The sequence below is a fragment of the Sceloporus undulatus genome, unplaced genomic scaffold (assembly GCF_019175285.1).
Source record: "Sceloporus undulatus isolate JIND9_A2432 ecotype Alabama unplaced genomic scaffold, SceUnd_v1.1 scaffold_17, whole genome shotgun sequence".
Taxonomy (NCBI): Eukaryota; Metazoa; Chordata; class Lepidosauria; order Squamata; family Phrynosomatidae; genus Sceloporus; species Sceloporus undulatus.
In genome coordinates this window covers 926,818-1,051,116 of record NW_024802939.1, presented here as the reverse complement: position 1 = coordinate 1,051,116, position 124,299 = coordinate 926,818, and the positions used below count along the sequence as shown (strand labels likewise).

General features: G+C 41.5%; 1 protein-coding gene and 1 long non-coding RNA gene across 7 annotated transcripts; one reads left to right on the top strand and one right to left on the bottom strand.

The window, feature by feature from the left end:
- Window positions 1-5,429: 5,429 nt before the first annotated feature.
- LOC121917409 (BTB/POZ domain-containing protein KCTD1) lies at window positions 5,430-72,676 on the bottom strand. Of its 6 annotated transcripts, none has more exons than XM_042443349.1 (5): window positions 72,571-72,676; window positions 35,352-35,530; window positions 19,055-19,199; window positions 9,889-10,194; window positions 5,430-6,352 (listed from the first exon to the last, which is right to left on the bottom strand). In XM_042443349.1, the coding sequence occupies exons 2-5, from the start codon at window positions 35,513-35,515 to the stop codon at window positions 6,194-6,196; spliced, it is 774 nt and encodes a 257-aa protein (XP_042299283.1). In that variant the 5' UTR covers window positions 35,516-35,530; window positions 72,571-72,676; the 3' UTR covers window positions 5,430-6,193. The 6 variants fall into 6 exon arrangements, with proteins under 6 accessions (XP_042299283.1, XP_042299281.1, XP_042299280.1 ...); XM_042443347.1 differs by lacking the exon at window positions 72,571-72,676 and adding an exon at window positions 71,958-72,121; XM_042443346.1 differs by lacking the exon at window positions 72,571-72,676 and adding an exon at window positions 71,672-71,845.
- On the top strand, window positions 10,996-15,224 carry LOC121917410. Its single transcript, XR_006101024.1, has 2 exons — window positions 10,996-11,049; window positions 14,788-15,224. It is a non-coding gene; the product is annotated as an uncharacterized LOC121917410 (long non-coding RNA).
- Window positions 72,677-124,299: the final 51,623 nt, after the last annotated feature.

Sequence of the window (124,299 nt, the reverse complement as noted above, 5' to 3'; positions counted from 1 at the left end):
TGGAACCCATCCAAGGGGGACTCAAAATATTTATTTGGCAGTTGTGAGGCTCACAGTAGTAGCTGCTGTGGAAAATTAAGAGTCCCACCATCTTCCCATTCTTACATCATGCCTATTGTTTTTAGCCAACTAAGCCATGCAAACAGGAACATGGGAAACTTGCTAACCCAGATAGTACAAATCTAAAAGAACCTAAAAATCAGAGCAGATGCACCAACTAAACAATCCAATGCCAAATTGTCTTTAAAACAAAAAGCAGAGCATGTGCAATGTCCTAGGGAGGACAATTGGCATGTTGCATGTTTGTAAATGCCAGGCCACTAATACCAGTGACTAGAGGAATGCATGCATTCCAAAACACCTATTTTCTTGGGGAAACTATTGTTTATAAACAATGTAACATGGTACCTTTTTTGTATTACAGTGGAGCTCATTTGTCATCAGCTGCAGCCCAGACTGCAGAAACATATTATATGGAGTTCTCTTTCTCCATTTCACATCTCTGCCCAGCATAGCCATTTTAATATAGTTACCCAGTGGACTGGTGCTTGCAGACAAAGAGGACTCACTATTTATTATGATAATATCTGTAGGACATATTTTTCATCTTAACAGGACCCCCCAAATAAAAGTGATCTCAAGAATGCAATATATATGACACACAGGTTCCACGTTCACTGAGGTTTCTCTGACTAGTATGCTGAGTAGATGCTCCATCTTTTAAGGACATAATAAAATTTCAAAAACACTAATTTTTGCACTTTCCCATGGGATGATGGTGATAAGAAATAATACATCACATAATTCAGTTAAATTTCAGGAAACATGTGGCAGACCTACATACTATAAAGATGGGCTGCTACCTAAACCAGCAGCAACAAATTGAATTGAAATGCCCTTACTATACAGTGTCTGATTCAATTCAATCCCTTGCCTTGACATCACCATTTTCTTCTGGGTATCAACAAGGGCCAACAATATCATCGTCATAATGATGTCAAGACATGGATGGAGCTTTGAAGTTACATTTTTGACCAGCTGGGAAATTCTGGACAGTCATCTAAATAAGTAACTTTCTGGCACTCCGGGGAAAAAATGAGATTAGGAAATAAAAATTTGATGGGGCAATTTTCAGAAGAAGCCCCAAGTTCTTTTTAATGTACTATAATTCTATGCTAAATGATAGAACGTACTAAAGTTGATGCCTCAAAATCTTAGATTCCTGACTATAGACTATAGATAAAGAGGATTTAAATGAAACAGGATAATTAAACCCAGAAGGGAAAAATATTCTGACACAGGTAGTCAAGTTCATGATTACTTACACATACGTCCATTTTCAATGCTTATGTCCAAGAACACAAATCATGTACTTCAGTAAACTATTTCACACAAAACTATTATGCAACCTGACTACTGTTTGTGACTATAACGTTAAACCGACAAATGCTACCTTTTTAAATTAAAGTGATCCACATGCAATTGTAGCACCTTCTTTTAAAAAACTGCAGCAAACAACTAGCTTTCCTACCTCTGTCATATTTGTGTTTCAAATGCAAGCCTGAGAGTGTTTTGGAAGCAGCAGCTTCACCTTCAAACACAGAACATCTGATCCAACATCTCCAGTTTATTTTTTGAGGCCCCAGTAACCAGATCAGTGAGGAAACAGCCAAAGATAACTGAAACCCTTAATGCAAAGTATTGATCTTGGTTCTGGTGATCCCTCCAGTCCCTCAAGAAATAATAAACAACTCACATTGAAGTCTGAGAAATTCAACCACCCTGAGGGGCTTGAAGGTTTCTTGGTTTCATTTCCACTGTAAATAAACCTCAGGCAGCAAGAATGCCGGCATTCAAATACCAGTTGTCCAACAGAAATAATTCATAATATAAAATTCTCCAGGACAGGAATGACAAAATAAAGCAATTTGGTTTTGGTTTCTAAACAAATTAAAAAAATGAACTATGGTCAATATTATTTCAGTTGTAGGGTTCTCCCTCCCTTCCTTGTTTTATGCATTTTTCTCTTTGACAAGTTAGTCATCAAAATAATATAAACATATTGATATGAAAAGTACATACACAGGTGTACTTTTAGGAATATGTATTTCTTATTATTCAATGTCAGCTTGCAAGTGGGGAGTCAGACTGTGTACGACATTGAAAAAGCAGCAATAACTGGACACTTGTGAAGGGGCAACTTGTGGCAGCATCATTCCCATAGACTCTTTTGTTGGTATCATGCACAGCACATGATTCTATATTATCTTTGAGGTGACATATGGTTTAATGGTTAACATGGTATCTTTGAGCATTTCCAAGTGACTGATGAAAACTGGGCACACTTGCACCATGGAACCTACTTACTTGAAAAGTACTCTCCAAACTATTCCTAATAAGTGCTGTCATCCCAGCCTGTTGGCAAAATTGGGCAATATGGGATGGCTCTTTGGTTTGTTCCCTTGCATTGTGATTTTACACACACATTACAAGCTTTTGTTGAAAATGACCTACATGCAGAATGTGTGCACCATGGTTGTCAATAGTTATCTAATAAGAAATGATCATGCTTAGAGTTTGAGTGGATGAAGAGTGGTCTGATTTTTTTTTAAAGGAAATAATAAGAGCATACACTGAGGAACTAGAAAGAGGTATTTGTATTGGTAAAAATGCATTGATAACTGATATAAGCAATAATGCCTCAATTTGCATTTGGAAGCTAGTTTCATTTCCACCTCAAGCCACATTTTTTATGTGGAGGAAGGTCATGTTGCATGGCATTTCCAGTATATGTTCCCAGCTGTCCCTTTGCTACCACTTAATCATGTTGACAGAACACACTATATTTGGTAGCTGCAGTTCCTTTCCAATATTCCATGCATTACAGCAAAATACAGCACCCACTGATGGCATAAAATGCAGATATATTTTTTAAAAAGTAGCTAAATTACAACTACAGTGCATTACAATATTATTAACCTGTAAAAAGAGAGCTGTTTGCTATCTCTGTTTTGTTTCTTAGTCAGTATATTTATTGCTCATATCTATCAATCTGATTTAATAAATGACATTTAACAGATTGTTAAAGACTGTTTTCTTTGTATAGGGCTAATCAGTCACACCTACAACTCTATGTTTTCTCTACCCTTGCATCTGTTTTATCCAATCCATGACCACAGATTTCCTTGACTATGACTTAGAGTACAGTGTCATTAAAATTTTAGACTCCCATAATTTGTGGTTCAGTTCATAAAATAACATTCAATGAAGTGTTTTTCTGACTATCCAAAGACTTACAAAGGAGCAAGATGATGAAATGACCCAGATCTTGTTAAATGCAACACACACAAAACCCCCACAGTCACATTAACCTGCAGCATTTAGAAAAGTGAAGACCTTTGCAACAATATCTGCAATTGAATTTTTTCTATCACATATCCTAGGCAGAGTTCAGAAACATGTATTAATCTGCAAGCTCCTATTTAGAGCATGGGGTAGTTTTCACATTTCCCCTCTTCAAATTCAGAGTCAGTACCATTTAAAAAAAATAATTAAGTAGGGTGAATATAATACTCAATGTCAAGTACAGATATGGTATTTTAACAGCCCCCCGCCAACATGTTTGCAGTAATACCCTATTGTTTAAGAATTTAAAAAATGCAGTTTCCAGTATTCTCACTCCTTCCATTCTACCTTAGTGCAAAATTTAAAAAATGAACTTACATTTATTTCATCAAAACTAATTGTCATTATTAAAACCTCAGTTAGTTAACAATGAGCCAAAATACAGCAATACACTAGAATGCTATTGCCTGAATTTACAAATTTAAAACCACAAACTTACTCTGTCTACCTTCTCAGTGCATCTTTATGTTATGCTGTTTCATCAAGCATTTTACCTGAATGCCAGCAGTTATTGAAATCTATCTCTAGCACTGATCAAACATATATGTCTCTTATAAGGCAGTGAGCAGAACTTTCTTTTAAAAAATGACAGTCCTTTTGTTATCAAAGATAGCAATTTAGAGCATGATCGTACCTGGCAAACATAGCCAAGGGTCTGCTGAATCTATATTGAAGGCGATCTTAATGCTTTCCCTATCTAGGGGTCTTGGCAATTACTTAGGTCTTACCTCTGTCTTAAGAAATCTTCTGGTATTGTGAGTGTATCATGGCCTGGAGGAGGTTTGGATCTAATATAACTTGCCCCTCTTTTATCACAGCCATTTTTGGCATTTCTTTCATAACATCTTAGCCAGCAAAGTTCTTCTGCCAGAAAATCTTTGAGATCAGTTGGCAGGAGAAGGCTCTACCCAAGCAAGAGCGTTTCTGATGCCAGTGGAGGGGTGTGCCTAATCCTAAACCCTTTACAGCTAGTGTATCTCTTAATTAGAATTCTGCTGTGCATTTAAGATTTCCCTTTGGAAATCAATCAGATGTCAATTGTACAGTATGCTGTTATTCTATGTTTGAGGGGGATATTAGGCCAGGGCTTGGGAATGCTTGTCCCTCTGAATATTCCTCCTAGTATCTGGTGGGGCTACTGGGAGGTGAAGTCCAAAACATCTGGAGGGTCAAAGGTTCTTCATGTCTGTGACACGTTACAGACCGCCCAAAATGGGCAGTCTGCTGTCGCCGCCGGTTGCTGCGTCTGGGAACCGCAGCGGTCAAACTGCGCAGTTCCCGGGCGCAGCCAGAAAGAAGCGCTGAAATGGCGCTTCTTTCTGAGCCCTGGAAGAGGCGCTAGTCACGCACTCACGGCGTCACTTCCGCTGCGTGACGTCCGAACGTTATGCATCCACGACGTCAAAATGGCAGTCCCCGTGTGGACGGGCGCCGCCATTTTGTACAGACTCGGTCCGTACTAGGGTTGAGGGGCATCAGGAAGTGACGCCCCTTCTCAACCCTAGCACGCCCCTTCCTAACCCTAGCACGCCCCTTTGGCGCGTCTGTAACGCGCCTGTGTTACTTAAAATAGCACAGAGTTATAATATTTCATTAAGGGGAGAAAAAGAAAACCTGAGTATGAATGTCAAGGGACTGATTTTATGGGCACTGATGAAATTCTATTATGTAGCAATGTTAGCAGTAGAAGTAGTTAAAGATAATTGTACAGAACTGCATTCAACTGCTTTACCAAACAAAAAACAACCTCCCTCCTTGCTTTACCAACTGCTTTATGATAGGCAGCAGGATCTTTTCAAAATGACCATGTTTGAAAACAGGATCAGTGAGGGAGAAAAAGGAGCACCAAAAAGTGCACCAGAACAATTTCCCACTATGTACAGTACTAAAAATAAAGTACTGTAATCACTTTCCCTTAACTCTCTCATGCCTTCATTTTGTCCTTTGCACACAGAATTCAACACCACTTATATCCAGTAAGCATATCAAATGCTTAATAAAACAAGGTAAAAGCTAACATTAACCTTTACTTTTTAAAGTTTTATTTAACATTTTTGGGTATGTCTTAGTTTAAGACTTGATGTTTTAACAAAATTTATTGTACTTCATATATGATCATGGGGTTTTTTTTTGGGGGGGGGGTTGGTAGAGGTGGAACATATGAAAACACCAGACTCAAACCAAATCACATCGAACTAAGTGGTAACAAAATTCTGGCTCCTTTGTAAAATAAAAAAATAATTAAAGAAGAAGACAAATCTTCACATCTGTCAGGTGGACAGAAGTATATTCCTTCTGTACAAGCTATATTAGAAATTGCTGTCTGTGACCTTTCTTATGTAATGGATGGATGTTTTCTGGAGTTGTGTCCAATCACTTCTAAGACAGGTGTCTGTAAATTTTATTGACGGTGTATGCGCTGAAAAGCATGTTACCATTGGGCAATAGGAAACAAAAAGGAGTTGTGAGCCTCCCTCTAATGGCAATGGCTTCTGTATTGTTATATCAGGCCTAGCTATGGCCTAGGACACTTGATGGCCATTACAGCACCAACCTCATCTACTATTGTTAGGTTTTTTTATTTTTTCATTTCTAACATTTCACATATACATATTTTACACCTTGAGGTTATTACTATTCCAAATGCTCCCATATGAATACAGGTATGGTCTTTATATTTGATATAAATGTGTCTTTATTCAGCTTTTCGTTCCAGGGTTCTTTTGGTGTCCCAACTGCACATGAAAGAGGTCCCTCTTTTTTTGTTGTTGCATAAGAAAAAAAGTCCTTAGTCCAGAGGCTCTTGCTTTATTCGAATGACAGAAGATGAGCGAGATGTCCGTCTGAGTTCTCGCCTAAGTACATATTCACTGAACTGGGAAGAGTCCACCCCTCCACCACATGAGCCAACAATTTCAAATCCTCTTTGTTGCAACCTCTCAAGTACCTACAAAACAGGACAAGGGAGAGATTGTGTAAGAAGTACAAAAGAAATTGTAATCTACCAATCATCTACTCATCTCAATTTCAACCTTATTTACAATGCATCTCTGAAATGCAGCTGTGCAACACATTAGGCTTAGCATTGTTCAGCTATAATTCCTATGTTCAGATAATCCCCAGATGCCAACATGAGGTTGATATTTTTTAAATCTAATTTTTAACAAACTATTTTCACACTTCAGTAACAAGTTGTGTGTGTGTGTTCAAGTTGTCTGTTGACAAACAGGGACCCTTTGGGTTTTCTTAAGCAAGGAATACTCAGACATGTTTTTTTAATCTAGTGAGTCAATTCTTCACCTCATGCTAAGCAATCATTTTTTTCTTGAAAGAGTGTTTGTTTTCACATGCTTTCTACCATTATTTCTATTTCCAAAAACACATGAAAATACAACTCCCACTCCCCAAATACTCACTAGTAGACATCAATGACTAAGATTTTAGTTCAATAAATAAGGAAATAATCAGCTTTGATTTACTGCACAGTAAGAATAACAGCCACGATCCTGTATCACATTTGTCATTACATAAATGTAGCTACTGATGCCCTAAGGAGTTGATTCCTGGAACCCACCTTCCCAGGAGGTGATGTTAAGAAGCTGGTGTTCAACTGCATGGCCTATACCAAGGATGGACAACTTAAGGGTGGGGGATTTTCATACGACTCCCTGACTTGCTGGCACAGCCTTGGAAAAGCCAGCTCTGGGACCATATTGAATAAAACTGTGGGAAGGATCTCATTTTGCTGAATCCAAGAGAGAGGAGAGCTAGTAAAAGGTCAGAACATATAGTAATGTGATGCTGGGCATGAAGATGCAGAGCCACAGGGGTTACTAGCTTCTGTCCAACCCCTCTGCTACCTCTTTGGTCCAGCGATTGTTATGGGACAACTAGAGAATGTGTGTTGGGATTGTGCTGGCACAAGCCTCAGGCTTTTAAGTATGTAACGGAGTGGCTTGTGGTCTGTGGTTTAGGGCAATTGTGGGTGTGATCCCTTAGGGTCCCCACAGGCCTCATGGAAGGCAACTAAGCTTTAGCAGATCTCATAGGCCCTGATACGGTAGTTGTGGGGACTGGGTTCACAGGCCTTTTCAACCCTCAAGTACATCTTCATAGGCCCATTTACCTCCCATAGGGCTCATAGGCTCTGCTAGGCACACTCATGAGTGGGGTTCGATTTGAGACTCATTATTTTAGAATCAGAAATTCTGCAATAGCATCTGCAATACGATGGAGGTATTTGGCTTGTAAGAGGTATAGTCACAATCACAGGTGTTAAAAGTTGTTTGTTCACTAATGTTGTTGTGTTTCAGATTCTAGGTTCAGCTTAGAGAAATTCCATGCTTTGATCTGCAGGCTTAGGATGATCTATTAGGCAGTGTTATTTCAGATTGCAGCTGGACCTGACTGACCAAGCCACATGTGAGTGGCTGGGAAAGAGGGGGCTGAGAGGGCATGGTTTGCTTCCTTTGTTGTTTGGGGAGTGCAAGGAGCCTCCACTGCACATTCTGGTCACTCACCTTCAGGGTAAGGACCTTGGTTTGCTGAAGGGGGAAGCCCTGATTACCCGAACAATCCATGACTTTCAAATTATTCAAGTTCAATGACCTGGGATGCATTTACAATGGTCAGCCACTCTTCTCTGCTAAGTTTGGCAGGGTGAGGGTGATCCATGTTTTCTGGATAAGGCCTGCATATAGGTCACTAGGGAAATTAGGAATGCATTGATTAAAGTGTTGGGGTGTTGTTGTTTTTTAAACACATTCTCAAACAATATTTCAGAGGCCTGAGCTTTACTGAGTTGATGGCATTCACCTCTCTGAAGATTTGGAGCATGGGGTGAAAGCCATGTTGGTCCGTCTGGTGGGAGAAAGGGACTAAGCTGATGCAGCTCTGTGGCAGGTAGTGGTGGAGAGAGAAATAAGATTACAGTGAACACCTATGGCATCCATTTTAATAAAGGAATGGCCTCTGGAACTGCCTCTTTAGGTCATGGAACCAGGGAGTGGGAAAAGAGATTGTTCTCAGAGCTGGCCCAGAGACTGTGCCCCAGTGTAAGCTGGGGAAAGGGTCAAGTGGAGACCTACTGCTTCAGTTTTTCCCTCACCAGGTTGCCCCCCTCTATTGCCTTTCTGGGTATTTTCTTGGCAAGATTTGTTCCGAGGAGGTTTGCCGTTGCCTTCCCCTGAGGCTGAGAGCTTGTAACTTGCTCATGGTCACCCAGTGGGTTTCATGGCAGAGATAGGAATTGAACCCTGGTCTTCAAAGTCATAGTCCAGCATAGTAGTCCAAACTACTAATGTGCACATATGATTGGATATTATATGTTTACATGTTTTAAAATCTGGACAGGAAAACTTAACACAAGGCCTGAACTCATAAACATTGTTCAAATGCAGTTTATACATGAAACCTTGGAGTAGAGAGAATTTACAACTGGTCCACTTCAGATTTTTGGACAACTGCTCCTATAATCCACAACCATCGGCCATGGCTGTTTGTGTGCAGAGGAGTTGCAGTCCAAAACATCTGAAAGGTACCAGGCTGCCTACCTCTGATTTACATTAATGGCTACAAATAGTTCCATAAATACTTAACTTCACCACCACCACTACCACAGCTAGTTAACAAAACCTCCCATGCTCCCTATTATAATAGCTTTACATCAAGCCAATTCATTTAAATCACAGTATATGGCCTGTCATTGTGTCATAAAATGGAAACACTATTGGTAGTGGCAGGGAAATGTTCTAAGTACCTTTTCCAAGAGCTCTCAAAATGCCTATGTTCTCAGAAGTATTTGACTGCTCAGTTATGCACTGAATAGGAGCAACACATGCAATTAGCTCTAATGTAATACAAGAAGTTTAATTTGTGTTCCAAGAAGGTATTTCAGTTTTCTCAATTTTTTAATACCCATCAATGAAAAACTGATAATTAGTAAAGTGAACATGTAATAAATTTGTAAGAAAGTAACCAGGAACCCTAAAGGTTCCTGATCACATGGGGAAGCAATATGGACATTCATATAATGCCTTCCAAGTACCTGCTGATTGTGTAGTCAAGACATTTGCTTCTGATACCATCCCATGCATGTGGAGGGTGTGTGTGTATACCATTGTCTATTGCTCAATTTCCTCTAATTTCAAACACATATTAACACTGCCCCCAAAATCAGCCAGTTTGCTCAGCAACACTATTTTCTAGTGCATATGGAAAATTCAGCTACTTTATTTTGAGTTCTAATTCTGTCATTTAAAATAAATGCAACACTGTTTTGTGCCACGAATATATTTGGATGATGGGATCTCTTTCAGAGGATGTTATGTTTTCAGATGTCTTGTTGGTAGCAAGATTAATCAATCAGCAACTTACTGATAAAACATATGATGTCTTTCATATTTCAGTGATTCTTAATCTATAATTTCAAAGGCGTGACACATTATCAGCCTGCTCAGAATGGAAATACTGATGATTACTTACCTGAACTGAATTAAGATGACAATATCCATTTAAAGGAAATCTGATTACATGTGTTGAATCGTGATTCCAACCTGCATTCACCGAATTGCACATCACATCACCAATTTCTGGGAACACCTCTTCTATCAAGGATTTGTCACCACTCAAGGTAATCCTTTCTCCAAGATCTGGAGCAACTCGGACAACCAGACATTCACAGGATTTGGAAAAACGGCCTGTCTCCCGGTCTTGTTTCCACCTCTCCATTTCCCCTAGCATGGGCTGAAGTTGAAAATACTTTGCTTCTTCATATAGCAAACTGTAATCCTGAAAAACACATAATTGTCAATACAACAGAGACTGAAATGTATTTGCCAGTGTGTTTACAGTGAAAAGGAAATAAAATCTTTCTTTTGGTACCAAGCTCCCATATACATTAAATGGATAATGATGAGGGAATTACGGTCCAGTGCATCTAAGATGAGCTAGACTCCTTCGTTTTTATAAACACTATGTTATAGACTGTTCACTTTCTCCAGCTACATAAAAGCTTAGGACAGGGGTGGAAATCATGCAGCCCTCCAGATACTGAACTGCAACTTTTTGCTGCTTAAGGCTTCTAAGACTAGGTGTTTGAGTGCTGCATATTTCCTACCCTGGCTTAGGGAAAAACTCAAGTGTAGGAGAAAAGAGAAAGACTGTCTCTGTATTGTATTTTAGTTCTGTTCTTCAGGTTTGTTTTATAAGTCATAAACTTACGCAACTGCACATGATAAAAACCTGTGTACCTGCCTGCCCCTTCAAACATTTCCAACCATCATAAGCTCATCCCAGATGTTGGAACAAGTGCAGAAAACCAAGAGTAAGTCAATATTCAATACTGATTGAATTCTTGTTGTTGTCAACTGCCCTTGACTCATAGTGACCCTGTGGATGAAGCATCTCCAAGACTCCCTGTCCTCAACTGCTTTGTTCAGTTCCTGTAAATTCAGGCCCATGACATCCCTGATTTGAGTCTATCCATCTTGCATGTAATAATAATAATATTTAATAATAATGTATTCTTCTTCTCTTTCTCCTACCTTCCACCTTTCCTAGCATCATTGTCTCTTCTAGTGATTCATGCCTTCTCATAATGGGGCCAAAGTATGACAACCTCAGTTTAGTGATCCTGGCTTCCAGGTAATGTTTGGACTTGATCTGTTCTAGAATTAATTTGTTTGTTTTCTTGCCCGGCCACAGTATCCTCAGCACTAACTCAACCACCGCATTTCAAATGAGTTGATTTTCTTACTGTTGGCTTTCTTCACTGTCCAGCTTCAAACAAGGTGATGGGGAATACCATGGCTTGGATGAGCCTCACTTTAATGTTCAGGTTTCTATCTTTATACTTTAGGATCTTGTCCAGTTCTCTCAATCCCAGTCTTTTTCTAATTTCTTGACTATAGTCTCCATTCTCATCAATTTTAAATCCAAGGTGTGGGAATGCTTTGACTATTTCAGTTTTCTTGTTATTTAGGATGAATTCATCATTATTTCCAAGGTCATTATTTTTGTTATCTTAATGTTCAGCATTAAGCCTACCTTGGCACTTTCCTCTTTGACCTTTTTCAGTAACTAATCCAATCTGAACTGAATTCTACACCCTGTAATTTAGGCCGGTGGAATAACCCTAGTACGTATTCTGTACGTACAATATGGCAGCGGCCATTCCACACGGCGGCCGCCATATTTACGTATCAGACGCTGTGCGTCCGCACGTGTCGCAGCGTCTATGACGTCGCAAGTCCGCCCCTGGCGCCTCGCGACGTCATAGAGGCATCGCTTAAAGAAGCTCCATTTTGGAGCTTCTTTTTTGCTCCGTAACGGAGCCGCGCGGTTTGGCTGCAGCCGCTCCCTTACGGAGCATACAGCGGAGGCGGCAGATCGCCGCAAAGCAGCGGTTTATAACCCGCCATAGTTACTTGTGAAAGTTTAGAGACAGGGTAGGGTGGTAGCTTGTAAATATTGGTGTTTGAAAGCATCTAAATTAAAATGCATTTATTACTGATAACCATAATTATTTTTTTACAAATAAAAACATGTCATGGGAGCCTATATTCTCTTTGAGATGACAAATGATTTAATGGATAGAAGGAGCATAAATATTTATATCAAAAAATGTGTAGGCATAACTCAATGTGACATATACAATTCTACTCAGAAGTAAATCTCCCTGAGGTGGGACTATTGCCATAACACAGGTAGAACATTAGGAAATATGTACCCAAATACTATTAAGTGAAGAGCTGGTGTTCAGTTAAGCATACTTTGGTAGACAGTACTGGAGTAGACCAATAATAATTTATGTTGTTTCTTATTAATTTTACTGTTGGTTGTAAAGTTTGCATGTCGCTGAACAAAGAAGAGGGTGTGTATGTATGCAAGAGATGGGTTACAACTCACAGCAGTTTTGAAGAATGTATTTGCTTAGAATCTCTCAGACTTGATCAGGATCACTTTAAACTAAATTAAATGAGGGAGGGAGGCAGGATTCAATAGAGTATGGGGATACTAAGTACTACGAAAAATTAGTCTTAATGATATGGGGGGGTCAATATTACAAGAATACAGAAGTGGATAGAAACAAAACAAAAAGAAATCAACAGAAAGAAAGATGCATAGTCTTAGATAACCCTATACTAATGTACAAAGCATGGAAAATAAACAAGATGAACTTGAAGTCTTAATGTAGGGTGGCAAATATGATTAAATAAGGTGGCAAATATGAAACCAGATGGGATTAATCTCATTATTGTAATGTAGTAATGGAAGTGTGTAACCTATCCCAAAAATAGATCAAAGAGGTAAGGAAGCAGGGGCGAGTTACAGACCGCCTCTTTGAGGCGGGCTGTACCCGCCCCTTTCCCCACCGGATCGGGGCCTGAGCTGCCAGAACAGCAGCCGCTGAGGCCCCGATCTGCCGCTTTTCAGGCTGTGGGGAAGCAGCAAAACGCCGCTTCCCCGCAGCCTGAAAAGGGGTGTCCCTGGGGCTTCAAGCCCCAAGGACACCCCGCAGCGGCAGGGAGGGGGAGGCCCCTTTCTCCCTTGCTTCGCTGGGCGCAGCCATCTGAAGGCTGCGCCCAGTGAAGCAAAGCGGCGCCTCGGACCAGGAAGGAGCTCCGAAATGGAGCTCCTTTTTGGTCTGCGGAAAGGGCGCCCTAGGCGCCCTGCCGTGGATTGAGGACGTCACATCCACGCCTCCCCGTTTAGAGGCGGCGCGGCCGTGACGTCCTCATGGCGGCGGCTGTATGGAAGGGCCGCCACCGTTTAGTGCGTGACGAGCACACACTAGGGTTAGGGCGGTGCGGAAGCACCGCCCTTTTGTAACCCTAGTGCGTGCTCGTCACGCACTAAAGTGCCGGTTTGTAACCGGCCAGAGTAACATTATATGTGAAGGATGTGTATACCTATGAGGAGATCCTTGATTTAGAGCATGGAAAACAAGTTGACACATTGAGGCAAAAATTAAAAAGGAGAGAAGCAATGGTGACCTCATTGTGGGCATCTACTATAGCCCCCCCCCCAACCAGACTGAAGATATGAATGCCTTTCTAGAATAAATGCTCAAATATTTTAAAAAACGAGTGATACAGTAGTAATAGGAGACGCCTACCACCTTGATATTTGTTAGAATTGACCTCTGACTAGAATGTAAGATGCACTGTCTCACTTACCTTGCAGACAATTTCATTGTCCAGAATGTGGAAGACACAACCAGGGAATCAGCTATTTTGGATTTGATATAAACCAGTGGCTCCCAAACTTTCATCCTCTGGATGTTTTGGACTTTAGCTCCCAGAATTCCTGACTGTTGGCCAAGTTGACTGGGGCTCCTGGGAGCTAAAGTCCAAAATACCTGAAGGACCGAAGTTTGGGAATCACTGATCTAAATCGATGAGATGAATTGATTAACAGGGTGGAAGTACTGTAGTGAGATTCCTCTTGGGATTTCAAAATACATAGTTGTGTTACTCTGGAAAATCAGTATGCAAAGGGATCTTGCAGCACCTTTGAGACTAACTGAAATATTGAATATGGTAGGATGAGCTTTCATATAGTCAACATACAAGTCTATGAAAGCTCATGCTATCAACTGAAATAATAATTTTTTAGTTATTCTCAAAAGAGCTGCAAGATCCCCTTGCATACTCTTGGGATTTGTTATACAGTGGAAAGGGGATGCCAAATACAGTCAGACATGTGCTTTGGATCACAATAAAACTATTTCAGTAACTTTAGGAATATAATGTATGAGATCCCATGGTCAGAAATGCTCAAAAGGAAGGGAGTTCATTAAGGCACAGCTGCAAGCTATTCTAGCGAAGATGATAAGTGGAAGGTGTCTAAAGAAACCAAGGTAGATTATATAAGACATTTTCAGATAGATTTAAGAGATGTATAAGAAATGGAAGAAGGGAGACATAACCAGTGTAAGACAAATAAACAGCTCGTACTTGTAGGAGGTCAGAAAATCTAATGATTAGAATGAGCTCATGTGTGTTAAAGAGATTAAAATAATAATCCAGACTAAAACATCCTTGCTTACCTGCCTCCCCTCTTTTTTTCTCCCATTTCCCCCCATCTTTATCTTTATTCTACCTAGACCCCACTTGAAACTCTTATTTCATTTTAATCGTAATTGCATATTAATGTTTTTAACTTCTTTTCTTGGTTTAATCTCCTTTTAGCATTTAATTATGTTTTTATGACGGGGGGAAGGATGGGGATCTTGGAATTTTTAATGTATTCTCTTTTAACTGTATTTTGATTTACTGTTGTAATCCGCTTGGATTCCTAGAGATTAAGCAGAATAATAATAATAATAATAATAATAATAATAATAATAATAATAAATAAATTGGGGCTTTTCATTATTAGGTTGGGGCAAAAGAAAGAACAAGGAAATGGCAGAGCCACTGTATAGAAAAGATGATGAAATGCTGATGGAGACAGAGAGAAGGCTGAACTATTCAACACCTTTTATGTCTCAGTCTTCTCCCAAAAACTGGAGAAAATGGAACAAATACTGCAATAGGGGGATTGGAGTCCACAAGTATTTGTTGGTTTTTAATACTGTATATATGCTTTGAAATAAGTTTTAACTCTTTTGATATTTTAATCATGTTTTAATTTTGTTTTCAGTGAGGTCAACTTTCATCTGTTTTAATCTTTGTAATTTGCCTTGAGTCCTAGAATTGGGATGTTATTAGTGTTCCAATTCTTACTGAGTCATTGGTGAGTCTTTTAAGGCATGTAATGGTACATTGTTTGGAAATGTTACCTTTCTGGAATTGATTAAATTATGGCATACCCAAGTCTTCAATTGCCAAATATCTTTTCCACTGGATAGTTTATGGTTTTCATTAAGCAAATCATTTGGGTTCAGAATTGGCCCATAGCATACTTAGATCCACTTGGAAGATAACAGCATAAAGTGGGGGGAAAATTCAAAAGTGCCCAAAATACAGTTTCCAAAGTGACAGAATATTGGTCTAAGATGAAAATGTGTCAGGAACAATGCCTTCCGTAAAAGTAGAGGACTGAGCCTCTATAACACTGGGTTCAGTTACATATCAAAATAGAAGACACCACCATAAATCACAAGGCTAGATTTCATTTCTATTTTACCTGCTCTGAAAATAAACTGTAGTTGTAAATAACAAGGCTAACATTTTGTAAACTTTTAAAATGACTGACCTACCTCCAGGAAAGAAAACCATTAGGGGCAGTGGAGAAACAGATGCTGAGTCTCAAGTGGACATATGTGCTAATAAGGCTATTTTTAGACACTAAGTGCCATTCAAGAATGCTTGGGAAGGGCAAACTGGTACTACAAGGTTTTGTACACTGCAGTTTAGCTCTGTGGCTTGAGCCGAAGTGCATTTCATCAGTTAAACACGTTTTGATTTTCCTACTGAGTAGATAAGTAGGGCCAGATGTTTCAAATAACCTGGGGCTGCGTTTTTAAGAGTGCTCACATTAAAAAAAAACCTCTTTTTTTTAAAAAAAATACGGCCCTTAAGCAACAGGGATAAAACAATTACACAATATCTTGACATTCTTCACCTTTTTTCACGGTTCCTTCCCCATCCCATCTGAATGCAAACAAATCCCATATGAATGCTAACAAATACCATGTTAGGGCACATCATACTAAGGTGTGGATTAATAGATAATATGAAAAGATTAATTCTGATGGTGCTCAGTGTTGATGCCAGAGAAAGGAGTCATAAGCAGAGCTGAGGCTGTATTTTTAACAGCCAATGGTTTAAATGGGAAATAACAGGAACAAAATAATGGCTGGCATCCTGTTCAGTATTTACAATATCATAAGACAGACATATGACATCATAAACATTGGAACTGCCATTTACAGTTGTTGTACCAACGCAACCAAATATGTGTGTGTCCCCCCCAAGCCTATCTTTGACACCAGGGAGCCTCATCAACAGAAGGATTTCCAAGGAGCAGGGAAGAGGGTACAGCAGTCAATGAATAAACATCCAACCTCCTGGCAAAGTATCTTGTTACCAGCAGCAGGCTAGATGCTTCTTCACTGACCACCCACTCCCCAGTGCCTCAGAAATCCTTTAGTTGCCAAGGTTGCCTAGCATCAAAGCTAGTTTCTTATGGATTGCATTGGTGGACATAGCTATGATGATGAAGATCTACTGGCACAATACATCTCTCAGTGCAAGATTTCAGTCAATGTTTTTCCCCATTTAGGTCCTTCATATTGTTCTTGATAACTCAAGCTGCTGTTTGGGTTTAACAGATACTGTTAAGGTCCTAACTGGAAGTAAAGTTAGAGTGTGGTGGAGTCTTATTCTTTGAATGATTTTAAATAGAGGCTGGATATCCATCTGTCGGGAGTGCTTCGATTGTGTATTGCTGCATGGTAGGGTGTTGGACAGGATGCCCCTTGAAGTCTCTGCCAACTCTATTATTTTATGAAATAAGTTAAGATTGGCTACAGTTTAAAGAACAGATTGTTTTAGTACCCTATTCTATGGAAGCTATGGACATTAACCCGTCTTTGTCATTTGTTAAAATTTACCTCCTAGGTGTTTTGTGGTTATTATTTTGTGTGTGTGTGTGTGTGTGTGTGAGAGAGAGAGAGAGGGATCAGCATTAAGACAGCCATGTACTGCAAGAGCAAAGAGCAAAAAGCAACCCCCTCAAAAAACAAAAACAAACAGTTCCCCCCAAAACATAGACCAGAAATGGGTGGAGAGATCTGCTCTGATGCTTATGATATAGGCAAAATGACAAGTTATTTCCCGGTTGGAGGGACAGAATGGATCCCAACTGCCTTAGACATCCAGTAGTTTCATACTCCCATTAATTTCAATAGGCATAAAACAGACTCAATTCATTAATTTCAATTGGCATAAAATAGCCTGCTCAGCCAGGACAGCTGGTATTTACAGAATTAAAATACCAGTAAATGTTGAGCAAGGTGGAAACAAGGATTTAGCCATGTTTGACTCCAGTATGTACAGTATTGGTATTGATCTAGTTAAATGACCTTTATTTCACTCATAGGTAGGTTTAGTCACAAACCCTGGTATCCTGTTAACAACATATGCATGTATAACTTTTGTTTATGCAAGCATATGTCCCCTTGAGAGTGCTGTGGGGTTAGTATTTCTTTCCTCCCTCCTTCTGCAGCACCCCCCCCCCATCAACTTACTGAGCAGCCTCTAAAGCCCCCTGCATTGCATGCTTTGTGGAGAGCAGGCAGGATCACAGAAGTGTATCCATATGTGAAATTATGTCAGTGCTGAGAAGCACTTGAGTCCTTCTCCAATACAGTTGCTTCCCACAAAGCACAGAATAACCATCTGGGGGCTTCAATGATTGTTCATTAAGTTGGGGGGCGGTTAACACTCAGCCTAACATGGACCTACTATGCTACATTGTGCCATACAAGATTGCAGTCACTGACTGATGTATCTTCAGATTTTTGCTATAATCTGTATCTTTGAAACATGTCAAATGCAGAGCTGAAGTCTGACCCAAAGCCCTAATCTCTTAGAACTAAAATGAATTTTGTGCATTTATTTCCCTCAAAATTCTCTTACAGAAATCTAATATTCAATGCTGTCCAAATATTTTTCCATATGTTCAAGTAACTTTTCTTTGTCCAACACCCACTGAAATTTGGTTTTAGTATTTGATAGTTGGAGCTTGAACCTCTTACAATTTCTAAAGGATTCAGAGTTAATATTTTTCTGGACTTTGGCTCTGACCCAAGAGATCATTTTAAAATCAATTAATCAGTTAGCTTGAAAATCAAATAATTACATATCAAATCTGACAACTCTGAATGTTGGCATGCAAATGTATATTAAAATTTGAGAGACTGGAAGGGGATTTAGTAACTTACAGTATGCAGTAATTAACATGTAAATGTAATATTTGTGAGTTTTCATACTGGTAACTTGCCAAAACAAAAACCACTGAAAATCACCAAAAGGTCAAGATATTTGAACTTCAAAACATTAAGAGTGCAATCTAATGAAGGTCTACTCAAAAGTGAAAGTGACCAAGTTCAATGGAACTTGTTCCCAGCTAGATTTGCACTCTTATGGCCGAGACAGACGGGCGGAGAAACACCGCCCCTGTTTGCTGCACAGCTTTACCACACCAACCAAACGGTGCGGTACCGCTATGCAGCAGAAAAGGAGCCGCCTAGAGCGGCTCCATTTTTGCAGCATCATAAGGGATGTGATGCAGCCCTATGATAGCGCTTCCTGTAGAAGATGTGTGGGCGCTCAGACGCCCACACATCATAGACACACACCCCGTGTGGGCCATGCCATGCAATTACGGCACTGCCCGCATGGTGTAGTGCTCAGGACTGTGTGGATGGTGTGCGGTCCTGAGCCCTACTATCGCCGCCAGGGCATTGCTTCCTGGCAGTGTATACTGGTTCTTAGTTAATCTTACATTCAGATGGTAAATATGAATTCTGTCTATAAAATTCTCATTTAAAAATGTTATGGAAAATTCTGCCAGTTGTAAATACTCATTTCAAAAATCTAACATTTGCTAGCTTCCTTTGCTTGGTAATTCAGATCATTCCAGCTACCTCCTCACTAAACGTTTTCAGACATTATGAAAATGAGGAAAAACATTTCACCTTGAAATCGTCTGGTATGAGGAGTTTTGACGTTCGTAGAAAATTCAAGATATATCTGAACATTTGGCCATCCCTGTCGATGAAGTAGTGCTGCTTCAGGCTGTCCAAAACAATTGGCTCTGTGCCATCAAAAAGCCTCCCAATTCTGAAAATGAAAGAGAAGTCATGACCAACATCATTTTGGAATCAGCATCATGAGTCACTAGAAGTCATACTGATCAGAGGCAATCTAAGTGATTCCAGCATTCAGTTAAGTTCACTGCTGACAGAAACTAATGGGTGACACATATTAAAATGATGAATTCTTGGTGTGAATTCAGAAAACGTTAAAAACTGAATGGAAAAATGATGATACTTGTCTACTGTGACAATTACACTGAAAAGAAAAGAATGTGAAATTTATCTCCATTTCAGTAACTCCTTGAACCATTCTCTAGGGCTGGATGAAGAAAGCTTATCCTCTAGAAGCACTCTTACCCCATGTAAGGTTTTTTTCTTCCTTAAAACATCTTGAAACATAAACCTTCAGGGCTAAGATTTTTGCGGTCTTTGGCTCTGACCCAAAATAATCCAAGTGTATAGAATATGGTAATCATTTGTCTTTTATTCTTACATTCTGAATATTTTAACTTTCCTTTCTCGAGGTTGTACTCCCCTCCCCTACTCCTTGCCTATGTGAAAGAAAAATCATGAAATAAGAAAGTGGCTTACACATTGTAAACTGCTTAGTGAGTGCTAGTTCACTGATAAGCAGTATAGAAATATACTGCTAAGAAAGTGCAGAAGAGAACTACCTGAAAATATTGTTTTATTTATGATGCTTAGTTTTGTAGTTGTATGCCTTCAAGTTGTTTCTCACTTATGGCAACCCCAAGGCAAACCTATCATGGTTTTTTTTTTTTTTTTTTTTTTTTTTTTGGGCAAGATTTGTTCAGAGGAAGTTTGTCATTGCCTTCTCCTGAGGCTGAGAGCATGACTTGCCCAAAGTCACCCAGTTGGTTACATGGCTGAGCTGGAAACTGAACCTGGTCTCCAGAGTTGTAGTCCAACACTCAAACCACTATGCCATGCATCCATCACTCCCTGAAGAAACCCAGGAAATATTTTAAATGAATGCATATGTATTCTCAAAAGTAAAAACAGGACAGCTGATCAGAATCTGGACTTTACTTCAAAAGTAGGGATACTGACCTTTTACCCCATACTGGGATCCCAATCTGGACTGGGTCCCAGCACTTATATATTACCAGAAAGAAAGAAAAAAGTGAAAAAGGGTAACTTGAAATGAATGGGGTTTTTTAACCAATGGAAACTGCAGACACAGCTCCCCAATTCAGACAATGCAAGGCAAAAGGTTCAAGCCTCATCTTGCTAGCCAGGATTCCAATTGAGTCCACCTTTTGAGTAATTGGGGGTGGGGGGTAGGTTACCTACTGTACCATGTTTTCCAGCAGAAATGAGAATGTTAGGAGCCAGGGAATACCAAAAAAAGGCATCCCTATGTGTCTTCCTTCCCAACATAATCACTGTGAAGATGGTAAAGTTAAAGCCTCTCCCTTCTCCTTTTCCAAGCGATCTGGGTCTGGAGATGGCGGGATGTACATATATGTTTTTATGTATGGCAGGCATGGATGGACAGGCGCACACAGTCCATCAAACACAATGTGCTCAATGTATTGTTTGCTAGATTGAACATGCTGTTTGATCTCCACACCATGGATCCATTTACACTTATAGTGCTATGATTCCACTTTAATTATCAAGGCAATATCCTATAGGATTCTGGATTCATAGTTTGACAAGGCACTAGAGCTCTTCGGTTGAGAATTCCTAGTACCCCTTCCCAGGATTTCATGGGAAGGACCCATGGCAGTTAAAATGGAATCATAGTGCTATAACTGTGAAGTGTGAAAGAGCCCCATAGAGTTGGACTTTTAGAATTGGACTTCGTGGCAGATCAATCGTATAACTCAACCTAAATGAGCACACATGACAAGAATACCCTAATGATCCAGCTTTCTAAGAATGCCAGTGACAGGGACAGTCCTATTAGTATTTTTATTTCATGACAAAAAGCCCTTTACATTTGTGCCAGTTTTACTGACATTGTGTCATTTATTTCTTCCTCTCAGGGCCACATTGTACTTAACCCTCTTGCAGCAAGCCTTCTCAATAACAGGACAAAGTATTTTAAAATAAAGGTTGATTTTTCTTCCTGCCATGCCATCCTTCCTTTTCCCACCTCCTCCTCCTCCCATCCCAGAAGGTCAGTCTCTCACACATGTCTGAATTGGTTTAATATTTGCTTCTGAACTTCCAAGTAGCGGCATGATGAAACTGATAATTTTTGTCAGACTCACTGTGGCCCAAGGCAGAAAGCAGCTGTACAAACTCAAAATGCAACCCAAGAGGCAAATGGATTGTTCACGGATTTAACAAGAATCAAAGATTTTTATTGGGATAGTAGCCTTTGAAGAAAGTGAATGAAGAAACAAATGAATAAATAAACAAATAAGAGAAATATTCTAAAGCCACGACTATTGGTCTCCTAAATATTTGTTAACATTCAAGATATTTCTAAAACAAAAGGCATATTTTCCCCAAGTGTTATTCATGTCATATTAAAGTGACTTAAAATATGAATCTTAGAGAAAACGGCAAACATCACTTCAGATTTTGCTTTATATTTCCTGTAATGTTACTTCTGTCTGAAATTTCATTGTCATCATCTATAAAGCAAAGCACAGAGAAAAGTAGCAAAATTTTCTGCCAAGTATAACAGGGCCCAGGAGCAAGATGTAGAGAGCTTCACAGTGGACCCTTGTTATACGCTGGGCTTTGGTTCCAAGATCTCCCGTGGATAACAAAATCCGTGTATGCTCAAGTCCCATTAAATATAATGATACAGCAAAATGGTGTCCCTTATAAAAAAAATGGAAAATCAAGGTTTGATATTTGAAATTTATACTTTTTTTGAACATCAAGCTGCTGTTTGGGTCTAACAGATACTGTTAAGGTCCTAACTGGAAGTAAAGTTAGGCCCATTACAGACAGGCACCCTAGGACAGACTCAGTCCATGCTAGGGTTAGAAAGGGGCGTCTCTTCCAGGCGCCCATAACCCTAGCACGGACTGAGTCCGTACAAAATGGCGGCGGCTGTTCCACACGGCCGCCGCCATCTTGATGTAGTGGACACGCTGCGTCCACACATCACACCCCAGAAATGACGATGCGAGTGCGCGCTTCGGCACTTGCGGCGCCTTTTCCGGGGTGCAGGAAGGAGCGCGATTTTCGTGCTCCTTCTTTGCAGCGTCCGGGAACCACACCGTTGATGCTGCAACCAGCAGCGGTGTGAGACTGCCCCTTCTGGGCGGTCTGTAACGTGCCGGAGAGTGTGGTGGAGTCTTATTCTTTGGATGATTTTAAATCATCCGTGTATAAAAAATCCGTGTATAAGAAGGGCCGACTGTATATATTTCAAAACCCTTCATATCTGGCACTGAGTTTACATCTGTGTGTGATGTGTGGTAGTCCTCCTCACTAGAACTGCCCTTGGGCCACTGCTGTAGCCTTTTTAACGGGCATCTGGGCTTAAGGATGAGCAGCTAGAAGAAAAATTGGAAGAAATAAGTTGAGAGAAATTAATTAGATAGTCATTAGGCAATTATCAATACAAATCTGACCAGTTCCTTCCCCTCTTTCCTAACAAGGTTTGCACTAGCCAGAATTCTTAGGACCGGCCACCTCAACATGACAAACCAAGCCTCCACAGGGCCTGTTTCAAGAGGAGAACAGAGGTACTGTAAAGCCACTAGAGCCAGCCTTATGGAACTGACATCCTGACTCAAGGCTTACCATTCATGATTTGAGAAGCTCAACTAGGATTGGTACTCATATTAAAAATACTGCAGGCTTAGTTTGTTGGAACCAAATGAGATAGAAATATGAATATTCTATGTTCCAATCACATTCTGGTTTCTTGATATCTACCCCCATCTGTTCTTTTTCTACATTGTCTGAGTGTCATGGCCAGCCAAGAGCAGGTCTCGGAGGATGAGGATGGGGCTCCTCCAGAGCAAGAGGTAATTGAGGCTACACCAGGTGCTCATCCTGCTCTGTCAGAATCCAGCCCTGATCTCCCAGCCCCAGAGGAGGAGAAGGCTCAGCCAGGTCCTAGTGCTGATGGGATTCCTCTGGTGGCACAGCAGCCTAGTGGTGACTCTGGGGAGGAACCAGGCCTGGAGGTTCCCTCCTTTAAACAACGCAGGGCTGAGAGTGCTGGCAGACGCAGATCCAGGAGGATTGCTGAGAGACAATTGGCCAACAAGCCTCAGCTGGCACCAAGGAAAGAATCTCCTACTTAAGAAACAGGGAGACACCAATTCAATGCCAGAGTTTATTGCGTGATCCTTTGGTGTGACTGCTACTTGCACTGGCTCCCTGTATCTTGGACTCCTTGTTGCCTTGACTCTTGACCTTGGAACAGACTAGACTCTTGCTACTTTTGGCTGCCCTGACTCTGGACTGGACTGACTACTCTGACCTCTGTTTTCCTGACTTTGGCTCTGGCTTTCAGCTTGCTCCTTAACTATCACTCCTTGCAGGTTTGTGGACTGTTCCCAGTTGCTTGCTAATTACCTAGCTGAGCCATCCTTATTGGTGTTGTTTGTGTGTGCTGGCTGCAGTCCAGGACACTGAGTTTCCCAGACTTGATGTCAAGCTATCCATGTGATTCTGTTTTGTCCAACCATCAACTATCCTACCTGGTTTTATGAAGCTATTTCTTATAATTTTTCATAAATTAATCTCTTGGCAATATAGGAATAATCCCAATGCCTTTTTGAATAACTGCTCAGAACTTTAAATGTACCATGTTGACCAGTACTTAGGAACTGCTGAGGTCTATCTTGAAGTTGATAAAACTGATGTGGATGCTCAGGATAACAATAAAAAATGACTGAAAACCAAAACTATGAAATATGGAAAAGTAACAATAGATGATGGAAGAAAACACTATTTTCATGTGACTATTCAGGAAGAAAATAGACAATAAATTTTTGAAAAATAATTTTCCCTTGGAATACTGAAATATTCTCAATCAAAGACAAAGAATTTAGAGGTATCAACCTCAACTAAACCCACCATCTCTCCTATCCACTGCTCATTTTTTTGGTAGAAAGTTGATGTGTGTGGTTTAGTTTCTTTTCACTTAGGCATGTTCTCAGAAAGAGATGCAGTTGAAAGATTATAATCCTCTTACAAATATTGTAAAATATTTAAAGTCTTTGCTAACCTTGCAACTAATGCTTACAACCAAAAAACAAAAACAAAACATATTTCCCTCATTTTGAAATTTCTTAAATGTAGTGTGAAATTAGCTGCAAGAGCTAAGAACAATCACATCTCTTCCACTGTCCGAATATTCTAGTTGATAACAGCTTACAATGATTGTAGTCCTCTGCTTATATATTTGGGGCAAGGGAGGGGAGGGGGTCATATCTGATTTTCACCCTGCTTCTTTCTTTTACAATGTATCATCAAGCTGATGATGTTTTTGATGAAGTGTTTCACACAGGGGCCTGAAGATAATGGATTCAATGGCAATATTTAAAGGATCATTTGTCAATTCAGTATTGATTATTTGTGCTGCTCCAAGACAGGAAGAGTTCTCATTTTTTAAAATATAAGCTGTGGAGCCCTGAGGCATCTTCTTAAACCATTTAACAAGAAATCAATTTTCAGATAGGTAAAAGGAGCCTAGAAGAGTCATAATGAACCTGAGTGTTCTGGATTTCATTCAGCTAAATCTAACGCAAGGCCAGACAAGTTTAGAACCTATTTCTTAGTAGAGAAACTCTACAAAAAGTTTTGCTTCTACTGTTTAGAATTTGCGGTTATGGCTCTTGACTAAAGCCATAAATTAGTGTCTTAGTACTTGAAACATAATGTCTAGTTGCACAAGAATGTAAATTAATTGTTACCACTAATGAGGACACAGAAAAAGCAGTTACTATGCAAAATAGATTTTGGTGTTTATATATAAGGGAGGAAACCATTATATCTTGCAATCATATTAATTAATCTCCAGATACTGTAACAAATTATGTGCAGGTTATTCCATTCACATACAGCAGACAAAAGCATTACACAGGATAAAACCTCTTTTCAATTAAAAGTTCTCCTTCAACTTCAACTTTTGAAATTATAGTTTACACCTATCTTCTGTTCACATGATGGAACACTGAAGGGACTTTTTTGCCCAATATAAATGACTGTAGGCATATTCTAACAGAGAAAACACAGAAAACTCAAATGAAGTATATAATATACTAGTATCTCGTTATTTTTATACTGTGCCCTATTTTCTTATTTAACTGCTTGACATAACAGAAGAACACTAGCATCTTTCTGTCTCTCTCAACTGCCTTTTGCAGTAAAAAGGCAAAAGACAAAAAAGTGAGACTTTGCTAAATTCAAAATATGTTGTGTTAATACAAGTTTATTTATGTCAAATTTAAATTTGGCATAGGTTTTATTTTTAACGCCCACTGCAGCCTAACTTTGCTGAATGAAGAAATATGATTGTTTTTATTTAATTTGCATCCCAATTCTTTGCTTCTAACTGGCCAAGAAGCGAATAGAATTCTGAATTTCAGTATACTAAATGAAACACTGTTAACAGTGACACTATCCATTTTTCCCCCCAGTTCAACTGTTGTTAACATGGTTTGAACTGATAAGAATAATATTTGACTAGGTCATTAAAAGAGTGATGATAAGTTAAATTATATAGGTTTTAAATGACAGATGTAAATTTTAGCACACAAATATATAATGCATTTCTTCATTGAACCAGAAAAGAAATGTCTTGAAATTTTAATATAGGCTATATAACATTTAATATCGTAACATTATTATTAAAAGAGAACAGTATGTAAATTATATTTTCATATCACCTCTATGTGAAATGTTTCTACAGCAGCTGATAAGTGGTGACTGTTGAAATAATGCACTGATGGATGCAAGGAAGGATAACATGAAAGTGATCAAGAAAGAATAACTGGCTGAAGTCATAGGTGCAGAAGTAGGAGTACAACCTATCATGAATGGAACTGAGATTGGTAAAGAAATGAAAAGAGGTTAGGAGGGATTAAACAAGAAAACCAGAAGAGATGAGGTCTCTTTGTTGGGTAACTAATGCTGTAAAACAGGAATGAACAAAGTGTGATTCCATCCAGCCTTCTAGGCCATTTTGCACACCCCCTAGACCTTATGTCTTCTTCCAAAAATTCTGGGATGGTGATAGAGATTCTTGCCCCCTAATGGCCAAGAGAACCTCCCCAAGCCTCTGAGGGGATGATACTATAAGTAGGCATGTGATGATTATTCATTGCTGTTCGTATACGGGGTTTCTCTCTCTCAATCCCTTTATGTTTTTCTTCATGAGCCAAGAGGTATGTCAGCTTCCCCTTGAAGTGTAAAAATTTTCAGATAAGTCATTTACAAATGAAATAATGAGCAAGAATTCAATTTAAAATTTGATTTTTATTGCTTACATACTTTACTTAAACAATGCCTCTCAGTAGGCAGCTCCTCCCATTAGACAAAGCACTTAACACCTAGTATGCTTCTGCTGACCAAAACTTTAAAAGCCTTTTCATCCAAATACTTCATTGGTTTAAGGGGCTAAAACAGCTGTCCCCACCTCCCACACACCCGCCCCAATGCAGGGAGAGAAAAGCTTAATCTCATCCTCTTTCTCCATATATAATTATGTATATTTTTTCCATCTCTTCTTGTAATTCAGCTTTTTAAAAAAGCTAGACAGCTCCTTTAATCCAATCAAACAGAGATGGGAGCTGTGGCCCTCTTTACATTGTTGGATCACAACTCCAGATATGGGAATTCTGTGGCCCTCCATACACTGTTGGACTACAATTTCCAGCATGCCTCACCATTAGCCATGCTGGCTAAAGCTGCCAGTAGTTGCAGTTCCTCAACATTCTGATGGTCATACAATTCCATCCATCATCAGCAAGACTGGGCAATGGAACTGTAGGACACTGGCATGCTCTGAACACTGTGCATTACAGATCATTACATTATTTTGTGTCCAAGGCCATGTGACTGTTTTAATGCTCTTGTACTCAGTAGGAGGCTAGTAGTTGTGGCAGAGCTCACAATAGTATTGTTGAAATCTTATGAACAATTTGTGGTGTTTTTTCTACATTCACCAAATTTGTGCAGCACTTTTTCATATGGTGTTGATTAATAATAATAATAGGTTTTATTTATATACAGCCCAATCACTGGGAATCCGAGCGGTTTACAATAGAGGGGATAACAGACAGTTCCCTGCCCACAGGTTTACAATCTAAAAAACACGACACAAAAGGAGAAGGGAATGGTGAGGGGGGGAGGGAATCAGGTCCAGCATTCTTCTCTCCCTCTGAGGCCTGGACCAAGGCAGATGGACCGGAGGGAGGGCTCTTCTTCTTCAGGCTAGCCCCTGATGGTACTGGGCCAGCCGTCTCTCTCCCTCAGAGGCCGAAAGATGACAGTTAGGGAGGGAGGAGCCTCCTTCTTCAGGCTAGCCCCTGATGTTGATCAAACATGGCACAGAGGGGATACCAATGTTTGCGTCTTGCGATGTGTGGATGTTTACTGTGTAATCTGACCTACACAGAACTCTGAAAATGTACTTTTTTGGACTAAAACTCCCAGAATCCCCCAGCCAGCATAATTTTTTATTTCCATTGCCTTCCTCTGAGAAAATGGGACACTCAGGGCTAAATGAGAATTTGAACCCTGGACTCCCAGAGTTAATATTAAGTATACAGCTTTTACTTTTCAAAGCCAAATGTGACTTCATGGCGCCAGAGCACCTTAAAGTCAACTTCTGGCTGCAGTTGCCGCAGCCCCAATCTGGCTTTGTCAGGGGTGGCTTCAAGCTGCCCCTTTGGGGTGGTCTGTTCAGCCCTGAGTTAGTCCAGTATAACTTTGCATTACAAAGTTGTATTACATGAGACAGACTTCACAACAATATACTGGTGCTGGGGGAAAAAAATCATTTTTCCATAGCTACCTTGAAACTTGCAGTAAATTTGGTAGAAATCTGTCGATCTGGTTTTATATGGTACAGTAACAACACAGAAAACAAAAGGTTGAACAGACTAGTAAAAAAGAACACTACTTGTGTTATAAAAATCTAACATCTTTCCCAGTACATACTGGTAGATTCCCAATTGTGTAGAACTATAACTCCCTTCATCCTCAGATGGCTTGGTAGTTCAGGAGATGAGAATTGCAGTCCAACCCAGCTAGAGTGAACTACATTGCAGCTCTTAACCAGTACCCTTGGCACCAGCATATTATATACAGCAAATCATATGCCTCTGTAAGAAGCCCACACTGGGCATGCTGGGTCTATGTTTCAGAAAGCTGTAATTAAAAAATGTAACTTTTGTAGTCTTTGATGGAAAGCAATAAAAGAACAGTTGTTCCTTCCTTATTTGTACAATATTTGTGGTTTTACATGTGTTTATTCCATCAAGGAATATGCCTTATAATTTATGCTCTGCACATGCTTATGCTCAACAGTGTTACTGTAGGAGGGAGTTATATCTCTTTTGAGGCACATGTGAAATGCACCTGGCTATACTTTTGTAATCTGAATAAACATCCTCCTACTTTATTGTCAGCTACTCAAGTATATTTTGCTTTAAATGAGAACTGGGGGAGATCAAAGCTGCAGGCCCAGGACATAATTTGAGCAAATGTTTGCTTTTAGTCCTTTGCAAATTTGTCAGGAGCAAGATGAGCAACTTGAAGTATTTTGTTTTGTGAAGAGTGAGAAGAGTCATAAAATTTCCCACCTGCCCCTTCAGAAATGAGGCTAGCCAAGGGACAATTTTACAGTACTAACTATGGGCCATTTTGTTATGCTTTTCAGCCTCCTCACTGTATTCATGGCCTCTGGAAGCTTTCCTTTAAACTAGGAAATCTGATCACTTTCTGGTTTGAAACAAGCTAAGAGATAAAAAAAGAGAGTGAGGTTAAAATGAATCAAAGTTTGGTGAAATAATCAGTAGTAACGGCCAGCAGCCTTGGGAACACTACTAGATATTTGGGGGATAATGAGATACATTTTTGGCTCCTCCCATATTTTAGGAGGATGGAGCAGAAAGCAATATGACTCTCCAGGGTCGCCATAAATATGCAGTGAAAAGGTTGAAAGAAATTCCTATAAGATTTCAAATTTTGCCAGAGAGAAAACATATTGGCAAAGGTAAGGTAGAAGGCCTACAGCTGAAGAAAGGGCCACAAGTTTTGAATACTCTGCATACAGCAAAAGTTTGCAGTTATCACTGATTTTAACCTTCTTTGAAGGTTCAGGAGAAGCAGATCTTATCTTTAAAAGCTTATAAAATACCCCAAAACACCATGTGATTACAGGGATCAGCCTTCATCATATTTCATACTTGGCAGTTGGGAAGAGATGGTTGCAAATGAGGTTTGGTGACTTCTGTACATGGCATAGAATTAAATTCAGAATAAGGAAAGTTAATCACCTTGGAACCAGTGGAGCTATAAATTACAATGGACTGTGTCTCCAGAAACACACCCATGAGGTTCAAATAAGTGTGGTGTTTTTGACCACTGCCAAGTCCACTAGGAAGTCAACTAGTAAGAAAGAAGGCAGAGAGTTAGATATGAATAGAATCTGATTTTTTTTAAAAAATACAATAAGACTAAGGAAGCTAGCTTGAACTGGGTCAGCCCATTGCTTAATCTAGCCCAGGATTGTTGACACAGACTGACAGTATCTTTTCAGAGTTTCAGGAAAGTGTCTTTCCAGCCTTACCTAAAGATATGGGGGATTTAATTTGGGACCTTCTGCATGCAAAACGTGTGCAGCCCCTGAGCTAGAGGTAAGATTTTATTGGCCAAAATACAAGTTTGAAGACAATACCATCAGATTCAAAGGACCTTCCCCATTTTGTGCTTCTTCTTTAAGAAACAAATCGCACAAATGGCAAACCTTTCCAAATGCAAAGCCAGCAAAAAAGTGGAATAGAGCCAGCCTGAAACAGTCTAGAACTTGGCAGCTATATCCTGAAGCTTCAAACATGCCCTGTGGGTGGCCATGGGTGTTGGCTGCAAAACTACAAGCAGAGTCAGTTTGGTTCTGCAATTATATACATGCTGTGTATGAAGCTGCTTAGCACCTATGCAGCAATTTAGGAAAGACCAACATAGCAGAAGCTATTTCATTTGGAAATGAATTAATGTATTGCAATTATCACCTCAGAACACTGAAGAGGCATGACCAAAAACTGAATGCATGGAACATGTCATGAAAATTATATCAATCTACACAAATAATATGATGGAAATATGAGGCTATTAAAAGAAGTACTGTTTCTCACTCTGAATAGATGCCATTGTGCATCTCAGTAAATGACCTAAGATATATCAGTAGGACTAAGTCATGTAAAGAGCCCTTCTATCCCCCTCTCCCTAAGATTCTTCAATAGAAGACACTGGACCTGTAAATCTTTGGAATAGACATTCTTGTTCAGAGATAGTAATGGCACAATTTGAGACATGCTGAAGGTGGAAAGTCCACTTCCCTCATATCCAATGTTTCTTGTAAATTAGCTATTAGGTAAGTGGAATCAGATTTGAAAAGAAAATGTTGTTATGGTGACTCTAAGATGACCCTATGAAATCTTATCCTATATTAAAGAGATCTCAACAGCATCCAACACTGGGGCTTACATATTTTACCTACTTTATACCGAGATGTTTTTTGTGTGGGTTTTGTGGAGGAGGAGGAGTTTGATTTGTTAATTTTTTAAAAAGGGTCTTCAGCACAGTATCTCTTTCAGCACCATAAGGTTGTTGTTGTTGTGTGCCTTCAAGTCAGTTCTGACTTATGGTGACCCTAAACCAAACCTATTGTGGGGTTTTCTTGGCAAGATTTGTTCGGAGGAGGTTTGCCACTGCCTTCCCCTGAGGCTGAAAGCATATGACTTGCCCATTATTATCAGTGAGTTTCATGACAGAGCAGGGCCTCCAAAGTCGTAGTCCAACACTCAACCACTACACCATGCATAACTGCTTAACTAGTATTCTGAATCATCTCCTTCTTTGCATTGTCAAAAAATTCCGTCCGTCTCCAGCTGCTCCACACAGACACACAGATTTCCTTCTAACAGCTCTAAATGACCCACAAATAACTGGCTGTGTACTCCTCAACGGGGCAACCACTTCTTACTACAAATACCAACTGTAAAATGAAGGAGACAATTCTGGAACCTCCCCCTCATCTCTCTTCCAAATACCATCTTCCAGCATTTCGCTTGCTATCTGACACAGCTGGTGATGCCCCTCACTACAGAAGTGGGAAGGAACAGTAAAACTATGGAACAATAGCTGCAAAGGAGCTAAAGAATCCCTTTCCACCACTTCAAATGGAGAGTGAAAAGACAACATCCTGTGTCTGAGGAAAGAGGTGCTAACTCAACATTTGAGAAGCTAAATTGGAAGAATGAGCTTAGTTGATTTGATGTTGCCAAAAAAAAGCAATATACTTGCAGTCACACATGGCCAAAGAAACTACACAGTTTAAAAATACTGCCTGAGACACACATGCAAACACAATTTTAAAGCTGTCTCTGTATCTAGAAAAGTATTCATCCTTATTAATATGGTGTTTTGTATCCAATAATACTAGGATATGGACTTTGTCTACCAATACAGTTTGTAACCAACATTGTTTATTTGTCTGGTGAAGAAAATGACAGAATGATCTGTGACAACTGAGAAAGGGAACACTGATTTACAGTCCAGGCTTAAATGCACAATTTTGATGCTGTTCGGGGTTTTTTTTAGAGGACATGGTAAGGTTTTTTTTTCCACAAGAATATTCTACTTAGTATCACACACTGAAATTTTTTTTAAAGAATTTTCTAAGATTTATTGCTTTTTTTCCAGTTGTTACTGACACTTATCATGTTAATAGAAAAAATCTAGACAATTTGAAAGAGAGCAAAATTATTTTGACTAAATTCAACCCCTTTTTTATTTTAAAGAAACTGGAGGCAAGCACTCAAATAAAATTGGCTGGTACAACCATGTCAGCAACAAGGCAGGTAGTCTGTGAACAATTTGCTGAACACTTTGCAGATAAAATCACTCAGATCTATTCTGACTTGCATATTATAATTAATACAGATCCACTGGATGTAACTTTGGCACCTACTTGTCCAATATTAATGGGTAGTTTTCACCTTGTACAGCCTGAGGATGTGAACAGGATCCTTGGAAATGCAAGGGCCACCACATGTATGCTAGAACTTTGACCTTCTTATTAAATAGGCCAGAAAGAGAATGACCCAGGTGGACAGTGGTAGTGTCCAATACCTGTTTTGAGCAAGGCCTGGTTCCCACTTGCCTAGAGGAGGCAGTTGGAAGATCCTTGATAAACAATGCCTCCATGGATCACACTCTATGGAACTGACCAATCTCTTAATATTCCATTTTTTTGATAAAATATTGGAGTGTGCAGCTACTTCCCAGTTCCATGGGTTTCTGGATGAGACTGATTATCTAGATACATTTCAGTTTGACTTCAGACTCAGTTATGGGAAAGAAACAGCTTTGATGGGAACTGGATAGTAGAAGCATGTCCCTGTTGGCTCTGCTGGGTCACTCAACAGCATTCAGTACTTTCAACTATGGTTCAGCCATGATTCAACTGTCAACAAGCATTCAATATCATCAGTTTCTGGGACACCTCTCTGGGATGGGACTCAGAGGCATTGTTCTATAGTGGCTCCATTCCTTCCTTGAAGGACAAACCCAGAAGGTGATGCTGGGGATCTTCTGTTCAGCTCCTTAGCTACTGGCTTGTGGAGTTCCACACGACTCTTTCTTGTTCTCCGTGCTATTTAATATAAACATGAAGCTGCTGGGAGAGCTTGCCTGGAGTTTGAGGATCAGGTGTCACCAGCCTGCTGATGATACTCAGCACTATCTTGAAACTTATGGCTCATTCCCACTGGGAACACAGGTTGTGATTCGGATCTGCTCCGTGTCTGTAACCGATTTCAAAAGATCCCTCATTCTCACTATAAAAGGGGATTTTTTTATGCCACTTGAATTGGTTTTCTTTTTTTTTTATCCCCATTTGCACTGCTTCAAGCCAGAGATAGGGGAAGCCGGCGATGGAGCACAAGCCGGCAGGGGGTGAGAGCAAAGGCTGGCGACAGTGAGCAGGCACTGCGGAAGCCAAGCTGGGAAGAAAGGAAAGCACCAAAGGGGGGGGGGGGACAGAGAAGGAGGATGAAGGGGAGGACAATGTGCTTTGCAAGTAGTTACAAAATCAAACAATCGCATAGTCTATCAATCACATATTCTATCAATTTAATTTTTTTTTAAAAAGTACACTGGCAGCACTTCAAGGGCAGGGATGGTGGATCTGTCAAAACGTCACCCCTCTGCCATTTGTCCCTCTTTGCCTTACAAGTAGTTACAAAATCAAACAATCACATATTCTATCAATCGCATATTCTATCAATTTAATTTAAAAAAACAAGTACACAGGCAGCACTGCAAGGGGGGGGGGATGGTGGATCTGTCAAAACATCACCCCTCTGCTATTTGTTCCTCCCCTCAGAAAGAATCAGTTCTGATCTGGTGTTCCCACTTTTAAGAATCGTGTCAGAACCTATTGTTCTCAAAAGAACCTCATAATAACTGTCACCAAAAACCCCCATGCTTTTTGCATTTGCTCTGCTTTATTTCCCAAGGAATCAATCCAATGAGGATCAGAATCAATTTCCAGTAGGAACTAGGGGCATATACCCCGAATCAGTATTCGGAGCTCATCGTAGTGGGAATGGCCCCTCAATCTAGACAAGACAGAATTGCTCCCAGTCAGTTGAGAGGCATATCAAGGAATAAAGATTCAATCTGTACTGGATGGGGTTAAACTTCCCCTAAAGATGCAGGTTTGCAACTTGGGTGTGGTCCTGGATTCAGCCCTGAACCTGATCGCTCAGGTTTCTGCAGTAGCCAGGAGTGCATTTGCACAGTTAAAGCAAGTGCGCCAGCTGCACCCATCCCTTGGGACTTGGCTATGGTGACACATGCCTCAGTTACATCCCTGCTGCATTACTATAATACATTGTATGCAGGACTGCCTTTGAAATGTGTTAGAAACTTCAATTGGTCCAAACAGCTGCAGCAGGATTACTAACAAGTGCTGGTTACAGGGAACACACAACTCCCATGTTGCCACAGCTCTACTGGCTGTTTGTCTTGTTTTTCAGGCATGATTCAAAGTGCTGGTTATGATCTATAAAGCCCCATATGGCTCAGGTGCAGCCTATCCGAAAGATTGTATATTCTCATGTGACATAGAGGGAAAAGGAATGAAGCTGTGGTACCTATGTTTTCTCCTTCCCATTACTTGTTTGATTCAGAAGATCCATCTGCCAGTGATCCCCTTGGAGTCTGCAGGCAGAAGGATACACTGACTGGTGCCATTACCATAAAGCTTTTGTATGTCAAGAACATGCACAGAACCCAGTGGACCTACAAGAAAAAGTCCAAAACTTACCACTACTCTTGTCAACCTCCTTCTCCTCAGAAGACAATGATACACAGTAACTTTTATGACATTAGAAACTGTATCTCCCTCAAAAGCAATATATCTGGTACTGGATTAAGTTATTATAGAGTGCAAGGAAGTATTTTAGAGTGGAGAATGCAAATGGCAGAATCACCTCTTTCTTACTCCAGGTCTTTGATTACTGCAAGTGTGCTAACTCTGGCTGTTGGAGAAGCTCTGGCTGCTTCACAATGCAAACCCATAGTCATTTATTTTGCCAATTCTTCTATTGGACTAGCCAACTACTCATGTACTATAAACATCAGATGCTGAGAGATTTTGAGAAATATTTTATTCTAAAGCAGATTTTCTGATTGTAAAGTTGGGGGTTATCACCATATAATGATACTGTATGAAACACCAGCAAGAGGGGTTGAAGGACAGGGCTGAAAGAGCTGGTGTATGAGTGATGTGGGCCAGCTAGGTTGGGTTGTAAGCAAAGAAATAACACCCAATGGTGAGCATTTAATAAAATGTTTCTGAAGTACAATTTCAATGCACCAAGAGAAAGGTAAAACACTCAATGAAATGAAAAGTGTTATATTACAGAGGTCAGACATAAAAAGTGAATAAACTAACAATGGTGCCAGAGACATGCAACATAATCCTTAGAATTACCTTGAATCAGGATATTTAGTAAGTGTGGCCAAGCTGCTGGTGTACATATGCCCACCCACGTCAATATGTACTGGTGCATTGGATTTTGTGAGCTGTGCTGGCGTGGGAATGCCTTGATTGTTCAAAGGAGATGCAGGGGACCTAGTGATCAGAGGTCTTGACATATTGGGCCGGCTGTCCTGTAAAAAGACACAAACACCATTAGGAACATGGCTTTTGAATTTATGGGAAAAGCTAACAAAAGTAAAACAGTCAAATTAACATTTAGGAGTAATTAAATTTAGTATTACCACCACTAAATCTCAGTCTCTTCCCCCCATATATATATATATATATATATATATATATATATATATATATATATATATATAAACTTTTAAAGATTAAGGTTTCATTGCACTGCAAGGTGAAGTTGAATAAACATAGTGTTGCTTGGATGCAAAGTATAAGACAGTATTTTTCAGGCTTTCATTTAAAAACAGAAACAGATTGATCACCATAACTGGTTAAGACACTAATGTTCTTATAGTTTACATATGAGATCAAAAATATAAATGTTACTGGGGATGGGGGAGTTGGATTTTGCTATGTCCCAAACCCTCCTATTGGCTAAGCAGTTAGAATAGGTAAATACAAACCCTCAGCTCTTCCATTCTGCCAACTCTTCTCTTGAATTTCCAATTCACATATCACGCAAACAGAAGAGGAAACACCTGGACTAGCCAACTGTTCATGTACTGTAAAACATGGGGCACCGACAGCCTTTGAGAAAGACATTTTCCATGTAAATATACAAGTTGTGACAGATGCCCCTCTGCACCCAAGTCAGCTGCTGTTCCCAGCAGCTTCCCAAAAGAAAACTCCGAAAGGGAGCACCGCAGGCAGATGCAGTTGAAACAAAACACCTCAAACTGGAAATGCAGTGTCAGTAAACAGCAAGGATTAAACCTGTGCAAAGAGTTAAGGGTGGGACAGAGTAGAGCAGAGCGAAGCACTTTGCTGAAGCCAGCAAGGCAGACCAGTTTCAAAATTCTGGAATGTAAACAAAACAAAGCCTGGCCACATTTCTAACACAATTTTACTTCCTCTTAATATATTTACTGAAAATTGTAGCTGGTATACACTCACTGTGGATATCAAGTACTAGGAATGAAAAGCAATGTTAGATCATGCTGAATTCGCAAATGTCCTTTGTTTGCATTATATTTAGCTGCAATAATATATTTTTAAAAGCCAGTAATAATTTGACAAGGGAAATTTGCTTCTATTTAGTCGCATAAATATATTTTTAAAAACGGATAATGATTTATTGAGAAATGTGTGTGATCTGTTCCAAACTATAAAGTCCCAGGTAGCCTTGGGCAAGTTACTGTCTCTAACAGTGCAATTCTAGACATGTCTATTCAGAAATAAAACTGAGCTCCATGGGGCTTGCTTCCAAGTGGAAGCGCCAATGCTATACACACTTTTCACTAAACTCAAGGGGCGGAGGAGCTTCTTCTTAACAGATATTCATACAACTATGCTCACTGTTATTCTGGAATCCACATGTGTAAAATGAGAACAAACTTACAAGACTTTGGGGACCAACGAGATAAGAACTGAAAAGCTTTTGGCATGTAAAGGTACTAAGTTACAAGCAGTCTTACTATACAGTTTATAGTCCTGAATGGTATTGGAAGTATCGGAAAAAGAACACAACTTTTATCATATTTCATTTACTGCATTTTTAAAATTCCTGATAACTGTACCTTAAAAAAAGATTTAGTATAAGTGTTCTAGTCTATTTAAGATATTCTACCACCAGATTTGTCGGGCATTATTCAGATTTGTGATGTTTGCATATCTGAACCATTTGAATCATTCTTGGCTACAGAGGGCAACTACCATAACTGGCAACACCATAGGATTTCAGCATCTACAGAGTTAGGAGAATTGATTTTAAAAAGCAATTAGTTGCTGTTATAGTTCTTCCCAAAGTAATTTACTATTATCTGTGGTTGTTGTGTGCCTTCAAGTCATTTCAGACTTATGGTGACCCTAAGGTGAACCTTTCACATAGTCTTCTTGGCAGATTTCTGAACAGTTCTGAACAGTTCTCAAAAATCACATCCTCTTGGATGGATTGGGAATGGAAGGGAATGGAATGGAATGAGTGAGGGACTTCTGTGTGCAGTAAAATGCATCTCCCACTCGTTCCATTTCCTTCCCGGCCCCTTTTGGACCGTTCTCGTCCCATGCCTACAGCCCTGTGTGGTAAGGTCCTATGACTAGCTAAAGGTCACCCAGAAGGTTTCCATGGCTGAGTGGGGATTCAAACCCTGCTCTCCAGTGTCATACTCAAACCACTACACCACACGGGCTCTGTAAGTTACTATATGTACATTTTAACTTCTTATCTTTGATTACAGTTGGCCCTTTGGATCTGTGGATTTCAGATTTGTGCAGTTGATCATTCATGAATTGTCACTCTCTATACTATTAAATGGCAATGGTGTGAACACGGACACATGAAATCATGTGCATTCATGTCACTACCACTTAATATTATGGGGCACAATTATTTGCATTTTTTCATATCTGCAGGTCTCACCAAACAGAACCCCGACAAATCTGAAGGGCCGACTGTACTTAAGAAAAATATCTAAATGCTACAGTTCACTGGCCTGCAGGATGCAACACACCTCCTCATTTGCATCATTGTTGCTGAAACCCACAAGCATAAAGGACAGCACATGAAGTCAGCACATGAACTATGTGACATTCCTCTTCTGTCATTAAATGAGGCCACATTTCAATATATATTGAATTAATTATTGAAAATGTTACATTATGCCACAAAAGCAGGGGAGTTACCTCTTTTTGAATTAAATCATCATGAAATGTAGTTAATGCCTTTGTTATTAAAAGGACTAGATTACCTATAATTCAGTATTTGCAACACCTTATTTCCAGCCTGTAGCTGGAGAACCAATATTTAAGTTGAGCAATGTTTAACAGTATTGTGCTCTTACAAAATGATGGTTCATACGTAATCTTGTCATTGAAACCATGTTTAGGGAGCTACAGTTCCATAATACAATAAGCTGGTACCACATCCACCTAATTAGTTTCAAAAGCAAGCCAACTATATATCTGTATATGCAGAAGAGAAGGTAAGTAATGACTTTTGTTAATCTTTCTTTACAGAATACTATGGTTTTATAATCTGAAAATGCTGGAAGATCTGCTTGGAAAACAGCAATTACTTGTTTGTGTAACCATCTGAGTGGGAAGACTATGCCACCATAAAGAACATGGCTATGGGGGGGATACAGACGGGCAGAATCGTTCCTCCCGTGGATCATTGCCACAGCGAACACATGTCACGGCAACAATGCGCCATGAAAAAGGAGCCGCGAAACACAGCTGCTTTCTCTGCCACTGCCGAGGTGCCATTAGTGCCCTGGAGTGGCGCAGTGATGTCCCTTGTGCACCACGCCATTTAGAAATGGCACATGAGGCACGTCATTGACACACATGTCGTGTGAACATGCATGCACCAAAAATGGCACCCGGACATCGCGATAAGGTCGGGAGCATGTGGACACTCCACTCTCCTGAGCCCTAAAACTGGCCTACTGGGCCTTATATGTTTAAGATACTTCTGGAAAGATGGAGAAAGCTAAAGCATTTAGGAAAAGAAGCTACTGATAAAGTTTTTAAAAACCATATATATCACACATCGTGTTTGATTTAATGTCCTTAGTGTATTTTAGGATAATAAGACCTGTGTATTTTAGGATAATCAGACCTAACACCAAAGGATAACTCTACAGCCATTATAGTTTTCTTCTGCTGTAATATAATTTGGAATATAACAGCATCTTCAAGACCCCTCCCCCCAAATCTGGCATATCCTACAGTATTATCGACCCTTGGGCAACGGCTGGCTGGGTATGTTGGAACTTTGGAAGCCAACATATCTGGAAGGCACCAGTTTGGGAAATGCTGGCATACCCTTCCTGGGTTCCTCTAACACATGTGAACAGGCTTAAAGGAATTCAAACCATCAAATATTTTTAAAGGAGGATAGGTGCAAAACTATAATATTGTTGTTGTGTGCCTTCAAGTTGTTTCTGACGTATGGTGGAGGGTTTTCTTGGCATGATTTGTTCAAAGGAGAATTGTCATTACCTTCCTCTGAGACAAAAGTGTGATTTGCCCATGGTCACCCAGTGGCCAAGTGAGAATTCAAACCCTGATTTCGCAGGGTCCTGATCCAACTGCATCATACTGGATCTCTGTATTGTAAATAAGGCCAGAACATTTATTAGCCTGCCACCCAATGTAAACAAAATGCTAGCCTGTTTAAAGGCTTGCCACCAATATTCCCATAGGGGCTAAAGGGAAAGGGAAGCCTTCTCTTCCAAAGCTAGCATATAAGAGCAGGGTACCATAAAGCATTATTTATACTAGCCAGCCAGCAAGTAAACTGGGAGAAGAACAAAGCAAGCTGCCCCACTTCTTCTCCTCACTGCTTAGCTGTGATGATTGGCTGTGATAAAGAAACTTTCCTCTTTTAGAGATACTGTAGAGGGGATTTTTGCCCCTGTGCTCCAATGCAGGCTACAAGACTGCATTTTGGGCACACACACACACAAAAAGGCCCCAAAGGCATGCTGGTAGTAACCAGTGTCAAGCTGGGCATTTTGAGGGCTTGTTTTCAGCAAATGTTCACATTTTATATTAGGTTTGGGGGTAAGGTACCTGGGGAGGCTTTTCAGATGTACAGTGCCACTCTAGGCAGTGCTTTGAGTGATTAAAAATTAATTTTGAAAGGTCTAGAGTCTTGGGCACTGCAAAAAGGTGTTGTGGGCACATGCAGTCTGTGGGCTCCACTTTTCACATTCAAGCTCTACACTTAACAAGGATACTAAGCAGGCTGGCAGAAGAAAGAGATGGAGAAATCCATATCTTTCCAGACTGTTCATTTACCTGTATGGGGAGAAAAAAAATCCATAGTAATCCTGACTGCCTATTGTTAACATACTGCTACAGTGTATCATCAGAATCTGACCTAAATTGCTCACTAACAAGACATGAAATGTAACCAGTCTCTAGTGAACAATGTGTCATTTAAAACAATCACCAATAATAATAATAATAATAATAATAATAATAATAATAATAATGCTATTTTACTACAGTTCCTTATTAGGAAACAGTTTCTTTCCCAATAAAATGGTATAAATTTGCTTGCTGATGTTTTTCAGGAATATTTTTCAAGACAAAAAAAGTTGGATATTCAAATAATTTTAATTGAACATGCAAACCTACAATAGTCTACCCTGTTCATGCCAGATGGACTATGGTATAGCTTATTTCTCAATACAGTGTGTCCTTCACAATGCGAAAAGGCCAAACTGCTCTCCTAAAATATACAAATAGTTTTGGAATTTTGTTTCTTTTGAGTCTATTTATCTCTGTTTGTAGGGGCCCCAAGAGAAGTGGACAGTCTTCTGATACAATAACTGTATTTCCTTTAATTTTACATGACTGACTAGTGAATATTTTGCAGGCTCATTGATCAAGACAAATTTCTGAATTAAATTGAAATCTATATAATGCCAGTGCATTATGTAAGATATTTACCTTTTTTTAAAAAAAGCAAAGGAATTTTCTATATGAGTAGGATCAGGGGGTATGAAATTTGAAAAAGCAGTGTTTGATATTTTGCATATAAGACTGACAAAAAAAGAAGCATTTGTTACAGGCATGATACTGCTGCTGAAATCCAAAAATCACAAAAAAATAAAAAAATGAAATTATTATTCTAAACAATCCAAATCCTTCACAATTTTGGCACTTTCATCATAGTCACTATATATATAAACATTCTGAGAGTTACTATGTGCGTGTTTTCCTCCTGTGTTGTCAAAGAACCCATTCCTCATCTTTCTGGTATTCCAAAATACTCACCTAACCTCATTTATTACTCTAATTTGCAGTAACACTGAAATTAACATGCATGTATGTAGATACTGCAAAGAACTGCCCAGCTGTCACATGCAGTGCAAACCTGATCAAATAAATGTAAGCATGCAATAAAATATACACAACAATGTCTGCACATCTTAAAATAAACAAATCCCATGCTGCACTGACCTTCAGGCAGTTCTGCTTATATACCCAACATGATCCCATGCCTACATGCAAATATTATATAAAGTGTATGACTTTTGATGAATTCCATCACTATTCTGAATCTTCTAGGGGAAAAAATCAGTTTGCTACTGAGTAAATGGATTAAAAGCTTTAAACAGATCATATTATTTGGGCCTTCTCTCCACCAAAGGAGAATTTGTATCATACAGAAAGCTTCCTCTAACCCCAATATGTCTTTGTATCTGGAAATTTATTTCTAGACTGATGCTGATTTCTGATAATCTTCAGTGTTTGTATTAATTAAAACAGTTCATGAGTGTTAAGTTATTTCTTTTGACTATTTAATATTACTGGGTGATTTTTACTGGGTGATTTTTTAAATCGCAGAATCAATGTAACACCCCATCATCTACAAGCAAAACTGAGACATCAATATTTAATCATTGTGTGCATTCAATTCTTTATTTACCAGTACAGTTCTATCAGCTGAGCTCAATGAAACTTTCTTCCAAGTAAACTTCCACACAAAAGATGGCAACCTGCTTGTAAGAACAAGTAAGCTATTCTTCAAAGGGTAGCTATGTTTATGATAAATTTGGAAGGTTAAGGAAAAAATAGCAGGATTCTCACAGAATTATCTAGACCCATTTCAAACTGGCTTCAGGACAGGCTTTGGGGTTGAGACTGCCATGGTTGCCTTGACCGACGATCTGCGTCTGAGCATCGACAGGGGCAGTGTGACCCTGTTGATGCTTTTAGACCTCTCAGCGGCTTTTGATATGATAGATCATGGCATCCTCTTGGATTGCCTGAGGGGGCTGGGAATTGGAGGCACTGCATTGCAGTGGTTCCGTTCCTTTCTCTCGGGTAGATCCCAGAGGGTGCTGCTTGGGGACAGTTGCTCCAGTAAAAGGGAGCTCACCTGTGGAGTCCCGCAGGGTGCTATTCTGTCCCCAATGTTATTTAACATCTATATGAAGCCGCTGGGTGAGATTATTCGGAGTTATGGAGCTGGGTGTTATCAGTAAGCCAATGACACCTAAATCTATTTCTCCATGTCTCGTTCGTCGGCCTTGAATTCTGATGGCGTCTCCTCTCTCAATGAATGTCTTCGGGCAGTAATGGGCTGGACGAGGAAAAACAGATTGAGGCTGAATCCAGACAAAATGGAAGTGCTCACGGTAGCGGCCCCAAAACCAAGAATTGGGTTGTAACCTCCAGTCCTGGATGGGGTCACACTCTCCGTCAAGGACTGCGTTCGCAGTCTGGGGGTGCTCCTTGACTCGTCGCTCCTGATGTTGAACCAGGTAAATGCGACAGTCAGGAACACCTGTTATCAGCTTTGGCTGATACGCCAGTGCGCCCTTTTCTGGAAGTAAGGGATCTTGAGACTGTTGTGCATGCGCTGGTAACCTCACATCTAGAGTTCTGTAATGCGCTCTACATGGGGCTACCCTCGTGCTTGGTCCAGAAACTGCAACTAGTACAGAATATGGCAGTCAGAGTAATTTCTGGAACATCCAGGAGGGACCATATTACCCCGGTTCTAAAGTCCCTCCACTGGCTGCCCATTAGCTTCCGGACCCAGTACAAGGTGTTGGTTATCACCTTTAAAGCCATAAATGGCTTGGGTCCAAACTATCTTTGGGACTGCCTTCTCCCCTATAATCCTCCCCGCGCACTCTGCTCCTCTGGGAGAGGCCTACTTCAGCCACAAAAATCTAGGCTCTCGGCTACCTCCCGGAGGGCATTTTCCATCATCGCCCCCAGACTGTGGAACGGCCTGCCGGATGAGATCCGTCTGCTTACATCCTTAGACAGCTTTAAAAAGGCTGTTAAGATGAATCTCTTCTGGCAGGTCTTCCCTGAATAGAGAACCCAGCCTCAGAAAAATGTCTGGGAATAAGATACTGCCGCTCCCATTGATGGTTTGCTAATGTGATGTTGTTGACCTTCTGGTCAGTTTTTAACTTGTTTGTTTTTTATTCTGCATTTGATTTAATACTTTTTTAAGGAGGGGAGGGCACCAGGGATTTTATATGTGCTGTATTTTTAACTTTGTTAGCTGCCCTGATTGTTCTCAGAGGGGTGGGATACAAATAAATTTTATTATATTATTATTATTAACAAAACACAAGGAACTAAACCTGTTGGTTCATGTGATGGAAGACTCAAAGTCAATTAACTGCTGGAAATATTTCTCCAATCATCTCCCATGCTTATAAAACATTTCTTGTTACTGCTAGTACTAAAACACATACAAACCCCAATATAGGAAGTTACTTCATGTGTATGAAGGAAAAACTCTGAATGACTGCAAGGTGACATCAAAACATGACTTTGATAAATCTGTGGGAATGTAGAAAAATCTTGGAAGACACCTAAATTATGTTGGGAAATTCTCTTTCTTTCCTCTCTTGTTTGTGAAGAAATTTTAAAAATATGAACCAACACTAAAGCACAAAGCAGAGTCCTTGCTCAGATCATGCATTCAATTTCTAATCAACTTGGTTGGCAAATTTGTACTGATTCTTATTTATAAAACTAGCATCATGGCTATTTCAAAGCTTTTTTTTTTAAATCATTGTTACTATGAGAAAGAAAATCTACTTAGAAGTCACTAAACCTATGTGGAAAAAAGCTTCAATGGAACTGTGACACAATACTATCAAACTATGGCACAATATCCTAAGTCACATTTTTTAATGACAAAAGCTGGAGGGAGGGAAGATTGGTCAGGCAGCTGAACTGTTGTATTACAGCAGTTCAAACAACAGCAAAAGGCTTGTATTTAGATTCACATTCCATACCATGAGCAAGATTGCCACAGTGAAAGGCTCTAGGACCTTGCTCATGGTACAAAATGCAATTATAAACACAAACTCCCATTTTCACTTCCCCTCTGCATGAAACAGAGACATACAGGAAACATAAGACCTCAACAGTGGGCAATAATTTTATTCAAACTAACCAAAAGCTTCTAAGTTCTCTAAAAGTCTTCATTAAGCTAAATGGCAAAAAACCAGAATTTGGATCCTCCAAATTGGATCAGATGTTGTGGCCATGAAGTTTGCAGGTTAGATTCATCTCAAACCATCTCTGGTAGGTATCCAATTAGGTGTAATTTGATACCTCCGATGCTTACCAGATGCTAATTTATTCATTCTGCAAATATCAGTTTTGTGACTGCACCTAACCTGCAGGGGTATCAAACACAACTTTCTTTCTTCTAGCAATGTCTTTCATTCCAGCAGCAATCAGATACTCTGGAGTACTGCAGGGCTAATGTGAATGATGCTCAGCCACATGAAGAAGAATATAAAGATACAACAAAAGAGAAGCTGGATTCAGCAGCTATGGTTCCAAATGATAACTCTACCCATTAGGAAAAATCTCACTCCAACTACAGGTAAGTGAGTGAAAGAACATCCCAGCTTTGATGCCCTGTGTTTTTTTTTTCCAGATTCTCTAATATTACAAAATGGGGAAAATCCAGTCGATCCATGGAGCCACATTAGAAACAACGTATAGACTACACAGAGTATCAGGAGAAAGGTGAAGTTCAAAACTGAAAACTGACCAAATACTTTGACTTCAGATCAATTTTTGACTTCAGATCATTTTTTTAAAGACTGTCTTCTGAAATCAATACGTCCCAACATTACTACATTCTCAAATTCTGCAATGATTCTTTATACAGCATGGTAATGCAAAGCTTTTTAATCTCTCTCATCCTTTTGATGTCCATGTACCATCTCCAGTGACTCAAAAGTATTTAAAATCTAAAATAATATAAAGTCACATATATTCAATAAAAGTACAATTAAAATATAGAGGGAATAAAAATACAGAGGCAGAGACCATAAATAAAATGACCTCAGAATATTCTGTCAACTAAGTTAAGACCATGGTGTCGGTACTGTAAATTCTTCTGTACTGTACAAGTGTAAACCTTTTTTTGTGTGTGAAAAAAATGAAATTGCAGGGTAGGAAGGAAATAATTAAACTTACAGTTTTTATTAGCAAAGGATTATCAGTAAAGAAATAGGATACAACAAAGTGTTCCAAGTTATCTTTTAAGATGTGGCACTAGTTGAAGTGCATCCTTTAAAAAGTTACCTTAGGAAAATAACAAAAATATGCCAAATTTTACCATCAAAACTTCTCCAGGCAAAATATATCAATAATTCTAGCTTTCATGTTTTTGTAGTTTTTCCAGCTCTTTTCCACTACTTGTGACATGCTTCAGCCACATTTTTAAAAAGAAACAAATAACAAAATGGATTTCTTCACTACTTAACCCCAACCATCCATGAAACTGATGACATCATGGAACCAGTTAGTTTTGTATACATCATGAGTTCAAAACACACACACACACACACACACACACACACACACAATTCTCACTGAAGATGAGATCCTCTGATCAAGCCAGAAACTGCAGTGGAATTGCCTACTCAAGCACACACACAATTGACCACAATAAGATGAATGCATGCAAATACACATTCCAATAAAAGCCAATTTGCCATTGCAGATTTTGCTGGACAGAGATGGCTTTGTTGACACAATGCAGTCAAAGAAGCGTAAGTCCAGTTGCTAAGGCAGTAGGGGATGTACGCTTACTCCTTTCATGATCTTTGAAATACCACCTTCCTCAGGTTACAAAAGTTGACAACAGTTCTGAAGGACAAAAAGGCATTCATGAAACCGGTCCCCAGTCTGGCTCAGCTCCTGGTGAATAGGGTGAGGGAGGGGAGAGAACACTTGCTTGTCTTGTGACAAGGTAAGTTAACCCTCTCAAACTTTAACAAAAGGGATCTTCACTTACAAAACATAAAAATACCTGGTGATTTCTTTTGGATCTTCAGTAGCTCATTTCTTTGGGATCATTCCAGATCAGCTCCCTATTAGCAGGGAGAAGCTAACACCCATCATAAAACTTCCAGAGGCACATTAGATATTTATTCTCCCGCTGGCAATTTCACCCTCAGAAGAGGAACAAACATTGCCAGTTGCCATCTCTGCTGAGAAAGCACAGAGAGATAATTTCACCCTGGGAAAGTTGCTGATTTAAAAGCTTCTGGGGTGACACAGGCCTTGCCTCCACAACCCAATGGCTCTTTTGAATCACAGAGGTTAAAAGGATAGTGATAAAAAGCAGCCTCTCCCTTTACATCAGTCAGGTTCTTTTAAATATATTTTTAAACCACTAAAAATGCAAACATCAGTACTACCAGCAGCATGGTGTAGCGGTTTAAACACTGGATTATGACTCTGAAGAGTCATGGTTCAAATCCCCGCTCAGCTATGGAAACCCACTGGGCGACTGTGGGTGAGTCACACACTCTCAGCCTCAGAGGAAGGCAGAGGCAAATCCCCTCTGAACAAATCTTGCCAAGAAAATCCTGTGATTGTAAGTCAGAAATGACTTGAAGACACACAACAAGACCAAACCATCACCAAATGAGAGCCAGCATGGTGTAGTGGTTTGAGTATTGGATCATGATCCAGGAGATCAGGGTTTAAATCCCCACTTGGTGGGGGTAAGTCACACTTTCTCTGAGGGAGGCAAAGGCAAACTCTCTTGGAAAAAATCTTGCCAAGAGAAACCCATGATAGTTCACCTTGGAAATGACTTGAAGGCACACAACCACCATGACCACCACCATGACATAATAAACATATATTTCACACACATACTTATAAATACAGCATACATTCTCTAAACATAAATGCATTCTTGACTTCTATAGTAAAACCTCTTCTTTGCTAATCTGTATTTATGATAATACAGGCCCATGGTTTTCATGTATGTACCTATGTAGCACAAGTAAGTGGAAACAACACCCATAATGAGTAAAAATTGCAAAAAGAAATCCTAAATGCAGCTTATCACATATAAACTGCATTTTGTGATATATATCAAGGGAAGGGGTGCTCTTAAGATTCACAGACAAGAAGACTCCTCTGCACTGTTGCAGAATAATAGCAAGGGGTTGAATACTCACTCTCCAAATGGCAGCAAAGAGTTGGCACAAAGGAAGAGTAGCATGCAGACAACATGTATAGAGCTGTGAGGAGAGCAAACTCAAGGAGGCTTATGTAAAAGAGAAAGCAAGCTCTCTTATGGTGGCCAGACCAACGAAACAGCTAGGGCTCTTTAACAACTCTGAAGAAGAAGCCATTTCAGTTGGTGCTGCCTTCCATCCAAATTACACCTTCTGAAATTCGCTATTCTTTACAGCTATTAAAAGTACAGGAGCCCTTTCCTCTTTTACATCTGGCCACTATATGCATTTCTGTCTTTTATTCTGGCAGCCATTACACCTCAACTCAGCTAGGTCCTGTTTGTGCCAATGGAGATGGGCTTTAATTGTGATCTGAGAAGCTGTGGGCTTGAATTCAGAAAAATAACTGTCATGATCCTTCAAGCCAGCACCAAGGAGAAGGAAAAGGGTAGCATTTCCCTCTTGCAGGCTCAATGATAGATTCTCTCCTGCGAATTTTAGAAATTGTCCAAGATGCCAACAAGAAGGCAAGTATTATATAGGAAGGAATCAAACTCCAAACATTTCTTGCTGTTCTCATCTCTCACTACTGAGTGGGCTGAAAAAATGGGTTGGGTAGATGCATGCAGGCATGTATGTATATTTTTTCATGCAAAATAATTCCAGATGTTCTTCTGCATAAGCCTTTTTGAGATTAATGGCTTTCAATGAGACATGCACAATAGAATTTCCAGGTAGACTGTGTCACACAGAATATAATTGAAATTCTTTATTACGGTCAAAGAACAGCATACAGTTAAGTACTTACCCAATAAATATTAACTTTTTAAAAAGCTACCATTTAACACAATTTATCAGTGCATAAATTAATAATAATTTCAAGTCACCTAACATTTTTTTAGTCACTTAAGGTTTTCATACTGCTTTGCTCAAGTCTTTTGCTTCTCCACCAATTAGCTTTTGTTTTTCCTATTTTGAGCTACATTAAATAAAAACTAAGCCATAACTTATGAGTATTAATGAACGGGGTTTGCCTGGCAGTGATTTATGTAAAAGGGCCACAGCTGGGACTGCTAGAAGCAAAATGTGATCAGTGAACTCTATGGTACCAAACAGTGACCTGCAGCTGAATTCTTTAGTCCCGATTACAACAGGAGTATATTTGCTTCTGCAAACAAAGGAATGCTTCAGAAACACATTAGTCTGGGGAAATGTTTTTATTAAAGCTGATGGAAGACATCTGAAAATAGCATCAAATGGTATAGGACTACAATATATAAGAGGTGATAGGACCATAAAAAAACCAGAATACACTTCCTTCCATTGCAGCCACTAAACATCATCAATATTACTTTACCTTCAAAGCTATTATCCATGACATGGAGCTGCCACTTTTCTGGATCTTGTTCCCTAGTACCATCTATCTTTATACAATACAACATAAGATCATGGGCGTTTCCCAGAGCCTACCCTACCAGCCAATATTCCAAGGCAGGGAAATGAATACACTTGAAACAGCGCATTACAAGTTGTATCATCTAGATCTCAGTGAGGCTGTATCTACACTGCAGAATTAATACAGTTTGACACCACTTTAACTGCCATGACTCACTGCTATGGAATTCTGGGATTTGTAGTTTTGTGAGATATTTGGCCTTGTCTGTCAGAGAGCTCTATTGCCACAACAACCTACAAATCCCAGGATCCCACAGGATGGAGCCATGGCAGTTAAAGTGGTATCAAACTGCATTAATTTGGGAATGTGGCAATCTTTTGATTTAAAACTTTGGTTTTGCTAACACTGATGTTTTGTTGATGTTGGATACTGTTATGCTTATTTAGAAAAGAAAGTCTACATCCATTAAACATTGTCAATTTAATAATGATATTACTTTCCTGTGTCATATGATACGGGCAGCTTCAGTGGTTACCCCTTTTTCACCAGATGTATTACAAATTTATCAGTTTGAACCAGAGAAACATTGGATAATTGTAGACGCTACAGCAGTGAAAAAGTTATACCTCTCTGCCACTATTGTGTCTGCACAGTGTTGTCCCTCAGGTTCCTGTTCTGTCCCCCATGCTATTTAACATCTACATGAAACCACTGGGAGAGGTCATCTAGAGATTTGAGGTGTAGTGTCACCAGTATGCAGATGACTCTATCTCTCCTTTCCATCTGATTCCAAAGAAGCTGTCTTTGTACTGACCCAATGTCTGCTGTCAGTAATGGACTGGATGAGGGCAAATTGAAACTTAATCCAGACAAGACAAAACCACACCTGGTCAGCTGTAAGGCACATCAGGGAATAGGGATTTTGCCTTTGCTGGACAGAGTTACATTTTCCCTGAAATCTCAAGCTTGCATCTTGATGCCCAGGTCTCAACAGTGGCTATGATGCATTTGCACAGTTAAAACTAGTGCACCAGCTGCATCCATTTTTTGAGATGCCAAATCTGGTTACGGTGACACATGCCTTGATTACATCCCATTTGGACTACTGCAGCACACACTATGTGGAGCTGCCTTTCAAAACTGTTCAGAAACTTCAGTGGGTGCAAAACTCCACAACTAGAATGCTGACTGGGGCCAGTTATAAGGAGCAGATACCCCCCCCCCCCCCCCGTTGAAACAGCTTCACTGGTTACTGGTTCGTTTCCAAGCACAATTCAAAGTGCTAATCATGACCTATAAAGCCCTATATGGCTTAGGTCCAGAGTGTATTTCTCCTGCCTAAGCCTCCCTAAGATCTTCAGGAGAAGGCTTTCTCTTGGCTTGCAGGCTCGCTTGGTAAGGACATGAGAAAGAGAAGCAATGGCAGGGGAAGATTGGTGAAAGTTGACTTTCCTGATACTTCCAACCTCCAGATCTCCTTAAAGCCTCTCCTGAGAATAAAGGAACCCTCCTGAAAGAGATCAGCTATATTATGAATGAAATTTTATTTCTAGACCGCTATTCCTTGCAGATCACAGTGGTTTACAAAAACACCATATTAAGAGATGGGCTGTCAAAAAGTTTGTACAGAAACAAAGAAATGTAGAAGCAAAAGTGAGAGATATTTCTAAAATGTTTTTACATTTTAAAGAAATGCTATACTATCGGAGAGTTTATCACACAGGGAAAATTGGAAGGTTAAATAGGGTTCATCCCATGAAAATCACACTACTACTAGTAAAGCGCGGTTAAGATTTTCACACACAGCAGTCATTATCTTGGGAGTAACCAGGGAATAAACAGGCAATAAACAGCAACAAATCAGTCACAGAATTTTCCCATTAATGATTTGTTTGCTGTTTATTGCCTTGTTATTCCTGGAATAATGGCACTTTAATCGCTTTTGATCGCAACATCTTGTAAAAACCTTTATCATGAATGCGTGCAACTGCACAATTTTCATGGGATGCTCCCAGGATAATAGTACTTTAATCACAATTTTTTGTGAAAATCTTAATCACAAATGCACAATTTTCATAGGGTAAACCCTGTTTACACTTCCAACTGCTCTGTGTGATAAACTCCTATGTTATTAATCAGGAGCTCCTAATTTGAGAAAGTGATGCTCTTTTGTAAAGTATCATTTGTTTTCTACATAGCTCCCAGACTGAAGACCCACCACCTGCAATGTCTTTTTGTGACAGCAAATTAATGTCCTGCACACTGTGTATATTAACCAACGTGGCAGAGCAAAATGACATGCTGTTGTGTCTTGCTAGTTGTTCGTTATTTTATTCATTACAGTCACAGAAACACAAGAGACCAAGAGGCCTTTTAGAGCAGTGTTACTCCAAGTGGTGGTCTGTGGACTATTGGCTGGTGGTCTGGAGCAAGTTTCCAGGAAAGAAAGAAACAATTGTGTATGGTTGTGGTCCCTGACACTTACTTGCTGGTCTCCCTCATCAAATAGCTTAAGCAGCACTATTTTAGAGGAACCTATTACTCAAAGAAAGCAGATGTACTGAAACAAATCATACAGGACAACAATGAAAGAAAGTTGTACTCTAAACCACACAAAAAACAAGTATTAGAAATACATGCATATGTTTAAACCATCAGAAGGCTGAGAAAAACAGAGGAAACCACTAGCTCCCTTTGCAGCAGTTTTAGAATTACACAAGCTGATTATTATATTATGATTTGTTACTATTGTTATCCTGCCCTCCTTTTCCTCCTCCCTTCTCTTTTTGCAAAATCTCATGCTATCTTAAAATTAAAATAAATAGAACACGGTTAAAATGGGCAAAAGTTCAAAATAGAACAGAACTATCAATAACATTAAAAACAAAGTAAAATGTAGAAATTATGTTTAAAAATTAAAAACAGTATACATTCACTGGGGTTAGGAGATGCAGGAGCCCTCCCTCCCAAAACCACATTCAGTACACAAAAAAGTACAATCCACAGATTCAGTAGAAGGCATCAAGGTTCCTTCATAAGACAGAAACATGCAGCTAACTGCTTCCATTGCTGTTCTACACCATTTTTAATAGGAACTTACTAGCCTCACTGCATGTTTGCAGTCTCTCAATCTCTCAATCCCAGTGGCAGAGGCAGCAGCAAATAATTGATGAATAATCAAATCCAAAAAAGTCAAACTTGCTGACTGTAATTAGATATATATATATAGTGCCCTGTTAAAAGCCCTTCCTTTACAAACATTTCAGTTCTCAAAAGCCTGCTGGAATAAGAAAGTCTTTGCCTGCTAAGGGAAGGTCAACAAGAAAAGGGTCATATTAGTCTCCCTAGAATAGGACTTCCAGAGCACAAGGCAGCCACTGAAATGACCCTAGCTCATGTCGTCACCAGACATACCTGTAAAAATGATGGGGCTGAGAGAAGGACCTCATCTGATGATCTCTGGGCAGGCTGGACTTAAGCTGTTGGAAACCCATACCCACAGCAGCCCTTGGCTAACTTTAGAATAGCCCATGGACATTTGCCCTGCTTCCTAGGCCCCATTCCCACCTAAAAATAAATCAGTGTGCAATCCGAATTGATGGATCGATTTGACAGCGGAGCGTGGTTCCCACTACATTTGCCCCAATTGCATTTCCCCCCTAAAAAATAATCAACTTGTGGTTCCCATTCATGAATGAATTGCTTCAAAATGATTTGGTTCCAGCCAGCTGAAGGGGAAATTTAAATCGATTCCGATCTACATGTCTCACTTGCACAGATTCGATATATTGAAAAAGAAGCAGAAAAAATCAGCGTCAAAAAGATGTGGGTTAAATAGGTCTAGCGCATGGCCCCCCTCTCGGAATCGCTTCAGCAATTCGGATTAAGTGGGAAACAGGGTCATTTGAACTGGTTCAAACCAATTAACATACCAATTTAAAAGATAGTGGGAATGAGCCCCTAGATTATTCCATCAAGCTACTCATTACTGGAAGCAGTTGAGAAGGAAGACAATGGGATCAAACACCTAAAATGCAATAGAGGCTTGGAGTGTAGTGAACATTTTGGACTGCACTACCTTGAATCAAATATTGACTAGAACAGAGACTGCAGTCAAGTATTCAGAAGACTAGGAATGGAAAGGCCAGCTATGAAAGAACTAAATGAGATCATAACGAATACAGCTATACAATTGAACACTGAAGTAAGAATCGTCCAAACTATTGTATTCCCCATCACCATGTATAGATGCAAGAGCTGGACACTGAAGAAAGCAGGTGAAAAGAAAATCCACTCATATGAGATCTGGTGCTGGAGAAGAGTGCTGAGAATACCGTGGATGGCCAAAAAGATAAACAAATGGGTTCTTAAAAAGATCAAGCCTGAATTCTCCCTGGAAGCCAAGATGATTAAACTGAGGCTGTTGTACTTTGGCCTCATCATCAGAGGTTATGACTCACTTGAAAAGATAGGGAGGGTATAGTGAAGTAGAAAGAAAGGAAGATTGCATGCCAGATGGCTAGACTCAATTACGGAAGTCACAGGCCTAAATCTGCATGACTCAAGCAGAGAAGTAGAGGATAGGGGGTCTTCAAAACATCTCATCCACAGGGTCACCATAAGTCAGGGTTGACTTGAAGGCAATTAACAACAACTAATTAAACACACACACACATCCCTTTAGTGGAGCTTTTTGTTTAATTATTTATGCAAGTCCCACACCACTAAAGCCAAGACACATTTCAGGGAATTGTTTTGTAACTCAAGATAGTGCTCCAAGTCAGCAAGAGGGATTTATCGCAAGCCTGAGCAGTTTGTAATTCACCAAGCTGAAACTGCCCACCAGCTATGTATTATGGACTGCCAAATGCAAGACAACATCCCTATTTCTCCAGTCTCAGGCAAGCAGCAAAACCAGGAAATTTACAATGCTCCTTGTAAGCATCCCTACATACCTCATTAACTATGCTGGGCTTTGTGGCTAAAATCTTTTGCAGGTTTGATTTACAGCTTTCACTGTAACACATATGTGTAGTCATACTCACTGATTTAAGATACTTTTTAGCATGAAGTTTCAGATCTGAAACAATGCACATACGCTTCTGAAGATCTCAATGGGTTTCTCTTGCTTCAGTGAACTGTAAATGTAGCTTATCTGCAATAACGCAAGAGTCTCTCTCAAAAGCAACTATTTTTGTCTAAGCAACTGAAGCAGCTTAATTCATCTTGCCAGACCAATGCAAAGCTATAAATAAACTACAGTGACTACAGGTGAAAGCAGGTGAAACTTCCCAGAAAGCAATGTATGTTAATGGGGGGATATATAGAGAGAAGGAATGGCGTTGCATTCTCCCATTCCCACCAAGTTCAGTAGGTAATTTTATGTCACATCTATATAGCTACCTTCAAAATAAAGTCAGGGCAACAAACAATAACAATGATCCTGTGTCACACCAGTGGGACCAATGCATTATATGGAGACATAGAAGAGAATCTCCTTGTGCAATATCATTACCTTGGAGACCCATTTGGTACTGTTATTGATCTCATTTGGAAAGAAGCTTAAACTTCCCAAGTGTAAGGATCTTGGCTTGATTCTATAAGAGTATATGGCTTGAAATTGCTTATATAGTTGAAATTATTTTAAATATTTTGGAGTGTTCTAATTTGTTTTTACTTGTTCTTTATTGTTTTAAACTGCTTTTTCTCCTCTACGATATTCTGAGATCTCATAATACAGGCTGGATATAAATATTTTAATTAATACATAACAGATACATAAATAAAGCAGCTTTCATTTTATGAATAAGGTTCTGCATATAAAAGAGAGGAATTGATTTATTGAAGCTTTGGACCCAGAACCTCTGCCGCTTCTCTAAAAAACCCAGAAGAGGAAACTCAAATGTTGGTGCCTTGAGGGAGCTTGAGGGAAGCGCCAGCCACAGGTAGCCCAAGTCCCAGACCAAGGAGGTCAGGCATGGAGGGACCCTTCCCCACCCAGGGATCCCCTTACCAGCCTTCCTTCCAACCCAAGGAGGATGAGTCCTTCCTCCTCCTCTCCCTTTGGTGCCCTGAGGAGGAGGTTCGGTGAGCAAGCCTCGGTTGGAGGAGGAGGAGAAGGAGGAAGAAAAAGAGGAAGGCGTGAGGCCCGCCTTTGGCCAGACCAGAGAAACCTGCCCACCACAGCAAAGGTAACCTGAGATCGTGGCTGAGGCACTGAAGGGTGGGAAGGAAAGGCCGCCCTCCTCCCAGCTGAGGAGAGACCTTGGAGGACTTGGGCTTGGCCATAGTGTCCCTCTAACTCAGTGCTTCTCAAATAGTGGGGCGGGACCCCCAGGGGGGGCGCGAGGCTCCATAAAGGGGGGCGCGAGGCTCAGAATACAGTGTTATGTAGAGGTGTACTTATAACAATTTTATAGACAAATGATACTATTTACAGTCGTGCGGGGGGTGCGAAATGTTTTCTTCTTCCTAGGGGGGGCATGACAGAAAATAATTGAGAAGCACTGCCTGTACCCTCCTCAACTGCACTTTTGGAGCAACTCTTCTCCTCCTCTTCCCTCCTTTTTGAGCTACCACAGATCCCTCCACTGCCAATTTCTGTCTTTCTTTAGGGAGGGAAGGAGGAGAGGAAGAGACCTCTGGAGGACCTTCCTAATATCTCTCCCTCCCTCCTCCCTCTCTCCTTCTCCTGGAGCTGAAGCGAGGGCCAGAGCAAGGAGGGCCCAGGCCCAGGGAAGAGACCCAGCAGGGGAAGGAGGAGGAGGAGGAGGAGATGGAAATGGAGCGCTGCTGTGCTGCACAGCTCTGGTTCCAGGAACACTCTTTGGGCAAGTCACACTTTCTCAGCCGGAGGGGGGGGGAGGAGGAGGAGGAGGAGGAGGTGGCGGCGGCGGCAAAGGAAAGCCTAGGAGCACTTGGCAAGGCTCCCCATCATCGCATCCACATTGACCCAGGGATGACAAGGGTTGGAGCTGGGGGGAGTGCTAAAGAGGGAGTTGAGGGAAGTGTAGCACAAGCATCCACACATTCTAAAGGGAAACATATGTAGCACAAGCATTCAAAGCACAAGCATTCACATAATCTGTCACAACATTTTATGTATATATAAAAAAGCCGCTTGCAAAGTGACTGGTGTGAGAGAGGAAGCATGTTCTGCCCACTGTCAACCCTCTGACATGAATCCCTCCCCTGAACGTGACCCGATCATGACTAAGGCCAAGTTCACATTTGCCAGCATCCTGGAAGAAGTGGATTTTCCAAAAAGAAATGGGGGAAACCCGCTTTTGAAAAACCCACTCTGAATGGGATTTGCCCCAGATCGGGTGTGCAAAACCCCGATCTGGGTGTGTAAAAACCAGTGCCAATGGGAACTTCCCACTTTTAAACTGGGTTAAAATCTGAAATAAAATGCAGTGTGAATGGCCCCAATAAATCCACATGTGTCATTTGTATGACATCACAGCAAAATAACTGACAAAATCCTCACCCATATCTTAGGAAGAGATAAGATTACACACGACTGCTGCAAACTGATATGATCAAGGACACTACTATACACCGTGTTACACTATAGGACAAGGGGTGATGGAAGCACAGCCTGCAGGATCTCATTTTGCATTCCCTAAAGCCCGAACTGAGGTTCCTAAAAACCCTCAGACCAAAAGAAAGTAAAAATTGGAGGAAATTATTTTCGATATAGGATGGGTGTCACTTGGTTTGACAACAGTATGTGCAAAAGGGATCTGGGAGTATTAGTGGATCACAAGATGAACATGAGTCAGTGTGGTGCAGCAGCTAAAAAGGTCAATATGATCCTAAGCTGCCTCAATAGGAGTGTAGTATCTAGACTGAGGGAAATAATAGTAACACTCTGCTCTGCTTTCATCAGATCTCAGCTGGAGTACTGTGTCTAGTTCTGGGCACCACAATTTGAGAGGAATATTGACAAGCTGGAGTTTGTCCAGAGGAGGGTGACCAAAATGGTGAAGGGTCTGGAAACCATGCCCTATGAGGAGCAGCCTAGGGAGCTGGGGATGTTTCGCCTGGAGAACAGAAATTTAAGAGGTAACACAATAGCCCTGTTTAAATATTTGAAGGGCTATCATATTGAGGATGGAGCACATTTGTTTTCTGCTGATCAGAGACCAGGACACGGAGCAATGGATTCAAGCTACAGGAAGAGATTACACCTCAACATTAGGAAGAACTTCTTGACAATAAGAGCTATTCAGCAGTGGAACTCACTCCCTCACAGAGTGGTAGAGTCTCCTTAAGAGGTTTTTAAACAGAGGCTGGATGGCCATCTGATGGGAGTGCTTTGAATGTGTATTCCTGCATGACTGAATGGCCCTTGGGGTCTCTCCCAACTCTATGATTCTATCTTGAAAACGTCTGAAGAGTGTCAGTGAGCCATACATATCTTGAAAACAAATGAGCAAGCAAATAAATAAAATTTAAAAATGGCTGAAAATGAAACAAAAAGTTCTGGTCATGTTAATGTGGAGGGTTTAGGGGTGAAAAAAATCCTCCCCCTAACTTCTGCTATAGGCTAACAGATATTTTATGATGCCCACAACAACACCAAGTTGTATTTGTGATCACTGCAGAATACATATGCTGCCTGAACTGTCATTTCAGAGAGGAAGTATGAACAACTGAGGCAAAGAGTTGTGACAAGGGATGGACTTTTAAATTTTATGTTAATCAAGCATACAGAATAGGGGTGGGTAAAATGTGACTCTGCAGACATTGCTGCACTGAAAATTCCATCAGCCCTAGCCAGCATACTCAAAAGTGAAATATGATGGGAGCTACGGTTCAAAGATAAAATTATCTGTTGGAACAAGTACTTTTTAACTTGTTCATGAATGGTTTCACAAAGAGGGCAGTGTACAGACCAGGGTTATGAATGACATCAAAATTAATCAGCATGGTAAAAATAAAAAGAATTGAGAGTTCCAAAAAGAATCTTTTCAGACTAGGTGAACAGTCACTGAAGCTGCAAATACATTCAGTAATAGAAAATAGAAAACAAGACACCAGGATCAGTATATTCTTTATGCATATGATGATGAGCAGTAGTGACTGAAACTACTGGTGCAGTTGTTGTTGTTGTGTGCCTTCCAGTCATTTCTAGTTTATGGTGACCCTAATGCAAATCTATCACAGGGGTTTCTTGGTAAGATTTGTTTAGAGAGAGGTTGCCTGTGTCTTCCTCTAAGGCTGAGAGGAAAATCACCTAGTGGGTTTCCATGGCTGAGTGGAGATTCAAACCCTGGTCTCCAGAGTTGTAATCCAGCCCCCAGAGCACTACACCATGTTAGCTATCTTTCTGGCAGGAACCTCAGTGAAAATATCAACCCAGTGTTTAGCTGCTATAAAAATGCATAGCCCATGTTGGGAATCTTTAGGAAAAGAATTGAAGGCAAAATTGCCACTATTCTACTCTCTTGGAACACTGTGTACACTTCCAGTAACCACAGGCCAACAGGAATATTGTACTTCTGTAAAAAGTGCAGAAAGCAAAGTATTCAAGGGGATTGAAGACTTCCCCACAAGAAAAGCTTAAAGTGAAACTTCATCTAGACAACACCTCTCTAGACAGGAGATAATTTTTGGAGGAGACTCATCTGCCCAATTAAGTTATATTAGGCCTGGTCTGAAGGGTGAGGCATTCCCCCTAACAGATTAGGCCCATATTCAGAGAGGAACTTTTGAATCCAGCACTAGAAGCATATGTCACCGCAGTGGCTCACAGTGCCTTTTATCACTCAGTATTCAAAGGGTTCTTGTAGCACCTTTAAGACTAACCGAAAAAAGAAGTTGCCAGCATGAGCTTTCATGGATGTGAGCCTACTTCCTCAACTTTGGCTGTTATACCAACTACGACTCTTCCTGGAGAGAGATAGCCTTTCAAAATTTTGGATTACAACAATGCAGGACTTGAAAACAGTCCGGGGACGTCACTTAATACAATACAGGGCAGGAAGGTTGTTAACTGGAACTGCCCAAAACTGGGGGGGGGGGGAGAGAAGGAGAATACCATTGTCAGTCAAGCTCTCTCCTAAACATTATGCTGTTGTTCTTACAGTATTATGCACTCTATCCAAATTTAGCTCTCAATTAATCCCTGTTGTCTATGTGACTTACTACTAACAATAAATATAAATTAAAATGTACAGTATATTATTTACACTTGCATAATGAAATGCAATGTGATGAGGTGGCTCTTCAAAATACTTCTCTGCAATACATAGCTTAATGTTAACTAGTGTGATTGGTAATGGTGTTTTTAAATGATTAAGGACTAACAGCCAGAAGCTTCTCAGAAAAGACAGATGCAAAGAAATCTGGGTACTAGAGAACTGGTATACCAATAAATTACCTATTATTATGAAAAGGTTAATCATATATAGTAGTATGGGTTAATTTTTATTCTTTTAAAAAACCTACAGTGAAAGTCATTGCTTTTTGCCTTATACATGGTTCCCAAGAACTGCCACTGTTGCTTAATAAAGTGTTAACCAGAACCAAAAGCCTGATCAGTAAAAGGGAATCCTGGGTAAGACAATTAGGCCAGTAAGACCACTAGCAATCAAACCTGATCCCTAGCAGTACAGACAGTGATAATATAAAACCCCAGCCATAATTTGGCAGTTTTATGAAGTGCTTGGGCAATAGTTCTGGAAAATGTTGGTCTCAGGTCAAATACGTATTAGGTGTCAAAGAAAACCTGAGTCACAATCACCCCAGATGGTAGATACAGACAGTCACTTGTCTAGTGATATGCTTAATAAGGTGGAAATGCCAGTGATGGGAAACTGATTCTATTGCAATGATCCATGTATTTCATGGAAATAATGTTACTACTCTTTTGCTGTCTCTGGCTTGCTGATCCATAGTATAATTCTTCTTGATACATCTCCCGAATATGAGAGATTTTGTGACTGTACTATGCTACCATATAGAAACTGGTTTAGCTGTGATCATGATGATGTTGATGATTATATCTCCCCTTTCTCCCAACATAGGGATTCAAAGCAGTTCATCCCATGGCAATTTATTGGCAAGGACTGCCATTGTGCAAACCCACAAATAAACACAATGGCTTTGGAATCCCAAATTCCCTTTTATCAGCAGGAGCATCTCATGACTTGAATTTGCCCATGAAGAATTTCCCTTATATTAATGGTGGTGGGAAGTCAGATTTCAACTTCCAGAATTGGGATGTGTTGGCTGCAGTAGAAGGGTGTGTCAGCAAAGTAATTTCCCCCCCCCAATATCATATTTGCTTCAAAGGTATTCAGATTTAAAATTTTGTTTTGCCAGTGTATCAAGCTAGTTTAAAAATTCTTCAGTAGACTGCAGTTGTACTACACAAGAATGAGAAAGAATGAATCATTTCCTTTTACAAAATTAGTGCCCAAACATCAGGGCTTATAACAGGCTTTCCTTAGGCATATACTTCTACAGTTTTCTGAAAATGACACTGAATCCAAATTGTACTGAAATCACCTCCACCGAATTCACAACATATGGCCCATTAAGCAGTAACTGGCACACTGATATTTCAGAGCCACCTTCGCTGTTTTCTTCTTTTGAAGAGGAAAGGATGCAACAAAAAGGCAAAAGAAAGGCAGCAAGGGAGTGGGGGGAGAGACAGGTCTTCCAAAGTGGCTGAAAAATCTACAACACAACTAATTAGGTTCCAACTTCTAACACAATAGTTGGTGTACTAGGGTCTATTATCAAGTTTATAGCTAAAGGCAGCAGACAATACAACCCCACACTCAATTTAATTACAGCCCATGGCTTTTGCAGCAGTGGAGTATTTCAAAGGGTTTAACCACTCATTTATTTCCAGACTATACATAAAATAAGGCAGCTCACTGTCATAGAGGTTCACCAATTAAAACTGAGCATTTTCTGATCTCTGAGTCTCTACAAGGAGAACACTGAGCAAAAGAGAGGCTTTTTTTCACAGCCATAGAAGCTTCATTTAATAGGGAAAATGCTTTCAGGCACCTGTGATTCTAGTTTGTGCATTAAGGCTTTGATGTTCATATACTACAGTAGTGAATTATTTAACTATATGAGGGGGGAAAGATTTGCACAGTGCCACTTCCTCACTCCTGTAATCATTTCTTTCCAGTCTTGGTGGCATCCATGAAAACTGGGCACATAAAATATCAATCCTCCCTTGCCTCTGTTTTTAAAAACTGAAAAGACCTTAAAAATCCAGCTCCAAATCTAAGATTACTCAGCTTCAGACCTAACATGCTGGATGTATTACATTCTAAATCCATTTGTCAGTCCCACTCTAGCTGATCCAATGAATCAGTGAGAACTTGATAACCCAAAGATTATGTAAAACTCCATTGACTCAATATGTCTTGTCTAGTTGTGAGTAATACTTGGAATTATACTAACAGGATCACTTGCAAAGGAACTGGCTGAAGTATCAGAGAGGTGAAAGATCTAATGAAGAATGGTATTTTGTAATATTCCAATCAAACTGCTTCATGCCACTCTGACAGAATCAACACCAGTGCTAACCAACATATGTCAACAGATATGGAAAACAAAACAACGGCCAATAGATTGCAAATGATCAATATACATCCCCATCCACACAAAAAGGAGACACAAAAGATTGCAGCAATGATAGGACCATACATCTAATCTCTCATGCAGGCAAAATTATGCTCTAAATTCTGCAACATAGACTCCAACCATACATGGAGAGAGAAATCCCAGAGGTTCAAGCAGGGTTCAGGAAAGGAACAGGCACTAGAGACCACATTACAAACATACAGTGGATAATGGGTGCCCCAAAAGAAAATCAGCATGTGTTTTATGAACTACAGCAAAACCATAGGCCCAAAACACACAACCCAAAAAATGCAACTTCCGGACCTTTCAGGGATGTGGTGTGGATGACACACACACACCCTGGATGAGTCGGAAGCCACTCCACTGCCACCAAAGGCGGCGTGAGGCTGGCCAGAAAAGGAGTAGTGAAAAGCCACTCCTTGCCATCAGGGGCCGCTCCAAGCTGCCAGTGTGCTTTGCCCCATAGACTACATAGGCCATGAAAAGCTATGGAACACCCTTAATGACATGGGAGTCCTGGAGTTGTCTCATCTACAGGGTCGCCATGAGTTAAGATCTATTCGAGGGTGGTTAACAACCACAACCACAAAATTTTGCATACTTCTCTACTGCACTTTATATTGCCCAAGTAATCGTGAAGCAAGAACTCTAGAATGAAGGAGAGGGATTACAGCTCAATAGTATAAAGCAAATGTTCTGCATGCCAAAGATTTCACATTGAATCACTGGGATCTCCAGTTTAAAAATAGAAAAGAAAGCAAGCAGACTGCAAGTGGTAAAAAAGACCACAATTCAATACCCAGGAGAGGTTTTTTCAATAGGGCATGACATGTTGGGTTAGACAGGCAAATTACGCTAGTGACACAGGCAGGCATAAATTGTGCTATGCATGCAGGGCATTTTCTATAGATAAATCATAACAGCCATATACAGTTGATTACAGCAGAAGTGGACTTCCACATGTGCTTGCACACTGACATTCAAAGAGGTGTGTGCAAATATGCATTGTCTAATGTAATGGTTGCCATTGCTCCTGATGCACATTTGTTGTGCTACATTATTGTCCAGTATATTTGTATATGTGTGTATGTGTGCATGTGCTTTCAAGCCGCCTGTCAATTTATGGTGACCCCATAAATTTCATAGGCTTTTCTTAGGAAAGGAATCCTCCGAGATGGTTTTGCCAGTACAGGACCAGAAAGGTTGACACTTTTATAGGTACAATGGTAATGAATTAGCAACATCTGTGCTTCATTTACATCCAGAAGTGATTAAACTACTGTATTGCCTCCACACTGGGCTGGTTTAAAGATACTCTGGAAGCATTAGTCAGAGACATAGCCATGTTAGTCTGGAATATCAATATGCAAAGTGATCTGCATGCAATTGAGGAAGTAGACCAAGTTTACGAAAGCTTGTGCTACAACTTCTTTCATATAGTTGGTCTAAAAGGTGCTACAAGATCCCTTTGCATTCTATAAATTTTAATTGGCCTCAAATATGTACCCAGAGGTTTTTCTACTGTTCTAATATAGGGGTGGGCAAAAGTATGCCCCACTGAGCCATGTGTGGCCCCCCTTGGGCTCCCAAGATTGCTTCTGACTTCCTATGCCCCAGACCGTAAATCTATCTGTTGTTCTACTCAACTCTCTTTCTAAAAAGGGGGCTTTTCTGGCTACAAGAAGGCCTGGTGGGGAAGTGTATACAGAGAGCAAACTCTGCCACTTATGGGACAGTTTTGAAGTTTTGGAAGGGGGGAGCAAAAATGACTCCTGGCAACTCAGATTATACAGAAGGCAAAACTCCAGACTCCCAGAAGTGGCCCGCCCTTGTTCTAAGGTCAGAACATATACCTCCAATTTTACTTCAGTTTCACTGCCTTCTTACACGCTTTGTGTCTGAACTGAAAATGCTGGTTCCAGTCTGAAAGCCACCAATGGCTTAGGTTCCCTTAGGGACAATTTGCTCCCAGACAAAACTGCCCAGAAATTACAAAAAGTGTCAGAGGCTTTACTTTCTGCATACTGTAATTTCAGAAGATTTAAACAAACTAGCACAGAGGGCAGGGTCTTTCCTGTAGTGATGCTACAATCCTGGTGTGTTCCCACAATTAGAATTCACCAGGCTTCCTTGCTGTGCCTCTTTTGCCAGTAATTTAAGGCACTGTTATGCAACAGGCTTTTAACATGTAACACTGTTATATTCTTGCCTGGTCTAACATGTATGAATTTTTACCTTATTGTTGCTAAGCTTTTGTTGTTTTCAAGGTTAGATTACACTATTAATTGTTAATGATTATAAAATTGCCAATTAAACATCTACTTATTTTATTAGAATCAATGAGTAGGAGGAGACCACAAGGGCCATGCAATCAAAGCCCTCCCAACAGATGGACATTGAACCTGTTTAAAAACATCCAATGCAGGAGATTCTACCACATTCCAAAGCAGTATTTATTTTATGATTAGGATATGCCCCATTTTGACTAACTTCAGTAGAACAAGTAGGATACAAATGATAAATTATTTTTACATTATAGCCTATTCTCATAACTATCACCATTTGTGATCACCACAGAAAAACCAATTCCAAGTTTCAGCTTGCAGTAGAAGAGGCACTGGCATCTGACAGCTGTGGGATGTAGCTGACTTGCCATGCTACTGAGTACCATCCTAAAGCTGAATGATGTCAGATGTAGATAACTATTTTGCTATGGACTCACACATTGGATGTCAGCACAGTCTGGCCTTTTCCAAGTGGCTACTATGGGCTTATGCAATTGTTAGAATATGCCCATTTAAATCCAAATCATCTGAATTTACCAATTAATCTAACAGATCATAACACCATTATGTAGACCACCAAACTGGCATTTATATAGTATTTCCAACAACTACACTGAATGGGTTGCATCCAAATTCTGTCACCTAGCATTTCAAGCAGATGCAATTAAATCAGTGAGTGAGACTTAAGTTAGTGGGATCTTAAATCCTACTGATTTCAATGGATTTACTCCAAGTGTAACTGAATTTGGCTCTTATCCACTGTTTGTTTATTGTCTGTGATGGCTTCATCTGGTGTAATGGACTTGTCTTTGGTAAGCTCCTGCTTCATAGTGCTGGTCAAATAAAGTTAAATAATTAACCTGAAGATGTTTGTGGACTCAGCCATGCTTATTTTTCTTCCTGACATGCAGACACCAGAGTGATTAGGACTGGTCTTGCTCTATGGCATTTCAACATGTAACTTTATGCCACTTCTTCAGTTGCAAGAGCATAAACAGCTGCCTTTCTGGTGCATATGCAGCATGTACTGGTACCTATGTAGCAAAAGTGACAACAGAATGTTTCCAAAAGCAAAAAATATGTACCAAAAAACCCACATCAAAATAGCAAATTAGTAGTCCTCTGAGAGCCCTTGCAGCTGAGGAGTTGGGTATATAAATAATATAAATAAATAAATAAAGCTACAATATAATTCTGTGTCTCATGCTGCCATTAAAGCTCTCACAGAAAACAATCTGATTCCTTAGATCAGTGCTACTCAAGGCATTGACTGTGGACCAGTGCCAGTCCCTGAGGTTTCCTTGGAAGTTTCATGAATAAATAAATTTAGGTCCAGTCCCTGACATATAGGGGAAAAACCAGCAACCAGTCCCCACATCAGATAGCCTGAGAAGCACTGCCTTATACCATTTCCAGATTTTGTTAACCAAAATTTTAAAGTAATGAGTATATAAGTCTTGATAGCTACTGTACCACACTGTTAGATTTTGAACATTTTAAGAGGCAAACAGCCATATTATAAAACATCTATCATGAGCCTGAACTATACCTCCTGCAGTACTGCTGCCAACACTGTTGCTCTTCAGAAGCATTAAGGACCAAAGAACTCAAGGTCATACAGGCTCAATCACATATGATTAAAACACTATAATGCCTCTTGTGTCTACTACCCAGAGCAAGAGCTGGATCAAAGGAGCATTAAATATGTCTTCCCATTATCCAGCCGCTGCCTCCTACAGGGTTTCTGTACCTAGCATACTAAAAGATATCTTAAGACTGAAAGAAAAATGGTGGATGAAGTAACAATTACAAAAATGCAGATGACAATTTTCTTGAAATTCCAGCAAGTGTTCATTTGGTAGTTACTGAACTCAGTATTTATATCTCTAACTCTGTACAGCTGCACCCCAATTCTTAAAACACAAAAGCGTGTTTGCACTAGGCACCACATTTTATGTGGAAAATGTCATTTCTGAATATATAGTGTTGCTACACATCAGTGTTTCCTGCATCTAGCTGTGGATCACATGTACAACAGGCCATTGCAACACTGGAATACACGGCATTATGTTTTGTCACAGAAAATGTGGACCCATCTTTACTTATGCGCTAATGTATACCTAGGGTCCAGTGGCTTCAATATGCACTGATATACAAAAACACACACTTGGGCTTTCCTATTCTCAAAGAATGTTCTCAGTGTGTAGTTTAAGCACAAAAACTAAACACCTCTGAGACTGCATACAAACTTCTTGTGAACTCAAGTACACAGTTTTGATCTGCTTGGAATAAAGGCTGGAAGGAAGGATTATTAGCAGATAAACAGATTTTATCTGATGAACAGGAAAATGCACTTTGAGAGCAACTTGGAATCCATGCATGGTGTATTTCCATTCACAGGAGAGAGGTAATTCTTGTATGCAGAGAAATCTGGGGTCGTGATGAATGTGAAATCACCATATAAGGTCACTGATCAAAAGAACCTATTTCACTGCATAGCCTACTCCTAATGCCAATATTATATGAAACTGCATAAATAAATGTAAGAAGTAACGGAGTGAAGTACTGTCTTCCCTGAATGTAGAGGTGAGATCAATAGTCTACCCTTTGTCTCAACCTAAACCTAGAGTGTATCCTTTATTTTTAGACAAATGCAACTGGCAGCACGTATTGCTTTATAATACCATTAATCAATAAAACTATCATTCTATGACCTTCAAGCCCTTGAACCTATCAGGAAAGCAGAAATATTTGTCAGCCATGCCATTTAGTGGCATGACGCTTGATGAAGACAGCCCAGTAGCAACCTAGAAAGTCTATGTTTATAATGAAGCAATAACCATTGTGGGCCAAGTAATTTCCTCTAGATTAATGATCATCTACAAGATGATAGCCCACAGCAATACTTCAAGGATATTAAACCAAGTAGTTATTCATTTCTTTAAACACTTTGCTTTATTGTGGCTATTTGTGCATTAAAAGAGTAGGGAAAGTGTTTAACAACATTTTTCTGTAGTTTAATATATCTTTTTTTATTCTCACTACAGAACTGTCTACAAAGAAAATGGATGGATTTTTTTACCATTACTGAGAAAAAATGATTATGTATTAAATAATGAATAGTCTTGACCTACATAAAATAGTTTGTGAAGAAAGAAAGAAAGAAAGAAAGAACAAAAGGTAAGGAAGTATGATTTCTTCCCAGCCCCCATTTAGAAATTAGCAACTAGTTAAATTTTCCTAATCAAGGGCAAAACAACTGTAAAACAGTATGAGGTTAATATTAAACTTCCTTTAACATCTCCCAATCTCAATGAATGCTCATTTCTTAATGGGAAAAAAATCAACCCAGATGTCTTTATTCTGTCTGCTGCATATACAGTTTCCTTAGCAGTCTGGCTCTTCCTTTTATCTAAAACGCCTGCTGTACAAGTCATTAGCATTTAAAACCGTTACAAAAACTAAGTCCACTTTAGGAAAGCATACAATATAAGAGTTCAGGGAATATAATAATATATTATTGGGAGAAAGGTATGTGGCAAAAGTTACCAGAAAAGGATCAACACTCTTATTGCAGCAACAAAAGGTAGGGAGCTATACTTGCAATCAAATATATTTAAGATGAATTGTCAATTGGTGTCTCGCTTACACATAGCAGTAGACCAACACAGCTATAAAAGGTGATTTCAACTTTGCAAATGAAGTAAATTTATAATGGGGGGGGGGAGATCCATACTGAAGAGGTAATTCCTTTCATCAACAAGCCAGAATAAAAACATTATCTACACATGAGCAGATCTCTAGCCACTGGCTGCCAGAAGATATACACTGCAGGAGACCAAAGTACAGTACTCTCTACTCAAGTGGTCCCAAACTCCAAACAGCGAAGGGAGGTCACATGCATTTCTACAGAAGACAGATGCTGATACAGCCCTTCACAAAAAGGCCCTTTCTTCAATTAGCCTTCAGGCGGCCGATTAGCTGGCAAACTCCATTGAAAGGGTCAGTTTGTACAAAACTAGTATTTCCACTTTGGAAATTGCTCAGGCATGTCATATATACCTGCATCCGCAGAATGGATCTCTTTCAGTGCTTAAGACTGAATTCATTGTTTACACAGAAGACCAGATCAGGAAGAGGTTTTAAGAGTCAACTGCAAGGACTTGGAATCAAATGGTTGCCTCAGATACATTTTATAGCATGCAGCACAGCAAGCACCCCAAAAGAGTTGCACACAATGGCATCATAGAAAAAAAGACCCGCATCACTGAATTATTTAAAACCAGTTCAAAAGGATACCCCAGTTTTAGCAAACCAAGAGGAGCGCACCTGTGAAATCTTCTCTCCTGAAGGCTTCCCAGGTCAAGTCATCCCCTGCTGATGTGGAGCTGACCTGTTTCCTTCAGGTATGAGTTTGCATGCAATTAAGGGATCCTAAATGCCTGCAGGACAGGGACTTTTGCGCAAGATATATCAGCACCTCCTGAAACATTCTGCCTCATGTTCTGAAAGGAGCGCCAACTGCTGTGACTCTCATGGCATCGAGTGAGACACAGAAAACTTTTCAAAGGCATCGCTGTGGAAAATCAGGATCTTGTCCCACCTTTGAGACTAACTGAATGACAGAAGTTGGTAGCATGAGCTTTCCTAGGCTTGAGCCTACTTCCTCAGCTGGATGCTTACACTGGGGACTCAATGAAGCAGGCTCAGATCTATAGGAAAGCTCACGCTACCAGCTTTTTTCTTTCTCTTAGTTTTAAGGGTGCTACAAGAGCCCTGTGCACACAGCCAACCTTTGTCACCCTTTCTGCTCTGAGACTTCCTAAACCTCTCCTTCAGCACCTAGTAAAGACAACCTGGAGCAAAAGTTATGACGAGAGATCTTGTAGCACCTTTGAGACTAACTGGAAGAAAGAAGTTGGCAGCAGGAGCCTTCATAGACTGAAATCTCCTTCCTCAGATTCTGAGGCACCTTTGAGACTCACTGCAACAAAGAAGTTGGCATCAGGAGCTTTCCTAGACTTCAGTCTCCTTCCTCATACTCTGAGGCACCTTTGAGACTTATAGTGCTTGTGAGGACTTTTGGCTCCATTCGGTGAAGGGAGGTCCTCTGCCCTCTTGAGGCAAATGTCTGGGGAGTCCACCTCCCTCTTAGGTTTCTAGCAGCCATGGCAGGATCCTCAATGCAGACTGGCCCCACTTTCTCAGTGCTCCCAGGGAAAGAGCTGCCCTGTTCCCTGAGGACTTTGTGACTCTGCTGCAAGAAAGAAGTTGGCCACAGGAGCTTTCCCAGACTTCAGTCTCCTTCCTCACCAAATGCATCTGAGGAAGAAGACTGAACTCTATGAGAGCTCCTGCTGCCAACTTCTTTCTTGCAGTGAGTCTCAAATGTTCCTCAGAATCTGAGGAAGTAGACTGAACTCTCTGAAAGCTCTTGGTGCCAACTTCTTTCTGGCAGTTTGCCTCAAAGGAGGCTCCATCCTAGGAAGTCTCAAGAAAGGTGCCCGAGGGAGAGGGAGCCGAGGGCCCCGGGGCCTGAGGCTGGAGAGGGAAGGGGAGCCAAGGCCGGGGCTGTGGGGTTAGTCTTGTTGGCCGGGGCTGGTTCTTCTTTCTTGGTTACCTGTGAAGCCAAGGACGGGGGGAGGATGGCGGGCGAGGCGCCCGAAGCGGGCGAGCCGGTGCCTCGGTGGCCGTTGGCTTCGGGCAGGAGGCGAGGCGAGGCGGGGTCGCGCTTGAGGGAGGCGGCGTCGAGGGGCTGGGCCGGCCTCAGGCAGCGCCTTTTGGGGGAGGCGGGGGCTCCGGCGGCGGAGGCCTCTCTCTTGGCGGCCTGGGCCCCCCGGGGCTTGGGGGGGCTGCCGGGGTCCTGGGCGGGCGGGAGGGCCAGGCGGGGCCGGCCGTTGAGGGCCTCGGGGGTCAGGCGGGAGCCGATGCCGGCGATGCTGTTGAGGGTGGCCACGGAGACGGCGCCGATGCAGTGGTTGGTGTAGGTCTTGGAGAGCTTGGCGGCCTTGGAGAGCATCTGCATGCGGGTGCCCAGCAGGTTCTTCCCGATGGCCTTGTTCTCGTACCAGGTCAGGTCGCCCTCGCTGCAGTGGTCGCGGGGCCGCTGGAAGAAGGCCTTGCAGAGCGGGTTGCGCTTGGAGAGGTACTTGACGAAGGAGGCGTAGGGGCAGAACTCGGTGCCGGTCTCGTACATCCGCGGCAGGCTCTCCTCGTCCGCGCCGTCCCGGTGGCCCTCGGCGCCCCTCCGCTTGCCCCAGGCCGAGGAGGAGGAGGCGGAGGAGCCGGAGCGGGACTTGTGGTAGGGGCCCAGGGCCTTGAAGTAGACGAAGCGGCGCCCGTCCTCGTCGGCGGCCAGCCCGAAGGAGCCCTCCTCCAGCTCGCGCTGGTTCTCCCGGCCGCGGGTGCAGAAGTACATGCAGGTCTCGAACCAGACCTTGTTGAGGAGGCCGAAGGGGCTGCGGGGGCTGAGCACGCCGTCGCTGCAGGTGTAGAGCTTGCGGAGGTCGGCGCGGGCGATGGCCTGCTTCTGGACCACGGGCCCGGCGCCCTGCTCCTCCAGCTTGCGGATGACGGCGGCCAGCGTCAGGTTGGCGGCGCGGAGCTCGGGGTCCTTGGTGAGGTCCAGCGTGCGGCAGTAGGGCGGCTCGTTGAGGTAGCGGTTGAGGGAGCTGCGGATGCTGATCAGCGAGGACTTGGAGTAGAGCTGCCCGCTCTTGGAGCGCGCCTCGGCGTAGAAGGAGCGCAGCACCCGGCACAGCGCCCCCTTGTCCAGCCGCTCGAAGTCCGGGCTCTGCGCCTTCTCGCTCAGGTACTCCCGGAAGATCCGCACCGCGTACCGGGTGGCCAGCCGCGTGTTCTCGCTCAGCCGCGAGCGCTCCGGCCGAGGAGGAGGAGGCGGAGGCGAGAGGAGCAGCTCCGGGTCCCACTCCTCCGCCAGGGCCGCCTTGCCCGGCGCAGAAAGGGCCCTGCCAGCGGCGGGGAGGTCGGGGTCAGGGAGGCCCGGAGCGGAGGGGCCAAGGACCGCAGGGGGAGCCCCGACGAGGACGCCGCCGCCGCGGCGGAGCCCTCCAAGGCGGGCCCGGAGAGGGCCCTGGTCCATACGGATCCTATGGCCCGCCTCCTCCTCCTCCTCCTCCTCCTCGCCGTCCCAAGCCAGGCCCAGCATCACCATCTCCCTTTCTTCCTCCTCCTCTTCATCCTCCTCCTCTTCCTCGTCCATGAGCAGGATCCCTCCATCGCCCTCCTCCTCCTCCTCCTCTTCCACTTCCTCCTCCCCCGTTATCTGGACCTCCTGGATCTCCTCCTCGTCCTCCCCGTCCTCCTCCTCCCCGGCGCTACAATAGTGGAGGCCCCCTCCTCGCCCCGGCGGACGCTCCCCGGCTTTGTTCTCGCCACCTGCGCCTCTTCTTCCTCCTCCTCCTCCTGCTCCCGCTGCTCCGCTGCTCCAGTCTCCTCCGCTGCCGCTGCCAGGCATTCTCGCCATATTGCCGTCTCCCTGCCAGTCCTCGGGCAGGGCGCATGCGCCTATATTGGACCGCAGCGCTGGAGAGCTTTTGTGTGTGTGCGTTTAATGACCTTCAGCTACCGGGAGGCAAAGCCCGGCGCTCCTCTTAAAGGGGACGCCGCCGCCGCTGCCTCCCTCCCCCAGTGGCATCCGGGCGGGAGGGGGCTGAGGGTGGGTGAGGGAATGTGGTGGGAGCAGGAGAGGGAAAGGAAAGGAGGACTGGAGGGAGAAGCGCAGCCCCTGAAGAGAAAGTCTCCCTTTGCCCCGTCCAACAACACCCCCTCCACACACACACACACACACACAAGCAACATGTCGAATGCTGGCTTAATAGGAATAATATTCTGGTTGCGTACCTTCAAGGAATTGTTAAGGCGAAGCTATCCTCCTGGGACTGGTTCCTGATCGCCATGGGCTTCCCCTGAGGCTGAGAGAGTGTGACTTGCCCGAGGCCCCCCACAAGTGGGCTCCCTGGCCGAGCCGGGAGGGAGTCGCCAAGTCGGGTCTTCCAGCTATCTATTCATGGAGGGATTTGTATCCTGCCTTTGTCCCAGAAAGGGATTCAGCGAAGAGCTAGTCTGGAAAGGAATCTTTCTCAAGACAGTCCCCTCCGCGCCCCGGGGAAGGAGCGGGTCCACTTACCCCAGAGAGACAGCGCCCTCCTTAAGTGATGCCCGGAGAGCCGCCCGGCAGCAGCCCCCAGGCGCCCATGGCCAAAGGGATGGAGGGGGCAGCGAGGCTGCTCCCTCCCTGGCGGCGGAGGAGGAGGGAAGGAAGGGAGGGATGGGGAGCCCGGGCTGGGACTCAGCTGTCAGAAGAGCCTCAGACAGGTGAGATCCACCAGGGAAGGGATCAGGCAAGGGAGGTCCACCGGGAGGGGATCAGGGAGAGATCCACTGGGAAGGGATCGGGCGGCGGCTGAAGGGGGAGGAAGAGAGAGAGAGAGGCGACGGGCGGCTTTTCCTTGCCAGGCGGCTCCTCCCTTCGGGATCCTGGCAGCCAAGTGCGGAAACAAGAAGGCAAAGGCAGCGCGAGGCTCAGCACCAGCATCCCTTCTTCCCCCTTCCTTCCCCGGAGTTGGAGGCCGGCAGAGGCGAGAGAGGAGTAAACTTGTGGGATGCTGGCTAGCAGCACCTCCGAGGGACCCCTTCCTTCCTTCTTCCCTCCTTCTCCTCCTGGTCTCCAACCAACCTTCATTCCCCCCCCCCCCCATATCTTTAAAGGCAAGCAGGAGTTGACGGGGCTCCAACGTTACCGGTCGGGCGGAGGCAGGCGCTCCTGGAGGGGCTTCACGGCGAAGGCATGGAGGGAAGGGGCGAGCGGGGCTGCCCTCCTCCTCCGCCGCCTGGGGCCCTGAGGGACGGGTCCGTGGGGGAGGCTCCTGCCCCTCCGGAAAAGGAGGCAGCCCTCTCCGCTCCGCTCCGGCGCTGAGCAGCTGAAGAAGGAAGGAAGGAAGGAAGGCAGGCAGGAGGAGAGAGAGAGAGAGAGAGAAGGAGCGGAGGAAGCCGGCAGGGCGAGCAAAACCCACACAAGAGTCCGCCGCCGAGAGGCAAAGCCAGAGCTATTCCCAGCCCAAGGGGACAAGCAGCTGCAACACACACGCACAACACACACACACACAGACGCCACAGCCCAAGCCCTGCAGAGCAGCCATCGTCAACACTGCTCTCCCTCCCACACAGAGACACAGGCGCACAAGATCTGCCCCTCGGCTGCTGCCCCCGGTCCTCCTTTTCCAGGACCTGCCCTCCCCTTCAGCCTCTGGTCCAGGAGGAAACCCCGTGTCCCCCATCCAGAGTGACTAGGCATCCTCCTCCCTTTCCAGGACATCGATTTCAGCCTCCTGTCCAGGAGGAAACCCCAAATGGCCTCCATCCAGGTGACTAGGCATGGTCCTCCTTTTCCAGGACCTGTCCTCCACTTCAGCCTTCTTGTCTAAGGGGAATCCCCAGATTTCCTCCGTTTGGAACAGGACTTCAGAAGCGTGGAGGTGCATTTATACAAGTGTTCCTTCCTTTTCTGGAGTGCCCTACATTGGGAGGTACCTTGGCGCTGGGGGCATCTGGCCACTTTGGCCTGGTTCCTTCTCCTGGCTCTCCAGCGCCTTCCCTCTCAAACACCCATTTTTTAGGTTGTGAAAGGAGGCATCTCCCTAGGACCGACCCTCGAGTTTCTTTCCCTCCAAAAGCTCTGTGGACCCCCCTCCCCCCAAAGTCCCTGGCTCACATTCCCAAATGCCACAGAGCCTTCCCTCACTTGAAGCTCCTGCCTTCCCTTCGACTCTCCTCCCTCACTGGCTGCATCCATACTGGAGAAATAATCCGGTTTGGCACTGTTTTAACTGCCCTGGTTCAAGGCTATGGAATTCTGGGAGCTGGAGTTTGTTGTGGGGAAAATGAAGGCCATGTCTAGTCACCCTGGATGGAGGACATTTGGGGATTCCTCCTGGACGGAGGGCTGAAATGGAGGTCAAGTCCTGGAAAAGGAGGAGGAGGAGGCCTGGTCACCCTGGATGGAGGACACCCTCCACTGACAGGAGTATTCAATACTCCCACCCATGTCTTTTTCCCTGAGCGAGGAGGAGCAGCCTCCCCTCCAGCCCTTGGCAATGCCAGCCTGACGCCACGCTGTCTTTGCTCCCTGCGAAATGAACAAAGCGCTTCTTCTCCTTTGCTCACCGCCTTTTTGACACTGTACTTTTTCACCTGGAACAAAAATTCTGGGGAAATCTCGTTCCGCTCCCAGACAAGTCAGGACCAGCCATCATCGCAACACCCCAGATATGATTCACAGATAAAGCCTCCTCAGATGACAGTTTATGGCTGCTCCATCCCTGAAAACACGGCTGGGAGTTAATTTGACAACAGCCGAATCACACTGTGGTTTTTGTTGTTGCTGCTGTTGTTGTTTCCCCTCCCTGCTCCGTTTTTAAGTGTGAAAGGGAGTGGAACTCCTTTTTAGAAAAGTTGGATGGCAGCCACTCAGAGGGGTCCAAAAATCAAAATTACATGTTTGAAGTCTATATATATATATATATATATATATATATATATATATATACACACACACACCTACCTCAGCATAGCACACAGGAAGAGCCATACCTAAAAGTAACATTTTCTCTAATTCCCACCCAAAACACTGCCAAAAGCAAATTTTGAATGCTGGCTTAATAGGTATTTATTTATTTATTTATTTATTTATTTATGGGATTTATATCCCACCTTCCTCCCAAAATAAGAACTTGTGTGCTGTCTTGGTTTTGGTTGTTTAAAGAAATCTTTATTTAGTTTATTTAAACAATTCCCTCCAAAACATTTGTTGCAATAAAACATGTAGCCTATGTCTATGCATGTTTGCTGAAAAGTCCTAATGGGTTCAGTGCAACTTCTTTCTTTCACACTACATAATTAAAGCACTTTGAGCGATCAATCAATCTATCCATCAATTTATTGTCTGCTTCCCCCCCCCAAAAAAAAACCCCTCAAGGCAGTTTACAGAATATGTCTGTCTGTCTGTCTGTAAAACATACCCGTAGCTAAAAACAAAAAGTTTTGATTCAATCAAGGAACTCATAGCCCTGAGTTTGGAAGATCTGAGCAAAGGGAATGATGACTAGGGAGTTTATCACACAGGAGGAATCTCTCTTAATTTCAAATGAAAAGAAAGTGGAGCCAGAACGCATTCACGTGAATTCGCTAGTTCAGCGAATTTACGTGAATTTGAATTGCATTCAAACTGACTTCCCATTGCCCGAAAATAGCTTGCCATTGTGTGTGATCACCTCTCACGCAATAACCTTAAACCCCATGATTGCGTTCAGATTGCCATTGGACTACATTTCCAATTTTGTCTGATAAACTCCTCGGAGGTCTCTCATTCATATAGTTGCCATAAATCAAAGATGAATCGATGGCAAGCAGCAGCAGCAACAACAAAAACAACCAAATATTCAGCTCTATATAGAATTAAATCCACGTAAGATCTGAATTTAACAGCCTAGGTTAAAAACAGTACAACATTCAAACAGGAAACCTGATCATTTTCCAAAGGCCTGCTAGAATTGAGAAATCTTCACCTGACAACAAAAGGACAGCAAAGAGAGAGGCAGCCAAGCTTCTCCAGGAAGGGAGTTCCACAGTCTAGGAGTAGCCACATTCCCACCAAAGAAGTGGAGGTACTTCTTCACCTGGAGCTGAATATATTAATTGTAAGTAGGGACCCTTTCGCATTAACCTACTATAGTACTTTGGTACCACTTTAACATTCATCACTAACATGCATCTTTTGAATCCTGAGATTTGTTGTTTGGTAGACAGAGCCAGCATGGTGTAGTGGTTTGAACTTTGGATTTTCACTCTGGAGTTCAGGGTTTGAATCCTGGCTTGGCCATGGAAAACCACTGGGAGACCTCGGGCAAGTCATACACTCTCAGCCACAGAGGATGGCCATGGCAAGCCCCCTCTGAAGAAACTTGCCAAGAAAATCCTATGATAGGGTCACACTAAGTCAGAAATGACTTGAAGGCATACAAGGCATGCACACAAAACATATTTAGACTTCTCAGCCAGAGAGCTCTAGAACCTCATCAAACTACTCACCAAAAATTAATAGGATGCAGCTATAGCAGTTAAAGTAGCATCAAAGTACTATATTTGAAAGGGTCCTTGCACAAGACATGGAGCCCTGGTGGCGCAGTGGTTAAATGCCTGTACTGCAGCCATTCACTCAAAACCACAAGGTTGCGAGTTCAAGACCAGCAAAAGGGTCCAAGCTTGACTCAGGCTTGCATCCTTCCGAGGTCGCTAAAATGAGTACCCAGACTGTTGGGGGCAAATTAGCTTACTTGCTGTTCACCGCTATGATCTTTGGAATAGTGGTATATAAATTTAAAAAAAAACAACAAAAACAAACAAACATGAACATTGCTCCCAATTAATATATTCAGCTCCAGGTGAGGAAATTCATCTATTTCTGTATCCAGAACACAAAGGAAAGGCCCTATGTTGGAACAGAATGCTTTTTAAAATATTTATTTTGATTCAAAAAGTCTCATGTCTTTCCATCAGTCAAAATACATATGTTGCAGAATGACAGCTTAGTGCCAGCCAGCAGAGTCTGTATCTCTATATATTGGCAAACTGAATATATTATATTCAAAATGAAGTTCTTCTTTTTGAAGTGAGGCTTTCTCTCAGGTATGTGTGAGTAAGCCTAAAGTTAGGGACCAAAAGTAATAGACCAAAATGAAGCTGGCCAAAAACGAGATGTGCGTATGAGTTGTGACTTATGTGACTTCCTATTCTTTTAAAGGAAATCCAAAATTAATCCACCAGAGTAGCAACTTGTTAGCAGTATCAGCAATCATGCTTCAAAATACTTCAGAAATTGCTTTACAACAGATTGTAATATTTCCAAAAATAAAATGTCCCATCCAGTCTATGAGGCTTGCTAGAACCTCTGACTACCAACTCCCTTTGGAAAAGATACCCTTGACTTTAAACTAACTGAAAGCACCATGGCAAAAACACTCACTGGCTCTGTCAGCATACTAACTATGCTTAATAGAAGAATAAAAATATAATTTGCAAAGCAGGTACAGAAATTCCCTTTACCATCTATGCAGCCCCTCAGTGATGTAAAAAGCCTTGTCTTCTTCTGCCTTCAAAGTAACAAACATGGAGATTTAAATTTGGATTCATAGTGTCAGGAGTTGGATCAGTGGTGGCTGGTGGCTTCCATATCAGTGGAATGGTGAATCCACTTTGAGTTGTAGTGACATTTAAGGGAATCCACTCAGCACCTTTAAAGTCTACCCTAAACCTTAGCACAAGTTCATTATCCCACTGACATGGATGAGAGGTACCAGCTGCCATTGGTTAGGACTTTCACCACAACCAGGCAAAAGACATTTTGCTGCTATTCCATGTTTACTTCCTCAGGCAGTGCTTTTTAGAAAGAAAATAGATGGAAGTGGAGGAAGAGTTAATTACATCTGGAACACAACCTTCACCTGGACCCTCCATAAAATTCTGTGAAGGACTATAACATAAAAACCTTATCTGTTTTTTGAGAGGAAAAATAAACTAAAAGTAAAAGGAGAGTATGGCCCGGTACATACCGTCAATAAGCAGCGTACCAATACTAGGGTTAGGGACCGCATGCAACTGCACGGTCCCTAACCCTAGTATGAACGGACGGCATAACAATGGCGGTGCCCTGTGTACACAGGTGCCGCCATTGTTATGTAAGTGCAGTGTGGCATCTGCACGTTGCTGCATGGCGCTTACGTAACAAGTGTGCCAGTTGACTTGTTTCTGCTTGCAGGATTTCTCAGTTTTTGAAGTGGAAAATATGGCAAAATATCCTTTCACTATTTCAGGGTGGACATATCGGATCCACCAAGATGGTGTTAGAATATAAGGTCCATCAGGTCTGGCAGCCCATTAGCCCAGCCAGTATAGCCAATGTTAAGAGATGATGGAAACTACAGCCCAACCACATTTGGAATACCACTAGTTGCCCAAACCTGCAGTACCAGAATACTGGCAGCAAAGAAAAAATGAAAGAGCATAATTGGATTTAAAATGCTGCCCACACCTTATCTGTCAAAGCAGAAGCAAATGAAATTGCAACACAGTTCTAAGGCTGAATGGATCATAATTACTGTTTGTTTAACAACACGGTTGCAACTCATATGAACTTGAGATATAAAGTCAAATGAGCCTACAACCATTTCATTACAGACAATTGCCATCTGACACCAACAACCATGATTTACTTACCCGTGTCTGTATTTTTATTTTGCAATTAGAGGATTACATTCAACCTCTTGTAAGATGACTTTCATTCCTCTTTCTCCCTCTTCTAGCACCCTGTAATCTGATTTGATGACTGCAGGGAGAAGGAAAATCCATTCCTCTGGTGGCATCTATTCCACTTACAAATGTACACAGATATAATTCTGAGGCTTAATTTCTTAATGTATTTAATTATTTATTTTTTAAAAATCTTATATACCACATACTCATTGTTGATATGTACCTTCAAGTCCTTTCTGATATATCGCAACCCTAAGGCGAATGGATTACTGGTTTTCAGTGGCTGAGAGTGTGTGACTCACCCAAGGTTACCTAGTGGGTTTCCATGGCTCAGTGGGGAATCAAACCCTGGTCTCCAGTGTCATAGTCCAACACTCAAACCACTACATGATCATATCAAATGATCACAGTCATATCAAAATTATAACAAATCACACTTTATTCATACCTGGTATAAGACACAATACTTTCCTCTCTGTGGCGCGTTACAGACGCGCCTATAGTACGTCCCCAGGACGTACTAGGGTTAGGAAGGGGCATCACTTCCTGACGCCCCTAACCCTAGTACGGACTGGGTCCATACAAAATGGCGACGCCCTATACACAAGGGTGCCACCATTGCTACGTCACCACCACGCCGCCTCCAAACGAGGCGGCGCAGAAGTGACATACTCGCGCCGCACTAGAGCACCTGGGGCGCTCTTTCGGCAGTGCAGGAAGGAGCTCTGTTTCGGAGCGCCTTCCAGGATTTGCGTTGCTGGCGCAGCCTCTACATGGCTGCACCAGCAACACAAATGAGAAAGGGGCTGAGCGGCCCCTTTCTCTTGGTCCCCACCACCATTGGGTGTCCTTGGGGCATGAAGCCCCAAGGACACCTCTTTCCAGGCCATGGGGAAGTGGCCTTTTGCCGCTTCCCTGCAGCCTGGAAAGCGGCGGATTGGGGCCTCAGAGGCTGCCGCTGTGGCAGCTGAGGCCCCGATCCAGTGGGGAAAGGGTCGGGTACAGGCCGCCCCAAATGAGTGGTCTGTAACGCGCCTGTGTTACAGCTTATAACATTGCCTATTCGTTCTCCAAAATAATTTATAAGAACACCATTTGCTGCAAAATATTTCAGCTGAATTTGGCTTCTTCTCACTTCTCTATAACTTCTTGTTACCTCAATTTTAATCAGGTTGCTAGCTTTAAGGATTCAAGTTCTGAGACATAAAATCCCTGAATCTTTTTATAGTCAGGCAAAACGTTTTCAAGAAAGCCAATGAATTCATGACAAAATCTTGTTTGTTTCTTATTCATCTTGTTCAAAAACTGTAGTCATTTCCCCCTCATATTCTTTATCCAGCATTTTTTTTTTTACAATTTACATGGGATATGGTATTATAGAAGTAGTCTTAAAGTTGTTGTGTGTCTTCAAGTTGTTTCCACCTAAGGTGAACCTATAATGAGGTTTTCTTGGCAAGTTTCATCAGAGGATGTTTGCCATTGCCATTCTTTAAGGCTGAGAGAGTGTAACTTGCTCAAGGTCACTGAATGGGTTTCCACAGACAAGCTGAGATTCAAACCCTGGTCTCCAGAGTTGTAGTCCAGCTCACAAACCACCACACTGCCTCTAACTTTATAATATAGCTTTTTCAATATAGTACAAACAGAAAAGAATGATTTAATTCTGGATACAGTGTCAAATATATCCATGGAATTGATCCCCTAATTCTTTCCTTTACTATTTTTACAAAGATAATATTTCCCAGTCTCACACAATATCATATGATAGGTTTTACTTTATGCATCCTGTCTTTAAGCAAGTTTCTTCAAAAGCACAAAACATAATGAATATTCTTCATGTACGTTCTCATGCAACTTCCCCATATGTGATGTCTAATCTGAAACAAATGAAATAAAGTTAACCTTGACCCATGTTTACCAACAGGACAGTTTTGATAATTTATAAATGGAACATTATCTTGTTTAACTATCCACTGAAGTTAACTGGTGCTAGTTTTTCCCCCCAGTTTCACTAAATACTAAAAAGACATTCAGTATACATGTTTTCATATATACAACTGTCACCGGGCCCCTGGGTACTCCCCCCGAAGGTACACTGGTTTGAGGCTCCATAACAACACCACGAGGACACAAGAGGATACTGAGTGCTCTTTAATGAACTTGTAAATGGTGCAGAAACGAAACTATGGCATGTTACAAACGGCCATAAGGGACGTCCTCAGGACGTCCTAGGTTTAAAAAGGGGCGTCACTTCTTGACGCCTCCAAGCCTAATACGTCATGAGGACATACAAGATGGCGGTGCCCCATCTACATGGAGGCCGCCATGATGGCGTCACGAACACGCCACATCCAAACGAGGCGGCGCAGACGTGACGCCATCACACCACGCAAGGGCGCTTCATGTGCCCTTTCGTCTGCGCAGGAAGGAGCTCCGAAACGAAGCTCCTTCCTGCTCTTGCATCGCTAGGCGCAGCCTTTAGATGGCTGTGCCCAGTGACACAAGAGAGAAATGGGCCAAGTGGCCCCTTTCTCCTCCTCCCCGCTGCCGCGGGGTGTCCTTGGGGCTTAAAGCCCCAAGGACACCCCTTTCCAGGTCTCGGGGAAGAGGCCTTTTGCCGTTTCCCCGCGGCCTGGAAAGCGTCGGATCAGGGCCTCGCCGGCTGCCGCTCTGGCCACTGAGGTCCCGATCCAGCAGAGGAAGGGGCGGGTGCAGGCCACCGCTTTTCGGCAGTCTGTAACGCACCTTAGGTATGTTGCTTTACAGGAAAACGAAACTCAAGAAATGGTTACTTCACCACTGGCTTAGCTCTAAAAGTCCCCACGGGAGGCTGGCCCTTCTTCTTCCAGTTCCTCGTCCTTGAGCGGTCGGCCTCTCGCTCCCCACCCCACTGGCCAGCACCGGCCCTGAATGTCCCACAAAAGTCTGGGTCCAGGATTGATTACGGCTCGAGTTTGGAAGGATTCCTCACTGTCTTCCCCTGACAAGGGATGCACTAGCCAGGCAAAGAAGCCTTCCGCCGGAGGTTCTCGATTTTCCCCTCGGATGGGTCCCCCGCTGCGCCCTCTCAGGTGACGCCTATTTACTTCGGCTGCCCACGCGTCCCGACACCGTACAGCCACCTCCCCTTTGTAGCCCGTCTCCTTGTTTACTCCCGGTCCCCACTTCTGCTCCTCCTCCCCTTGGGCTGTCCCTTCTGCCCCTTTTCTACCCTCAGCCCTGCCTAGCCTGGCTCCTTCCACCGCTGTTCCTCCTTGAGCTCGCTCCGACTCCGCTTTCCGTGTGTTTTCAGGATCCCTCAGCACATCGTCTCCTTCAGCGGGACCCCAACCTGACTCCTCCCCTCCTTCCACCCTCTGACAACAACTATAGACAAAGTAGGTATTATTGGATTTAGGGCTTCATGAAACTTATTCTACATTTTCAAAAGATTCCTAATTTTTTATGATGGATCATCTGAAAATGTAGAATTAGGGATTGTGCAGACCACCCCTGAAAGGATGGCCTGCAGCTCCCTCCATCTTGGCCAGATTGGGGCCATGGCAATCACATGTCATAGCCCAGATCTGGCCTTTCCAGGGCGCAAAAAGGAGCCATAAAAGCGACTCCTTTTTGCGCCCTGGAAAGGCCACCTTAGCCACCACGCCGCAGCTTTACAGACACAGAACAGAGTGCCTTGACGCAGTGCACCATCTGGTGCAGCACGCACATCATGCCACCGTGGAGGTGGAGTCAGAGTGTGCATCGTATGGATGCCACACTCCGACTCTGCTCCCAGGCTGGCCTTAATGACCGGCCTGCACAGGACCTAAGTTTTATGAGGCTCTAAATCCAATAATACCTGCTTTGTCTAGAGTGTTTCTTTGTTGTTACATCTTATTTTTCTCCTTTGGTCTGATTGTGTCTACATGGACTGGGTGTATTAAATGTAATTGCCACTTAAAAGTTAGATCAAACAGCAGGCAACACCAAATGATTGGATTTTCCAGTTTTAAATTTTTCATGAAGTAAAGAAAGTGGTAGCTGGAAAGAGACTTTTCCTATTGATGGAGTATTCCCCCAGTGGGATCTACCTAATGCCTGCTATGCTTAACTTTAGACTTCCAGTGAAAAAATTGCTTTCATAAAAAGATTTTTAATTGAACAATGAAAATGTAGCCCTATTGTTACTTTGGAAGCTTCTATGCCACCAGATTTATTGCTGTCTTGCTTCATGCTGTGTTATACACAGCATATTTAGTTTGCTTTCCTGCTATCAGTTGGCAAATAGTTGAAATGATTGTTACAGATTTGATTGTGAGTTTTGTTGCTTGCAAGCCTATAGTTAAACAAGAAATAGCAATTATCACTCTCCCAGCCTTGGAAAAACAGTGTTGCAATTAAAATTTGCAGGCACACATTGTATCCATTAGCACATCCTCCTGAAGATGTATCAAGTTCTTTCAAGTCACTTCCTTCAATCTGTTGATGTTATCCATTTGAAAGCCATTTATGTAATTCAACTTGCTGTACAGGGAGCTGCCTTATAACTGAATCAAGACACAACTTCATTTAGCTCAACTCAGTGGCAGCGGCTCTCCAAGGTTTCAGAAAAGTGTCTTTCCAACCCTTACTTAGAGATCGTAGGGATTGAACTTGGACCTTTTGGCATGCAAAACATGAGCTTTCTCACCCATCTAGAGCCCTTGTTTTTTTAAGATGTTAGTGCTTCTCTTGGAATATTGCCAAGGTGCCAGCAAAATATTCCAAGCCTGTTATTTCAACACACCTTTGAGAGCTAAAACAACAATGAAAGGTCAATATAATAATAATAATAATAATAATAATAATAATAATAAATTATTTATGTTTCCCTGCCTCTCCCAGTGGATCGAAGCGGGGTTGCAGACTAAATAAAAGCACAAAGTGTTTACCTCAAAATTCAGTTAAAAACAGCTGAAAACAATATTCGTTTCCTAGAAAGTTAATGAGACCTGAGGTACACATGGCTCCAAATGTTGTTTCTTCAAATGCATATTGGGTGATAACAGGTAAGACGGCCTCCTGTACCCTCTAATAAATGTCCAAAAAAGGGGAACATCACATCTTTTTTTCACTGTTGCATTTGGCTATACCTGCCAAATGTATATATGCAAATACTTAGTCTGCAGTCTTATACCCTTTTGCCTTGGAGGCATGTACAGGACTGCATAGGTTTGCCTTAGGGTTGCCATAAGTAAAAAATGACTTGGAGGCACACAACAACAACAACAACAACAACAACAACAACAAGATGACCACATTACTAATGATGTTGCTGAAACTAATATTTCGCATTTCAGAAATAAATATTTTGGCAACTCCTGATATGTGTTTACAATATGAGGTGAACATTACACTTATTAAAAGTGCTCTGTAGCTTGGATGTTCCTCTAAGTCAAAGAGCAAGTAAAGTCTGAAGATTTCACAGCATGTTTCGCCCTGGCAAAAGCAGCAGGACCCATGCTGATGCCAAGCTATCTGTTTACCTTTGACTTGGAAAGATGTATGATTTGGTAAGCGAGGAACCAGCACAAAATGAATCGCCAGAGGAACATCCTGAATGGAGCACTCATGCTTTGACAGTTTTGAACTTAAGATGTTCTGTTACTGCCTTCTAGATTTTGACAAGTACTGCTTTCTAGCTTTTGCAGCTTTTAGTGTTCCAAAGCAGAACTCGGATCTCTTTAACTCAGTACCACTTTTTATTTATTAATGATTCTCACTAATTACTCCCACTAAATCCTATCAAGTGTGTCTTTATTCCTGAACTGACGATCACATTTTCACAGAAAAGAAAGAAAATGGGAGAATGGAATATGTTGGTTTTGTCCTACCCTTTGTCTCTGCCTCCTCTAAAATTCTTTCAATACAATGTAACATATTTAGCATACACAAATCACCAATAATAATAATAATAATAATAATAATAATAATAATAATAGTGTAAACTAAAGTAGCAAAGAAAGAAAAGGCAATTACAGACTCCAGTACAGAGGATGGGATTAAAAAGTTATTGCAAAGCACTTGATACAGTCAAACCTCCACAGTTGGTTACATTCTAGGAACTCAAAACAAAATAAATAAAAGGAGGCATTATATTTAAAACTAGAACGATGATGTAATACCTTAAAATTCTGAACACTATTTATAATTATGGTGCTATTTTAGCAATTTGAATAATTAATGGATGTGCTGTGTTGTGCCAAATCCTGTTATTACTTCTGATTAAAGTAAACCCATTGAATCAATCAACCAAAAGTCAATATGATCCTAGACTGCATCAATGGGAGAGTAGTGTCTAGATCAAAGGAAGTAACAAAACCACTCTATTTTGCTCTGGTCAGACCTCACCTGGAATACTTTGTACAATTCTGGGTACCATAATTCAAGATGGATATTGACAAGTTGGAGCATGTCCAGAGGAGGGCAACCAACTGAAAGGTCTGGAAACCATGATGAATGGTTTAGGGAGCTGGGGATGTTCAGCCTGGGGAAGAGAAGGTTAAGAGGTGACATCATGGCCATGAAAAATATTTGAAGAAATGTCATGTTGAGGATGGAGTAAGCTTGTTTTCTGCTGTTCCTCAGACTGGGACATGAAGCAATAGTTTCAAGCTACAGGAAAAGAGATTTCATCTAAACATTAGGAAGAACTTCCTGAGAGTAACAGCTGATCGACAGTGGGATATGCTTGTAGTCCAGGAACATCTGGAGGGTCACATGATTCCTTGTCATTAGTTGCTGTCTGCCTTCAAATTATGGCAGCCGTAAAGTGAACCTATCATGGGGTTTTCTTGGCAAGATTTATTCAGAGGTGGGTTTGCCCTTGCCTTCCTCTGAGAGTGAGAGAGTGTGACCTACCCAAGGTCATCCAGTGGGTTTCCATGGCTGAGTGGGGTTTCAAACCCCAATCTTGAATCATAATCCAGCATTTAAACCACTACACCACACTGTCTCTCTCCCTGATTTAATTAGTTTCTGGTAACCCATGCATAGGAAAACAGAATGAAATTCCTGGGGTCATCCTGAGTTGACTGGTGGCTTCAAGGCATTTATTTTACTTTTACTTTCTTAGAAGTTCAGATCTTATGCTAGCCTATGATGCATATTAGAGGATGAAAATGGATCCTTGCAGATTAAAAAATATAAAACAATGGGGAAAGAACTGCTCCTTTTAAAATGTATTTGTTAATGGCTTTTAACCTGTAGTTATGTTTAATGCATGATATAAAAGTATGTATAAAAAGCAATGTAAAACAATAAACTGGGGTGTGTGGACCACACCAAGTGACACTTTAAAGGGGGGGGGGTGACACCATTGCTCCTCAAATACCTACATTTTGGCAGAAACAGGTTGTTGCATTCATCTGCTTCCCTTTAAAATGCTTTAAGAGATGATGGGAATGTGGGGAGAAGCTCAGTGGGAGGATAAAGGAGTGGACTCAGAATTTTTTGAAATTTAAAATGTTAAATTTCAGAATTTTAATTTGTTTTTAAAAATTGAAATCTTTGTTATTTTTAAATTTTCTTTAACAATATCACATTTTAACAAAATCTTCACTGTGTACATGTAAATAGATATAGGTTGTGCCTATGATATTATAATTTGAAGGTACAATTTTAATTTTGCTAGTTATTTATGTCAGAACTATTAGCATTATATTCAGTGGTATAGGGGAATTATGATTTATGAGTAACATTCATACAAAAAAAATTACTAATGATTCTATATGGAGTGAAATGGGAGGAGTTCAATGGGGGCACATTGACAGCACATTTTAACACTACTATTGAAATTTATTATGTGCACAAGATGCACATAGATTGACTAGGAAACCAAAATTGCACCTCCTCTTTCTCAGGAATAACATTTTGGCAATTGAAATGAACACCTCAGCTAACCTAGCTAGAAAGGAGTGCTATAGTCAGCCTTGAGCAGACATAAAAAGGCAGGATATAATATGTCTTTTAAATTAATAAACAATGAGGAGGAGCAAGACTAAATATATACATTCATGCCTCCAGGAAAGTTTTCCTGAGTTGGTGCTTTCAGAAGAGCATGTGCCTGAATCATACATTCAATGAACTTTCCATCCATCTTAATAGTCATGCTTTCCAGCCATGCTCTTGTTTAAGAGACATAAACTATGGTCATTTAAGAAACAAAAAGATCAGAAATATTTCCCTAGCTTGACACCACATCAGTCTAGACTACAATACTTCTAAGAAATATCAATGAAACTTTTGTGTTTCCTTTTCCTTTCTTATCTCTTATACTCCATGTGTAATTTCTTTTTCTCTCCTTTTTTATTTAATTTGTTTAATTTATATCTGTTTATATTTATATTAATTAATTAATTAAGTTTATATCCCATTTTTCTCCCAGTGTCCCAAGACAAGCACACAACACCTTAAACACACAACACAAGTTAAAAAACAACAACAGCTTAATATATACAGTTTAACTAATTTAAAAACACAAGTTGGAGTCTTAAGTAAGTCTTAAACAGCATTAAGTAAAATGCAGCGTTAAAAGGTATTTAAAATGATGACATAAGGACACCATGCCTCTTCCCAATTAAAAGCTCTATCTGCTGTCATCAAGCCTAAAGCTAGATTGGAAATTTGAGTGAAAGCACTATCATGCTACTTTATCTTCTGTCCTAGGAAACTTTTGGGAGTAATAGCCAGGGTATAAATGCTTTGAATTAAATAAAATTTAATTTTCTTCTAAGCCACTTAAAATTCAGTAACAACGTTCTTATTTTCACTCAGTATGGATTTTCTGGTGGTGTGGCATGAATCTAGTAGTCAAATTTAAAATGGATTAATGTTTTAGTCATTCATTTTTCAAATACATAGCATTGCTGCCCCTGAAGAATGCCAAGACTCTAGCTGCCATGTAGTAAATTCTGTAGATAGTTGCCTAGTGTGAACAACCAATCAGACCCTGCTTGCACTGAAAAATGACTGAAGATGCAATCCTATGCACACATGTGAATGAGCATGACTGAACAGTGGGACTTGTAAATGTGCTACCTAGATTGAATTATGTGCTTTTTTCTTACATGAACCAGAGTTGAACCTTTGACTTTTAGATTTCCTGTTAAAGCCAAGGAACATATTTATTTCAAATGAAGGGAGAGCAATATAAAACATCAAGAAATACTTCAAAGGGCAAAAGGTAAAATTGTCTGCCTATTCACTCAAATCATGTAACTCTGAACATTTAATTGGAAAAAAATAGAGCCCGTGCAGAAGATGAGGACAGGACTGTTATCCAAGTATATTAACTGTAAACAATTTAACTGATTAAATTATCATTTAAATAATGCATATATTCACACACAGCTGAAAACAGTTCCCAATAAAAAAGCATATTTTTATCTTGCTGTTGTTGTTAACTGCCCTCGAGTCAGTCTTGACCCTTGGCAACTCTGTGGATGAGACATCTCCAAGGCTCCGTCTCCTCCACTGCTCTTCTTAGTTCCTCTAAATTCATATGGGTGACCTCTTTAATAGAATCCATCCATCTAACATGCAGCATCCCCTCTTTCTACTTCCCTCCACTTTTCCTAGCATTATTGTTTTTTCCAATGAGTCATGCCTTCTCATGAAGTGTCCAAAGTACGCCAGACTTAGTTTTGTCATTTTGGCTTCCAGAGAGATTTCTGACTTGATCAGTTCTAGGACCCATTTCTTTGTTTGTTTTTTGGCTGTCCATGGTATCTTTACCAATCTTCTGCAGCACCACATATCAAATGAATTGATTTTCTTCCCACCTGGCCTCTTAACTGTTCATCTCTCTCACATCCATACATGGTGATGGGGAACACAATGGCTTGTACAATCCTAACTTTTGTGCTCAGTTTTATACCTTTACATTTTAGGATCTTTTCTAGTTCTTTCATAGCTGCCCTCCTCATTCTTAATCTATTTATGATTTCCTGACTGCACTCCCCACTCTGATCAATATTTGATCCCAGGTATGAGAACTCTTTTACTATTTCTATTTCCTCATTGTCTACGTAGAATTTATGTAAATTCTCTGTAGTCATTATTTTTGTTTTCTTTATGTTCAATAATAAGCCTGCCTTTGCACTTTCTTCCTTGATCTTCCTTAGTAGTTGCCCTAGTTCTGTGATGTGATTTTAGATGTATCATAATAGGCATTGCCTAGAATGCAAGAGAAAGAGGACAGTGGCCTGTTACAGACTGTCGAAATAAAGCTGCTTCGGATCTCTTTGGAATTATGCTATTTAAATGGTGCATGGGTCCTAAGAGTCCGGAGGTCGCGCCAAAGCCACACTCCATTCCTAAGCACTGGAGTGTAGCTTTGGTGCAGCTTCCGGATTCTTAGTATGCATGCATAATTTAAATAGCATACCTCTGAAGAGACCCGAAGCAGCTTTATTTTGGCAGTCTGTAACAGGCCAATGTATCTTTGGAGATGGTGCATGTCACCTGCCATTTTGTATCTAACACTGCTGTCTCACTAAATGGGGGCAACATTTTAATTGACAAACAGCCCCCCAAGTTTATTCATTTAATTAATTCATTAAATATACTTCAGCCACAGAACCTGAAAGCTTATTTTTCCTCCAAGCTGTTTGAAACAGCAGGTTTCACTTAGCCTGAAGCAGAACAGATGTAAGGCATGATAGCAGTCTTTAAACATCTGAAGGGCTGCCATACAGAGGATGGGGCAAAGGTGTTCTCTCTTGCTTACAGGGAGTGGGCAAATTGAGAACTAACAAGTGGGAATGATGGGGGAATAGATTTCAGCTAAACATGAGGGAAAACTTCCTAACCATTAATAGTTCTTTGAGACTCAGGATGTAGTAGGCTCTCATTTCTGTCAAGAATGCTGTAGCTGCACCCTCCATTCAGCAAGGAGTTAAACTAGTCAAGCTGCAAGATTACATCCATCTCCATGATGGTATATGCTCTTAGACACATAATACACATTGGATGCAATCCAGCAAGGCATAAATCTTGATAATTACCCATTTACTTAAAATATATTAACATTAGACTGAATTCCTACACATGTTTATTCACAGTTGGGTCTCACTAATTTCCATAAAACGGACTCCTAGGTAAGCATGGACTCAGTTGCAACTCACTTCCTCCTTATAAGCATCTAAAAATATTTGGGCTACTTTATCTATCTTTGGTTTTGAACCAGAAAAACATGCAACAGGCCTGATTCAGTGAAAATGACGAGACAATTTATACATGTAGCACAGTTTTTTTTTAATCTCTTTTAAAACCTACAGCCTTCATAAAACATTTAAATCCCACCAATTATTTCAAAAGTACCTTCCAAAACCATAGTATTTAGAAATGGGAAAATTGTATGTACAGAAATATTTGAAGATACACCCAAGTGACCTACCTATCAACATTTCTGGATACGAATGACTCTACGTGTACTCTTTTCTGTAAATCACTGAGACGTCTAAGGACTTCGGGCAAGTTACAAAATCTGCTGACATAATCCAGGAGGAAGGAGGCAGCAATATGGGAAGCAGCAATACAACCCTGTGTTGAGGAACTCCTGAGACATAAGTTGAAAAGTAGCACCACCTTAACTGTATATCTCATCTTGTTCCATAGAGGTAATAGGAATCATGTGGTTCCCCATATATTGTTGAACTGCATATACCAGCAGTACAGCCAATAATGGAGAATGCTGAGGGTGCGGTACAACATCTGGTAGGCTGCATGATGGAGAAATTTTGCTTATTTGTTCTCTAAATCATTGACAATACTTGTCCTGTAAAGGCACAATATGAAGTCGAAGGCTTTCATGGCTGGCATCCATAGCTTTTTGTGGGTTTTTCGGACTATGTGGCCATGTTCTAGAAGGGTTTATTCCTGACGTTTCGCCTGCATCTGTGGCTGGCATATTCAGGGATGCTTAAACTGTTTAATAAAGCAGTGGTGTCACTAGGGGAGTGCGGGGGTTCAGATCGCACCAGGTGATACCCTAAAGGGGGATGACACCATTGCTCCTCAAACAGCTACATTTTGGCAGAAACGGACTGTGGCATTCATCTGCTTCCCTTTAAAATGCTTTAAAAGATAGTGTGAGTGGGGTGAAGCTCATTGGGAAGAGAAAAGAGAGGCTCCAGAACTTTTTAAAATTAAATTTTCAAATTTCAAAATTTTAAATTTTGAAAAAAATTGAATTTTCAAAAAATTATTCTTTAAAAAATTTCTTTTAAAAATCATATTTTAACCAAATCTTCACTATGTATATGTAAATACATTTAGGTTGTGCATATGATATTGTAATTTGAAGGTATAATTTTAATTTTGCTAGTTGTTTATGTCACAACTATTAGCATTACATTTAGAGGTGTATGGGAAATACAATTTACAAGTAACATTAGTACAAAAAAGGATTACTAAGGATTTTGTATGCTGTGAAACAGGAGGAAAGTCAGTCTGTGTGTGTGAGTGTGACACCATGAGTTACCACACCGGGTGAAACCAATCCTAAGGATGCCATGGTAGTGAAGCTTTTGGGGGAGGGGGAGGGGAGAGAATAAGCAATGTTTCTTTGTATCAGGAATGAGTAACTTTGTCTCTCAATGTTTTTGGCCCATAATTGTCACCTACCAACCCTAGTCAGTACAGACACCAATAAGGTATTATGGGAATTGTGATTTTAAAAATATGATTTCTTTCTTTTTTATTAAAAAAAAAACACACCATCAGTTTCAATTTTTTTAAAAACTCTCCTTCCTTCCTTGTACTTTCAGTTGCTGTTGTTGTTGTGTGTGTTCAAGTTGTTTCCGACTTATGGCAACCCTAAGGCAAACCTATCATGGGATTTTCTTGGCAAGATTTGTTCAGAAGTGGTTTGCCATTGCCTTCCTCTGAGGCTTTCAGACCACCCAGTAGTTGAAGTTCTTTGGGTGGTAAACTAAAAACAAAACAAAAAAAACCAACAAAATATAAAGAAAACACCATAAACCTACAGCAAAAATTAAATAGTGCAAAGATTTGCTAAATGCAGTTCTTGAAATGGCAACATAAAAAGGTCTCCACCTGAGGCCAAAAAGACCATCATGTAGATATCACATGAGCCTTTCTGTGGAGGGATTTCCATAGAGACGGTATTACTGCTGAAGCTGACAGAATCCAGGAGCACCTAGAATCCAGAAAGAATGTCTGGAGCCAGCTGGGTACACTCATCTGAGTGTGTTGTTCAAGCAAGGGAGGTTGGCAAGGCAACACATCAATGGTTGAGGTTTATTGAGGTTTTTTTTCCAGAACTGCTTTAATTGCCTGTTTTAAAGAGGCTGGTATTGCCCCATCTCTCAAAGGTGAACTGACAATTTTCTGGACCCAGCTGGGCATCCTCTCCTTATTAAATAAGACAACGATCCAATAGAGTCAAGCATACAAAAGCTTGGTCAAACACTGTCTTATCCCCAGCCCTTGCTAAATAACACAGATGGCCCAGACAGTGTTCTGGACAGCTCCACTCCTGGACCGACACTTACTAATGGATGCAAGCAAGAAACTTTAAAGTATACTGCAAACTTATCATACAGCACAATTATTACAGTATGCCAGACTGCATCCTGGAAAAACTTATCTGAACAGCAGTGTGAATAAGCTGAGATTCAATCTGGATAAAACCAAGAGACTGACAGCAGGTGATGTATTTACCCAGCTAAATGCTGGTCAACTTGTTCTAGAGGGAGCAGCATTTCTCCTAAAGGATCATGTTGGTACTTTAAGTTTTAAATTCAGCTTTGTCATAGTGGAGTCCCAGATGACCCTGTTGCACCACTTTTTATATGTTCAGATCAGCGTGACCTTGTTTGTACTCCCCTGAATGGATACAGCCTAGTTACAGTAATCCATACCCTGTAATCAGTCACTCATTTTGTGGCCCTATCACTCCACACTTTTATAACACTATATTCCACTTTTATTGCTCTGGATGTCTGCTATTGCATTCTGGGGTCTGTAGTTTAGTGAGGTCCAAGAGCTCTCTAGCTGAGAATCCTAAATGCGCAGCCTTAAAACTCCAAATTCCAGGATTCCATAGGATGTTGCCATGGCAGTTAAAGTGGAATATAGTGCTATAACAATGTAGTGTGACAGGGCTTTGGAACTGCTGTGGTGCATTATGCATGAGAATTATATATGAGAATGCCTTTGAAAAGAGTCTGGAAACTTCACTTGGTTCAAAATAGGTCAGTGAGATTGCTAACAGGGACTATACAACCCGGGTCATTTTTGGATGATTTTTGGCATGAAGTACCAAATGCACCAAAATCAGACATAGGCATTATAGTTTGATCTCCCAGCAAGCTTCCTGCAAAACCCTATGTTGTGGACAAAATCTGGACAAAAATAGTGACTGCAAGTGATATATCACTTCTGGTTCACTGTGTTACAATGGTGCAACTCAGAGGGGCAGGGTAAAGGGATGGGAACTGCTCCCTCATGCATTTACTTGTCCCAGTCCTAAACAGTTTGAGCTAAGACTGCTTGAAGGACTGTTTTTTTCATGCTATTTCCAGCCTGAAGGACTGTTTTCTCTGCCTAGAACGCAAGAGTCATGTTCAGAGGCCCTTCTCCAAGTGCCTCCTCCAAAAGAGGTGAAGTGGGTCTTTGCAGTGGTGGCACCTTGGTTGTGGTATCCTTGATTCATTAAAAAACAAAACACTGTGCAGTGCTTTTTTTTTTGTTTTTTTTATTTATATACTGCTATTCCAAAGATCATAGCGGTGAACAGCAAGTAAGCTAATTAGCAAGTAAGCTAATTTCCCCCCAACAGTCTGGGTACTCATTTTAGTGACCTCGGAAGGATGCAAGCCTGAGTCAAGCTTGGGCCCTTTTGCTGGTCTTGAACTCGCAACCTTGTGGTTTTGAGTGAATGGCTGCAGTACAGGCATTTAACCACTGCTCCACCAGTGAGCTTCAGCTACTGGGTGGCAGAGTATGTATAAATAAATAAATAAATAAATAAGATGCATAGAATGGGAAAATAAATCACTCTTTGCACCTTCACAGTTGCAAATTGAGCAAACAATTGGCTCAATTGGATTCAGCATAAATTTCCTGCCATCTACACTCTAGCCTTTGTTCCTTTTGCTTCAAGGAAAAGGATGGGGTTCATAGAAAGGAATAGAGCTCCTATAAAGGACTGTGTCGATTGCCACATACATTTCCGTTGTTCAGAGTGGTCAGGTAATCAACAGGATCATCAATAAAGAAGCCCACTTCGAAAACCTGGATGTAATAATTTGTTGTCTCCTGTTTCTCTGTTTGTCAAAGCACTTGAAAGAGGAATTAAACAATTCTATTAGTACTTGTCAAGAGTGGGTGGAAAAATAGTCATAATTATTTGCGACTAAATCAAAAATTGGGTTTCCCAACAGTTTGGAAATTCCTTCAGGAAAAATAATGGACCAGTGAGATTTTTGTGTTGTTTTCTCCATGCATTTGACATCCTAAAGTGTTGTGGAGGGATTATTCTGGGAAGAAAAAAGTGGATTTTTTAGTGCAAGTCTCCATTTTATGCTCATAAAATGGGTTTCCTGGACTAAAAACAAAGGCTGGTATTCTGAATTGCAGTTATGGATTCATAACCTAGAGTTATGAATGTGTAACTGCGCCACATTCAGTAAAACTATGTAATCATGGCAACAAAGTGAAAGATTAATACAATCTGAAGAGAAACCAGAGTAGCCACCTTGAGTTCTTGTACTGGGAGGGAGGCGGGATATAAACATAATCATAATAATATAATAATTATGTCACCTAATTGTTGCAGCCAGGACAATGTTAGCAAAACACTGGAAAGAAGACCGAGTTCCAGGAATCGAAGAGTGGATTGAAAATATAGCAGAGCTGGACAAGTTAACAAGACTTTTGGTGGACGGAAATTTAGAAGAATATGAAAAGGACTGAAATGATGCTATTTTTGTTTCAGAGAGGGGGGGTCAGTTAGCAGTAGAAGGATTTATTGCATGTTGAAGTGAAATCACAAAACTAATGTGAAATAACAATGATAATGGATAAAACTAAATGAACCAAGAGAAAAAGATATTTAGAAGCTAGTGAAATGATATGTGACATACATTTTAGAAAGAATATATGAAAGATTACAAAATAAGCAATAGCAAATAATCAAAATAGGAAGATAGAAAGGATATGTTGTATAGAAAAAAAGAGTGAGTAGAGCTAGAATGTAGTAAGTGAGTGAGGGTAAAAGCAAGTGTAAGAGCAAGCAGAAGGAAGGTAGGGAAAAGAAATAAGAAGAATACAAGAGAGAGATGAAAGAATTAGTACAAATCTTAAAGAAGCGCATATAGAAGAAAGACAGAAATTGATAGACAGAGGTAAGTTGAAAAAGATAGGAAAAGAATTAGAAAGGTTATAATAGAGAGAAGGGGATAGGGAAGAAGCAAGTTTAAAGAAGAAAAAGATTTGGAAAGAATCTGAAGGTTAGCTTGACCTCCCCCCCCTAAAAAAAAGTACTTATCATAAACAAAAAAGGCTAAAATTAAATTTTAGATTAATATAGGGAAAAATTAGAGATAAGGAATAGAAAATAATTGAATGTTTGTTAGCAGTTTTATATCCGTGTTGTATGTTTGCTATGTGATGTATAATATTTTTTATGTCTGTAATGTGAAATGTGAAAATATTCAATAAAAAGTATATATATATATATATATATATATATATAGTTAGTAATCATGATACAGTAGTCTTGCCACAGACGTAAATGTTCCCCTCAGCCCACCTTTAACAGACAGCAGCCAAAGTGAAAGAGGTCTGATTAGGTGCTGATCACTAGCATATAAATAATTCTACCTGTAAGTATGGCAGATTTCATGCAGGCTGCCAAACCTAATCTACAAAACAACAGTGAAACTCCTTTTTGCCTGTAGCAGCCAAGTGCTTTTTGCATCATAACAGCACCAGAATAAAATACACTGCAAATTAAAGTAATTTGATTTGATCCAAAGCCATGTATGTGGGAGAACAATCAACAGATATTCAAAATATTGGTTGCTATCTGGCTTTTATATTCAGCATTTCCATATCTTTAGTTTTTAAATGAACATCTGTAACACATTACAGTGGGCCCTCAGTATCCACTGGGGTTTGGTTCCAGGACCTCCCACCCCTGTGGATGATCAAGTCCCATTAAATATAATGGCATAGTAAAATGGTGTCCCTTAGATACAAGAGCAAATCAATGTTTGGCTATGGGAATTTGTATATTTGTAAAGTATTTTCAAGCCATGGATGTTTGAATCCTTGGATAAAAAAAATCTGTGGATAAGGAGAGCTGGCTGTAGTTATAGGGGATGACAACCTGTGATCTTCTAGATGCTCTTGGTTTATGGCTCTCATCAGCCTTTGGTAGCATAGCTAATTGTGGGAGATTATGGGAGCTACAATCCAGGAACTTTTCTCAGACTAGCACCAGCAAATGCATTTCACAATGGTAGCACAGGCAGGAAAAAGACAGTAAAATGTTGAGTAAAGGAGATGGACTGTAGCTGATAAAACAAGGATAGAGAACCTATGGGCCTTCAGATGTTGTCCAGCTCCAGTTTACATTATCCTTAACCACTAATCATGCTGGTTACAGCTTGGGGGAGTTACAAGTTAACATGTGGAAGGCCACATTTTGTCCAACCCAGGAACTGGGCAAAAGATTCTCTATTGACAAAAATAGTACTCTCGGGAAGGGAAGAAGAAAAAGAAAGAAAAGAGAAAGAATAGGAGAAGGAGAAGAGGCCACTATGTGTCCCATCTCCATGACTTATCAGTTTGGTCATTTTCTGAATGTTATTAAACAAGGTGACATTTACAGCATATTTTATTTGATCCATGCTGTTTAATCATTTGATTTATCTCTGTTGTCCAAATGTTTGAGATTCTTTTTTTAAAAAAAGTTCAAATGTCTGTATCATAGTTTTCCTGTCCCCCCCCCCCCCCACTTCTCAAACCAGCTTCATCAAAGCTAGATTTTGCTTTGCTTCGTTCTGCCTTCCTGCTCTGTTGTTGTTTTAGGACTATGCATACCTTCTGTGTCTCATTATCCCAGCATTTAAACAGCCCCATGCTGAGTTTAAGGAGTTTAATTTCCTTCTCTTCTTTCCCCTTTCCTTCACATTCAAAGCATTTGTTGGACTATATTGTTACTTCCCTAAACATGAGGTGAGTTGCCATACATTTCTGTAAAGCTACTACTTTTACTTTTTCTTTTGTACCCATGGGAGTCATCTCCTAACTCCTTTAATCCTGGATCTACCCAGAGGGTTCACAGGTTTCAACATGCTGTAATGCAATTCAGTCCACAGGGCAATGCTACACATGTTTATTTGAATTAAGTCCCAATATCTTCTGTGGGTCTTTCTCCTAGATAAATGTGCATGGAACTGCAGCTGTAAAGAAGGCAGTGGCTGAGTTTCATCAGCCATCAATCTAGATATAAGGACCCAAGTAAACAGATACAGTCAAGAGCAGAAGACTAGTGATGTGGGAGTATCACAATGCACTTCCATTTTATGTTTGCATTTTGTTTGGGGCGGTCTGCTGGGTGGTTGATCAAGTCTAGTGCACCACCACCTTGACTCTTCCTGTGGGAAGGGACCAGTCTTTCTTGTCCACCTAGAATCTCATCTTGCAAATGCTCCTCCATCTAGTTTTCCAGCATCATTCCCATTGCGTGCATTGCATAGTGGGCAGCTGTTTCCCTCGTGTCTTGGACCTCCACGAAAGAATCTGTGTTAAGTCTGTTGCATCAAAAGTCTCAGAATTGTGAAGAAATGTATAGATTAACATTTATGACATTAGCTTTTGTGAATTATATGTATGAAGCCTTCTCCACAGCTAGAGCCATATTATAGGGCTGCAGTCATGGATGCTGACAGTGAACTGGATATTGAGATTGCAGGGGATGTTGTGGGTGAGTTGGATGAATCACATCCCAACACCATAACCAGAAATCAAGGTGGGGTGGCAAGGGAGAGAGAATGTAGATTGTATGGCTTATATGGACATAATGGATACATTTGCTCTGTAGAAATAATGCAGTTTGACATCACTTTAACTGTCATGGCTCCATCCTACAGAATCCTGGAATTTGTAGTTTTGTGAGTTACCAGCACTCTTTGGTAGAGAAGACTAAAGGCCTTTTAAAACTACAAATCCTTGGATTTCATAGGATGGATCTGCAGCACTTTAAAGTTGTGTCAAACTGCATTATTTCTACAGTGTAGATGCACCCAATGGCTCATTTGTTCTGCAACTTCTTCATAAAAGGGCCTCGGCCTAAAGTGGCAGGTAATGGAGCTAGATGAGCATACCTGAAAAGAAAAAGTGGGGCTAAAAACTAGAGAATGTATATATTGTTGGATTACAAATTATAATTCCTAGAAAGCCTAGGTAAAATTAAGAATAATTAAGTTGCAGTGCAGCATCATCAGGAGGGCTGCACTTTGCTCTCCTGTGTTCTAGTGACTCTTAGTCAATACTGTCAAATGGGATAGTTTGACCTAAGTCTTTTGATGCCATGAAATCAGTGCTGAAGCTTGGGTTGTACCTTCAGCATAGTGTCTCCAGTGATACTGCATCAGCACTACAGCACAGTAATGCTTATATAAAATCAAGCAAATTGCTAGGATCAAGGTACTAACCTTGATTTCTTTTCTTAAATTGTGTAGATAGATAGATAGATAGATATACAATTTGTGGATAATCCCATTATCAGTGAATAATCCCATTAAAATGTTTTTATTTTGTTGAAAATAACTTTTTAAAGAAAAGCCTTCAGATCTATGTAGTAACTCTGAGCAAGTATGCAAAATTGTAAGATGTATACAAGTTCATTTCCTTCTGACAACAGGAAATTTATCTCTCCCTGCTGCCCATAAGCAAGGTGCATTCTCAATTTCTGCAGCAGATCTCTCTAACAATGTAAATGAGAGAAGGCAGAGCATTTGTCCTACAGTTCCTTCACAGAGAGAGGTACATGAGTTTCCCTTTAAAAACATGTACTGAAATTATGTTCTCTAAGAGGCTTTAGGATTTGGATGGATTGTGGAATGCCAAATACACTGGCAGACCGCCCCTGAAGTACTGGTGGAGTACTTCACTGGTGGAATGTCTGGGATGGAGTACAGTGTGGGAAGGCCACACTCGGGGCTCCTTAATTTGTTGTTGTTGTTACTGTGTGGCTTCAAGTTGTTTCTGACTTATGATGGGGTTTTCTTGGCAAGATTTGTTCAGAGGAGGTTTACCATTGCCTTCCCCTGAGGCTGAGAGCATGTGACTTGTCCAAGGTCATCTAGTGAGTTTCATACTACATAATTATGGCACTAGTTTAATTGTCATTGTTTCATTTTAAGGAATCCTGGGATGTGTAGTTGATTAAGGCTCTATAGCTCTCTGGCTGAAAAATTCTAAATATCCCTCTCTAACATGCAAATCTCAGGATTTCACGGGATGGATCTATGGCAAGTAAAATGGAATCACTGTGTAGTGTGAAAGGATTTTTTTAGCCATATCTTATATTACTTCAATTAATAACCATCATATGTCTAAAGCCTGTTATTGAGAGAAGTTACTTCTTTGGAGTACAATTCCCAGAATCCATCAGTTCACATGAGCACTGGTCATGCTGGCTAAGAAATTCTGCACACTGTAGTTCTGATGTTGTACCTGGTAAGAGGCAAAGGTTGGTCATGTTGGCTGGGATATTCTGGTGGCTACAGTCTTGATGTTGTATCCAGGATGCCACCACCAGTCATGCATAAAGGATAATTTGGACAGTTATAGTAAATTTTAAAAAAGTAATTTTCCCCAAGTACTGCTCCTATCACCAACGCTTACATGGCACAAAGACTTTAATGGAGAAAAGAGGATTAAAACAGATATCCCACATGAACAACTTCCTTGACTCACATTTCCAGAATAAAACATAATAAATAACAAAACTTCACACACAACACACCACCTCCAAGTGACCAGCTCCATACAGGGAGGTCATAACTGAGAAGATGGGATATATGCGTTTTCTCCCTTCAGCACCATTTTCTATACCTTTGGCTCCCTTAAGGAGATTTGAGGAGGGAAAAGCAAAGCAAATGTATTTTGCATAACAGGGGCCACTTTGTAAGGAATGTGTTTTCAGAGCACACATAGGAACCTTGACATGCTCTACCACATTTCCTCCTAGAACCTATGTTGATAGTCTCTCTGGATAGAAACACCCAACAGGATTTTATTTACTGTAGTTATCAGGGGTGCCTGAGCAAAAAATCCCACTACCTAACACTTTGCTGCCTGAGGAAAAAAACAAAAGACAACCCCTCCCTTTACTACTTGTACAGAAGCTGACAGAAATATCCCTTGAGCCTACAACAACATGAAGGATGGGACAGTGAGTGCCACCAATTTGTTTACGGGATACAGAGCATTCTGTTTGGTATGCACAGCTTTGTAACATTCTGCCACGGCACTCAGCCCCTGAAGATGTGCTGCTTTGAGGTCGGTGCTTTATTCTAACAGTAGGAGTAGGCGCTATTTTCTATACATTGCTCTGAGAGTTATTTGGTAATATGTTTTAGAAATAACTCACTAAATAAAATGGAAGGGGAGAGAACTCCACTTAAGATGCCAGAGCAGAGCACTAAGTCACTAATAAGTTAAAGGGAAAAGCAAAGCTTGTTATAATGCAAAATAGTTTCAGCTGTCTGCCATCTTACTCCTCATCCCATGGCTATATGTGAAAACTCTCTCTTGGCTAGACTGTATTCCAGCAGTTGAAAGCAATGACTCCTACATGACAACAAAGATCTCCTTTGTCCTAAGCTAGGCACTCTGCTCAACCAAAAATCACTACAAACCAAATACACACACACACACACTTGTGTTATGGGATCCAGATGCTGAATGCATGGATCTGAAGAGCCAATGCCTACAGATGAGGTTGCACTGCAACCAGACCAAGGATTTTAGGAGTGTCCTTGCTTCATTTTCTCCTTCACTTCCTACTCATGTATGCCCACACACAGGGGAGATTACCGCATATCGTTCTGAGAACGTTCTGCACGTAACGTGATGAGAACGTTCCTGGAACGGATATTACCGCATTGAGTAAACTGGAACGTGATCAGAACGTGATTGGAACGCATTTTACCGCACAGCGCTTCCTTTTTCTTGAAACCGCTCTCAGAACGGTTTGCTGTATTACGTTTTGTGGGCTGTGTACTGATGACGTCGCCACTCAGTGGTTGGAGGGCTCGGGAGAGGTGCTGCTCCCAGGAAAGAGGAAAAAGGGAGGCTTGGGGCATGGAGCTCGCCTCTCCTGAGTCCCTCGGCTTACTGAAATCCCTCACCTCCCTTCCCCATAGGAATCAATCCAAAAACGGAGTTTAAAAGGAGCAGAGAGCCCTATGGGTCTTCATCTGGGGAGGAAGAGGTTACTTGGCTATGGGGATGTCCTGCCATGTCTCTCTCTCCCTTCTTTCCCCATAGGAATCAATCCAAAAATGGAGTTTAAAATCTCTCCCAGATGCAGACCCAAAGGGCTCTCCTCTGCTCCTTTTAAACTCAGTTTTTGGATTGACTTCTATGGGGAAGGGAGGTGGGGGATTTCAGTAAGCCTAGGGACTCTGGCCGGGAGAGTGCTTCTCAGCCTCACTGAGAAGTCTTCCCTCCGAAGATTCCCTTGGGAGGGAAGGAAGGCAAGCGCCCCCCCCCCCAGCTTGTCTTCCCTCCGAAGGGAGTCCGAGGATTCTCTTGGGAGGGAAGGAAGGCAAGCCCCTATAAAACGTTGGGGCTTCATATGCTGGCATATGTTTGAAGAAAATAGGATAAAACCTATGTAACTTGATGGGACAAGGGCAGAGTCCCCTCCTTGGCAGCCTGGGCTTTAAGGGAGCTCCACGGAGGTCCCTTCAAGCGGAGGGAAAGGGAGGGGACTGGACCAAGGGCAGAGCCCCGGCAGCCATTGCAGCTCTTTAAACCGGTTAGAAAAGAAGAGTCCTCTGCTGTCATCCCAGTTCCCCTTTTTGGCAGCTTGACACCCTTTTGCTCCTGTGTGTGTGCATGTAATGTGTGCCTTCAGGTTGTGAGCTTCCCTCCCCACTTTAACTCTTGTCTGGCTCTTTGCTATGGAATTCTGGGAGTTGTTTGCTTGCTTTTGTGTGGTGCTCCAAACAGAGGAGCTTTTGTGGGTTCCCTCCTGGAGGGAAGGAGGAGAAGGTCCTGGGCATCTCTGCCTCCTGCATTGTGACAGCACAGGAGCCCCACTGGACATGACACTAGAGGCCCCCGCAGAAGCAGACAGACCCTTTCCCTCTTGCTCTCTGCTCTGGTCTCCTCTTTCCCTCTCTCTTTCTCTCTCTTTCCCTGCTTTTCTCTTCTCTTCCTTGTCCCACCTTTCCTCCCTTTTTCCTTCCTTCCCTCCCTCCTTCTTCCCCCCCTCTCTCTCTCTCTCTCACACACACACCCCTTCCCTCACTGCAGTCGCTGGCCTGCCTTTCTCCCTGCCTGTCATTCTTTCAGCCAATCAGGAGATGGAGGAATGAGAGAACGGATTTGAGAACGGATAAGAATACCGCACAGACCTCTGTTGGAACGTTCTCATCACGTTACAGCTCTCTGGGAACACATGCAATCCGTACCCTCCTGGAACACATGTAGAACACATTTAGAACGTTCTCAGAACCCGATTGGAACACATACGTGCGGTATTCTTAAATGTGTTCCGTTCTCATCACGTTCTGAGAACGTTCTCAGAACACAGTGCAATAATCTCCAGGGATTTCAGATTGAATGAAATGATTGTAAAGAATTATTAGAATAAAATTTTTCTATTAAGCATAACTGTTATATTTTTTGAAAAGCTGTTAATTTGGTACATTCCCCCAGTCCTACACCTGGCATTGACAGTGGTTGAGAGAGTTGGTCAGCAACTGAATTAACACCATCCTCCTGCATCACTTTGTTATCCTGTTTCAGCTGGCCTTAACCCCAAGATTTCCAGCATTTAAAATGTTTTGCACAGAGAAACCTGTGAGCAGCTACTGTATTCTCCATCTCAGTCTCTGAAGAACTGGAAATAATACTGAATCTATAGCAATAACTTCTGTGTCCCTATTGGAGTCCTCAGAGCCTTCTAACTCCTGCACTCTAGCCTGATCATGCTGCCCAGAAACTATTGTCTCCTTTGCTGGAATGACCTTAGCAAAATCAAAAATCTATGTGTGCATTTGTATGTGTGTTTTAACTGTACTTTGCACTTCTTTGCAACCTGCCTAATATTATTAGCACTGAAATCTGCAGACACTGCACACTTAGCATCAGCAGTACTTTTGTGGCAACACCATTCCTTACAACAGCATTGCTGCTAACCTAGAACTCATGGCATATGAAGTGAATCAGACACTTGGCACAAATTCAGTAAGTTAGGGGCTCTTTAGACCAGCCATTAAGGCCAGCCTGGGGGCGGAGTCAGGGTGTCATGTTCACATGACACACATCCCGACTCTACCCCCTAGGATGCCATGTGCCACTCCAAACATGTTGTGGTGTCATGGCACTCCTCTGGCACTTGCGTCCACATGATGCAGCGCTGAAGGAGCACCATATAGCTGCAGCACTTTTAGGGTGCAAAAAGGAGCTACTTTTTTCCACCCTGGAAAGGTCAGATTGGGGCTGCAGCATGTGTTGCCGCAGCCTCCATCTGCCTGAAGAAGGGGCGGCTGGAAGCTACCCCTTCGGACCTGTTTATACATTAAATGTTTTGTAGTGCATGCAAAGGAACAAACAGCATACAAATGAGAATTCATTTCTTTAACAGCAAGGTCTTTAAACATTTTCTGTAAGCTGCCTAAGCCACACACCTCCCTCAGTTTTACTGAATATTCTTTGACTACAGCTCCCAGTATTCTTCAAAAACAGGATACTTGCTGCCCAATATCTGAAGGGCCTCTTGATTCTTGGAATTCAGAAAAACTACTTCTTTTAGGTTTCAGTTTCTAGAATTTGCCTAGCCAGCTAAAATTTAGGCCAGAAACGTAATCTTTCAAAACTTTTTTATTTGGATTTTAGGGCTGCCTGGAATTTCTTGAGTCCTGTGTGCCAAATGCTTATGTTGCTAGGGTTTGTGTTGAGTGGTGTGTATGACTTCTGTCTCTCTCTCTGCATGTTGAGTGTCACTAAGGTCGTGCTCCCAAGTCAACCTTCATGGATGGCTCCACTCTGTTTCTGGGATGTGGGGAGATAATTTCTGCCACATTCTAGGACTGATGAACACTGGCAGATTTGTCAATGGTGCTATGATGTTGTTGGCATTTATCTCTTCTCTTTTCACTATATCTCCCCTGCCCGCAATGCTTGGCTGAGCATTTATTGGACAGGACAGCTCTTCCATTGCTATAAAACCACAGTTATGTCCAAACCCTGGCATAATAGCAGTATAGGAGTGTGCCATTAAACACTTTGGTTTCCTCTTCACAGGACTTAATTTTAGTCAACAGTGTAACTTACAGCTTGCAACATCAAAATCAGCACAATATCAAAAATCTATCAAATAATTAGCCCTGTTTCTAAGTAGGCAACAAATAATAAGAGTATACAAGGCTAAGTTATATTTAAATGCGTACATTATGAGTATTCACCATGAAGGAGTTTCTTCTTTAAAGAGTAATTTTTATGACTATATCATGTGTGTCCCTTGACTACCTCTGTAGAACTTAACATTATCAGAAAAGAGAGGGAGAGAAGGTGAGAAATGTCTGCAAGGATCAACAGGATAACTTCTTCACTTTCTGTAATGGATGTCTTTTAACTTCATGTCAGAAAATCATTTTGAAATATTAGGAAAATGTGCCTGTGATAACCACTTGGGTGAAAGAGCAAATCTAGTCCATTGCGAGATTTATAAAATATTCACACCTTCACTTAGATGCAAGGCAGCAACGAGCCCTATTTCTAAACTCTGAAAGTCTGAGGGAATCCATTGATTTGCAGTGACTGTTTTATCCTGCAGCAGCTTCACCTGTAGTGGAAAGCGTTCCTGAGTGGCAGGATTTGTCAGAATGCCAGGAGGGAGGTGATAAGGGGATCTAAACCCCTTGTGGCTTCAATTGCTCAACAATTCAGTCAAACTGTCTCTTCTTAGGGCTATTTTATACTTTATATTCTTCACATGTAGATGCTACCAGTAGAATGGGTAGTGAGGGACTACCAGCATGGCTGCAGCTCCTTCAAGGGTATTTCAGAAATCTAATGACCTTTCTGGGGGTCTTGTGTGAAGTAGCCCTCTAAAGTGAGAGAAATGTGGAGGAAAAGAACACTAACAATTTCAGTAATAATGCTGAGCATTTACAAAAGGGGAGGGAATCACAGCCCTCCAGATGTTGATGGACTGTCACTCCCATCAACTCCACCTAGCACAAACAATGGTGAAGAATGCTGGGACTGGCAGGCCAAAAATATCTGGAGGGCTACATGATTCCCACTATGATTTACACTTAGCAGGAGTGTGAAACCTGTGGCCCTCCAAGTTGTCCAATCAGCTTCTGATAACATGACCAATGGTTAGGGACAAAGGCAAATCATACATAGCCATGTTAATGTTTATAGTGGTTTGTGCATGGCACCTCAGTAAACCGACAGCCCTTTCACATAGAATTAAATCATTATATTTGTATTGCAAATGTGGAGGAGAGGGAGGAATAGTGGAACCACTGAAAGCCACTTAGTGATATCACAAATTAGATTTGAACTTGCAAATGTTTTCTTTTTTTCCCTCCTCTTATTGTTACCTTTTCCTTTCCTTGTTTTCCCTCACAAAAAAGACAGATACTGTTCAGTTTTTTAAAATGTTTATATTTAATCCATGAGGAAACTGGAGACTTGTCTCAAGACGTTCCAAAGATGGTTGTTTTGCAGTGTGCCCTTGGTATCTGCTGAGGTTTGGTTCCAGAACTCCCCAAGGATACCAAAATCTGTGGATGCTGAAATCCCATTATAAACAGTGGCATAATAAAATGGTGCCCCTTATATAAAATGACAATATCAAGGTTTGTCTTTTGGAATTTATATACTATATTTTCAAATATTTTCAGGGCGTGGATGGTTGAATCTGTGGATGAAGAATCAGTAGCTATGGAGAGCTAACTGTATTAGTTTTAAAAAGCCTGATGCAGTTCCGCGTGTATATACTCTTAAGGCATTCTTTGGGAGTTATTCAGAATCAGAGTTCAGAAAGCTTGGATCAGGAGCTCCAAACCATTCATTCACTGGACAAGTGAAAAGTGCTTGTTTTCACTTGTTCATGAAATGTTTTAGGAGTCCCTAGTCCAGTACTTTCTAAACTTTGATTCAGAATCTACATCCCTGGATTCTGCCTTGTCATGGATTTGATTGGATGCTCCTCAGCTTCTTGTGCTTCTTATGTTTGTATGTAGTGCCATCCATAAATGTGGAAATTTAAGATGGGAAATCCATACCTAAAAATGTCTGTCCATATAGACAAAATGGAAACAACAAAGTATAGACTAGAAAGCTGGGCCAAACCTAACAAAATGAAATTCAACACGGAGAAATGTAAGGTACTGCACTTAGGGTGGAAAAATAAAATGCACAGATATAGGATGAGGGACACCTGGCTGAATGAGACAACATGTGAAAGGGATCTGGGAGTCCAAGTAGACCACAAGTTGAACATGAGTCAACAGTGCGATGCGGCAGCTAAAAAGGCCAATGCAATTTTAGGCTGCATCAATAAAAGTATAGTGTCTAGATCAAGAGAAGTAATAGTGCCACTGTATTCTGCTTTGGTCAGGCTCCACCTGGAACATTGTGTCCAGTTCTGGGCACCACAATTTATAAAGAATGTGGAGAAACTGGAGCGTGTCCAAAGGAGGGCGACTAAAATGGTGAAGGGTCTGGAAACCATGCTCTATGAGGAACGCCTTAGGGAGCTGGGGATGTTTAGCCTGGAGAAGAGAAGGTTAAGAGGTGATATGATAGCCCTGTTTAAATATTTGAAAGGATGTCATATTGAGGAGGGAGCAAGCTTGTTTTCTGCTGCTCCAGAGAACAGGACCCGGAACAATGGATGCAAGCTACAGGAAAAGAGATTCCACCTCAACATTAGGAGGAACTTCCTGACAGTAAGGGCTGTTCGACAGTGGAACGCACTCCCTCGGAAGGTGATAGAGTCTCCTTCCTTGGAGGTCTTTAAGCAGGGGCTAGATGGCCATCTATTGGGGATGCTTTGATTTGGATTTCCTGCATGGCAGGGGGTTGGACTGGATGGCCCGTGCGGTCTCTTCCAACTCTATGATTCTATGATTCTATGAAAAGCATAGGATGGTCTGGGGAGACTCAGGCTCAAAAACTGCTTTGGCCATGGTGCTGCCAAGATTGTGAGAATAATAATAAAAAAGGGGGTGGCTGAACACTGTTATCAGCCATCCTGAGATGATGACAATGACAACCACAGGTGTGGGTTTTTCACTGAGTTGCATTTTTATTTCAAATTGTAAAGAAAACTAATTCTTATTACCAGCTTTATAAATAAACTGTGACACGTTGATAGTTAGCTCATTTATTTGCAACTTTTGTAGGTAAGAAGCTGCTTGTGTAGATTGTAGATTGTTAGTTGAAATATCTGTTGGCGATATTCCCTACTTCCCTCTTGAATTTCACCTTGCTTTCTGTTGTACCTATTTTATTGAAGTGGTCAGAGTTGTCTTCCCATTTCCACTACAATGTCATTCAGTTACCTGTGTACAGGGATTTCTAGATTCTCAAATCAAGCCTTCCTAAGTGGGGAAGACAATGACAACAATTGTCACAGTCTGTCTAACTTTAATTAAGGAGAGAGGAAAAGAAAGAGAAAGAGATGGTTTGCCTGGTTCTCTCACTTCCTAGGATACAACTTAGGGGCTATACAGACCTCCCCTTTCTTGGCCGGATCAGTGTCACAGCAACTGCATACCATGGCACCGATCCAGCCTCTGTAGAGCACAAAAAGGAGCCAGAAAAACCAGCTCCTTTTTGCACCCTCAAAGGAGCGCCATAGACGCCACCCACAGGCCAGCTCTTTTCACTGGTCTGTACAAGGCCTTATGGTCATCTCCTCCGGAACTCTATCTTAGAAGCTCACAGACTGGGCTATTTACTCATGATTACATAATCAGCTGGGAGGGTTTCAGCCTCCCACTTGAAACAAAGTCCTGTATATAGCTGACAGGTCTGTTACAGCTCTTGAAAACCTCCTCACTAGAGAAGTCTTCTATTTCCAATGTCAGACAAAAGCCTCAAACTTGAAACACAACCATCTACACAACAGTTCTGCCAACAGTAGAGGTCTCCATTTCAAGGCTATCAAGGCACTGAAATGGCTTTCAAGTCACTGTGGGGAAACGTTAATTCCCCTTTAGGAAGAAACCTAACTCTTTTCACATAGAACCAACACATGGAACAGTAAACTACACTTTAATAAATGAACAACTCCAGCTGTTTTTGGAAACATGCTAATGTGAAATAATCCAAGTATAGCTTGGTTTTGGGCACAGCTGGCCTAGATTAATGATTCTAGAATCAACTTCCAAGCAGGGTTTCATGAAATGATTGGCAAAACTTCTGGAGGAAAGGTTTATGTACAAGATGTCCTGCTTCAGGGCAGAGGATGTGACTCTGTGATCCATTGGATCTTTCTGTTCCCAGTTTCCTATGAGCAGAATTGTTTCAGCTGGCTGAGAAGCAATAGAAGGGACCACCTTAAAGGCAGCCAAACACTGCTACAGTATTGATGCACAACTGGCTCAGTATAAAGTTAGTTGAAAGTTTTGGATCATGTTCATTACTTTCATGTATTTGAAAGTAGAAACTAGGCTTACAAACCACAATCTAAAATAGTAGTCCCCACACCACAAATTAGAATAGTGTCATTCAGCCTACTGCCCTCCAGATGTATTGGGAGGTACATTTTCACTTATTGCTTTCTGCCTGTCAGTCTATTCTGACATTTTCCAAAGCATCTCAGAGACACATGGAGTTTCTTCTAGCTCCTTCTAGACTATTCTCATAGGAGGGCAACATCTAAAACACCAAATCAGGAGCATGTTTGCTTGAAACTAAATGCTACTGAATTCAGAGTACAGTAATTGGTTTCCTTTTTACTGTACAAAACTATCTGGAGAATGCCAGTATATAAATATTCATAGAATCATAGAATCGTAGAATTGGAAGAGACCGCAAGGGCCATCCAGTCCAACCCCCTGCCATGCAGGAAATCCAAATCAAAGCATCCCCATTGACAGATGGCCACCTAGCCTCTGTTTAAAGACCTCTAAGGAAGGAGTTTCCACTACACTCCGAGGGAGTGTCTTCCACTGTCGAGCAGCCCTTACTGTCAGGAATTTCCTCCTAATGTTGAGGTGGAATCTCTTTTCCTGCAGCTTGGATACATTGCTCCAGGTCCTAGTCTCTGGAGCAGCAGAAAACAAGCTTGCTCCCTCATCAATATGATATCCCTTCAAATATTTAAACAGGGCTATCATATCACCTCTTAACCTTCTCTTCTCCAGATAAATATAAAACAATATGCTTCTGATTGCAACATTACATGGAATTGCTACTTCCTCCTGAATCATCTATTTAGTAGAAGATTAGAAGACTTGTAAAATAACAAACTAGTAAACAGGTTATTTAAAGCAAAAGCTGTTGACTCCAGTGAAATCAATGAAAAAAGCCCCAAAGATGCAGTGGATCCAGAAATTCATGTAAAATATAATTATTTATTAAGAACAGTGGTAATAAGCATTACAATATCTGGACCAATTCGATATAAACTGGGTAGAAGTGGACATGTGAATAAAACATGGCATCAACTGCATTCTGATCTAGAACCCATTTAAAATTCAGACTAGTGAATATAAACATGCTGGCTTCACATTAAGACATGCAGCATATTCAGACTGTATAAGCAGCATTTCATAACTGTGCTTCATGAAAGATTTCCTAAACCATCACAAGTTATAATTACTCTTTCACTCCCTCTTTTGCTCCTTACGAGCCAAGGTAGATGTTCTGTGCCTGTGCAAACCAAAGGTGGATGGTTACAGTTAGAATAAAATGCACATTTTAGATTAACTTTGTTCAAATGGGCAAAATGAGATTATAGTCTATGAAAAGTAGGACAGGGAATAATGCATTTTAATAGAGTAGGGCAAATTAATTCTTGGCGTATTAGCAAGTGAGTTATACAGAAACTGACTGAAATTCTGAGTGCAAAGAGGGAATCTTATCCACTGTGGAACAGAGAATAAAATCTGTTGAAACAATATACTTATAAAGAATGGTCTCTCTGCAAAAACAAGGATTCCCCCCTCATCCCAGAAGGAGAACCAATCTGGTTGTATGGCAGCAGCAAAAAAGCCATCCAAAATAAGTAACAGCAGGCATCTTGGAGGAAATTTTCTCCTGACAGCTTTTTTCCCCTCGAAAAGAAGGGCGGAAAGCAGAAATATTCTTGATGAGGAGGGGAGGGTGGGCACGGGGCACATTCCCCATTTCTCATTTAGTTGAAATGCTTTTCAGTATATGCATATCTCACTACCTTTACCAGGATTATATACTGGCAGGCATTTTGGAATCTAGGGCAAATGGGGGCCAGGTAGCTGTGGCATATTTGGAATTGTGCAAGTCTCTCCTTTTGAAATCATGTACCCATGTTATAATCACTCCCTCTTTTCCTTTATATTTCATTTTCTGCAGAAATGGAAATGGAAATCAACTCATTCCCATTCACAGTTCTGCATCAAGGAACGGGGAAGAAATGATTTTCCCCCATTTCTTTTTCCTACATAAGAGTCAAGTCTGCTTTCCATCTTCAATGCATACATTTTTTTAATGAACAAGATATCTCATTTTATTAAGCCATTGCTTTAGAAGATATCAACCCTTAAACAAAGGGGTTAGTCTGTAAAATCATGGCCAATTCACATAGTATTTTAATGGAACTATGTCTATAAGTCCATTTGTAGAATGTAAAGTCACCCCTCCTAACTCGCAGATCTGAAATCTGCAACCTTGAATATCTGTGGAGGGATGACCTCTGCTATTTTCAATGGTGCACACCCCCAGCGCATACGCACAGGCCATGCACATGGGGGGGCATTCAAGCCTATGGGGCTTCAATACATGTGCGAGCCTCTGTTTGTGTGTGTGTGTGTGGGGGGGGGGGAATCTGGAATGGATCCCCTGCAAAAATGGAGGGCCAACTGTATATACATCTGTGCTCTTGCTGTCTGTCTGTAAAGGAAAGTTTATCGGGAAAAGCCCCACAAGAACAACCTCCATAGAAACTCCTTACAGTGTTCCTTTTCTAAACTTATCTACCTGAAGCTGAACTGCCATGTTGCACAGTCCTTTACAATTGCATCCACTTCAGAATGCCATTTGACAGCTCCTACTCATTTTTTTGATATCTATATATCAGGAAAATGGTTAGATAGAACACTTTCCCCTGATGTTAGTTTTCCACATGCAGAGCTTTTTATGTGAAAGAACATCCAGAACAATTGCAGTCTCAGCTCCATTGGAAATGGCTGGATTTCTGAAAGAACAATTTCTAGCTAACAATTAATGTTTAACAAATAACAACTAATCTTAAAAGTTGCAATTGTAGTATATTAGTCTGGTGTGTGCCCATCCAAGGCCAACTTCTGGATCAATGGTCTATGTGTCTTGTGTAAGCAGGGGGTCCTATGCACATGCCACACACACACACACACACACACACACACACACCCGTTTATGATGAAGTGAGACAATATAACAATGAAGCAATTATTATTACCAGGTGAAAGCCAGGGCAACTGCCAAGAAAAGGGTCACTTCCAGTTACTTTTTTACATTCCAGTCACTTTCAGTTACTTTAAAAATTATTGGGGGCTGTTTTGGAGGAGGGAGAACAATGATTTGTCAAAAAATCATGTCCCTAAATGCCCCCCCCCCACTATTTTTAGTCAATACTTTTCAGCTTGGGGAATAGGGGAGTATAAAAGCTACATAAAAAACAAAACCCCTGAAACACATGAGGTTCGTGGGTTCAACAATTCCCAACCTTGGTCTGAAGCCATGAAGTAAAGCGATGGCATGAAAGATTACTTAAGTTCAACAATACATATTTGACCCCTTTGGCACCCGTTGACTGCTTAGGGATGTAATTCTTCACTAATTTTCCTCTCAAAGTAAGCAACAAGCAATTTTACCCATTTTCCTCCTGCTCTGAGAAAGTCTTCAAAAATTGCCTGTTCGCAGCATGGGACTTATTCTGTGCAAAATTCACATGTTGTTGTTTTGCAGAGGTAAACAGCATGCTATGCACAGAAAATGATATTTTTGTACAGAAATGATATTTTCTGTATAGAAAATGCTGTTTTCTATGCAAATCAATGGCATGCAAATTTTGCACAAAGTAAGACCCAAACTGTGAAGATACTTTGTCAGTCCAAGATTATTGTTGTCAGGGTTTCTCAATGCTAAAAAAAGAGAACATCCCGAGATTCCCCCACATGGCCTTGCTTGATTCTTGAAATTTCCCTTGAAGAAAACAGCATTATGTACTTATTGGAAACTATCCATAAGTTGTACACAGGAACCGTTTCCGTTAGGTACATAGCAGCTAAGATTTAACCATATAGTCTGGGAAAATACCATGTTGTTACAGTAACAGAGAAATAATATTTCATATACAACATACTTTGTCAAGATCACTCTGTGAGTGATACATATTAGACTTCCAACTATTCTGATATGATAAAATGGCATTTTGGCAATTTTCTGACTTTCTTACATGGAGTTCAAAAACACAGAAAGAAACAGAATAAAGTGTTACAGTGTGGGTCATGGTCTAAATACTCTACAGGTGCCAGATCCTGTCCGATCTGGGAAGCCAAGCAGGGTCAGCCAAGGAAAGTACATTGACGAGAGACCTCCAACAAATACTAGGTGCTGTAGATTATATTGCAGAGGAAGGAACTGGGAAAAGCATCCCTGAATATTCCTTGCCTAAGAAAACCCCATGAAATTCATGGGGTTGCCAAAGCTGACAGGTGAGTTGAAGGCAGGTGCACGCACACAGGTGTGCACACGCACAGAGTATATATCAATCTTGGGGTGACATTAACCATAGGGTAGTAAGAACCAGAAACAAAAGCTCATTCTTTTGTGTTCATATCCAAAGGATAAATTGCAAAATCCTAAATTTGACCTGGCTCTTATGATGCAAGCATGTCCCGCACAATACAGTCAGAACCATGGAAACTTTTCCATCAGCAGCATGTGAGAAATAGCCAGCCTTTTAAGGTGCAAATGACAGGGTTGTATCCAGAGATCCCTTGAGTAGTTTCACTCATGGAAATTCCTATTATTATTATTATTATTATTATTATTATTATTATTATTATTAAATTTATTTTCTCCAGCTACATGAGACTCTTGAAAATCTCCTCAGGTTGAATTAGAGGGACCTCCAATATGACATAGAGGATGGGACAGATGGCTGCAGATGTATGGAAATTAGCAAATATCACTTTTCTTCTGTTTTCTTTGAGAGTCAATCTCTGCTGGATCGTTAGACATTCTGTGATCAGCAAGAGATCACCTATTTGTCCTCAGGTTGCACTGGAACTCCTTTCATACTATACAATTGGAGTAATTTGATTCAGCTTTAACTGCCATTATGACATCCTATGGAATTTGGGGGTTTTCAATTTAGGGAAGGGGTTTTTGCATTTTCAGCCAAAAAACTCTAGTGTCTTGACAAACTATAAACCTCAGTATGCAAATGGACGCTGTAGCATCTTTGAAGTAACTGTGAAAAGATGTTGTAAGATAAGCTTTCTTCTGAGGAAGCCAACCTAGTCCTAGTCTACAAAAGTTTATGCTACAACTTCCTTTGCACAGTTCACTCTTAAAGGTGCTGCAAGATCCCTTTGCATATTTCTATTCCAGACTAATAAGGCTATGTCTCTGAATACAAACCCCAGAGTTCCATAGGATCTAGCCATGGTAGTTAAAATGGAATCATGGTGCTATAATAATGTAGCATGGAAAGGCCCTGGATCCAAGCCAATAACATCAGCAGTCCCATAATGTAGCCACTTATTGTTATACAAGGGGCCATGATACATGTTTGCTCCTCCTGCTTGTACACAAATGGTTTATTATTTTTGCAAAGAAACACTGAAGTGTTTGAAGTATAAGTGTGATTAGGACAAAAGTGAGATACAAGTGTCTACAAAATAATGCATGGGATTGGTAAAGAAATAGAACAAGGCTGTGTCACCTCTCTCTGTGAGCTGGAACTCTGATTATGTAAAGTTCTAGATCATAGGCAAAAACTCACTTAGGTTCATCAGGGTACAGGCATTTCCCCACTCCTTGAAAAGTATAGAAAACTCCAAAGAATGAGGTAAGTAGGGAAGGCCCTGTGCAGTCTCTCATGACCTCAGCTTCCATCCCAAAACAGTATCACCCCTCCAAAAAAAACAAAAACAAAAAAAACCTCAAAGGATCACCAGAACAAGCACATTTTCACTTCTGATATCTCAAAATGATATGTATGTGAACAGTATGGTCCTTTGGAGGACCAAGGAGCCCATCTGGGCTCCAGAAGAGCCTACCCCTAGATTAGATGGAGTACTTAGGTTTATCATCATGGCTATAAGAAATTCTCAGGAAGGCAATATATCAATGAAGTAACTGGGAAACAGCAGGAGCCAAATATGGTCTTCATCCTTTGACTGGGAGTTTCCCAGAGACATCTGGTTGACTACCATGGGAAGCCATGATGGTGGACTAGATGAATTCATGGACCAATCCATGAATGCTCAGAAATGGGAATGCAATAATTTGAATCAATGCAAAACTTCAGCAGTTAGGGCACCAGGGGAAACAAACAAACAACCTGGTGTGCTCTTGTGCCTTCAACAGCAACTTGGTGTTCAAAATCAGCAGGCAAAGATTTTCATGCAGTGAAGGTAAGCACAAGGCTGTTCAAATCAGGGTTTTCCACATGTATACTCAGTGAACGGACTGCATGCCCACTGTCCTTATCACTAATGCATCTCATACCTGTCACCCCAACATTGCATATTTAGCAGAAAATCAACAGGAAGCCTCTATAAACGTACAGCTACCTATAGTCACATATAACTATAGATTCTAAGCTTACAGTGGCCGAAGGAACAAGTTGTGCATGGTGCTTAGAAATAAATAACCAACATGCATGTTGTACATGTGTACTTCTCTAACAATACATGGATAATACAGGCACGTCGGATATTGCTTCCTCCATGCTTAAAATATAGGTTTGAAGACAGCTTCTGTGAACAGTCCTATTAGCATGTGTACGTGAAGCAATTTCAGAGGAATGAAGAGGTGATTAAAAAGTTGACAACCATACCAGTGATTTTGTTGCAATCCTATGAATGTGCCACCCTAGAATCCAAACCAATGGGTTTTTGATGTATTTGTTCCTTTTCAATATCTTTGGCCCGGAACAGACGGGCCTTTCATGACGTCCGCATCACGTGCTAGGGTTGCCTCGGGGCAACCCTAGCACGTGATGAGGGCGTAACAATGGTGGCGCTCTATATACATGGGCACCACCATAGTTATGTAAGTGCCATGCAGAGTCCACGCGGCACAGTGCGGCGCTTACATAAGGAGTTACACTGCCGCCACAGCATAAAAAGAACCCACTTTTCAGATTCTTTTTTCACCAGCGGGAAGCTGAACAGTTTGGTGGCTGCAGTTTCCCTCGGGCAGAAAAACAGGTGCCAGCAAGCCACCTTTTTTGGATGTTCTATACCGTGCCAATATTCCTTTATTAGAACTCTTTCATTTTATAGTGGCTACTGTTGGTCAGTATCACTTCTTCACCTCATACTTTAAAGATGTAAAGATCTCCCCTGTTTAATTTTCAACTTTGTTGAATATATATAAATGTTGTTTACACAGAAAGGATGTAAATAGTTTATTAAGAAATGACTGGATCCATGTTATTATGCATGCAAAACTGTCAATACCTGGCTTAATTCAGGCTGTGATCATTCTTATTACTTTGTCATGATACCATTTTTAAATGTAACATATTGTGGTTATTTTAATGAAAGTACATTAAATCAGTATGCATAGGTACTACCATCTACCTGCTATTGTATAAAAAGCACAGTATTTTTTCTATTTTAGATGGCAGCCCTAGTTGGCATTATTCAAACTCTGAGATTAAAAAGAAATGTAAACACAGACACATCTTAGCTACAAGAGAGACCTCTAGTGTGTGCTAGAACATTTTGTGTTGTGCTTCAGGCATAATTAATACACCAAAATCACTGCAGTCATTTTGAATATGTGATATTACATTTCAGTAAGTGTCTCTCAGAGTGAATTAGTTTTAAATGTCCTCCTAAGTGTGCATTTTAACTCAATTGGCATCAGTTTGAAGCTGAGTGGAGACTGGGAAAAAAACAACTTGCCTTCATTCTGAAAGCTTCTGTATTATGTCTGATCACTTTCAGTGATTTGATTTTATAGCTGAATGATCAAAAGGTCAAAAGCATTCTACTTCTTGTGAACAAACCTTTACAACCAGGATCAGAAAGGGTTTGCCTACTTGCAATATTACAAACGTAATAAAGAAAAATCTTACAAAGCTACAGTATTTATTCCATAGAAAGCTATGGTGTATGATCTGAAATGTGTGGCCTCTTTAATGTACTTCAAGACTAGTAATCAACAGATGATTTCTAAAATTAAAGATGACCTGACATTAGGTTTGGGCAACCAAATCTGAAATATTTTCAGTTAGGCTGCCTGAGAATGTGAATTTCAATTGGAAATTCAGGTGGCTCAGTGCTTATTGGTAGAGAAGCAAAATAAAGCTGCTCCAAAATAATCTACATATTGGAGTTCCACATAAATATAATTATAAATTAAACACATTTTAATGATCATTTTAAAAATAACCCCATAAACACCTGTGAGCTCCAAGGATATAGAGAACACTGGTTAAGCAAAAGCAGAAATTGAACAAATCTGCAACTATGATAAACCAGGTTCAACTCCACTAATTTCATCCAGAGTGTGGCATTGTTTAGTTCACTCCAGGCACAACAAGGCAATGGATTAATCATGTCAAAGGCCAAGCTGGTTCTGACTCGATCAACATGTAGGGCAGAGAGTATGAACGAGGGGGAAAAGAGGAAGGTACTGTTGTACTACTGTGTTGGCCACTACTGTGTTGGCCTGGATAGGCCTTGTCTAACCCAGCAAGGATCTTATGTTATGACTAAAAGGCAGATCATTGCTGGGGAAGTATGTATGTCTTATATAATGCTCCTGAGAGTGGCACATGACTTAATTGCTATATATATCCCTTCTCAGCCATGACAATCCATTGGGTGACCTTGAGCAAGTCACAGTCTCTCAAACTCAAAGGGAGGCAAAGGCAAGACCACTCCCGGAACAAATCTTGCCAAGAAAACCCTATGATAGGATTGCCAGAGGGGCCATTCACACTACGTTATACATTGGATTGGAAACTGGTTTATAAGTGGATTGTTCCCACTGGTGCCAGTTTTTGCACACCCGGATCAGGGTTTTGCACACCCGACCCGGGGCAAATCCCCCTCAGCACTGGTTTTCTGACATCAGGGTTTTCTCCATTTCTTTTCGGTAAATCCAGTTGTTCCACAGTGCTGGCCAATGGGAACTTGTCGCCAGTCATGATTGGGCCATTTAGGGGAAGGAATAAAGGTCAGAGGGTGGGCAGTGGGCAGAAGATGCTTCCCCTCTCATGCCAGTCGCTTTGCAAGCGGCTTTTTATTTTTTATTTTCTGATGGAAATTTTCAGATGTCGCCTGGGCCAGTTTGTGTGTGTGTGTGTGTGTGTGTATTTGGCAAATTGATAGAAGATGTGAATGCTTGTGCTAACATTTGCTAATTGCAACCAAAGTAAAAGTTTTGCTTGGATATCACCAGGGCCAGGGTTTTATAGGCAAATTGATATGTGAATGCTTGTGCTAACTGCAGCCAAAATAAAAGTTTTGCTCTGATGTTGCCAGGGCCAGCTTTTTTATATATAATATTGACAAATTGATAGAATATGTGAATGTTGCCGCTAGATTTTTTTAAAAAGTAGGGGAAGCACCCATGCCATTGACAAATAGCTGCAGCAGATACCAGACATGTCACTATTGATGACAGTGGAAATGAATAGGCAAATTATTTTATTGACAACAACGAACGATAAGGAGGTGCCATCTTTTACCACTACTTTTGAAGTGCGAACATCAAGTAGGGTAAATTGCACCAGGAAGGTTCAATCAGGGTAAAGGGTAGTGGGAACATCCATTCCGGACACATTTGGTATTGGCTTGCCGAATCTGCCCGGATCTACCTAGGGCAAAAGCGCCAGTGTGAAAGGGGCCTTAGGGTCACCATAAGGTGGACATTACTTTAAGGCACACAACAACAACAAGAAGTCAGGAACAACTTGAAGGCACAAAACAACAACAAATACCACTGTGGAGGAGTGGTTCTTTCTCCCCCTTCCTTAAATTTCACATTGTGTTTCTATTTCCTGTGAGTGAGCCATTGGGAATGGATGATGAGTGTCATTTATGAATGTCATTTAACTGTTCATTCACATTATACAAATATTTTTTCCATGCATATCTGCCTAATCTTTGCTGCTTGAGGTGGCTGTTGGGGACACAGAGATACACACTCAGAAATAAGTTGCCTTTTGCTGATTTTGGACTTGCTTTGTAGTGAACTGGTGTATGATGGAGCTGTAAAAATCTTTAATAGTGCCAATATTCTGGAGGAGGGACCCCCAACCTCAAGTAATACACAATCAGATTGTGTAACAAATAATTATCCATGGCTGTTGTTATGTGCTTTCAAGTCATTTCTGACTTATGGCAACCTAGGGTGAACCTATAATAGCATTTTCTTGGCAGGTTTCTTCAGAGGGAGTTTGTCATTGCAATCCTTCGAGGCTGAAATAGTGTGACTTGGCCAAGGTCACCCAGTGGGTTTACATGGTTGAGTTGGGATTCAAACCCTGGTCTCCAGAGTCGTAGTCCAGCACTTAAACCACTGTGCCACGGTGGCTCTCTAATCATCCATCATCATTATCTTTATTTATATTCCACTTTCAACCCCCCCCCCCCCCAAGATTAAAGATAGGCATACAAATTTCAATAAATGCAATACTGTATAGTTAAAACATATAAATGGTCAACATTAACATGACACTAAACTATCCATAACAGTAAAATCAATTTAAAACATGCAGTTACAAATAATCAAAAGCAGTGTAAAAATTGTATGGCAAAAAACAATACAACATCCTTTTAAAAATTCAATTCTCAAACAGCCATTAAAAGCCATTCCTTTCAAAAATTCAATTCGTAAACACATACTGGCAGAGGGATAGTAAGGAGGTAGCCAACTTGGCATTCCTAGGGCAACCATGACAAGGTCCTCTCCTGCAACCCTACCAGATGGGCCTCTGAAAGGAAGAGAAAGGCCTTTCTTGAGGATCTCAGGGACTGGGCAGCTCTTATGGTTCCATCCAGAGTAGAGCCATTGAGTAATTTGGATTTATCTATGTGTTGATTCACCAGACACAAGTAGACCACAAGTTGAACATGAGTGAACAGTGCGATGCAGCAGCTAAAAAGGCCAATGCAATTTTAGGCTGCATCAATAAAAGTATAGTGTCTAGATCAAAAGAAGTAATAGTACTACTATATTCTGCTCTGGTCAGGCCCCACCTGGAATATTGTGTCCAGTTCTGGGCACCACAATTTAAAAAGGACATTGAGAAACTGGAGCGTGTCCAAAGGAGGGTGACTAAAATGGTGAAGGGTCTGGAAACCATGCCCTATGAGGAACGACTTAGGGAGCTGGGGAAGTTAGTAATAGCAAGGAAGAGGCCAGGATATGAAACAATTTGGTGTGTGAATGTCAGTTCTGATACTAGGGATATGCTCAGACACACCTGGCTTTGCATTCTGTGTCCAACCTCAGTTGGCGGAACTTGTGATTTTTTTTAAAAAAATGAACCCCGTAAGCCTGCAGGTAGTAGTGTCTCTGATATCTATAGCAAGAGTATGAAGCACATGACTAGTGGGCAACATGCCAGTATGGCTAACAGTGGCCAGTTGACACCATGTGGCTACCCTGACAGCTTTGGGGCCCATTCTACTCGCATCCTACCTAGAAACATTTTCAGCTAAAAAGGAGCAACAATTCTGCTTTACAAAACACAGCCGATATTGTTTTGCCTGAAAGCCTCCCCCCCCAAAAGGGATTTTACAAAACAAGACATGAACTTCTGGCTACCTTCCATTTCATTTGTTAGAAATAGAGCCAGTAGTTTTTGTAGTCTAGATTTTTTAACTTTCTCAAGCTCTGCTTTCAACACAGTATAGTACTCTTTCCTTTTCATATGCTATTTTAGATTTGCCCACATTCAGGAGAAGTTGCCATCTGGGCTTGCAAGTTTATTTTTCAGACTACAATCTAGTAGCTGGGGGATTCTAGGAGATGTAGTACAATTTTTTTTAATTGTTCCAAGCTCTGGTTAGAACTGATTCATAAATCAGTTCATCGACCTAACAGCCTGTGCCTGTCCATATTTACTCAAGAGGAAGTCCCATAAACTTTAATAGGAGTTAGTCTAAAGTAAGTCTGCTCAGACTTGCAGCCTTAGGTTTAATGCACACTAAAAGCAACTCTTTTACACTAGATGGATAAGGATGTAAACAAACGTTTGCTGTTCATTCCTTTAAAAACCATATTTTACTCATATTAGGAAATGTTCATCTCCTTCCACCCTCCGCTACATTTGTATTTGTTTTTCCACTTTCAAAGTAGGACTCTTAAGGAGTCTAACTGCTGAGAAGGTAAAAGCCATTTTCCTCATTTTTTAATTTGCTCAAACAATCCAAGCATGCTTGGTACCCAGAGGGTATGCTCAAATAAACTTGTATGTGTCTGCCAGCTTTGTTGATTGAAACCAGAAGGCGAACATTTCTTAGGGAATGGTGATGTTAAAGGAAAAGGGGAAAAAAAGCACACCAAACTGTTCTCTTTCTTTTAACAGAAAAAGAAAAGCTAAAGCAGAAATCAAACAAGCAACCTTATAGGAATGGAGCAAGTTTACATACACTGAGAAGAGAATGTGGTTGGGATTTTCAACTAAACCACTATTTGTATTCATTAACTTTTGCCCACTGTATTGGCCCGCTTAGACAAAGGAGAAGCCAGAGCCATGGGGATCTGGGACACTCCTGCTTCCTTCTCCATTTTCTTTGAGCAATAACCTCTACTAGGGCTTCTAATACTAAATGTGCATCCTCACCCTGCTAACATCATTATGGAGTTGATCACACAGGAGGAATTTCTCTCAATTTCGAATGAAAAGAAAGTGGGGCCAGAATGCAGTCACGTGAATTCACTAGTTCAGTGAATTTACGTGAATTCGAATTGCGTTCGAACTGACTTCCCATTGCCCGACAATAGCTTGCCATTGCCTGAAATTGTGTGTGCTAGTCTATCATGCAATAATGTGAAACTCCATGATTGCGTTCAGACTGACTTCCCATTGCCCGAAATTGCGTGTGGTAGTCTGTCACGCAATAACGTTAAACCCCATGATTGCGTTCGGATTGCCATTGGATTATACTTACAATTTCCCTTGTCTGATAAACTCCTTATAGACTCCCCCATCTGATAGATAAGGTAAATCTAGAGGTAAATCCATACTGCACAGTTATAGTACTTTGATACCACTAACTGTGTGGTTCCAGCCTGTGGAAACCTGGGATTTGTTGTCTGGGGACAGACTAAAATTTTCTCATATGTTTCAGCCAAAATGGTGAAAAGTCAGGAAACCATGTCCTTTGAGGGGCAGTTGAGGGAGCTGGGATGTTTTGTGTGGAGAAGAGAACTTTAGGAGGTGATAGGATAGCCCTATTTAAATATATGAAGAGATGCTGTATTGAGGATGGAGCATGTTTAGAAGCAGAGCCCTCCCTCCAGTCCATCTGCCTTGGTCCAGGCCTCAGAGGGAGAGAAGAATGCTGGACCTGATCCCCTCCCCCCTCACCATTCCCTTCTCCTTTTGTGTCGTGTCTTTTAGACTGTAAGCCTGAAGGCAGGGAACTGTCTGATTAAAAATAATAAATGTAAGCCGCCCTGAGAGCCATTAGGGCTGAAGGGCGGGATATAAATACCTAAATAAATAAATAAATATAAATGTTTGTTTTCTGCTGCTCCAGAGAATAGGACATGGAGCAATGGATGCAAACTATAGGAAAAGAGATTCCACCTCAACATTAGAAGGAACTTCCTGACTGTTCAAGAGTGGAAAACACTCCCTCAGAGGGTGGTGGAGTCTCCTTCTTTGGAGGTTTTTCAACAGAGACTGGATGGCCATCTGCCAGGGGTGCTTTGATTGTGAGATCCTGCATGGCAGAATGGGGTTGGACTGGATGGTCCTTGAGGTCTCTTCCAACTCTAGGATTCTATGATTCCTGGAACTTCAGTACAGCACTTTTTGGCAGAGAACCCTAAGTACACCGTGAAACTATAAATCCCAGGATGCTGTAGATGGAGCCATTGCAGTTAAAGTGGGGTCAAAGAACAATCACCGCGTAGAGTGAAAGCACCCTAATTTAAAAAAAATAAGATCCCAAATAACACTTGATTGGAAGGGAATTCCCCAGCATCTTCTCAGAAATCACTAGACACCAGCCTTGGATGGTTTACTCCCTTACTCATACAGACCCCTAAAACTGAAGCTGTACTGTCCCTTGCTCATAGGTTCTGGACCCATGCTTGGGAAACAAATGGTGCACTTTCTTTTAAGCCTCAGTTGCACTCACATGTTGATATGCCAGATTTCCATCACATGGTTCATTTCCAGGATGTTCAAGCCTCTGCCCACCCACTCCTTCATGACCATTATTCTAGGCAGGACCAGCTGTTCTTAAGTCTACAGGGACAATGAGCACTTTGCACATGCTCCAGTCCACAAGGAAAATATACACTTTTCACATGCTTATGCTTGCAGGGACAACAAACACTTTGCACATGCTCACTTTGCACATGCTTAAGTCTTCAGGGACAATGGACACTTTGCACATGCTTAAGTCTTCAGGGATAACGGGCACTTTTCACAAGTTTGGTTGGCACATGCTTAAGTCTACAGGGACAACAGACACTTTGCACATGCTCACATTAGGCATGCTTAAGTCTACAGGAACAGGCACCTTGAGCATGCTTAAGTCTTCAGTGATAACAGACACTTTGCACATGTTCAAGTCCACAGGGACAACAGGAATTTTGCACATAGTTCAAGTCCACAGGGACAAGGGCCACTTGGCACATAGTTAAGTCCCCAGGGATAACGGGCACTTTGCACCTGCTCAAGTCCACAGGGACAAGGGCCACTTTGCGCCTGCTCAAATCCGCGAGGATAAGGGGCCCTCCTTTGCCCCTCTCCTTTCCCGAGCAGCCTGGCTCCCTCAGAGCCAGGCCTGGAGCCCCCTCACTCAGGGGACGTCACTCCTCCCCAGCCTCGGTGGGAGTTCCTTGGACGGCCCCGGTGCCGCCGCCGTTCAACGCCTGGCTGGGGACCGTGGCTGCGTCGGCGCCCCATCCTCCTCCTCCAGGAGCAGCAGGAGCAGCACAAGGCGGGAAGGAGGCGCAAAGGGCGGCGGAGGGGAGCCCGAAGGCACCGTCGGAGGAGCCCGGCCAACAAGGGAGGCCGAAGAAGGGACCGGCGCGTAAAAGGGGGACTGCCTTCTTTTCCAGAGGCGGGCTTTCGGGAGAGACTTTGGGGAGGAGCAGGCGTCCGTTTTGACGCCAGTTTAGCGGGCACGGCTCCCTGCTCTGGCATTCTGGGAATTGCAGTTGGTTGTGGCACCAGAGCGGAGCAATTCCCCGAATGCCAGAAGCATGTGAGGTCCGTGCCCGCTAAACTTGGATATTTATCCATTCTGGAGCTTTCCTGAGAGAGGAAACGAGGCGGCGGCCTCTTGGCTCCTTCAAAAACCACACACACCACAACCACACAACACACACACCCACCACACACACACACCCTGAGGTTTCCTCCCGCCGCATCATGGCGCCTCTCTGGCAGCCGGCTGAGGAGAGGAGGGGGAGAATAATACTGGACTAGCCAGCCCTTTCTCTTCCTTTCTAGCGGACATTTCTCCTCAGGGGAGGAAAGGGGAGCCTGAGACACAGACACAACCCCCCCCCCCCTCAAGGGGAGGCATGGGGAAAGGGGCGCATGGCGGCAAGGCGGCGAGTGAGGGATAAAGGAGGAGAGAAGGAGAAGGAAGAGCAGCAGCCTTGGTTCCCCATTGAGTAGCCATCTGGGGCTCTCCAGGAGGAGCACTGAGCCGCCTCGCCCTCCATCCCGGGCTGTGGGAGCTTCTCCATCCCGGTGTCTCTCCCCCTTCCCTTCCCTTTCCAGGCGGGTTTGGGGCGCTTGGCACATGCGTACACGCCACTTGCGCCCAGACGAGTCCCCTTTTTCTGAGGAAATATGTAACAACATTCACAAACCCCTTACCTGAAACATTGAAGCCACAATGTGTGTGTGTTCGCGCCTTTTATCCTCCTCTCTCTCCTTCTCCTTCGCAAAGTCCTTTCCTCTTCTTCCTTTCCTTCCTTCTTTTCTTTTTTCTTCTTCTTTCCTCCCCTCTTTCTTCTTTTCCGCGAGCTTTCCCTCGTCTCTTTCTCTCCAGCGCTCCGCTCCCTTCGCTACACCAGAGAGCAATGCGATCGCTTGGCGAAGGTAGACAGAGCAAAATACAGAGAGAGAGAAGAGTTGCTCGGGGGGCTTTGAAAGCCCCTCAAGGCAAGGATCAGGATACAATTAGCTCATGTCTCTCTCTCTCTCTTTCTCTCCCTCTCGCTCCATCCCTCCCTCCAGTCGAAATCAATCTCCAAAAGAAGAAGAAGAAGAATCATATATATATTTTAAATTAAATTAACGGATCGCAGGGCATTGATCGCCTTGC

Coding starts and splice junctions, on each gene's coding strand:
- LOC121917409 (XM_042443344.1), bottom strand. CDS start 71,294: ATGGCGAGAATGCCTGGCAGCGGCAGCGGAGGAGACTGGAGCAGCGGA. Junction 10,195..19,054: donor TCATACCAGACGATTTCAAG/GTGAAATGTTTT, acceptor TGTGTTTTTCAG/GATTACAGTTTGCTATATGA. Junction 6,353..9,888: donor GTCATCTTAATTCAGTTCAG/GTAAGTAATCAT, acceptor CCTGTTTTGTAG/GTACTTGAGAGGTTGCAACA.